The sequence below is a fragment of the Vigna angularis genome, chromosome 9, assembly GCF_016808095.1.
Source record: "Vigna angularis cultivar LongXiaoDou No.4 chromosome 9, ASM1680809v1, whole genome shotgun sequence".
Taxonomy (NCBI): Eukaryota; Viridiplantae; Streptophyta; class Magnoliopsida; order Fabales; family Fabaceae; genus Vigna; species Vigna angularis.
In genome coordinates this window covers 20,116,638-20,260,816 of record NC_068978.1, presented here as the reverse complement: position 1 = coordinate 20,260,816, position 144,179 = coordinate 20,116,638, and the positions used below count along the sequence as shown (strand labels likewise).

General features: G+C 34.9%; 8 protein-coding genes and 1 long non-coding RNA gene across 10 annotated transcripts; 4 read left to right on the top strand and 5 right to left on the bottom strand.

The window, feature by feature from the left end:
- Positions 1 to 19,483: 19,483 nt before the first annotated feature.
- LOC108347261 (two-component response regulator ARR18) lies at positions 19,484 to 21,548 on the bottom strand. Its single transcript, XM_017586427.2, has 5 exons — positions 20,882 to 21,548; positions 20,672 to 20,748; positions 20,550 to 20,586; positions 20,309 to 20,441; positions 19,484 to 20,208 (listed from the first exon to the last, which is right to left on the bottom strand). The coding sequence occupies exons 1-5, from the start codon at positions 21,132 to 21,134 to the stop codon at positions 19,716 to 19,718; spliced, it is 993 nt and encodes a 330-aa protein (XP_017441916.2). The 5' UTR covers positions 21,135 to 21,548; the 3' UTR covers positions 19,484 to 19,715.
- A 35,523-nt stretch (positions 21,549 to 57,071) lies between these two features.
- LOC128193989 (uncharacterized) lies at positions 57,072 to 57,690 on the top strand. Its single transcript, XR_008245197.1, has 2 exons — positions 57,072 to 57,171; positions 57,352 to 57,690. It is a non-coding gene; the product is annotated as an uncharacterized LOC128193989 (long non-coding RNA).
- A 9,466-nt stretch (positions 57,691 to 67,156) lies between these two features.
- On the bottom strand, positions 67,157 to 73,524 carry LOC108346957 (protein sym-1). Its single transcript, XM_017586032.2, has 8 exons — positions 73,039 to 73,524; positions 72,684 to 72,771; positions 71,538 to 71,632; positions 71,105 to 71,177; positions 70,896 to 70,988; positions 70,705 to 70,791; positions 67,842 to 67,922; positions 67,157 to 67,423 (listed from the first exon to the last, which is right to left on the bottom strand). Exons 1-7 carry the CDS (start codon positions 73,380 to 73,382, stop codon positions 67,842 to 67,844), a joined length of 861 nt encoding a protein of 286 aa, XP_017441521.2. The 5' UTR covers positions 73,383 to 73,524; the 3' UTR covers positions 67,157 to 67,423.
- Positions 73,525 to 82,217: 8,693 nt separating this feature from the next.
- LOC108346348 (aladin) lies at positions 82,218 to 87,790 on the bottom strand. Of its 2 annotated transcripts, none has more exons than XM_017585417.2 (14): positions 87,662 to 87,790; positions 87,521 to 87,576; positions 87,243 to 87,416; positions 87,032 to 87,146; positions 86,603 to 86,702; positions 86,325 to 86,504; positions 86,137 to 86,195; positions 85,056 to 85,143; positions 84,896 to 84,971; positions 83,852 to 83,951; positions 83,274 to 83,325; positions 82,861 to 82,998; positions 82,656 to 82,743; positions 82,218 to 82,444 (listed from the first exon to the last, which is right to left on the bottom strand). In XM_017585417.2, exons 1-14 carry the CDS (start codon positions 87,717 to 87,719, stop codon positions 82,382 to 82,384), a joined length of 1,347 nt encoding a protein of 448 aa, XP_017440906.2. In that variant the 5' UTR covers positions 87,720 to 87,790; the 3' UTR covers positions 82,218 to 82,381. The 2 variants fall into 2 exon arrangements, 1 of the variants encoding a protein (XP_017440906.2); XR_008245196.1 differs by having other exon boundaries at positions 82,303 to 82,444; positions 82,835 to 82,998; positions 87,662 to 87,766.
- Positions 87,791 to 101,533: 13,743 nt separating this feature from the next.
- LOC108346623 (ethylene-overproduction protein 1) lies at positions 101,534 to 105,015 on the top strand. Its single transcript, XM_017585686.2, has 5 exons — positions 101,534 to 102,199; positions 102,257 to 103,587; positions 103,806 to 104,097; positions 104,200 to 104,509; positions 104,783 to 105,015. Exons 1-5 carry the CDS (start codon positions 101,534 to 101,536, stop codon positions 105,013 to 105,015), a joined length of 2,832 nt encoding a protein of 943 aa, XP_017441175.1.
- A 6,273-nt stretch (positions 105,016 to 111,288) lies between these two features.
- On the top strand, positions 111,289 to 111,746 carry LOC128193917 (uncharacterized). Its single transcript, XM_052868112.1, has 2 exons — positions 111,289 to 111,477; positions 111,564 to 111,746. Exons 1-2 carry the CDS (start codon positions 111,289 to 111,291, stop codon positions 111,744 to 111,746), a joined length of 372 nt encoding a protein of 123 aa, XP_052724072.1.
- Positions 111,747 to 112,705: 959 nt separating this feature from the next.
- On the bottom strand, positions 112,706 to 115,648 carry LOC128193916 (uncharacterized). The gene is made up of 5 exons (XM_052868111.1): positions 114,925 to 115,648; positions 114,674 to 114,822; positions 114,331 to 114,554; positions 112,907 to 113,088; positions 112,706 to 112,809 (listed from the first exon to the last, which is right to left on the bottom strand). Exons 1-5 carry the CDS (start codon positions 115,646 to 115,648, stop codon positions 112,706 to 112,708), a joined length of 1,383 nt encoding a protein of 460 aa, XP_052724071.1.
- A 4,381-nt stretch (positions 115,649 to 120,029) lies between these two features.
- On the bottom strand, positions 120,030 to 124,697 carry LOC108346362 (putative disease resistance RPP13-like protein 1). Its single transcript, XM_017585441.2, has 2 exons — positions 120,812 to 124,697; positions 120,030 to 120,341 (listed from the first exon to the last, which is right to left on the bottom strand). Exon 1 carries the CDS (start codon positions 124,573 to 124,575, stop codon positions 120,832 to 120,834), a length of 3,744 nt encoding a protein of 1,247 aa, XP_017440930.2. The 5' UTR covers positions 124,576 to 124,697; the 3' UTR covers positions 120,030 to 120,341; positions 120,812 to 120,831.
- Positions 124,698 to 128,013: 3,316 nt separating this feature from the next.
- On the top strand, positions 128,014 to 128,823 carry LOC108346622 (uncharacterized). The gene has a single exon (XM_017585685.1). The coding sequence runs from the start codon at positions 128,014 to 128,016 to the stop codon at positions 128,821 to 128,823; it is 810 nt and encodes a 269-aa protein (XP_017441174.1).
- The last annotated feature ends 15,356 nt before the right edge of the window (positions 128,824 to 144,179 follow it).

The following is a 144,179-nucleotide window of genomic DNA, read 5'->3' as shown; positions in this document are numbered from 1 at the left end:
GTATTTTTGGAAGGATGAGAAATTGTCTAACCGGCCTTGCCAGATTCAACTTCTTGTTTCCCCAAACTTTTTACGGCTTTCCTTATTTATTTATATTGTATTTTTGGAAGGATGAGAAGTTGTCTAACCGGCCTTGCCAGATTCAACTTCTTGTTTCCCCAAACTTTTTATTGTTTTCCTTATTTATTTATATTGTATTTTTGGAAGGATGAGAAGTTGTCTAACCGACTCTGCCAGATTCAACTTCTTGTTTCCCCAGACTTTTTTTGTTTTCCTTATTTATTTATATTGTATTTTTGGAAGGATGGAAAGTTGTCTAACCGGCTCTGCCAGATTCAACTTCTTGTTTCCCCAAGATTTTTATATTAAGATTATTTTTTTTATGATTGTCAAATACTTGATTCTTCTTTGACCAATTATAGTAATATTTTATGATTGTTAATTTGTTTATAATTATCTTGTATGAATTCTATTATCAATGTATTTTATGATGTTTGATATGAAATTATGCATTTGAAATATTGTATGAGTCTCGGGGAGAGACTCTATAATGGTATGGTATTAGTGTATATGTTGATGTTGAGGGTCCTGTTGTTGGTGGTTATCCTAAAACTCTAATAATTGTCCAGTCTCAATTAGAGAAGGATGTGTTATATGGTGAGAGTAGTAGGATGTCCTAGTCTATGTTCATAGACGTTAATGGACTAACCTTGTGGGTGATGTGATATATTATATTTGGCCATAACTGTGTTGTAGATGTCACCACAAGTGCATGACCACCCGAGACTTCCATAAACATTATATCCAGATAATAGAGTCTAGTATGATAATTGCATCTTACAAGAATTTATCGTGAATGTATTACGTATAATAATAGTGTAATGCCTTTCTTTGAATTTTGCATGGTAGCTCACCCTTACTTGTTTGTTTGTGTCGAAAAATCTTATTTTTGCGATGATCGTATAACGTTTATGTTATACGGGAGCAGATGACGGAACAACGTCTGAACCAATACAAGTGAAGGAGGAAGCAGCATAAAAAGGAAGAGTAGTTTAAAAAAAATATATAAATAAGTTTAGAAGTGTTTTAATGATGTAAAAAAAAAATGTATTTCCAGTGTGAACTATGTTACTCCTAAATGGATTATTGTAATACTGTACGATGTTTATATTATTAATGAAATAATTTTGTGTGTGAGATTTTTAATTTTTGGGGTGATACATTGCATGTTTTTAAAAATTTAACTTTTGGGATGTTACAGTAATAATATGTCGATAAATAATATTAGACTTGTCAAATTAGCTAATATTTGAAGGGTTGCTCCAGGAGAGGTGTTGGCTTGAATGCAGCGGATGAGGTGATTGGGAATTAAGCAGCACAGAGCAGAGTGAATCAATGACTATAAGTGGTGGAGGAAGAGCTGTTTGGTGGGTGAGAGCTAGCTCAAGCGTCCTTCGGTAACAGTCAGAAGCCGCCGGTAATGACTATTTACCGACGGCTTAGCGACGGTCAAGAGACCGTCGATAAATCTCTTGTAGCTAACATTTATCGACGGGGTTTGGTCCTCGGTAATTACCGAAGGGCATGGGTTCTACCCTTCGGTAATTACCGAACGCGGGTAATTACTGAAGGGCATAAGCCTTCGGTAAGTTCGAGGCAGATCTCAAGCACAATTGTATTGCTTATGAAACCAAACAAACCTGTATAAATTGTTCACAACACAAACAGGCCTGCATAACATTTTCCAACCACATACAGACTTGCATAATGTGCATCTCAATCATGCAATCATTGATCAGAAAAACAATATAAATCATCCAATCATCCATAGAACATGTATTTATAAATAAAACATAAAGCAATCTAACATAATGTTCTAACATCCAAATCATCCAATTGATCTAACATCCAAATGATCTAAACTCCAAATGTTCTAATATCCAAATGTTTCTATAACAACTAATAACAAAATAAAACTAATAATGTACATAGTTATCATCAGAATGATCTTCATCATCCTGGTCCTCTGTAGATGGCTTCAGAGTGGTGGAAGAAGAAGGTTGGTGCTTCAGAGTACCTCCTCTCAATGTTGTGTAGTTTGCAGCAAGTTGTCCTGCACCGTACACTCGTCCCTTTTTCTTCCCACCAATGATGTCGACCAAGCACTGTGTCCTACGGATGTCATCTTCTGCATTACTCGCATCATCCGGTGTACGAGCTGACCCATGTTTAGATCTAACCTGTGAAAGTCTCGTAGAAAATTCTTCTTGTTCAAACATTAAAAGCAATGTTAGGGAATGATAGAATAACATAAATGAAAAATTACTAATAGTAATAGTGTTATTTGCTTACATGAATCTTCCGAGATCTTTCATCAACGAATTCATTAGTGCCCTTCCGAACATGAGTCTGTGCAAAGACCTCATTAACATGGACCGCCCATCTTAGAGCTTGTGCCTGTAACATAATTTAGAGTTACAAGTGTACATATGAAATAGAAAATACATAACTTATATATGAAAGAAACAGAAAAGTAATGAAAGTTTACCATACGAATGACATGCTCATGAATCATGATCGACCCACCAGTATGCAGGGTGCCACCCTTTTCAGAAGCTCTGTTCCTCTGGGCTTTGGCACACTTATTGAGAAACTCTACTGAATTCCAATGAGCCAGTAAAGAGTTCCAAATGTGCTCGCCCAACCAGTAAGGGCGCTTTCCTGCATTGCGGGCATCCCTAAACATCTTTGACAGCCGATGAGATGCTTAAATGTGGAAATTTCTTTGTATCTGTGTTTCATGTTCAGGTTTCCACTGCACCTTCATCTGTAACATTAAACAGAACAAACATTGATTAATGAACTTACTAAAATAAGAATGACAATTATTTTAATGGATTGTTCACCTGAAAACGCTGCTAGAATGACTTTTTGTCGTCATCAGGTATTGCTCCCCAAGTAGGCCATGGACTTAAAAACTGTTGCTTAATTGAACGTGTGATGGCCTGAGAAGCAACCCTGGATGGAATAAACCTGCATAATAAAAGTCATTTGAATTAATGCAATCTTTAAACCTCAAAATGGTTAAAAAAGGGATTAAAATCTTAGCCTTTACCATACGGCTCAATCCATGGTCGATCATGGAGGGGCGGGTTAACACCTTCACCATCACCAGTTGAATCTGGATCAGTAGATGGTGTGACAGTCTCAGAAGGTGGTATACAAGATGAGGAAGGTATAGAAGTAGGGTCAGGGGGAGGAGTGGGGGTAATAAGCACAGGGGGAGGAGTGAGGGTTATAATCACAAGAGGAGGAAGAGGGTGTTCTGTAGGGGTAGGAGAAGGGTGTGCTGCAGGGGTTGGAGAAGGGTGTGTTGCAGGGGTAGGAGAAGGGTGTATTGCAGGGGTAGGAGAAGAGTGTATTGCAAAGGTAGGAGTAGGGTCTACTGTAGGGGTAGGAGGCTGTATTGTAGAGGTAGGAGGAGGCCCCACAGATGATGTACTGGGGGCAGCAGTGGTAGGTAGTTTAGCAGGCACCCTAAGTACATACTTTGGTGCCTACCGTTGCCTCGTTTTAGGCCTTGCTACACCCTTTCCTTTATCAGGACGTTCTGAACCTTGTCCTGTCATTACTGCATTGAAATGGTTACAAATAAAGCGAAACAATAGAAATGAATATGGAAGGATCAATACAAATTAAAGTGAATGTAAAATAATTGCATACAACTTTTAAGATGGTATTTTAAATAACTCTATTGAAATAATAGTTCAATTTGCTACAATAGATGTCCAACATTGAATCGTCGTCATCATGATCTTCATCTTCATCTTCTTCTTCTTCATCATCCTCTTCTTCTTCATCATCGTCATTATCTTCTTCTTCTTCTTCATCATCATCATCATCATCATCATCATCATCATCTTCTTCTTCTTCTTCTTCTTCTTCTTCTTCTTCTTCTTCTTCTTCTTCTTCTTCTTCTTCTTCTTCTTCTTCTTCTTCACCTTGTATTGCTGCTTCTAATTCATCTTCATCACCATCAGGGTCGACCAATGCGGTTATACGTTCAACTTCAATAATTTCTTGTGGTTGTGACATTTGGTCAAGTTGGTAGGCAACATCTTCCTCAATCTCATTTGAGTCAATGCGACCTCTAGGCTTGGTTTGTATTGCTACAGCCCAACCACACTTGTCAATATTGCGGAATGGTGGATATGACCCATAATAAACCTGTCTGACATTAGTTGGTAGAATAAAAGGATCAAATGGTCCATATCTTAATCTCTGGTTGAGTTTGACAATATTAAACCGTGAATCCACTCTAGTACCAGCACTAGAAGGATCAAACCATTCACAATAAAAAAGTACTACTCTGTTTCGAGAAGTAGTACTGTTGTACTCTAGCTCATATATTTTATAAATGATGTCGTAGAAATCATCATAACAACCCTCTGTTAGGCCGTTGACGTGCACACCACAATTTGTTGTTTTCTTTCCTTTAGACCATTCATGTGTATGGAATTTGTAACCATTGGTGAAGTAAGTATGCCATTCTTTGACACATCTCATTGGCCAATTGGAGAGATGTCTAAACTCTTGAACCGTGGGAGTTAATGCCTGATTAAAAACCTACAAAGATACTAAAATAATTTTAAAAGCAAGAGTCAAATTAACCTTGCTCTAAACATAGGAAAAAGTACGGACCTGACTTCTGAACCAATGGGGAAACTCTGAGTGTATTCTAGCATAAGCATTTCCTTCTGCGACTTGCTCAGCCACAAGAAATGAGTTGGTACAAATGAAATGAATTAGTGTATAACAATTATACCATTGCAAAGATAAGAGTTGGATGATGACATACTCAAGGTACGACTTAACTTCATTGCAATTAATTAAGACATGGACATGAGCAGAGTTGAATTCAGCATCAGTTAACCAATGAGTGAATTCTTTCCCTACGTGATAGCCTGATTGTCGGAAAACTGATAATGCACCTTGACGTGGTTCAACTTGCCATTGCATTTCATTTCTGACATGAGTGGGGGACAACATGAAGTTTTTGAAATAATGTGAACAAAAATACGTTGTCTCTCTATGCAAGTAAACTGCACAAATTGGGCCTTCTACTCTACCTTTATTTTTAACTGAACGTTTGGATTCTCCCATAAACCTTTCAAATGGATACATCCACCTGTATTGCACAGGTCCCCCAAGCCAAGCTTCATATGCAAGATGAATTGGAATATGCTCCATTGAATCAAAGAATACATGAGGGAATATTCTTTCTAATTTGCAAAGAATAATTGGGATAATTTCTTCCATCTTTCTAAGCGAATTTTCCTTTAGTGTCGTGCAGCACAAATCTTTAAAGAAGTTACTGATTTCTATTAGTGGATTTAACACGTGCATTGGCAAACAACTGAACGCAAGAGGGATGAAAGTCTCCATGAATACATGACAATCATGACTCTTCAACCCTTGAATAGTACCTTTCTGAACATTGGCACATCTGGACAAGTTAGAAGCATATCCATCTGGCATTCTAAGCTCCTTCATCCATCCACACACTATTCTTGTCTCGTCTTTTGACATGGTGTAATTTGCTTTTGGTTTAAATAATCGGCCGTTACCTTGCACATTCAACTCTAAGTCTTTTCGTCCACAATACAAAGGTAAATATTTTCTTTCTTTGTCATTATCTTTTGTCTTACCAATAACATTCATAACTGTGTTGAAGACATTGTCAAAGAAATTTTTTTCTGTGTGCATGACATCAAGGTTGTGTCTTAGCAAGTTGCCTTTCCAATAGGGAAGATCCCAAAATATTCTTCTTTTAGTCCAATTATGCCATTCTCCAAACCCTTCTATCCTATTCTGACCAGATTCAGTGACTTTTGGATAGTCTTTCACTCTTCTCCAGTCAACTTCGGCGGGGGCATATTCGTTTCAACTTGCCCTTTGCGAAATGCCTTTTTGTTTCTTCTAAAGGGGTGATCAATGGGCAAGAACCATCGATGGCATCCAAACCAACTACTTTTCCAACCATAACTCAATTGCAATGACTTTGTATGTTCCGTGCAATGTGGACAAGCTAATCGACCATGCGTGCTCCAACCAGATAACATGCCATACGCTGGGAAGTCATTAATAGTCCACATCAAGGTTGCCCTCATAAGGAAATTTTGCTTCCTTGAAACATCATACGTCCAAACACCATTCCATAGCTTCTTAAAATCATCAATCAAAGGCTCGAAATAAACATCAATCGATGATTTGGGATTAGATGGACCTGGTATTATACACGATAAAAACATGTAAGGCTTTCTCATACACATCTTAGGTGGTAGATTGTATGGGGTAACTATCACGGGCCAGCATGAATATGGTGATGCAGACGCCTGAATGTACGGGGTAAACCCATCAGAGCATAGACCAAGTCTGACGTTACGCAGTTCACTAGCAAAGGATGGATGTTTACGATTGAAGTGCTTCCAAGCTTCACCATCAGAAGGATGACGCAAAAATCCTTCAGTTTTGTTACCATCATGCCATGACATGTTCACATTAGTTAAAATAAGTCTACATTGGAGCCTAGTTGCAAATTTTCACCCTTTAAGCACACTTTTTAGGTTCTAAATACTCAAACTTTGAGTACGAGGTAATTCTTTGCTTTTGAAAGTTTCCTAGCTTCATTCCACTAGTTTAGAGATGGTAGGATGTTCACATTACTTAAAATAAGTGTACATTAGGTCTGGTTGCAAATTCTCACCTTTTAAGCACACTTTTAGAGGTTCCAACTACTCAAAATTTGAGTTGTACCTAATTCTTTACTCTTGAATAGTTTCCTAGTTTCATTTCACTACTTTAGACATGTTAGGATGTTCACATTACTTAAATTTAGTCTACATTAGGTCTATTTGCAATTTTTCACCCTTTGAACACACTTTTTAAGTTCTAAATACTCAAACTTTTAGTTTTAGGTTATTCTTTGCTTTTCACTACTTTCCTACCTTGATTTCACTAAGTTACACTTGTTAGGATGTTTACATACCTTAGAATGAGTCTACATTAGGTGAAATGACAATTTCTCACCTTAGAAGCACACTTTTTAGGTACTAAATACTCAAACTTCTAGTGCTAATTTTGGTTTAAAAATGCTGCATAATTGGCTATAGCAGGTGTGATTTGAAGCATCTGGTTGTTTCTGTGCATTGTGAATGTTTGAACAAGTTTATTTTACCATTTCAAACCTGTGTGCACTCTTCATTTGGTCAAATTTGAGCCTACATGCCAAATCAATTCCTAAACCATCAATTTTGCTTAAATTTGGAAGTGAATTAGTGATTTTCGAGTGTAGTGTGATTCCTTGTTGTTTCAATGTTTAAACACCTTTAAATTGATGATATAAAGTTGCTTGAATCATCACTTGAGCTTTAGAAACACTGCCTCTCATTTTTGGGTTTTAAAGCACACTTTTAAAGCCATTTTTCTGGTGCAGTTTTTATTTTTAGTGTTGTTTGATTTTGTACACTTTGTATTTTCGAATTGTGCCCTCATTTCTATCTTTCTTTTATGTTTTAAAACTTGTGTAGATATTTGTTTTACTATTTTGGTTACTACAGGGAATCTGCATGTATTTCCTGAAATGCATCCAATAGCATGTCATACTTGACTTCGATCGGCTCACTCTCGAAATTATCATCACTGTCATAATCAGATTGTGCTGAACTTGTCATAAAACAAAAATTTGACTCCTCTTCAACGTTGCAGTCATCATCACTTGAAGATTCACCATCACTATTTTCCCAGGTTATTTATGCTTTTCTTTGCTTGCTCTTCTTGTCCTGAGGGTACTTGATGGTTGCTTTCTGCCTACTCTTCAAGTCTGGACAGTCAGGCTTTATGTGGCCTTCCTTTCCACACTCATAGCATTGCACCGTGTTGATTCTTGAATTCTTTCATCCACCTGAAGGACCTGCATTATTAGTAGCACAATTTCTATTTTTCATCAACTTATTAAATTTTCTTACCACCGTGTTCATGATTTCTTTTTCTGATACTTCTGCATCTGATTTAGCTTCACATTTAGTTTTCTTTGAGGCTCTTCTACTCGTGGCTTTGAGGGTAATCAATTTCTTTTCCTCAATTTCTTCTTCCTCTCTCAACCTTCCGAGTTCTTACTCATGGTCCCTAAGCTTTCCAAAAAGAGTTGTCATATTCATGTTAGTTAAATCTCTAGATTCTGATATGGTTGTTACCTTTGGCTGCCAATTTCTATTGAGACTCTTCAGGATTTTTATGTTGATTTCTTCTTTATCAAACACTTTGTCGAGAGCCATCAGGTGATTTACTATATGTGTAAATCATTTCTGCACCTTACAAAGGTGCCAATTGTTAAAAAAGAAGTGCTTAATTTCTCACACCAAGAGGGGGGTTGAATTGGTGAAGCATAAAAATATAAGCTTTCACAATCTTTGTTACAAAATAGGATGTCTTTACGCTTATCTTGAATCGCAAGTTAATCGACTATAATGAAAAAAGTGTAGGGATCAAATAATTCATATGCTGGTTTTTATACTGGTTCGACCAAGCCTACATCCAGTGTCCTTCCAACCACAGGAAGAAAATGCATTATACAGATCAAGGTTTTTACACCAAGGTTTTTACAGCGACCTCACGTCAAAAATTTAAAACACCTCTCTAACCCTCTAATCTAATATAGGCTGCAAACAATACAGACACGCAACAAGAACACCCTCTTCTGTTGTCAAACCCTTTGAGGAACCATCAAAGTCAAGAACACAGTTCTTCTTCCTGCAAACACAGTAGGGAATCCAAGTCAATCTTCACAAATTGCAAATTCCCGATCGCGCAGAGTACACCTCTTCGTGCAGATTGATCAGCGTTCAATACCTAGTAAATCTTGCTTCTCAAGAAACCTCTAAGCCTTGCTCACCACAGTCAATCTCTGGTTCTTGGAGCTTTTCTTTTCCTCTATAAGACACACAACGTTTTCTGAAAGATATGAAAATATTAATTATTCAAAAGTTCTTAAAGAATTCAAATCAGTGTCAATGTATAGTATTACACACATCAGACGCATTTTAGTCGATTTAGCTATTAATATAGTCGAATAAACTTTGCAGTTATAACAGACTAACAACAATCACAACATTTAATTGAATGCACATTTAATATAATCGACTCATAATAAATGTTGGGTCAACATATTTAAAAATATGATCGTTATGTCAGTTGTGACAAGCATTTAACGGTTTTCAAAAACTTAACAAACTTAATCGAATACAAGAAGCATACAGTCGATTAAGTAAAAACACTTAGAACAATTTTTGAAAAAATTTCTCGTCAAAATATCTCACATCACATTTGAAAAGAGTTTGTGGAAACCCACGAGTTTTAATTGATTCATCCTATAATGTAATCGACTTAAAATTGTTGTTTTGCCAACCATTAAAGTTCAACCAAAGTGCTTGTGATTTTTCATTTCCGAACACTTATGTTATGCATACACATATAAAATCACATATTAAACACAGTGGTATGATTTAAACAACACAATAATGTTCACACATATGCTTGTACATATATAACGCAGTAAACAAAAACGTATAACATGTGTAACACAGTATACACATGTGTTATTATTAATTATGTGTTGTCATCATCAAAAACACAGTCATCATTGAGATTGTGTGGGTTTAGCTAAACCTGTTCTCCCTTATCAATAATCTCAACAATTGAGTTGAAGCCAGATGCGCCACACACCAGGTTTGTTGATGTAAACAATGAAAATAAATATTTAGTGGTGGTATTTGTTGACTTGGCTACGAAACATAAATAAAGGTTGTTGAAGCAGAAAAACAGGTAAAGTTTAAATTGATTTGATTTCATTATTGATAAAAATTGAATGATGCACGCATGTTTATTTTCTATTTTTAGCATAAATAAAAAAATTTTAAAAATTGTGATTTCTTTTTGAGAAAATTTTGAAAGTATTAACTTTCTACTTGGTGAAACTTTAACACAATATGTATCATAAGAAATTCACCAAAAAATATTTTCTTGTTTTCAATAAAACATATTGACATTGAATTTTAGGATTTTATTTAGTAACTGGAACTATCATAATCTTGATATAGTAGTCATGATTTATGTTGATATGAATATTGATCCAGAACATAGTTTTGAAATTATGAAGTTTTTCCTAAGAATGCAAATGGATAAGTGTGGGCGTGTGATGAGTGCATATTTATACCCTCATTTGCCCATAATATAAAATTCTTAATTGATTTTTGTACTTTAATAGAATATTTTAATTAGGAGTTTTATAATTCGGTTTATTTAGCACGAGATACAAAAACACGTTAAAAATAGCTTTTTAGTTGCATAAATATTTTTTTTGGATATTTTGAGGTGTGTTAGTGTAGTTGCAGTTAAGTTGAACTCATTGAGGTGTGGAAATAAATTGGATAAAGTGTCATGTCACCTTAAATATAAATCCAAGAATAAAAAATAATCAAGACCACAATAAGTCAATCCGAGCATAACATGAAAATGTGAAGAAATTTGGCTAAGCCAAGAGGAGGGAACAAGCAACAAAAATTGGATCTTGCGGTTTTCTCTATTTTTTCCTACCAAAAGGGCTTTGATAATTGATAAATGTTTATGATTAAAGATAATTTGGGAAAAATATACCTTAAGATATTTTATTTTATGTTGTTAAATAATTACCTTATTTAACTATATAAATAAATATCAAAAGATAATATTTGTCAAATCTTTTTTAATGGCAAGTATCTTCTAAAATATTTTTAGATCTCCACAACAATCAAATACATCTTGAAGATATTGGATTATTTATAAGATAATTGGAGAAGATTACATTATCATAAAGAAGATTACAACAACAGAAAAACCTAAAACAAATCCTAATCCAATTTCTATATAAAGAGACTTAGGGAAACACATTAGGGGAGCTAAGGAACCCTTTGGGGGACTCAAATTTCGTCCTTTTCTCACATGTTCTCCACCATCTCTTCTTCTATTTTCATGTTATTTCTACATTCCATGGAGTGTTAACCCTTTGTGGTTAATTCTATTGTAATTTCTTAATTGGATATTGAGGTTAGATGAATAAATTTGTTTGTTGTTTTTAATTCTTGTTATGATTTATTTTAATTCTTCTTAATCAAGTAAAAGTAATGATTTTTATAATTTACGTCTTAGGCTTACGTCTTTCTAAGCATGTTATTCCATATAATTTACCCATCAAGATTCGTTCAAGAAATTGTGCTAAAGCGATGTACACTAGAAGAGTGTGACTTAAAGATCAGGTTCTTCATAGACAATCTGTGTATTGTGTTCCTGTGCGGGTTTGCCAAGGGTTAAGGGTTGTGAGTGCTCTTGTATTGTAAGAGATTGAGGTTGTTCATCTCTTGGGTTGCTATATTGATTTTGAGTGGTGAGACGAGTACATTGAGAGGGTTGTCTCTGTATTTATGTATACTCAATCAAATATAATGGAATCCCTTCAACTCAGGTTGTTGAAGGAGGACTGGATGTAGGTTTGTTATAGCCGAACCAATATAGATTGCTTGTGTTGATCTTTCTCTCTTTTTGATTCATTATCTTTTGTTTATTGATTTTAAGAAAGCAAAGAATTTATAAGGATTTCGAAAAGAACAAATAAAACGGTTAATCCAATTCACCCCTCATGGCTTCAGATATAAAGGCCTTTCTTTTCTAACAATAGTGTTAAATCTACATAACATATCAATCATATGAGTCCAATGGTTTTTATTTTTAATTGATAATTTAGTTTGATTAAAGTTAGAAACTTTCATATGATTGAATGAGTTTTTGCCGGTAATTGAGAATTTACTTTTATTAAAGGTGAAAACTTTAACAAGAATTAATCAAGAATATAATTTGGTTATTTATCTCTTTACTTGATATAAGAGGTAAAATAATAGACATTGTTAGAAAAGTGATTCCTTGCATCTCAATCTGAGAGTGAGGGTGAATTGGATTTGGCTTAAAAATTTTGTTCATTTCAAAAGCGTTGCAAAATCTTTGGTATAAAAGAAAAAGGATAACGAAATATTAACTCAAGCACTTTATACTGATTCGACCAAGGCTACATCCAGTCTTCCTTCAACAACCTGAGTTGAAGGGATTCCACTATAATGATAGAGTTACAAGAATACAGAGATGTCCCCTCGCAATGTACTTCTCACCCCACTCAAAATCACTATAGTAACAAGATGTGAATACCCTCATAATCTTACCAAAACATAGAACACTCATAGCTCTCTAAACACCTTGAGAATAATCTCAACTCTCAATAAGAACAATCACAATTCTCTACCCCTGGCGCAACAGTACAAGAACACAATACTTAGATTGCAAACTTTTAACACTTTGATCATTTTAGAACTTTCATATCTAATATCAAAGAGTTTCAAAGAGATTTTTCATGTGCACATAATTGCTCCAAGAATCAAGATTCAAAGAAAGTCATATTCTTGAAGGATTCTTGAAGAACAAGTTGAAACACCACTGGTTGATCAAATTCTGCACTACTCAGGTGTTTTCTATTCTGATCAGACTTCATTTTTACAATTAAGATGATTGTTGTTTCTCTATGCAGTGTTCAGGAAGAAGAACGTGAGGTTCTTAATACTTTGAGAAGAGTCTCAAAGGATTGTTGCAGTTAAGAGGGTTTTTCTTCTACAGGTTGTATTTGGTATATTAGATTGGTTTAGTTAGAGAGGTATTTTACATTTGAGAAGTGTTCTCTGTAAATCCTTGTTGTCAAAACTAAAATCTTTATAGTGGAAAGTCTTTATAGTTAGAGATGTAGGCATTGAGACCGAACTAGGATAAAAAGATTGTGTTTGTATTCTTTCTCTATCTCTCTATTGCTTTATTATTCGTAATTGTGTTGTGCACATTTAACGATCATCTTAATTTTCCAGAAAGATTTAAAAAGAAAGAGTTTTGGCTACAATTTGTTAGACCTTTGGAGAAGGTCCTTCTACAAACAGACCCCCTCTGTTTGCAGGAGAAAATTATCTCTTCTGGAAAATTAGAATGAAGATTTTCTTAGAGTCTGTTGATAAAGGGATTTGGGATGATGTAATCAATGGTCCTTTTGAGCCTACAAAAACCATTGATGGAAAAACTGTTTTGAAAAATTTTTCTTAATGGAATCAAGATGAGAATAAACGTGGACAATATGATACAAAAGCTAGAAATATTATTTCCTCTGCACTTACTATTGACGAGTTTTTCAAGGTGTCAACATGCAAGAGTGCGAAAGAAATGTGGGAAGTTCTTCAGGTTACTCATGAAAGGAACCAATGAGGAAAAAATGGCTAGAAATATTTCTCTAATACAGGAGTATGAAATGTTTAGAATGAAGCCTGGAGAGAAATCTATGAAGTCCAGAAAACGTTCACTCACATTGTAAATCATCTGATTGCCCTTAGAAAATCTTTTCAGAAAGAGGAGATCAACATAAAGATTCTAAAAAGCTTGAATAGGAGTTGGCAACCAAAGGTAACAACTATATCAGAATCAAGAGATCTGACTACAATGAATATGGCTATACTTTTTGGAAAACTCAAAGAACATGAATTGAAGCTGGAAAGACTGAAAAAGGAAGAGGAATTTGAACAAAAACATTCAATAGCTCTCAAAGCAATCAACAACAAAGCCTCCAAGAGAAATGAATCTGATGTTGATTCTAATGCAGATGTGCAAGAAAAAGAAGTGTTAAACATGATGGTAAAGAAATTTACTAAATTCATGAAATCTAGAAATACTGCATCTGATTTTGCAGGTAACTCTAGAGGAGGAAAGAGGAAAGGAAAAGATGCAACTTTTACATGTTATGAATGTGGAAAGGAAGGACACATCAAACCTGACTTTCTAGACTTAAAGATGAAGCAGAAAGTTGATGAGAAGCACAATCAGAACACAAGGAAGAATAAGCAAAGGAAGACCTACATAGCATGGGAAGACTCTGATTTAGGAGAATCTTCAAGTGATGAAGATAACCGAAGCCTAGAGGAGGATTCAAGAGGATTCCTTTCTATATAGAATTAAATATGTATTTGTTTTTAAATTATTATGCAATTAGTTTTAGTTCCTCTTCAAAACCTTGATCCTTTTTCTGTCAGAGCGGCTGCAGCGGATGGGTTAGCGTGGAATAACAAACCAAGAGGGTTTTTAATACTAACGTGTGCCTTTTAATTTCTACTCAATTAAACTTACTTAGCAATTAATAAAGACAAATAAAGCAAGAGTAAGGTTGAGAGAAATTTGCACAGATGATTTTATCCTGGTTCGGATCTTACCAATCCTACGTCCAGTCGCTTATCTCAAAACAAGATAAACAATTCACTAATCACAAAATAATTACAAACTACAATCACAAAGATACAATTTGTAAGAGTTTAGAAACCACCTCTCTTGATACCACAAGAGATGAAACTACACCTCCTTTGAGTCTTCACAAAGGATGAACACCTCCTCCGAATACTTCACGAAGGATGATTCTCTTCCGAACACCTCCTTAGACACACCAAGGATGAACCGGCTATTTCCTCTGTCACCGTAGCAGCACTTCACCAGCTCCACAGACAAGAGTTTCACAAGCCGAACAAGAACACACAAGTCTCAAGAATTTCTGAGTATTTGAGCACAAGGGAAGAGTTTCTGTGTCTTTGGTTGTTGTTCCCCTTGAGAGGAAATGAGAGTCTATTTATAGACTCATCCAAGGGCTCTTCCATTCTTCGAAAATGAGCCATCTGACTGTTTTAATCGATTAAACCAAGTATTAATCGATTAAACTGAGTACAACGGCTAGTTTTTCAAATCTGAAACCTCCAACGGCTATGTTTAATCGATTATTTTCAGGAATAATCGATTACATAATCGATTAAACCAAGCCTTAATCGATTATTACAGTGTAATGGCTAGTCTTCAACTCTGAAACCCCCAACGAACTGTTTTAATCGATTATTTTCAGGAATAATCGATTACATAATCGATTATTTCATGCTTTAATCGATTATTACAGAGGCAATTTGGTTTTTCAGTGTTTGCTACAGTGTTTTGCTACAGTAATTTTACAAAACACTTTCTTTTTCTAATCTAAGTCCTATACATATTTCTAAGAGTATTACAAAAGCTTTCCATAGCAATACAAGTCTTCATAACATCTTGAATCTTGATTTCTTCTTGGCTTGATTTGGACATCATCAAAACTTCATCTTCATTATTTTGCTAACATTTTCATCCATCTCCTTTTAAAAGGTTTGGAATTTAGTCTTCCATAATCAACGTCGTTACTTTTTTTTTCTAACAAGGCGAATGGTGTGTAACGTCTACAAAGCACATGTACGAGTAAGTAATGCACATCGGTATCGTGAACCTCGACAGCATGGAGACTAGTGTAGTAAAGAGAAACGACAACGTTTATTTTCGCTTATATGTAGCAGTTCCCGAACTGAGGCATATACAACGGTAGCAGAGGGATTTGGCAAGGATATATGCCTCAATTGCCTGGGGAACTGACACAATAGCCCCCTCACCAGAAAGGTGTCAAACGCTACGTCTAACTTAAGTGCTTTTTGTATGGTTACATGCCTTGATTCACCCTGCCAACCGAGGCAGTATCTCTGTTACCAAAAGGGTGTCAAGTGAAAGGTCTTAGTTAGGTATTATCTACAGGGTTATATGCCTCGATTCTTCCTACCAACCGAGGCAGTACTCTCTTTAGGCATCAGTTTTAGTTGAACTAAGGCATATAATATGGTTAAAATTATGAAATTGCTACTGCATTTCGATACGCTTCAATTTTTCTAAAACTGAAGCGTAATGTGTGAGTTAAAAAGCCCCTTTTTTACTAGCGGGAGTTAAATAGCGTGGACCTCGGCTGCGTCAAGCTCGACAACGTGGACCTCGATAGTGTGGACCTCAGTAACGTGGACCTTAGCATCATAGACCTCAGTAGTTAAGTTATACCCGACAGCTTGACATCACAACTTAGCAGCTCGGCTGCCTAACACCACAGCCCGAGAATCCTTTCTCGTTTTCTATTTTTTTTGTTTCCCCTTTGTGTTCTATTTATAGTTCACTCTCAATCAGATACAGTACAAATCTCTTGTTTCAGTTCCTTTCATATCTCAATTTTCCAGTTTTCTCTTTTCCTTATATTCCTTTTTTTCCTTTTTCTTCTTTCCTTTTTCCAAGGCAATTTAGTATCTCATGAACTACAATAATGATTTTGAAATTAAATTACCTACATGCCGAAACTCTATATCTTAATTTCACCCTCTAAAGAATGAACTTACGTATGTTCTCGAACACCAAGTCCATAAATTAAAGTTTTTCCACTTTGTTAATCTTCGAATGCTAGATCACGATTCTATTGAACATGAACTCCACAAATTACATCTATGCTCTTCGCTCTTCTTGCCTTCATTCATTCTAATTTCACTTTAATTTGAAACGTGTATTGAGGAAATGACCAAGTAAAAAAAAACTAATAACATGACTATCTAGAACTTTCTAAAAGAAGAGGAATAAATGTAGATAAAATGTTCAAAGAGAAATTAAAACCAAAATTGTTTGATAATTTAGAAACTAAAAATATATTTAACTCTTTTATATATTATTCATTTTTATCTCCCGCCAGTGTAAAACTTTTACTTTACATTTAAACTCGTAGTAGAAGTTACATATATTTTTCAGTTTTTTGTGTTATAATATTAATTTTTTGAATTAATTTTTTTTGTCTGATATATTTTTAGAAATGACGTGGAATGTTATTTAATTTTCAAATAAAATTATTTTATCATTCATTAATTATAAAACTATTTATAAATATATTTATGATTAACTATATAAATTTTCGATATTTCTAAAAGTCATGAATAAGAATGACAAATAAATATTTAATTATGAATATTTTTAACCTGTCCCGATTTTGATGAAAAATGTCTATATTGATCAAGTATATCTATGAATGTGAGTAACAACTTGACAATTTATTATTTTTATATATATAATTTTTTATTCTTTGTTTTTTAATTGTTCAACTTGTTGAATGTTAGTCAAGGTTACACATATCTAAGGTGTTTTATTCTTGTAACACCTTCAATTATAATTTTTTTTCTTTGTTTAATTTCATTCAAATAATATATTATTTTTCATGAAAACTGTAATATCATTGAATTAGATCATGTAGACATACATTTGATCATTTGTCTTATTTTTTAAAATATTTTTATTGTTGTTTTTTTTCATGTGAAAAAGTTTGATTATCCAATTTCGAGTTGCTCGAATTTTTAATTTATTAAGTAAATTGAAAAAATTATTTTGCTTTCCTTTATGATATTTTAATTTTTTTATTTGAAGAATTTTTTTTCACTATATAAATTTTATTCTCTTTGGCAACGGTTTAATTCGTTCAATATACTTCAAGTTCACTCAAAGTTTGAAGATATTTTCCGTCTCAACATTCGAAAAAAATATATATCGTTGTCCTGAAATTTTAGTTATTTGAAATTTTTTTATCTTTTTTTTTAACTTTATTTAATACGTTGTTTAAATAGTCATTGAAAGTTTCTTGATATTTGTCACTGACAAAAAATATATATAGTGTTTTTTTTTAAATTCATTGGATAATATTACATTTCTTCTCATTTTTATCATTTTAAAATTATTTCATTTATATTTAAGAGACAAATAGATATGTACATACGAATATACTCATTACGCAACATATATGAGAATGAAATATATATCTCATAATTAAGAAAAACGAAAACAAAAATGAATAATAATTTTTTTAATTTGGAAAAAAAATTATAATCAAACTCTTACCTATCTATTATTTCCATCCTTAATCATGATTTCCTAAGATGACAGTTCTCGTAATGAATTATCGTGGGAACTTTTATTATTTAAGCAAACATCTGTAAATTTAGAGAAGGGTTTGAAATAATGTCGACTTCAGCCTTCAAACTTAGAAATGTAATTTATAATTAAAATGTTAAACAATAAATTAAGAAAATAAATGTAGTTTTCCTTTCTAATATAAATATTATTGATGATTTTATCGTACGTACTGTGAAAAAAAAGAGACTTTAATATTGATATTATCAATATTATAAAAGATTTAACAAGGAAAACTTCACCTAAAGATACACTTTTGTTTGAGCCTATTTTTTTAAATAACTTTTTCAATAAAATAAGGAAAATTTTTAATTTTTTTAATGTGTTTGTCTATTGCTTTTATTTTAAATAATTTCTTAAGAAATAAGTGATTTTTTTTTTAAAAAATGGATATTTCATAAATACTTATTTTAAGTGTACACAAATTTGTCCAAAGCATTTTCTTATTTCATTAATTGAAAGATTTGGAAAGTATGTATGCAAATGATATACTACAATATCCTTTAATAAATTTAACTTTATAATAATCATGTGGCAACTCAAATTTATTAATTAATATAGCAGCACATTATAAGTATTTGACATTTTTAATAGTAATATATGAAAAATTAAACTCAAATTTTAAATTTTGTTTGTGTTCATGAATGGTATTTCTCTACTCCATGTCACAAAATACTTTGTATAGATGATAATCATAAATGGACATGTTAAAGCGTAAACTTTCTTATGAGACAGAAACACTTTCATCCCTCAAAAACCTCAATCTTTATCTTACTGAAAATGTTGTATTCAATCTTATTTCCATTCATTTTTCAAGTGTGATATTTGAAAATAAAGAAAACACTCGTAATGGTAACACTTACATATCCCTCTGTATATTCTTTGTTTATAGTAGTTTTCATGTGATGCATTCTTTATAGAAGTTTTTATGATAAAACATGTAAGAGCAATTGTTTCAATTATTTTCCGTTTTGATTTATGCACTAAAATAAACTAAAAAAAACAAATATTAATGTTAATTATTATACATCATTAGCCTATAACGAAGTCAGACTTTTCTCCAACGAAAACACTTGTTAAAAGATACTATGAAAACTGTTATATACAAAAGATGAGTCCTTAATTGAGTTTGCTTTCACTGGTAATATGTAGCAGCTTGCCTAAAAGTTAAACAATTAGTTCACATTGTGAGCCTACACTAACATTTCGATGAATCATATGTGCACATCCATATTGGTATTTATTTTCGATAAAATAATATTTCTTTTATAGTAAAAACAAATATATTAAATAGAAACAAAATGGATACACACCTACCACATGAAAATATTGCTTTACACTAAAGAAACATAAAAAAGTAGTAAACAAGTTTTATACTTTCTCAAGTAGTATAGCCAAAAACGTATATGCATAAATCATTGATCTAGCTTGGGATACTCAAAAAAACTGGACTTTTGTTTTCCTTTTTCCTTTTTCTTGGGTGTTTACTTCTGTGCAAATTTTCTGTTTTGGCATTTTATGACAGTTAAGGCAATGCTGGAATAGCTCATAAAAAGAAGACAGTATTGGAAGTAAAATCATGATTTATCTAGCTAGTTCATGTATTTGACAGTACATACAGAAAGAGACAAAAATCAAACATAACTAAGTCAGATAAAATGTAAGAATTTGGTTATAAAAAACATAGTTTCTGACAAGTACCTCAAGATCTCACTGAGAATTTGTCTCATTCATATAGTCAGATCTAGAGTACTGGCCCTTTTTCCGTGTTCCTCATATCGATCTTTTGCTTCCTTTAACCTGCTGCTGAGATTGGAAGAGGAGGATTGAGAGCACAACGACAGAGACAGGTTGCTATGAACTTCATGGTCCTCCAATTTTGTTCCTTCGGAATCCATCTTTGTGTTTAGTTTCAGTGACAGATCCAAATCAAGTGATGAATCTTCAGCCTTCCTTTTCAGTGTCTTCAATTCTGTTGTTGGATTTACAGGCATGAGGTTTTGTGCTGTCTGTTGAATAATATTTGATGGACTGTGTTTAAATCTTGTGCATAGATTTTCATAAGCACCAAATGAGAAAAGCTCATTTTTTGGTTCACGGGTTTTGCTTGTTGATTGTTCACCAGAAATGGATGAACCTGCCCGAGACATTCCATTAAACCAATCGAAAGGTCTGTGCACAAGTTTTTCGTAGCTACCAAAAGAAGCATCCCCGAATCCGTAACTAAAAAAGAACAAGAAAGAAGATTTGAATGAATCAAAACATGTTCGGTTTAGTTTATTTTAATGATGTTTTATTCGTTTCTGAGAAAATTGAAGAAAACCTTGGATAGATATTGTTTGTGTAGCTGTAGGACGAACTTTGACTGGGATTGTATCCTTGAAGCATGGAAAGTTGGCTAAGGTTATAAATATTTTTGTCTCCAATTTCAACAAGACTGGTATGATCGGAAAATACTGTCATATATATGCAACCAAGTTGTATTCATTAGGGATACGTATAATCAGAAACCCTAATCAGAACTAATTAACATTGAAATGGTTATAAAGAAGAACACCATGTACCTTGATTTCGGTCATCCACCTTTTTGCTCCGAAACATCTAGCAAAAACAAATTGAAAGGAAAGAAATAAACCAAGCTAGAACAGTTTTAATAATTTATTTGCCAGAATCATCTAATAATTACCTGCAAATGACTCTTGACATGGGCAATACTCAAACCTTTCATGTTCATCAGTTGAAGAACCAGTTTAGGAGTTGCTCCTGCACACCAAAAAATGCAAAAATCAGTATCAGATGAAGCAGTGAAAAGTTGTTTTTCTTTTTACTGCATATAACTTAACTGGAATTGAAGACAAACACGGAAAACTGAAAGAAAAATAATGAAGGAACTGACTCTCTTGTCCTCCAAGTCGTTGAACAGCATGAACAAAGCGAAGATGAAGATCAGGTGTCCATCGAAGCCTTGGTAACTTGGATCTAACATAAGGTCTAATCTTTTTCTCACTCTCTTCCACTGTGCTGTTGCTTGAGCTTCCTCCATTGTTGTTTTGCTTCCTTTGATCTTCATTCGCATGGCTTTCACACTCTTCCTCATCAATGTTAGAAGGGCTTGTCTTTGAACATTGGGAGACTCGGCTTTCTCCCATCTTCTTATACACCTTGATTTTCCAACTTTATATGATACTATTTCCTTCAAGATCATAACACAAAAGAAACATACACTGTTCTCTGGATAACAGGTCAATTGGAGAAATCACAACAACAAAGGAATAATAATTGGAGGTGAGAAATTTTTTTCATATGCATTTCTTTTCCTGTTTCTCTTCTTCCCCATACAAAAACTGTTAAAATATTGATCCTAGAAACATGAACTCAGCTAGCTACAAACATATATATATATATAGTTGCATAATCGATGATGACAATTCGTACACCTCTGGATATGTGATGATAAGGTTAAAAACCCTGCAGTGATCTTCAATGGAATTTAGAGCTCCTTGTTGAGCTAGGTTTCTCTCTCTTCCCTTCTCTTTCTTTAGTCAATGCCTGTGTGAGAAGAGTAAACCATAATATAGTTTCATATCTTACCATGTTGATGTATATGTGTTTTTAAATATGCATGGACATCAATGAAAGGAATATCTTTACATTTCAATGTGAATACAATCATTTTTTGTTCCCACTTGAATAAAGATATAAGTATTTTTTTCCTGTGACAATTAATAAAGTATAATTGCAATAAAAATTAACTGGTGGTATTTTTGGATTATGTGTAGCAGTGGACCATCTCTGACATACATAAATATTTTGTTTTCAGGAAATTAGAAACATGGGTTTGATTCTTGGGTTCATGTTTTCTTATAACTCTGCCAAGCCCATTTTATATTATTTGGTTTATTTTCATGCCAATTATATTAAAAACAGTGGTGCACTGATTACACTTCATTAGTAGGGGTCACTGAATTTACTTAATTATAAAATTGTGTTAAAAATATCTACCTTATATTTTCTTCTAAATTAAACTCAGTTTTCCTTTTGCCTATTTAGATACTTTTGTTTATTTAAACAGTGTGATTATCATTTGTTTGTTTGCTTGTAGGTTTATAATTAGCTTAATAGTCTCCACAATAACTGGCAATAAAATTAGACTACCATAAAAAAATTGTTAAAATCAATTTTTGCCTCTATAGTTTTAATTATGAATGTATAGTTTTTTATTTCTATTAAATCTTAATTATATATTTGTTTTTTAAAATTAACAATTTTAATCTATTACTAATATATTATCAAATTGATAATAAAAAACTGTTATATGTTTGAGAAGGCTAGCTACTTGTTTATGTAATATATTAATAGTTAAGTTTAGCAATAAGTTTTAATATATTGCTATCACAGATATATTAACATCTTTATTAGCAAGTAAAGTATGTATTAATAATCAACTAAAATTTCCTTTTGCTAAATTGAAAATTCACACATGAAACTAAAACTATATAGGACCATATGGGCAAAAACTAAAAGGTGGATTTAAGCCATAAAAATAGTAGTAGTATACCTGTGTTCAAATATAACAATGATAATTTTTAAAAGTCCCCTTAATATATAGTCACAGTTTTAAATTCATATTTCCAATGATTACTAAATAATTCCCTCATTTTTTAAAGTATCATACTTTTATACTTTTATATTTAGCTTTTATTGTAGCGTAGACATTAAAAGGATATAATAGGAAACTTCATAATTATTTATGCAATAACAAAATTATCTAATTTATTTATTTGTGTGTGTGTATATATATATATATATATATATAAATATATATATATATATATATATATTTTGAAAACAATGGAAATATTAATTGAATGATCTGCATTTCTTTTCGACAATCGTGAAAGTTTTGTTGTTTGGTTCCTTAGAAGTGAGTCAAATATTACTCATAATTCATCTACTATTAGAATAAAAAATTCCCATGGGTGACACATACTCTCAATTAAAAGATAACATTCTTGAATAACTACAAACACTAAATCTCTTATATATATATATATATATATATATATATATATATATATATATATATATATATATATATATATATATATAAACATGATGGTAAACATTAGCTACAAATTTAATTCATCACTTAATATAAAAAGATATATTTTACCTGTTTTTCCACATCTCCCTCAAGTGTTTCTATGAATTCTCTTAATAATTCATAAAAATTAAAAGCTAAAAATATTTAATGTTATATTTATTTGGTGAAAAATGTGAAACTTCACCGTGTATATTTATGAACTGGTGCAAACATGAATGAATAGCTGGCAATTCAAAGTGAGAAACCAAGGAATTAATAGTTCATTTAGTGAAGAAGCAAAGACGGTGGTTTTTTGTTGATGCACGTGTATGTCTGTGTGTGTGATCGATGATACATGGGTTGGTGATTTTATCGAAAGTTGATGCTTCAGTGTCACTGTGACGCTGTGCTGGCTATGAACACCCTAGTTCACCAAAACGAAAACATCTAATGATCCTCATCACGTGCCTGTCAAAAAAACATAACACATAATAATAATAATAATAATAATAATAATAATAATATTAATAGTATTTATTATCAATTGTTTTCCTATATACTCGGGAATCACGGGGTTTGTTCCTCTTCACTGCTTATTTCTTTTATTAATTTAATAGTTTAAATTTATTCTGTGATAGTAGTTATACATAAAAACTATTTAATTAAAATTATTTTTTGAAACTCCGTTTTTTGTATGATAGAATTTCCTATTTGTTTTGCTTCTCTGCAAATGAGTTGTAAGCAGGAGCCAGGTCTCAAGAGATATGATTGTTTATTGTTTGCCATCACTACGATTGGTACATTGGAACTTACGGGTAAGCATGTATATGAAGCATGCATATGAAGTTGTTTGTATTGGTATTATTTATATGTAGAAGACCATAGTATACAGCTTTTGTAAATTTATACGAGACTTGTATATAATTACATATATTATGATATTATTTTTACTTGTGATATGGTAAGTAGTCCACATCATTTCAGATTAAAAGAAATGAATATTTTCTTTTAGAAAAACTCTCAAATGTTAGAAACTTTGAATGTGAGGATCAATGTACAATTGGGATCGAGATGAAGGTTAAAGAATTCATATACATGTTAGGAAAATGAGTTCATCTAATAAGCCATGCTGTATACTACTACGAAACTTATTTAAGTAAAAGTTTATTCAAATAATATAAATAGATGAAAATTTTAAGAAATGTTTATTATATATAATATAATTTCAATTATATAAAACTAATTTGAGTGTTGCTTCCATATATTCAATTTTTTATAGTATAGAAGTTAAAGTTAAAGATAATTAAATATATATATTTTAATTAATTTCTTAAATAAAATTATAAAGGAGTTTCAATATTTGTAGAAAGATAATATTTTGAATACAGTGATTAATTTTAATAATGTTATTTCAACTAATTTAATATCAAAACAAATGCTAATTTAGTTTTCACACGGTTGATGAAATATTTATTTATATGAAAGAAAATATCTCAATAATGAGGAAAGGAGAAGACCTTAACAAGAATAAAAAATATTTAAATCTTGAAAGCATATACTTAGTCCTTGTGATTTATTGCTAGAAAACGTTTGCAATATCACAAAATAGTAAGAGATTCTTAAAATAACCATTTTCGAATTTGTGGAATTCAAAATTTCAAACCTTATCTTTCTCTCTAAATCGTTTATTAGGTACGTATAAGTTAATTTATAAAAATAAAAAACCATATCCTATGGTTAGAGTGTATACATATGTAACACAGCAAGACTTTTGATGAGGTAGGTAAGGAGAACACTTTTTGATTCCTCACACGTGCATAAGTGTGTGACTCTCCATGCATGCACGGAACGTGATTTGGATCAACAAAAAGGTGCGGCCATGAGAAAGGAAATTTCCTTCACTTTCGACCAATCACGTGGTTCTTGTCAATGGTAGGTTCTCCATAGCATCATGTTTCACTGTGTGCAAACTTCTTAAGAATAAAACATAAAAATGACTTTGTCCATATTTTCAAAAGCTCTGTCATGCTCAACTTCTCATCATTTACATATTAAGGATGTTCACCAAATTCATGTTGATAATTGTTTCAAATTCTAGTTGAGGTTTATTCATACAAAAATGCATAGTGCCAAAAGTCAATAGCATGACCCAATAAACAAAAATATTATAATTTACTAATCGACAGACAATATTTTACTTTTAAAAAGACTAACATGACCTTAGAGGAGGACTCCTTGTGAAGAAACTCATATCCCATCTCATAAATACAACAAATGTCAACTTTATAACATTTACAAAAATACTTTATTCCAGAAGATATTATCAAATACGTAACAATCCAAAAAAATAGGTGTTTTTACTCTATCCAGTTCTTACATAATTGATATAAAAATATATCTACCCATTAAGAGAAAAATTAACATACACACTAGTACAAAAACAAAGTATAACGTCACGCGTTTAACGTCCAACCACTGAATGTTAAAAATGACCAGTGATATTTTTGTAAATAAATGCAATTATTAAACATTGTTTAGAATTGTAATTCAACGTAAAATGATATAAAACGTCGAATGTCCCACTGTTAGACGTCAAAAGGTTAGTGAATTCAATAAAAATTTGAGCGGGAGATTGAAAATTCATTCACTTTATCTTAACGCACGAGACACTCTTCTCTTCTCAAACTTTTCTCAAACAAAGTTTGACAACCATCACATGTAATCTTTCTTTCATTTGATACAAATACATTTTATGTATGATTTTCGTTTGTTTTGACCGATTATTTTCGTGCTTTTGTCCTTCATAGGCGCATTCTGCTTTCTCTGTAACTGGTGACGACACTTTATTCCAACGAACCCACTTTTTGAAGATTAGTTTTCGTTTTCGTTTTGAAAAACTTATTTGTTGAACTTGTTTGTTATTGTTTGGTTGAACTTGTTTGTTGTTGTTTAATTGAACTTGTTTGTTGTCGGTTATTGTTGTTTGTTGTAGGTTATTGTTGTTTGTTCTTGATATTGTGTTCATAGTTCTTGCTTTATAAAATACAAAAAACTGAAATTTGTTGTTTTTCTGCTTTTTCAGGTCCCTAGAATTGTAAAAAAGTATCACAATTAATTAAAAAAAAGGTGATTAACGTCGTATATTAACAAAATTCGATGTTAAGTTAACGTCGTATATTGACAAAATTCGACGTTAACTTAACGTCGATTTTTTAAATTCGACGTCAACTTAACTCTCATAATATGACGTCGTTCACGAATTCGCCGTTAAAAGCCCAAAATATTCGACGTTGTACGTGATTTTTGTACTAGTGACATAACTTACACATAATAATAGTGTTAAAATAGAATGGCTCAATTTCTCAAACCAAGAGGGGATGAATTGGTGAAGTGTAAAAAACAAAAGCTTTTAAAATCTTTTCCATAAAAAATGATGTCTTTATACTTTTCTTGAATCGCAAGGTAAAAGATTTTCAATGCAGTAGAAACTTAATCGAATAAGTACAGAAAGTAATCGATTGAATAAAAGATAGTAGGGATCAAAAAATTCAAACACTGTGTTTTTATACTGGTTTGGCCAACCTGCCTACATCTAGTGTCCTTCCAACCACGGGAAGCAAATGCACTATAATGATCAAGATTTTTACAACAAGGTTTCTACAGAAGACCTCACGTCAAAAATGTAAAACACCTCTCTAACCCTCTAATCAAAATATAGGCAATACACAACAAGACCAGCAACAAGAATCTCCTCTCATGCCGCCTAACCCCTTTGAGGCACCCTCAAAGTCAAGAACACACACGTTCTTCTTCCTGAAGTCATAACAGGGAACTCAAATCAATCTTCAAGAGATTGTAGAATCTGATCACGCAGTAACACCCAAATGTGCAGATTGATCAGTCTTTGAAACACAACAGTCTTGCTCTTCAAGAAATCACAAGTTGTTGATCACCACGGTCAATCTTGTTTCTTGGAGTTTTTCCTCTCTTTCTATAAGATCACAAGTTTCTGTAAAGGATATGAAATTGTTAGAATCACAAAAGTTCTTACAGAATTCAAATCTGCATCAATTTATAGTATAACACATATCAGACGCATTTTAATCGATGAAGCTACTAACGTAATCGAATATAAAAATCAGTTATAATAGATTTAGCAGCAGGCAAATAAATAATTGAATGTACAATTAATGTAATTGATTATCATTTAATGTTTGGTCAACATATTTAAGATATGACCATTATGTTAGTTGTTACAAGCATTTAACAGATTTTCAAAACATCAACTAACTTATTCAAATACAGAAAGCATCCATTCGATTAAGTGAAATCTTTTTGCATAGTTTTGAAAACTTTTCTCTTTGAAAAATCTCACAGGACACTTCAAAAGAGTTTGTGCAAATATACGAGTTTTAATCGATTCACCCCATAATGTAATCGACTTAAAACTGTTGTTTTGCCACACATTTAAAGTTCAACCATAGTGCTTGTGATTTTCCTTTTCCAAAAACATATGTCATGCATACACATATAAATTCACATATTTAACACAATCATATGCAATGAACAACACAAACATGTTCTCATATATGCTTTAACAGATTTAACACATTAAAAAAGAGCATATAACATGTAAACCTAGAACATGTAACACAGAATACACATGTGTTATTAATTATGTGTTGTCATTATCAAAAACTCAGATATTACTGAGATTGTAGGTTAAGCTAAACATGTTCTCCCCTTATCAACAATCTCAAAAATCTCCCCTTTTTTTATGATGCACAACCATGATTAATAATCAACAATGTTGCACAAATCAATACATATTATCAACTAATTACAGAAACATCATAATTCTCCCCCTTTAGGCACTAGCAAAAAAGGTAAGCATATTGTAATTGATACACAAATAATCAAGCACAATAGAGATGCATCAGATATAAACATATTATGATGCTTCCCCTGACAATATTATTCACATGATTGAGGATATTCTCCCCCTTAAATGAAGACATGTAAAACAAATCAATAATATGCAATGCTTCCCCTGTCATTATACATGTTTCAATCTCAAAACACAAATGGACAATGCAGTAATGAGAGTATATATCAGAGCATCTTATTCCAAGTAATGTATCAGAGCAGATAAGTAACAGTAGTATCAGATCAAAAGTTGATACAATTTCAATTAGCAAAAAACAATTTAATCTCTTATCATCTCAAAATATGTATATCAGTTGAGCAAAGAGATATAAGAAGAATAAACATTCAACAGTATATAAAGCAAGATTAAAAGATATCAGATATTCCAAGTTTGGAATCTTTAGACCCCTTGTTAATACTCAATCAACTTGAATCCAATCGGAATCGATTTCTTGCTGTAGCATCTTGTTGATTTTCCAGTTTCATCTAGCCAGCAAGTAATGTTCCTGCAAAAGCTTTCATGGTCTTTCTAGATCAAGCATTTTAGAATCAATATAATACAGGAATCATCATAAATAATGTGTGAGCATGCAAAGATATGAATGTAACAGTAAGCAATAACTCATTTGCATACAAGCATAGTGAAATCAATGCATAGTCCATTTTCCTATGCAGCTCAGTAAAGGATCTTTGAAGCATTGACATTTTCTCATCAAGTCTTTTAAATCTTTCATCTACAAACTCTTCAAATTTTGTTTGAGGTCTAAACTTATATCTTGATGTGTCAATATTTATAGGATTAACTTCATCAGTACTAGGACAATACTCATCCTTGAAAATCCATCCTTCTTTACTTTTTCTAAGCCCCAAATGATCCAGAAATAATTTTTCAATCACATTCTTTTTGTTACAGCTAATGATAATCTTATTTGTGGTGTCCACATTTTGTAATCTCAGAATTCTGCTAATGAAGACAACATATGGTAAATGATATTCATTCTGCTTTGCAACCTTCGTCATATAATCACCGATTACAGATGCCTAGTCTATTTGTGTTCTTGTTTGCAATGCATACAGCAGGCACACGTCTTCTGCATTCAGCAACGACTGATCTTCACCTCTTGGAAGTAAAATCCTTGTGATCACATATGCGCATATTCTTTCTTTTTTGCTTAGATGATCAATACTGAAGGAGTCATATTTCTCTATCATATCCTGATCCTTCAAAAAGTTGTTATAGATATCAACTTTGTTGAACCCCAGTAAGTCATGATGTGCTTTTAGTCCTCCAGTCTGAAATCCAGCAACATATTTCCATATGGAATCATCAATGCGGATAGTCACACCCTTTACTCTGGAACTGAGATAGTTCCTTTCCCTCTTTAAGTTGGCATAGAATACTTTCACAAGATTAGGATAACATTCTCCTTAGAGTTCAAAAATTTTTGTTAGACCGGAGTTAACTAGCCATTCTTGAAACAAGAAACCCTCTATGCGAAAGAACAAAATGCTTAAGTATTTGTGTCTGATCACTTCTTTGAATCCCCACTGACAGATGAAGTCGGTTCGTTGTTCGTCATCAGTAAACCAGCCAAAAGGATTTTCTTCTCTGACCAAAGAGGCAGGGTGCTTTCCAAGACGAGAAGATGAAGTGGCCATGACAGATATTGAAGAATTTGCAGAGACTTCTTGGTTCAAATAAGGGTTTTGTGTTTCACAGTTTTGAGACTATCACGGTGTATACAAGTCTATCACATCAAATGATTATAAGGGCGCACAATATCATATTCAGTATAAAGCCCAATTTAAATTTTCAAAAACACATAAGGCCCATAATAAAGACTATTAATCGATTTCATTAAGAGTATAGTCGACTTGGTGTTTAACACAATGTTACAAAAAACAAAGAATCACATACCCAGAACATATTTGACTTAACACTTAATAGAATCGATTAAAAATCGAGTAGCTTGATTTTCACAGAAAACATTCACTCAAACATGCATACAACAAACATGCATTTAACAATCAATCATACAAACAATTTTGATGCATAATGCATTAAGAGAATTGCAACAATTGCCACTTTTTGAATCTCAAGAGCTTATGAATAATGTATTGCAGTTCATCCTTGAGTTCTATAGTGCTTCAGTTGTAGCTACTTTCCTGCAAAACAATCAAACAATTTTGACGCTGGTATCCATTTAAACTTGGGTCCTGTCTTGTTAGTTGCAAGAGGCAGTTCCTTAGGAATCCATTTGTATTTTCCTTTGGGAACTTCAACCTTTCTGTAATAGCAGTTTCTAACATTGTGACCAATGTTGTTGTAGTAAAAACAGGCATTAGTAGCAGGTTTACTCAGATCAATAAATGTCTTTGAGTGTATCCTATTACTTTTAGCCTTATAACTAATACCCTGTCTGTTGATTGCTCTTCCAGAAGCTCTTAGCACAACATCTAAATTTTCTTTACCTTGTGTAAATTTTGCTAGTGTAGTTAAGTAATCAATTTTCTCAATATGTACTGGACATTTACCACATTCTTTTTCAACAATTTGTATTTTAGTTTTAATTGTCTTTGCAGATTTTAAAGCAATTTCAAGTTCTTTTTCTAGCTTTTCATTATCCTTTACTAGATTATCAATTCTATATTCATAGTCTCTTCTCTCAGAGGATAATCAATTTACCTTATATTGGAGTCGCATGGCTTCTGCTTGAATTTCTTGAAATGCATCCAACAACATGTGGTACTTGACCTCTATTGGCTCATTTTCGAACTCTTCATCACTATCATAGTTTGAATGTGCAGAGCCTGCCATAAAACACAAGTTTGACTCCTCTTCAACGCTGTAGTCATCATCACTTGAAGATTCAGTATCACTGTTCTCCCAAGCTATGTATGTTTTCCTTTGCTTTCTGCTCTTGTCCTAAGGATATTTTGTGATTGCTTTCTACTTGTTCTTCAAGTCTGAACAGTTAGGCTTGATATGACCTTCTTTTCCACACTCATAGTACTGTACAACATTGCTTTTTGAATTCTTTCTTCCTCTTGAAGGACTTGCATTGTTAGTGGTAGAACTTCTATTTTCATAAATCGATTAAATTTTCTTACCACTATGTTCATGAATCAGTTTCTGGCTCAATTTTCTTACCACCATGTTCATGTCCTGTAGTTCTACTTTTGAAGCAGTTTCTAGCTCAAGTTTCTTTGAGGCTTTCTTGCTCGTGGCCTTGACGGAAATTGACTTCTTTTCCTCAATTTCTTCTTCCTCTTTTAGCCTTCCAAGATCTAGTTCATGCTCCCTAAGCTTTCCAAACAGAGTTGCCATATTCATGTTGGTTAAGTCTCTTGATTCTGATATGGATGTTACTTTTGGCTGCCAACTTCTGTTGAGACTTTTCAGGATCTTGATGTTGATCTCCTCTTTGTCAAAGAAGTCCAAAACTCACACAGTTAAACTCTCAAATCCCAAAATTCAGAAAAACATCCTGCTCAGTATCTCAATCAAATTTTACCTCAAGCACCTGTTTCATACACTATGAGTCATCACCTGTATATCAGCACATCATGCATCATCTCAACATCAATCAATACACTAGAATATCATAAAGCAATACTCATCACAAAAAACAACACAGTTGAATCAAAGCAGTGTGGTTCATTCAAGCAAAGTACAATAACAAAACAATTGATTAAAAAGAAAGGTTTAGAAAGTTGGGTTGCCTCCCAATAAGCGCTTCTTTAACGTCACTGGCTTGACACCATCTTCATCATCATAGCATCCATCAGTAGATGTTGTCAGTAACATTCATCACTAGATGTCTAATCACATAGCATCCATCAGTAGATGCTAATATTTCTTATCTTCATTGGTATCCCTCAGTAAACACCAATCTTTCTCATCTTCATTGGCATCCCTCAGTAGATGCCTAATCACCTAACATCCATCAGTAGATGTCTAGTCACCGTTCTCTTCCATAACAACATCCATCAGTAGATGTTGTCATTCATCATCATCATCATAGCAACATCCATTAGTAGATGTTGTAGAAGCATCCATCAGTAGATGCTATCATTACTGCCATCAGAAGTAGCATTTAACCTAAAAAAACTCAAATACACAAAGAAAACAAAAATCAAATCAAAACCACACAATTAAATCAACTAAAAAGAAAAGTTCAGAAAAATGGGCTATCATTCATTGTAGCAGCATCCATCAGTAGATGATGTTATCCGAATCCTCTTAGCATCCCTCAGTAGATGTTGTCAGCATCCATCAGCAGATGTTGTCATTACTATAAAACAAAATCAAAACCACGCCACACAACTAAATACAAAAAAATTAGAAACTGGGTTGTCTCCCAACAAGCGCTTCTTTAACGTCACTAGCTTGACCCACTACAATTTCCCTATGCCTCAATTGTTCCCTTTTCTGGATATTTGTTTTTCCTTTTGTTGAATTTTTTCAAGAATTTAATATAATCAGGAACTTGTTGCAGTGTCCCAATCATAGGAATTTTAATCTCTAATTTCTTGAAGATTTCCATGAAACGCTCAAACTGTTTTTCCTTCTCCTTCCTATGATACTTCTTTGGGTGAGGAAGGGGTTTTTCATATGATTCTTTCTTTTTTTTCTCTCATCCTCCTTCTTGAGCTGTTTCTTTTCTTCCCTCTCTTTTTCCTCCTTGGAACACTCCTTAGGGTACAAAAGATTTTTCTCAATTTTTTTCTTTTCTCTCTCAACCTCTTCTGTTTCTTTTCTCTCTTCTTCCACATTCTTCCCCTTTTCTTTTCTCTCAACCTCACTTTTTCTCTCTTCTTTTTCTTCCTCTTCCTTTATGTCTTTCTTTTTTTCACTCAACCTTTCTTCTTTTCTCTCTACTTTTCTCTCATCTAAAACTTTGTCACTTCTAGTGATAATAGCTTGACATTCCTCTCTAGGGTTAGCCTTCATGTTACTCCCAAGATCATCCAGCTTCTGAATTATGTGACCAAGCTGGCTCCCTATCCTTCTGAATGCTGCTTGATTGCTTTTATGATGAGAATCAGACATCTGCATTAACTGTTGAAGTGTGTCATCCATGTTAGCCATTCTTTCTGAAAGAGAGGGTTGTTGCTGCCATTGTTGTTGTGGCAGCCTATCAAATTGTTTGGCAGCTTACCCAAATTGACTTTGACCCATATTTAAGTGAGGTTTCCACAAGTGGTTGAAATTACCTTGTGGAACTGAGTGTACATATAGTTAACTTCTTGTCCGAATTGCATCCTGCAAGCATTAGACACAAAACCCTAGAAAACACTATTAGCACAAAAACAAAAACAAACGACACAAAACATAAAAAAATAATAATAATAATAACAGGATAAAATAAAAATAAAAAATAAAAATAGAAAAATAAAAATAAAGTCAAAATTCATCAAGAATCACAGAAATAAAATAGTTTAAACCGTGAGTCCCTAGCAACGGCGCCAAAAACTTGTTGGATGGATTGGTAAGTGTACCAAATCACAGAGGTAATATAAAATGGTAAGACCAAGTATCGTATCCAAGAAGACTCTCGGCACTAAACAGTTTGTGTGATGACTCGATTAATTAAGACTTAAATAAAATGAGATCATTGATTTAAGATGCAAAGACACAAAATTAAATATGAATGCAGTTTGATCAATAACAGAGTAACACAAATATGAACAGATATTTTTGAAAATATTTCATAATAAGTTCAACTTATTATAACTTTTACTCGTTTACCTGTCATAGTAAGCTTGATTTACTATGATAGATTTTTGCAGAGTAAACTTTCTGACTCTCGTAATTATGATGTGAGGATACTTATCATAAAAAGTCTTGTGTATAGTAATAAATTATAGTATTCCTTCTTTTCCAAATTATCTTTTGTAATATAACTTTCTAGACAAAATTGTTGTGGTGGAAAAGTCTTCACTTTCCAAAATTTATCAATTGCTTGTTGTAATTTTCTATGAGCTAACATAATAAACCATATGAATCTTTGTCTTCCCGTACCATAAATAATGTGTCCCCTCCTTAAGAATTTTAGTTACCATTTTGTTCCTTCAAAATAACTAGGTGGTTTGTCACCCACTCAAACCGCTCTAAGTTCCACTTCAAAGTATTATTATGTCAATTACCCATTGTTGTTTGTTTATTAGTTGAATTTACATGTAATCTTGAACATGATTCACTTATTTATTCATAAGGTCTTTAATTTGTAAAGATAGCACTTTCTTTAAACCATTTTACTTTAAATTTCTTTTTGTTGTTTTGTTTATTAGTTGAATTTACATGTAATCTTGAATGTTTCACTTATTGATTCATGGCCTAGTAAAACGTTGTTATACGACTTTAAATTTGTAGAGATAACACTTTCTTTAAATGATTTTACTTTAAATTCCTTTTTCTTAAAAGTTTAAAATTATTCTTAGTCTCTACAGTCTAGTTGAAGGTATATTTATTTTAAAGATTGTAGAGAAACTGAAAATTTACATTGACATGCCGAACAGCAGTGATATATATAAATTTAATATCACGTAAACAATTAAAGATTGTCGCGTAAACTTACAGAAACTAATTCTACGTTTGAAGAATGAAAAATAAATCGTATTTTCAAAAGTTAAAAAATTACAACTCTCACATGTTTTATATAGATCGAAAACATATTAAAACTTTATTGTTATTTAGTTATTATTATTATAAACTTTATCAGTAGACACCAATTTAATTATTGTTTTCTTAACCTTACAAATTGTTGACTTCAAAAGTGGAACAAACAGTAGTTATCCGAACCAAAATGTTAAACATATATATGCATTCATTTATTTTCTTTTCTTTTTCCTTCTTATCATTTCATATTCCATATTACATTATGTTTTATCATAATATCTTTTTTCAGCTCTCACTACTCAATTATAAATCAAAGTTTTATTTAATGCACAGTCAAAAGTCAAATAAAACAAGCTTATATACGTGTAAACAATTTTTTAGTAGACAACAACAATTTGTGTGTGAATTAGGTCTAAGAGAAATTTGAAGTGCAAGTTGAACACGTTAGGTCAACGCTGCACAGTCCTATTGTGTCCTTTTTCTTGATTTTAATATTTTTCAATTCTAATACGTCAAGCTACATCAGAGTTCATGAGCCTACATATTCGGATCTAACTTCATTATTATCAATTGAGAATGAGCATGTCTGTCGTTTTATGCCAGGCTTATATGCTAAATTAATTGCTAATTACTTATATTATTTCACCATTAGAATAATCACCAACATCAAATAATATACATTATTCAATCATGCATGCTTATTATATGCATTTATTATTCCTTACGTGCATTATTTTCCAAAGATGGATCGCAAGCATCATGTCATGCAAAATAAAATAAAATAAAAACATAAATTAATAGTGATGTGTACCTAATTGAATATTATCTTATGGTATTGGTAAAATGTTTTATAGATATATCTTCAGGAGGAACTAATAAGCGAAGGGTATGGTCCATACCGTATGGAGAATAATATCAAAATAAATTATGTAAAAATTATTCAATTATCTTTATTCAAGATGTATGGATATATAATTTAATTTAGGGATAGTATCGTTTGGTGAGAAATTTGGAATAAGAAGACTCACATTAAGACAATATTACAACTTATAACTTATTTTTTATTAGTGAAAAATATATTTTTAGTTACTAAGATATTATGTAAAGTTAGAAATAGTCTCTAGTCAAAATTTTTAATATTTCTAAAAATTGGTTTTGGTTCTTATTTTTTTTAACGATATTAAAGTTTATTTTACATGACAAACGATATATTTCGTGTTATTTAAAAATGTTTGTGTTAGCATAACCTGTTAGAATCCGCTTACTTGACTTTAACATGGCTTAAGAAATTAATTTTAAAATATTATTTAAATTTTAAAAATCATTTTTAATCTTTTTAATAAATAAATAGTTATGTTAACGTCACTTTAGCATATATAATATTAGACAATAGAATTCATTCTAAGACAACATAAAACATTATTTAAAGAAAAAGTTAAAAAACATAAAATTATTTTTAATTATTTTAGTAAATGAATATTTGTATTAGTGTCATATTAGCATTGCCTTGGTCAACTTACTTAAAATGTAAAGCCAATAGAGTTGGCTTAGGCAACTTTGTGATGACACAAAATATTTTTAGTTTTTTAAATAAGTATAAATATTTGTGTGTTAGTGTTAGATTAAGAAGACTAAAATAAATAATAGAAATAAATAATGTTGGCGTCAACTTGGTTGACGCTAATCTTAATTATTTTTAGTTTTTATATTTAAGTTAGTGTTTGATGAGTGTAAATTTAAGTCTTTATTTAATCTTTAATTTTAGATTCTTAATTAATAATTGTATTTTAAAATATTGTTTTAATTTTAGGATTATTGAGCTCGTGATATAAAAAGATGATAAAAATAGTTTTTAATTTCATATGTACTTTGGATATTTGAAAATATGATAAAAATAGTTTTTAATTGCATATGTACTTTGGATATTTGAAGGTGTGTTGATAAAATTGTTGGTAAAGATAAATTCATGGTGGTGTGAAAATAAATTTATCAAATTCATGAAATCTTAATGATAAAGTCAAAAGTAAATGTAATGAGTTTTACATTCTAGCAAATTAGCACAATGTTAATCTACATAACATAACAATCATGAGTCAAATGGTTTTTAATTTTAATTGTGATTGCACTTTGATTAAATTTTAAAAATTTCATGTAATTGAATAGATTTTTGTCAATAATTGATACTATACTTTGATTACAGGTAAACTTTTTAATAATCATTAGTCAAGACTATATTTTGAATAGTTTTTTACTTAATAAAGTGGTTAAAGAATAAACTTGATTAGACACAGTATTATTTAATTAAGAATGTATTTGGTTAAATTTATTATGATTAATCTTGTTGTTTCTAATTCAAAATCTACTTTGGTTAATAATAAGAATTTACTATTATTAATCTAAAAAATTCTTTTATTTTAACTGAGAATGTACTTTATTTAAAGAAAACATAATTAAGCATAATATTATTTAATTGAGAATATACTTTGTTATGTAAGAATACACTTTGGTTAAAAATAGAAACATCAAAAAGTTAATTGAGAATTTACATTGATTAATTTGAAATTTAAGACAAAAAATAATTTTTTTTTCTTAGAAAACCAATAGTAAATCCTATTCTGGAAAAGTAGTAGAACCAACTTGTTTCTTTATTATTGTTTTAACTTTTTGCAATTTTGTTTCTTTAATTTATTATTTTGTTAGTTAATCCTTACTTATTTTATTTATATTTATCTTGTTTTATTATTATTATTTTATTTTACTAACCCATATAGTTTTCATAAGAATTAATATTAAAAAATCAATTTTGTATTAGTGAAGATATAATTTTTATATTAACTTTATTAATCTAATATTTTTGTCTACTTTTTTAACAATACTAAAGTTATTAAGTAATTTAAAAATTAGAGATGATAACACTAATAAAAATTTTGACCTTCAAAAACTAACGTTAATGAATTAGCATCATGGTTTTGAAGTTACATGCGGCATAAATATGATACTATTAACTAATTAAAGTCAATTTTTACTTCTCAGTATTAATATTTAGTTAAGGTTAAATGTTTATTTTCTCGTAACGAATATAAATTATTAACAATAGGTTGTAGGTACTTGTAAATGGAAATAATATCTATATTTGTTCTTAAAAATCGAGTAATTAAAACATTTGTATTTATTAGCTAATAATATCTTAAAAATATTAATTGACAATAATATGTTGCATTATTCACAATTTTTCTTATTATTATTACTTATGTTCATCTGATATTATACTTAATTAAAAAAATAATTATCACGTATAAATATTTTATTATAAATGCTTTACTTGTTTCTAAATAATATTCTTTTGGTTGAGTCCAATTTTGTTTAAAATCATGCTATGTTGTTCCTCCCATTAAATTTGTGTTAACGTCTGTTTAGTGATGTCACGTAATAATATATAGAACTTTTATTTCTTTTTTAGTTTTTTCTTTTTAAATTTTTTTTTTTGTTTCTTTCTTCTTTTTTTTCATCCATCTTCTTCCTCTTTCTCTCCACAACAGTCCTCCATATCCTTTAACTTTTTCCACCCTCATATCACCCCTCCATCGCATTCTCTTAAGAAGGAAAATAGGATTCATTATTATTCTAATGGTTTGAGCACCTACCTTCCATTCCATTATAATGATATTAGTTCTCTATTTCAAGCAACCAATAAAGGTTGTTATCTCATCGATCTATAATTACTTTAACAATCCAAGGAAACCTCCACACCACCATCAGAAACCCAATTCGTGTTCATCTCTTTTTTTTATTGATTTTGCTTAATTAGAATCATAGTTCTTCAGGGTAGCTGTTTTTAGGATCATGAGGGTTGGAAGTAAGGTTCTAATTTTTTTATGGTTAATTTGTATTGTGACTGAATTTTGTGAATTTAGTGTTTGAGGTTTTTGGTTGTGGTTATGGAGGCTAGATTTGGTGCAAAAGCTTATAATTTGAGGGTTGTGGGGAAGAGGTCCTCATAGTGCTCCCTTCCCACCCTTTGAAGTGCAACAATTCAAAATTTCAACAACTACATGCAAAACCTCTCCCTTAGGAATTACAAACATCCCTCAATCTTCTTTGTCAAATTTGCTACAACTGCTAGCGAATCTGTGATAAGGTCTTCATTTTTTAAATCCTTCCAATGCCAAATAATAGATCTGTCAATTTAGTCCTCCTCACAAGGTTTAGCTTTGACCCACATGGGTTGGTCTCACTTGTGTTGTGGTGTTTCCCCAAAGCTTTGGAGATAGCTTGGTGTTTGCTAGAACCATGTGAGTTTTGGAATAAGTATGGCAAGTGTGTGTCATGTTTGTGGTTTGTTGCAAGAATTGCTAACAACATGAGTCAAGCTCAACAATAGAGGACAAGCTCAGAAATCTCAACAAGAAAGTGTGGCAAGCTTATAAAACAAGCTCAACAAGGAAGGTCGCAAGCTCATCAAGTTCAGCAAGTAAGTTCAAGAAGATCTATTTCAAGAATCCATATCAGGGTTTAGAAAGATATGTGAAGACTATGAACCAGATCTGTGAAAACTTGGAACAAATCTGGAAAACTTGGAACCAATTCTAGAAAACTTGGAACTGAATCTGGAAAACTTAGAACCGATTCCACATATGTTCACTTTTGTTGGGAACTAAATCTAGGGTGTTGGAATATGTTCTCCTGTGCTTGGAATAGATTCAAAAGCTTTGGTTTGCTCTAAAAAAATGTGTTGTGTTGCAAGAAGGGTTGGACAAGTTGTATGAGGTGTTTTGAGAGCTTAAGGCTTGTGGTGGTCGTTGGTGAAGATGATGTGGTGGTCGTTGGTGAAGATGACATGGTGGTGACCGTTCGTAGTGGAGGTGACTTTACCATTGGAGGTTTTTGAGGGGTCCGATTTGCTTGGATTTTGGCGGTTCATGGTTAAGGGAGTTCCTACTAGTGTGCTCGTGGTGGAGGTGATGATGTTGCCATTTGTTTTTGTTTGATGAAAAGTTTTTATATTGCTTTGATTTGAATTTCATTCTCCATTTTAGGTGATACTTCATTGAAGGAGGTGTTGTGCCTTTTGTTTGGTGGTGGAAAGTGAGTTCTTCAAGGCTTGTGTACACATTATTATAAAGAGGTAAGTTATGCAAGTTTTATGCATGGAATGTATAACTGTGAATGAATATTTTCATTTTTCAATAAAATAGTATGTACATTAATTGAAAAATTGCATATAGTATGTACATTGAGTTTTATGAGTGACAAAATTTTTTAAAATATTGTAATTATGCATTTAATATATCTTAGTTTATACAAATTTTGAATGAGTTACATAATATCTTTATCTGGTTTTGATATGGTATAAAGGATTATATTTGTGGCTTCTTTTTTATTATTTGTATGCAATATCCTTACATTTTTTATACTATAATATAGATGGAAGAGGAATTAGATGTGTATGTAATATCATTATATTTTTTATATTGTAATATAGATGGAAGAAAAATTAGATGTGTCATATTTCGATGCTAAAGAAGTAGTACATGATGTTGATGGTTTTGGATTCAATATAGTTGTACCCTTACACCAACAATTACAACACAACAGTAGTTGCATTATGTATTATTGCGCATGCGTTGAATATATTGAATATATATTCCAGTTCAAAAAATAGTGTTAGGGATCTTTTCCCATACAAAGAGCATCGTAGAGAGCAACTGATGTTTTACCTAGTCCATACAAATCAATGTCATCACATTATTCGGATGAAATCAGAGGCATTTATATTATATGTTACCAGTTAAGGGCAACTAGATTGGTGAAGATGTCATATGCTGCACATTTGAGGAGCAAGTTGCTAAATTTTACACATCCTTAAGCATAATGTGAAGAATCATTGTGTGTCAACTATGATTTCGGAAAATAACTAAATATGTTTGTTGGGAAAAACATTTATTTTCAAAAATATTAATCTAAAACAAGTTTAATAAGTTAAATAAGCCATAAAAAAAATAATAATTACTAGTCAAACAACTTTTATTGCCACCACAATAATCTAGACTCAAAATGAAACAGCCACCCAAGACAGTGTCACCACAAAATGATCTGTCACTAGAAAATGCGTTTATTTAAATAATTAATATTTCATTTAAGCACTAGTTTTTTCCTTTACAGTAGTTTTTTCTTTACAGTAGTTTTTTCATACTTTATTTTAAGATTAAATTAGAAATAACTAATTCATCATTAATATTTACCAGAGTTGATATCCAACTTAAAATCAAAGGTGAGAAAGCAAAGCATAACCTCATCAGATCCTTCTAAAGAAGGTTCCTATCAACGACATCCAACTAAGAAAAAAAACAACCTAAGGTGTCCATACCATTAACTTTTAAAATTTTACAAAATGTAAGATAACCATGAATTGTAAATGCAGTCATGTGTATTGTACAAAAATTGACACACTAACCGTAGCATAATCAGAGGCAATAAGATCAGTCGAAAGTAATCCTCCGAGAACCCTGATAGTGGTCTCAAACACAGAAACAATTTTATTCTGCAGCCCAACCAAAATTGAAATAAATGATGAGTAAATAAAAACATTATATGAAAACTTTATCGTTAAGGGCAATGGCATCTGCTAGCATTTGCCTAAAAAATAAAGATGGCATTTGATTGGATGGGGTGAATATTCACTATACCAAACCGAAGATTTTTACCAAGCCATTCAACAGAGGTGGCAAAGTGTTGACGGTCACCAAGTAATGCCAAAGTGTCTAAGGAATGAATCTTATATGATAAAGCCTCAATCGATGCCTGGTCACAATCCAACACGTCTTGCCCGCCAAACCAAAAATGGGCCAATTAAAATAAAATAACACATTAGGGTTTGAGTGTTTGACCCACACAGATTACAACAAAAATGAAGGAAGAGAAGTATCAATTACCAGATGAAGGTCTCAACGTCAACCTAACCAACAACACAATTAAGACTCACACAGAACCACGAAGGCCGAACGAAACTGTTTAGTGACTGAGATTGTTTTGTCAACGAGGTTCTTTAGTGTTGGAGACAAGATGGGGAAAAACCTTCGAACAAGGACGAGGGTTCGAGAGATGACAGGTCGAGTGACGATTCGAGAGAACAACGCTAGAGCTAGGGCTCGAGAGAACAGCGTTGGAGCTAGGATTCGACAAAAGAAAGGTGGAGTTAGGGCTCGACAGAGAAGAGGTGGAGTGAAGGTTCGGGAGATGAGAGGTCGACTAAAGAATGGAGGGCACAGAGGTCAAGTTAGACTTGAGATAGGAGAGGTGAAGTGAAGCTTCGAGAGATGAGGGTTGTGAGAGACGAGAGATGAGGGTTGTGAGAGACGAGAGCTCGAGTGAGGGTTTTGTAAAAGAGGCTTAACCTAAATTCAATTTCTTTTAAAAATGATTTTCTATATTCGTATGTAATATCAGTAGATAACAATTGTTTCATGTTACATACGGATTCTAGAAAGTATATACAGATACTTTCCTTAGGTAACTTTCCCGCCATCACGCGCGTACATTGTGAACAGATTTTACATAGGAATTATTACATATAGATAATTCATATGTAATTCTGTATGAAATTATTACATTACATACAGATCATGATCCGTATGTAATAATCCGTATGTAATTGCAATATTTCTTGTAATGAATTACATACAGCCAAAATCTGTATATTAGGCCCAAAATCTGTATATAATACTTGGTTATATACGGATTATATACGGGCAAAAATTCGTATATAATACTATCGTAGCTAGAGCTATATACGGATAAATCCGTATATAACTTATATATGAAACTTATATACGGATATATCTGTATATAAGTTATATACGGATATATCTGTATATAATGGTTTAAGAAGAGCTAAATAAATACCTTGTATATAGTAGTTCCCCATGCACAATTCATACAAACAGACCTGGACATTATAGTGAACATTCACAATTTATATAAGCAGACCTGCACATTATACATTGCACATTGACATATAAAACCAATCAGCATTTCACATACACTTAATCCACAAAGGAAACATTGTACATGAATACATAAATATTGTTTACATCAATTTAAGTGCAAGAATAAACATTAGGTAAGTTCATAAACATATTCTGATTGTGGTTGTATATAAGTTCAACAATAATGGAAATAAGTTCTAAACAATGCCTAATAAATCATATAATCATTTCCATCTTGTGGTTGTTCATCTAGTGGTTGTTGGTCTGGAGGTTGTTGATGTGGTGGTTGCTGGTGTGGAGGTTGTTGTTTTGGTTGGACATCATTGGGTACTTCATTTTGAACTTGAGGATTTTGGAGGTTTAAAAAGTCTTGTGCAGTTACGGCTGCTGAAGGCGGAAGGAATTTCAGGAGGATGCCAATAAAGCCTTCAAACTTTTGAAGCTGCTGACCATATTGTTGTAACTGTAACAATTTCTTCTGAATTTTGTTGCTGAGCAGAAGAAGATGCTTGTGTCTGTTGGATGTAACTATCAATACAGTCATCTTGGGAACTAACATTTCCAATGCCATATAAGCGTCCCTTGTATTTTCCACCAACAGCCTCTAACCAACATCGGTTTCTCAATCTTTCCTCCTCCGCATGGTCTAGAGGAGTAGATGCTGAGACACCAACAAATGCAGTCTCAGATCTTATTTGAGAAAACTTTTCAACAAATTCTTCTTGTTAAATGAATGAATATTATCATTAAACATAAGGTTTAAAAACCGACAATGTATAATGTGATAGAGTTAGTACAAATTTACATGAATCCGCCTAGACCTTTCATCCACAAATTCCCCTATTGATTGACGAATATGTGTCTGTTGAAATATTTCATCAACAAGCACAAACCGACCAAGCTCTTATGACTGCAAACAAAATGAGTTGTTAATAAATATTTGTAAAGTTTATGATTACAAATATAAGAAAAAAAATGTACAAGTTAATACCAAACGAATAGCATGCTCATACACGCTAATAGATCCTCTAGTGTGCAAAGAACCACCCTTTTCAGATGTTCGATTCTTCTTTGCCGTTTCACACTTTTGTCTATAAAGTGGCATGTTCCGCTTTTCCAAAAGAGCATTCCAAGTATCGTCCCCCAGCCAATTAGGTTTTTTTCCTTCAGCTCTAGCCTTTTTATACATCTCCGAGAGTCTATGAGATGCCTTGGTGTGAATTGTTTTTTTTACCTTTTCCTCATCTTCAGCCTTCATGGAAACCTTTCTCTATTATATTAGAAATAATAGGTTTGAATAAGTAGGAGTGTTGAAATCTTAAAAGTTGAAAAAGTTTTATATTTTAAAATCAATAAATAAACAAGTTCAAAGTATAGAAGTGTATCATTAACATTTTCTAATTCAGGAAATTAATCTTATTGGTTGTTAGAAATGAATGTTCTGGTTGTGAAGGAAACAAAACAAATTAGTTTTCTCTATCTGTAGCAAAGTAATCCCTTCCTTGGAATGGTAGCATCAGCTTATTGTTCATCAGGTTCATATAAAAACCCTCTCATGCTTCGATTAGCATATGTTACTTATAATTTGTAGCTACTTTCATTTCTTTATCTCCATTGTATATTTCATATTGCGAACTTTTCACTAAATTTTATATCTTATTTGTAGGTGGCATGATGCTGGTACGTATGATGTTAAGAGAAGAACAGGAGGCCCCAATGGTTCTATCAGGAATGCACGAGAGTTGAATCACGCAACAAACAAGAGGCTGGAAACAACAGTTGTGTCTGTGGTGAGTCATCTAAAGTTAGTTTTATCTTTTTCTATCACTTTATAATTCTCACTGCTTTTGGTTTCTTTGTACAACAGAGGACATGAAGGCTAAACATCCAAAAGTTTCATATCCTAACCTTGACCAAGTTACAATTTTAGTTTTGGCATGTAGTTTCACTCATAAAAAGCACATTTTTTAAGCAAATTTGTAACACATTAATATCAGTTAAGTCAAAAAACATAAGAATTCTTTAAGTTCTCACATGTAACAAATTAATTAACTTGCATGCATTGAATTATTTTGTATTTCAGCTAGTTGGTGTTGTTGTAGTACAGATTAAATGCAGGAGACCAACTATTGACTTTGTTCCAGGAAGATTTTCTAATTCACCAACTTTGTTTAGTCTCATGCATGTGTTTCGATTTTCTATGTTTTAATTGTCTATTTATTGTACAATATGCTACTTTCTTTACTAGGATTCATTGGAATCTCTAGCAGAAGGCCGTCTTCCAGCTGGCAAACAAGGTAAATCAGTGTGTTTTTTATTTTGTCTGCAGTTTTCTGTCATTTAGAAGATTGCAATATTTTGAAGATATCATTTCTAATATGTCTCCATGCATGTTTATATTCTATTATCTTTTCATTTGATTCATGTAGAAACTTAAAACATTCATTAATTAATCTTTGTTATATTTATTGATTTTTATACACATGAATAATAGGTTTGATTTACACATACAGAGAATAGTTGCTCAGTGTAAAAGGATTAGGATTGAAAAGTGTGTACCTTAAAACGATCGAAGAAGACATCTCTGGCTGACTTAGGGATTTGTCCCCATGTTAGCCATGGCTCATCAAACTGTTGCTTGATGGTGGTTGTGATTGCCTTCAATGCAGTTTTTGTAGGATAAAACCTAAACCAAAATTAAACGCAAACATTAGAATAATACAACAATGAATTGCAATATATATATTAATTGAGTTAAATTTTTTGTTACCCTCCTCCAACAGGTGTAATTATTGGACGACTGTTGGAACATTTTTCCACGTAATTGGCGGCTGAACTGGAATATGGATCTACATCCACTATACCAGGTGATGGTGCAATATTTGTGGGAGTTGATGGGTTGGAACCAACATTGGGAGAGAGTGAAGCCATTCAATTAGTAGGCACTTGGTATGGAGTGGGTGTCAAGCCAGGCACTTGTAATGGAGGTGGAAGAGATGTACCAATGGAGGTAGGTGTAGATGTAGGAACTTGATGTGGAGTGGGAGTCAAGCCAGGAACAACTAATGAAGGTGGAATAGATCTACCAGTGGAGGTAGAGGTAGGTGTAATTGGCTGACTGCTTGAACCAATTTCATTATTGAAACATCTCAGCAACTTCACTACATAAGATTTCTTCCCCTTCCCCTTATCAGATTTTCCTTAAGGTGGAAGAGGAGGGCTAGAAGCACTTGATGTCATATTCTTGAACATAATATATATTTTTATACAATAGAAGAAAAGAAAATTTAGAAATAGTACAATCAGAGATAAAAATTTGTAACAAGTAAACCAAAAACAATATTATACTCCAAAAACAAACCAAAAACACGAGTAAACCAAACACATCAACAACAGATGAAGTCACATTCTTTCTGGCTTTCTAATAAAACTCTCGAAATTTTTAGTAAATGTTGATATTCTCAATCTCGGTTACTTCATGTTTAGTAAATGTTTAATCTTAAGACTTACATTTTTTAATCTTAAGATTGTGGACATCATTATAAATGCAACAAAAATAAGGAGGAACACACCCTAACTCTATTCAGTGCTAGAACTATGAAATTCATCTTCATTGTCATCTTCAGCCTGTCCTTCTTCATTGTATTCTTCTGATTCATTGTATTCTTCTGATTCAGTTGTATCTTCATCCATTGGCACTTGAAATGATGAAATATTGTTGGGGTCCACTTCTTCAAGACCAGCTTCTACATCTTGTAATCGGACTACTTCTTCAACTTCAATGACATCATTAACATGTGACATTTCCTCCACTTGGAATGGCACATCGGCTTCTACATCATTAGAATCAATGCGACCTCTAGGCTTCGTTTTTATCACAACACACCAACCTCGTTTGTCCGTGCGTGATGTAGGATATGGTACATAATACACTTGTTGTACATTATGTGGTTTTATAAAAGGATCAAACAACACATATCTTTTATCCATTCGAATGTCCACAATGCCATACTTTGAATCCTCCCTTGTACCTACTCTCGATGGATCAAACCAATCGCAATAAAATAATACAATTTTCTTTTTAGTGGTTGTTGAATTGTATTCCAACTCATAGGTGTGTTTAATGACACCATAGAAATCATCTTGACCTCCTTCTGTTAGCCCTTTAACATGAACCCCACTATTTATTGTCCTTTTTCCCTGACTCCATGCATGGGTATGAAATTTGTATCCATTAGCAAAGAAGGTGTACCATTCCTTTACACACCTTAAAGGAGCAAGTGATAAATCTTTAAGATGTTGTTCCTCACACTTAAAGGATCGTTATGAACCTACAACCATAAAGGATATGAACCTATTCAATAATGTAATGATTAAAGAATTAAGGAAAAAATGAATGTGTAAGAATGATTGGAAGTCGTACTTTTTGGCTGAACCACAATGGGAAATTAGCATGTATGTATGCTAAACTATTTGACTCAGATAATTGATAGATATGTAAGAATGAGTTGTCGACATGTATGATGAGATTAGATAAAAGACAATTAAATATATCAAATGAAATAATTGGGAAATATAATTGATTTTGGAGGCTTACTCAAGGTAAGGTTGAACTTCATTGCAATTGATCAATACATGAACATGAGCTTATCTGAATTCTTTATCACTTAACCAATGAGTTAATTCCCTCCCAGAATGACGGTCAGGTTGGTCAAATACTGATAATGTTGTCGTAAGGCTTTCTATTTCAGTCTCTACTTCATTTCTACTGCTTTGTGGTGTTAACATGAAGTTTTTGAAATAGTGGGAATAAAAATGAGTTCTCTATCTGTGCAAGTATGATGCGCAAATAGATCATTCAACCCTAGCTTCATTCTTAACTGAATGTTTAGCATATCCCATGAACCTACAATTTTGAAACTGGTATGTTAGGATTTTTGAATTATGCCTAGTAAATTGAACAATAAGATGTCATATTGTCACCTTTCAAATGGGTACATTCACCTATAGTGGACTGGTCCACCAAGTCTTGCCTCAAATGGAAGATGGATAGGGAGATGTTCCATAGAATTCAAGATTATGCCTTAACAAATTATCCTTCCAATAGGGTAGATCCCAAAAGATGCTTCATTTTGTCCAATTATGCCACTCATCGTATCCATCAATTCTTGGTGCATCATTTTCAGTTATTTTAGGAAAACCATTGATTCTATTCCAAACTTCTGCTCCCTTAAGATATGATGGTGTGTCATCCATCTCCACTTCCCCCTTCGTGAAAGCATTCCTATTCCTCCTAAAGGCATGGTCATTCGGTAAAAACCTCCGATGGAAGTCAAACCAGGAATATTTTGCCCCATGATATAATCTAAAAGCCTTTGTATGCTCCATGCAATGTGGACATGCCAATTTACCATGAGTGCTCCAGTCAGACAACATACCATAAGCAGGAAAATCATTAATTGTCCACATCAACATGGCTCTCAAAATAAAGTTTTGTTTCCTTGAAATATCATATGTTATCACACCTGTCCACAGCTTCTTCAATTCGTCTATCAAGGGCTCAAAGTACACATCTACGCCAACCTTTGGATTGAATGGACCGACCATGAGACATGTCAAGAACATGTAAGGTTTAGACATGCAAATTTCTAGAGGAAGATTGTAAGGGGTGACAATAATTGGCCAACATGAATATGGTATATTTGATGCCTGTACATATGGGTTAAAACCGTCAGAGCGTAAACCGAGTCGTACATTGCGTGGTTCGATACTAAAGTCAGGATATACTCTATCAAAGTGCTTCCAAGCCTCTCCATCGCATGGATGATGCAAAACACCATTCGTCGACATGTTCTGATAGTGCCATGTCATTTGTCCTGCAGTTAGTGTTGAGGCATACATTCTTTATAGTATGGGAATTAATGGCAAACAGAGCATTGATTTCACAAGAACCTGTTTTGTAGTAGTTGCTCCCGTGTTACGTGGTTGATATCTTGGCTTTCCACAAAATTTGCATTCAACCAACGCGCCATCATTCTTACCATATTCATTATCATAGAAGAGCATGCAATAATCCATGCAACAATCAATTCTCTGCGATTGTAATCCCAACTTTGATACACACTTTTTTGCATCGTAGTATGTTTTAGGCAAACCTGATTTGATGGGTGTTGCATCCATAACCATTTTTTCAATAAAATCTATGCATTGGTTAGGAATATTTCAATTCGACTTGCAAGCTAATAGCCTGACACACATTGATAATTTCAATTTTGATGCTCCTTCATACAATGGCTGGTTTGCATCCAACAAAAAATTATAAAACCTTTGTGTTTCTTCATTTGGAGCCTCTTCAATGTTATTTAAAGTAGATGCTTGGCACGAATCATTTTGCCTAAGAGCATCATGTACCATGTCTTCCATTGTCATAAATTGGTTAATTTGACCACCTTCCGTCTCTACAGTCATCCAACTTTCACGATTTTGTACATCATCTTCTGGCATTCTTTTCCCATGATTCTCCCAAATGAAATAATTAGGCTTGAAACCGTTCTTGTAGAGGTGAACCTTCACAACTCTTTCGTGCAGAATCTTTGTACAATCGCACTTTAAACATGGACATCGAAGATCCCCATCTCTATGATAACGTTCTTGTTCACAAGCTTTACTTATAAACTCTTCAACACCCAATACAAAAGACTCTTTCAAAGCACCTCTTCCTCTATGACACTTATCGTACATCCATGAACGGCTTGGTGGAGCATGACCCATGTTTTGTACATAAATCGATTACAAAACAATTAGCCAACGGTTAATACACGTCTCTATATTAAGACACGTGCCCTATCAAATGGCTTCCTAAAGAATAACCTAAATTAATTTAGGTCATCTTCTCTCTATCTTACAATGTTTTTCTACATGTCTCTATCTTACAATGTAAGTAAAACAAGCATTGGTTTCCTCATAAACAGGTCTGAAATACAGTACAGACCAAGGAGAACCTTCTAATATAAACCAACTAATGGATGACACAAACGAAGCAAGTTTGGTTCAAGGCAAGGTTGATCCGCATAGCAACCAAATTCCAAACAAATAGAGTAAAAATATGTTAATGAAAGGCCATCACTTTATAAATAACTTAGGTGAAACCTTAAACTACAAGAAAGGGGTTTGACTATGGGAACTTGTGCTAAGACAAGGTTCAATCATCAGAGTAGTATATCAATTATAGAAAACCAAAAATGCATTATCATAATTATGATTTATTTTACCACATTACATTCCAAACTTTACAAAGTGTTAAAGTATATTCATGTTATATGCTTGAATGAAAATAAACTCTATGAATGACATAGGTATGCATTATCTATAAGTTCAATTGTCAATACTCTTACCTTTTGTCTTGAAAACTTACTTGAGAAGTTAAAAACAAGCAATTAAAGAAACCCAAAACTGCAAACCCTATCAAGCCTCAAGATCCCTAGCAATTCAAAACAGCTTACAATCAATATATTACTAAGCTAAGAGATTTTCAATAAAAGTTTGCTTTTAGGTATAAGTAACAGAGTTTTTAAATTATACCTCCACATGTCCAACGTGAAAAAGATCAAAAGTATCACCAATATATGCAATGCGAGAATCAGGTCCTGGACCCTGGAACAGAGTGAATAAATTATCAAGTGACAGGAAGAAATTACTGCATACAGGTACAGCCAACACAAAGCATGAATCTACTTAAAATTATTTGGAGAAAAATGTTACACTATCTCATAGGAACACAAAAGAACATATATTTCTATAAGCATGTGAATGTGAACATTTTAGTGTTTTAGGCTCTATTCGTTTGTGAAGAAAAATGTTTCCAAATCATTCAAGTAAATTTATCATCTGTAATAAAGTCATTTATATGCATAATAAAGTTTAATAGGTTTAATAATATGTCAACTTTTCTAATACAATTTTGTTTGTGTTGGTTGTTTTTAGATCATAAGGATATAAGGATTGCAAAGTTTATATCAAATTGGTTGTAGTAAACTTAATTTGCAATGAATTATAGCAAATATCCTCCTACTATCAACAAGACAACCACATAGAACTGTGTCTGCTTAAAGTAAAAATGTTGTGACTGAGTTATTTGGTTGGCATGTAAAGATGCATGCTATAATAGAGGATTATGAATTTCCATATTGATGCATGGTAATTTAATATACATGTTTCATTTAGTTTACTGCTGCTTAGATGGTTTGATGGGTGATGTCTTTAATCCCAAGATACCCACTATGTTAGTTCATCACAAAATTTATAAATAGTAGTTTGAAATAAAAAAAAGTAGGTTTCTTATAATCTGAACTAAACTACTTTAGTGTCATAGAACATTTCATAAGTACCCTCGGCCAATGTTAATAAACAAAACTTGGATTTGAGAATGACCAATTAAAGACCATCTCTTAGATGATATTTAACACTAAAAGCAACTTATTTTATATTTTAACGAGGAAAACAAAATTTTTGGAAGACAACTTTATAACTCTTTCTTTCCTTCACTATACGCAGTCTTTGAGATACTGCATAATCACACTAATCCCATCTGATCTTCCCATGGCACTAAACTATGGTTAAGATTAATATAAAGTGCAAATTTACCATATCTAATGCTTGCATGGTCACATTTTCTTCTATGGTATTCATGATGCCTTGGGAATTGAGCTGCATTTCAAGAACGTTAATTCACAAAAGCATAGGAGGAAGTGCAAGCTATGCATCAAAAAATGAATATAAATAATTATACAAGGCACGATATAACACCTTTAAATGGAGTCAGCCTAAAAAATTTTGCTTTTCTACAATATTGTAAGGTATGTACCCTATACAACAACACTACAATCACCATTCTGTATAAAAACCTCATGAGTTTCAATAGAAGAATGTTGAGACACTTCCATTGCTGCTTTAGCAGATGAATGTTCACTTTCAGGGTTAATATGTGAAAGCTTAGAATTAACAAGATTGTCAATTGGATTGCTTTGCAGTTGATTGACCAAACTTGAGTAACCAAGTTGGGAGTGATCGAATTCGGCAGCAGCATCATGAAACGTATCATCAATATCATCATGACTAACGTCACAAAGTTGTGGTGATGCCAAGTTTTTCTAAATTACTTCTAAAATAGAGTGGCACTTCTAAATTATTTATAAACATTTAACAGTAATAGACCTTGGTGGAACATCCTTAAACACCACAGAACCAGATTTGGAGCTAAGACTATCTCTTCCAGCTACTGCCACTGAAAACAGTGGCAAATTCTAGTAATTGTAATGCTTTTGTTTACAATTATGATTTGAAAAAGCACATGAAGAATACATGCATCGTTTCAAGAGCTGAAACCCTTCACAATGGAGTTTGAGAGGTTTGTTATGGCTGGTTATACACCTAATTAAGCTTAGTTATATATATATATATATATATATATATATATATATATATATATATATATATATATATATATATATATATATATATATATATGTTTAGGGTTAGTCAGTACAATATAATAAATGTATACTCATTCCCTGTTCAACCCTTATATAATCCTTTATACCCCTATACCACCATTATTCTTCCCAAATAATTTACCCTTAAACTCACTATGACCCCTAAAGTCATCTCCACCCTAAAACCAACTATATTTCCTAGTTACAATATTCCTTGCATGTTCCGTGCACATGTCGAACCATTTCTTATTGTATCTTTATTTTCCAAACATAACCACGATGAGAAACTAAGCCCTTGACACATTATTTCATTCATGTTACCCAACCTATCACTACTAAGTCCTTCACCTGCAACCTATCAACTTCTCCCTCTCTTCCACTCATACTCCATTCCCACAACACCTACACCCACCACCTCCTTTCTCCATAATTATTCTACCAATCGACTCTCTTTCCCTTCAATGTTCACACCTCACTCAACCCAAAAACCCTTCGTCCTATACACTATTCTCATTCGCTCATTCTCGCTGTTCTTTCCTAGCTTACACCACTACCTCTTACTCATATCAACTCACGTAGCTCTTCGTTTAACCCAAGGCCCTTCCACAATCACTCTACCCTTCTTTCCTTTTTCTTCCAACTACGCGATATATATATATATATATATATATATATATATATATATATATATATATATATATATATATATATATAACCTAACCAGTACTTGATACAAAGAACTTATGCATGAAACCAACTTCTTCCTTTACTACCAACCCACACCAATTATGACAACCTCAAAAAGGACTTAAGCTTACTTCAGTACGTTGCAATCCTAAATTTTGATACAGAACATTCTACCACTGCATTAAATATTTACAGGCCCAGCCATTTGACAAGGAAAGAGACTTAGTCATTGTGACATTAAAGAAGAAAGAATTGTACCAGTCTATACAATTCAAATACAAAACAACATATTGTTTACCAAACGAAGCAAAAGAACGCAATAAAAATCATTTTTCTGCATCTAACAAACTTTAAAGGCAAACGAACTCAGTCACCTTTGCAACTCCAAATGTTATACGTCTCAGTCCTTAAAACTAGTACGAATCTTCTTAACCCGCCACACAATAGCCTCAATCGATGCTTCCGAACACTCCAACCACGGCTTGCGACCCAACCACAGATGTGACAAATAAAACACACAAAAATGAGATTAGGGTTCACGATTTTCACCATTAAACAATTACTAAGCATTACGGTTTACTTACCAGATGAAGCTACTCTTTCAATGCCCAACTACGGCACCGCACCGAACAATGAGGCCCAACGATAGTGTTTGATGAAGGATTGATGAAGGACACAGTTCGAGAGAGAGAGACGACGAAGAACCAAAGCCACACCGAAGAGGAATCGAGACGACAACAACAACCAGACCGAAAGGGCTCGATAGAGGGAATACGACAGGGTTCGAGAGAGAAAAGAAAGCACCAGGGTTCAAGGGAAAAGAAAGCACCAGGGTTCAAGGGAAAAGAAAGCACCAGGGTTCGAGAGAAAAGAAAGCACCAAGGTTCAAAAGAGAGGAAAGCCCGAGCTTCACAAATGAGAGTGAATATATGGTTCCAGCTTCCACGTAATCAGAAATACATTTTTTTAAAATTATTTCCCAAATTCGTATATAATATTCGCAGATAACACTTGGTTCTAACTACATACGGATAATAGAGGCTATATACGGATCCTATCCTTGGGTAATTTTCCCGCCATCCTGCGCCAACATTATATACGGATTTTATATACGGATAATCCATATATAAAAAATCGTATATAATATCCGTATATAATGCCTTTTTTTAACATCCGTACATAATTTTCGTATATAATACCTACTTTACATACGGCTCTAGCACCGTATATAATGTTCCTATCTAATTCCATTATTTCTTGTACATGAAGGAGAAAGTTTTTCCCCAATCTGCAATGCAAATCTGAAACCCAAATTTTTGGGTGAAGAAAGGGGTTGCCACATGCCAAGCCCTCATTGGCGCGACCATCCTTAGTCAACTCTGGTCCTAGCGAAGTTAGCCAATAACTGTCATGTAATTCACTGATTGGTGTTGTGGAAATTTTGTCGTTAACGATTTAAATGTTGTTAGTAAAAAGGACCAAATTTAACATAAATTACGAAATTAGAAATTACATTGAACATTCGAAAAAAAAATGAGTCTCACATCGAACAATGTTTACGTAAATAGGAACCAACAGTGGTATTAAATCTTATCTATTTTATTTCATGTAAATATTTTTCTTGGGTCTTATGATAATTGTTGAATGGGTCTTGTTAGACTACGATCTTTATTGTTGAATGGGTCTTGTTAGACTACGATCTTTATTGGGTCGAGTATGTACATTTATGAATCTATGAATATGAAAATATCTCAAAAGTTTACTTTTAAATTATGTGAATTGAAAATTTACAGAGTGAAAAAGTTTTTCTTTCTATTTTTGGATCATAAAATTTGGAAGTTATTTTTTATGAAAAATAAATAAATTATACAATTTAAAAATTCTTTTTAACTTTTAAATTATTCAATTTAAAAATTATTTTTATATGGAAAAAGCTTTCAAGAAGTATCTTCCAAATTCAAAAGTCATTTTTTTTAATTTGAGTCATATAATTGAAATTTTTCTTCTAAATTGTACCATCTAAACTTTTTTATGAAAAAGTAACTTTTAAATTGTTCAATACAAAATATATATTTTTCTTAATTCATATACAAATTAGGATAATAACAAGAGAAGAGACAATAATAGCAAGGAAGTGGCGATGACAAGGTAATAATGCGAAGGGGGTTACTCCCTACTAGAGCTGTCAATTTTTTTCAAAGCCCCAAGGCTAATCCTGGCCCAATTTATATTTAGCCCTGTTTTTGTTGACCCACACCTTAGGGGCTTTTTTAAAGCCTCTGGCCCCCAAAGCCCCCATCAGATGGGTTGTAAATGAAGTAGGGCCGGGTTAGCCCCCTAGCCCCAATTTCTTTTGAACAACCACTTCTGAGCACTTAACGGTCTCTCCCTCACTCTCGCCACCCCTCCCTCCACCTTCTCCCACCGTCTCACCCCGTCATACTGGACCCCGGAGGAAACCTCTGCCCTCATCGACGCCTTCCGTGACAAGTGGTACTCCCTCGGCCGCACAAACCTCAAAGCCACCCACTGGCAAGAGGTCGCCGATGCCGTCACTGCCCAGTGCCCCAACGCTTCCGCCACTGCCAAAACCGCCGTCCAGTGCCGCCACAAAATGGAAAAACTCCGCAAACGGTACCGCACCGAAATCCAATGCCTCCGCTCCCTCCCTCTCCCTCGCCTCATCAACAACTCCACCACCGCCTCACCCTCCTCCTGGGTTCACTTCAAATCCATGGATTCCATGGAAAAAGGCCCCAACAAACCCCACACCGACACCACCACCGCCACCAACCCCAACACCCCCACCAACAACCTCAATTTCCCCGACGATTTCCAACTCAATCTCTAACGCAATCTAATCTCGTGGGTTCATCTTTAACGCAATCTAATCTCGTGGCTCCATCCCCTCCTAGATCTACTCTCTAACCGGTACCAATTTTACATTCCTGCTTTCTTCGATTCATTGCAACGAATTCCAATGTGTCTCCATTGTTTTTTCATCTTGTATCTCCCCCATTTCACGATCTATGCTCAATGTCTCTGCTATGTTCGATTTCAATTGAACTCAATGTTGGAAATGCCGTTAGTGCTTCTGGTTTTCTACCAGCATCAATTAACCATCTGGGTCATTTCTAATACCCTAATAAATTGAATGTTTAAAGTTGTATACTTTCATGACTGTGTATGCTCCATGGATGGATTTTTCAATTGGGTTTTGATTAAGCTCTCTTTATGTGTTTGTGCATCATGTCACTTGGGGCGCTGTAGTTATATAACTGTGTTTTTGGATAAACTTATATATACAGAAGGAAACACTACACTAAACCAAACATACCCCATATAAATGAGCTTTGATGTTGTTTAGCTGAGATTTCTATTTTATCGCACTGTGGTAATTATGATTTTATGGGTAATTGAGCATTCAGCAATAGACAGGTGTGTTTAGTCTCAATTTGTATTCTTTCTTCACAGGCTGTAGTAAGCTGTGGCTACCTGAGCTCCTTCGGGATGTTATTAATAGATTGGAAGCAAGCGAGAGTACATGGCTTGGTCGTAAGCATGTCGTGGTGACATACTATCTCTTCCTCTGCCTCAGTCCTGGTAAGCTTTCCTTTGTTGACACTAACATATATGAATTTATCTGATCATCTTGTTTTTTTCTTTCTTTAATTTGCTTTTACTGTGTAATTTTTGAGCTTATGGCCCCTGTCTTCTAAAATAGTAGTCTTGTTTTTACTAGTTAGACTAATTCTACAATTGAATGCTTTACAGTCTTTCTTTGCTGGTTTGGCTGCCTCAGGAGCTCTAGCTTCTGGTTTGAGACTTGTCACCAAAGTGGGTTTTGAGAATTCAAAGAATGGTCTTCGGAAAGGGACTAGTATGTTACTCTTATTCACTAATGGACATTGCCACATATCAGTTTTACTCACTTGTTTTTGCATTATGGCAATTTTATACAGCATTGTAGATTTGGTTGTCATCCATTAACTCTTAAGATTGTTGTTCTTTGACACAAGATTGATTATTTCCTCATTTTGCATTGCTATTTTTTGCAATCTCTACCGTTTTTTAGTTTTTCTGCATAATTCTATACGCATTTTACATCCCTAAGTTGTCCATAGTAAAATATTACAGTAATGTAACATTTATAAATAGCTGTTAAAGAAATTAATAAACTAAGCTCCAGGAAGTATATTACAGTAAGCTAAAAGACTTGAAACTATTGCAGGTTGGATTTGTTGCTAAAAATCAAGACCGGTTGAGCAATAAACAACTATTTCTATAGAACATTGATCTCGCAGCTGATTTGTTTCTAATATATGTGTTAACACTATCAATTTTCCCTGGATTTTTGTATGAAAATACTGGATCTCACCAGCTAGGAACATGGTAAGCGTGTATTAATTCCCAATCTTTTGGTAATCTAAATGCGTTTTCACACGGCTCAATATCCAGATATATTCCCCTTATCAAATGCTTGACGTTTTATTTATCAAATGTTTGATCTTTTTTATTTATTTTTGGATATATTTGTGTATGAAATTTGAGTTCACTGATGCTGTTTTACAGTCAACTACAAATGGTATTCCTGATCTTTTAAAGAAAAATATCGTGATGTTCTGAACTCTGTTGCCAGTTTACCTGCATTTTTCTGGTTTCTGAAAATGCAATGGATCAGGAACGTTTTTGGCGAAGTTCTTTATGTAATTTTTCAGTTCTTACTGCGTTTACTCAACCTGTAGTTACAGCAACTTAATGATTCAGCATTTAAAACTTTTCTTTGGCTATTCAAGAACATTTGTCACAGCTAGGTGGTTATTATCTGCTGTATTTGAATTGATATGATGGGTTAGCAGAATTGCTTTGTGTTTCTATTTTTCTAATGCTAATGCTGATTTATTTCTTCTTCGTGATGTGTATTCTGCACAGACTTGCAATCTTATTTTACTCATTGCAGTGCTTTCTAGATTCCTGTTGATTCCAGCATTTTTTCTACATAAAATTTTGTATATAAAATTTTGTAAAAAGGAAGGCCCATGGGCTAGCCCTGACCCATAGGGCTTTGGAGGTATTTAGCCCTGTGGGCTTTTTAAATAAAGGGCTTTTTTGGCCCTGTGGGTTTTTTTGGCCCCAACCCATGTGGGCTAGGGCCAAGCCCTATCATGGGGGCTTATTTGACAGGTCTACTCCCTACACCATCCCACGTTGCTTCTAACACCACCACACTTTTTAAAAACTCCAAAACTATCTTTTATATTTTAAAAAATTCTACACCTCCACTTCTTTTCTTCAACTGATATCAATCACCTTTGAAGTAAAAATTATTTAACGAATGTTTAACGGACCAGCTGAACCTCCATCAGACCTAAGCTTATACCAGCAGATATTCTATGATGAAGGGTATAACCTCAAAGTTGTTGCCCCTAACATCAACACCAGCCTTCTCACCACTAAGGAGAAACCTTTCGAGCTTGAACTTCAATGGGTCTGACCACTCCTTAGGGTCACGTCCTATGGCCTAAACATTCACCATGAGAGTTGCACCTTTGGGAATGTGGTAACCAAATATCTCAGCTTTTTTAAACAAATCTTGGAATAGAAAGAGTGGTTGGTGGGTGTAATCATAATGTTTCCTTCACCACAACCTGTAAGTAAGGGAGTTGGGGCAAGTCACCCTTGCCAATGTGTTGGTGGCATACACGTTCAACAACAGTCCCAATTTCACAGCTTTTGAGCCTGAACTTGCCAAATCACATGTAAGTCTTTCTTGCATATATTTTGTTTTGGTTAGTTTACGCATTAGAAGATCCTTTAAACATTAGAAGACCCTTTAAACGATGTCAACATCCGTGAACGGATATCAACATCCGTTTATCCTTCAACGGATGTTGATATCTGTGCACACCGTTTAAAAGTGTAACACATATTCACATCCGTTTAAATATTACTCAAGGATAAAAAGGGAATGGGGAGGTGCATGGAGCAGTGTGTGGTGGTGGAGGGAATAACACCCTAATGCGAAAACGGTGGGCCCAAATGTACTAAGCCCAATTACCTAGAAAGTATGGGTTCACATAGAAAGTATGGAGACATTTCATCCTGCACCTCCAAGAGCTTCAACATCCACCTTCAATATTTTTTAAAATTCTCATTTTATCATGCAATTAAAATGTTAATAAATTTATAAAAATAAAAAGGAATTTGATCAAAGATTATTTCTGAATATTAAAACAGTTCTCTTTTCCCTGCATACTCATTTCTCATTTCTCATTTCTCTCTCCCTTTTCACTTCCTATTTGTTTTCTCCATGTCCGGTTCTTTCATTTTTTTCTCGCACAACCCTCACACAGTCTATTCTAATTAATTAATTAATTATTATATTTTGATTAAATTTTGTTTATTTGAATTAATTAATGTTTTATAGTTTTTTAATTTTTTATAATTTAAAAATATTTAGTTATTCTTTTTAATGAAATATTAAGATTTTATAATTATATAAATGTTTTAATTAATTAAATTATTTTGAATTAAAAAATTTAGTTTGTAATTATTTAATATTTATTTATTTTAAATTTTTTAGAATTTAAAGTATTTGATTTGTAATAATAAATTATTTAATTAATTAATTTGATTAAATTTTTGTTTTGAATTATTTGATGTTTAATTTGTTTTATAGTTCTTTTACTTTTTTTATAATTTTAAGATATTTTGTTACTTTTCAAATGAAATATTAGGATTTTATAATTATTTAAATATTTTGAATTAATTAAATTTTTTAATGAAAGTTTTTAGTTTGTATTTTAAATACCAATATTTTCATATGCATTTTAAACATTAAAATTTTTTTACGAAATTAAACAAAGTCATAAAAAACTATTCAAAATTGCATGTGAAAATTTTTGTATAAAATATTGCTTGTGAAAAAATTACTATTTTACGAAATTATTTTTTTATGAAATTATTTTTTTTATGTAAAAGAGTTAACATGTGAAATTGTTTTTGTGAAATATCTAGGTTTAATTGCTTCCTTTGTCCCCACTTTGGTTGAATTGTGTCAAATTCATCCTCATTTTTAAAAAAGTTTCATTGTCATCCTCACGTGGTGTAAAAGTGTCAATTGAATCCAAACATTGGAAATATTTGTGTCAATGTAGTCATCTCCGTTAACTACACACTAACTGCGTTAAGTGACTGATTATTTGGCACTAAAGAAGTAAAACGTGGCAAATGAGTCACAGTAGTGGTTGTGACGTGTTTGGTGATTTGTATTTAGGGTATTTGTACACTAAAGAATTAAAATCAGAATTCATTTAGGGTATTTCTATTTGTGAACGAAGTGCGATTGGGGCTTTTGAAAGCAGAGCGCGTTTGGTCATTTGGAAGCGTTTGGTGCTTTGGAAGTGTGAAGTGGGTTCCATTCGAAGGTCCATTCGAAGGTACGTGTACATTGCTTTCGTTGGTTTTATGGTTGCTTTGGTGTGTGTGTTTGCTTCGTGTGTGTGTTTGCTTTTGTTGTGGTCCCCCATGAACTATTATCTCTGTTTGTTGTTGTCCCCCATTATGGGTGTTGTGTGTGGTCCCCCATTGTAGGTTAAAGTCAATCTTTATGCTGTGTTTAGGGTTCAGTACAAATTTGTTTTAATTGTTTATGGTCTGTTTAAAGTGCTTTGTGGAAGTTTTTTCGTTGGCTTAGGAAGTGGCAATGTCATTGACTCATCAGTGTTGTTCGTCTTGCTCATGGGGGAGCTGTCGTGCCGTTTCATCCAGAGGATTGGTTCAAACTAACATATGTCATTGTGGGGAAGTTGCTGTGTTGAGAGTGGCGAAAACTGTGAAGAACGAAGGCAAACAATTTTGGGGATGCCCTAATTACAAGGTTTGTTCAATGGCTGTAGTTTCATTTTAGTGATTAGTTTATTTTTTGAGTAATGAAATGTTTGTGGTTGGATGTTTTGAACAGCGGACTCGAAACGAAGAACTTCAAGGATGCAATTATTTTAAATGGTGCAATGAAGCTAATTTGGATGAAAGGGATACTATTATTGCTAGGCAAAGGAGGAAAATTATTAGTCTGGAGAAATCTGCTATGGTTTCTCAGAAATGGGAGAAGCAATTAACATGGATGCTATGTTTTATGGGGTTTATTAATGTGATCCTTGTTTGTATCTTGTTTAAAATTCCATGACTATTTTGTATTAGACAATGTGTTGTATTAGACAGTTGTTGAAAATGAATGAAAAATCTGAATTTCTGCTTTCAATAGCTAATTGGCAGTGATATTGTTGAAGAAGGTGGATGTTCTTTCAATAGTTAAGTTGTAGTGATATGGTTGAGACAGGAACAATTTGATGACAGCTAAGTAAACTCTCCAAATATAACATGCAGCCAATAAAATAAATTCAAATTTGATGACAGCTAAATTCAAATTTGATGACAGCAACAATTTAATGGCTACTGTACAAAGGTAACATTTGGTCATTACCATCTCTTCCAACTGCTGTTAACAATTCACCCCCATATTTCCCTTTCAAGAAACACCCATCCAAACCTACAATGGGCCTACATGATATGAAACTCACCTTACATGCCTTCAAACAAACATAAAGTCTCTTGAATACTTGGTTCCCCTCGTTAGGTTCTACACTAACTTTGACAGTTGATCCAGGATTTGACCTAAGCAGCTCATTGGCATAGTCATATACCCTTTTATATTGTTCTTCAAAATCACCTTCAATTTTCTTGTGTGCCATTTTCTTTGCCCTAAAGGTTGTTGACCGAGACACATTAATATTCCATTTCTTACAAACTTTGTTTTGGAGGTTAGTCAAATTAATATTTGGATTTTCTTTTATGGTCTTCTCTAACCTCCCACTTAACCATTTTGATGTCACTAAACGCACATTAAATTCTCTACTGCAGGTATGCTTGTTTATAATCTTCCTTAACTGCCATGTATTTTGGGCAGCCTTATATGCACAATATGCGTACCATGGGCACTTCCCTTTTGCCCCACAACATTTAACAGAAACTCTTGTTTTATCATTTTTAAAAACCTTCAATTTCCTACCATTGTCTACACCGTAGCTTCTTATTGCTTCTGTGAAATCTTTTTTTTCACTGAAGAATGTCCCCACTTCCCAGTTATAGTGTTCCATACTTTTGGGCAATGAAAAAATGCCAAAATTTCCATAACGGTCTCTATCATCATTTGATGAATCACTTAATACAACGCTGTCTAAACTTTCAGATTCCCAAGAATTGTCAGATAAACCTCTGTCATGTACATGCTGTAATGGAGGACACTTCCCACTTGGTCCACCCACTTCAACTTCCTCACTACGGTTACAAAAATCATCTTCACTCAACACATCCTCTTCATCTCCATTCCAACTTCTAACATCGTAGTCATCATGTCCCCCATCCTCTCTCTCAGCCTCTGCCTCCACAAAATTATCACTGTCAGCCTCTACACCCTCTCCTAAAACAGCCCCAACATCCTCTCCCTCAGCCTCTGCATCCACAAAGTTATCACTGTCAGCCTCTACACCCTCCCCCAAAACAGCCCCAACAACCTCTCCCTCAGCCTCTGCCTCCACAAAGTTATCATTAACAGCCTCTACACCCTCCCCCAAACCAGCCCCAACATCCTCTCCCACAACCTCTGCCTCCACAATGTTATCATTGTCAGCCTGTACACCCTCCCCCAAAACAGCCCCATCAGTGTCTCCCTCAGCCTCTGCCTCCACACAATTATCATTGTCAGCCTGTACACCCTCCCCCAAAACAGCCTTCTCACACTCTTCCTCACACTCTACCTCTACACGATTATCACTGTCACCCTCCCCCAACATATGAACGTACTCAGGATCTGACACCATGTGTACAACATACAGGTGAGATTGACCATTCAAAATGGCAAGGTTGACCAGATGACATGCACCCTTGTCATCAGATAATAGTTCTAACCTTCCTTCTAACACAGTACCACCACCCACTGCATACCACAACTCTTTAACATTAATATAGCCCATCTCCTTCAAAATGGACATAATTTCAAAGTAGCTCCATCTATCTGGGTCAATTTTTAAAGTAGATGTTTGACCAAACTCATATTTAAATGACCCATCATTCACAAATTTGCCCCCATGGTGAAAGACCACTTCGACATCACAGTTAGGCATCCTAAACTAATATAAAAAATCATGTCAGTCTAACTTTACCCAAATAACACTACATTTAATTGACCAAAATAACACTACATTTACATATCAGGATACGACTGTCAACCCATCAGGGTACAACACTTCCACAAAGCACTTTAAACAGACCATAAACAATTAAAACAAATTTGTACTGAACCCTAAACACAGCATAAAGATTGACTTTAACCTACAATGGGGGACCACACACAACACCCATAATGGGGGACAACAACAAACAGAGATAATAGTTCATGGGGGACCACAACAAAAGCAAACACACACACGAAGCAAACACACACACCAAAGCAACCATAAACCCAACGAAAGCAATGTACACGTACCTTCGAATGGACCTTCGAATGGAACCCACTTCGCACTTCCAAAGCACCAAACGCTTCCAAATCACCAAACGCGCTCTGCTTTCAAAAGCCCCAATCGCACTTCGTTCACAAATGGAAATACCCTAAATGAATTCTGATTTTAATTCTTTAGTGTACAAATACCCTAAATACAAATCACCAAACACGTCACAACCACTACTGTGACTCATTTGCCACGTTTTACTTCTTTAGTGCCAAATAATCAGCCACTTAACGCAGTTAGTGTGTAGTTAACGGAGAAGACTACATTGACACAAATATTTCCAATGTTTGGATTCAATTGACACTTTTACACCACGTGAGGATGACAATGAAACTTTTTTAAAAATGAGGATGAATTTGACACAATTCAACCAAAGTGGGGACAAAGGAAGCAATTAAACCAAATATCTAAAAGCTAATAAATTATAAAACTTCTAAATTATACAAAAAAAAATTGGACTAACAATGTCATAATTCGAATTTAACAAAAATAAAATATCCGAATGTTACTTTATCGGAAATCCAATTTTTCTTTATTAGCTTTCAATATTTTGATAAAGAGAGAATCGGATATATCTGATATTTTTTTAAAATTTTCATATATGATATATACATTTCATATTAATTTTATTTTTTCAATTTTTTTATTATATTTAATAAATTCATACAAATTATTTTTAATATTAAAAATTATCTAATTAAATATTTATAAATTCGTACAAAAATTAAAAAATAAAATATAAACTAATACAATAAATTTAAAACTAATATAACGAAACATTTAAAACAAGAATTGGATATGAACATCTCATTCTTTCTAAATCGGATGTCTATATTTATTTTTCCTGTATCGTGATTTTCAAATTTTCATATTTTTTCGAAGCATTACTCTTTCTCATATATACATTGAATGTAACATATATATATATATATATATATATATATATATATATATATATATATATATATATTTATAAATCTTAAAATATAAAATCATGAAATAGATGAGAGGAGAACATTAAATGAAGGTTTAATCATTCATTAAGTCCCTATTTTCGCATGGAATCTCAATTTCGTCCCTTTCTTTCTGAAAATATCAATTGGGTCCCAATTTTATGAAAATTGCAACAAATGGATCCTTTCCGTTAAATTGTCTCCAACGACGTTAGTGTGTGTTTGACGTGGCACGCTGTAGTCAGTTTCTTAACTGACGTGGCACGAGTTTTTTAATTGACGTGGATTAATGATGTGCACACCGTCACCTCCCTCACGGCATATCCGTGTCCATTAAGCACACTGAGATGTACTCAAGGGCAAACTGGGTAACTTAAAAAAATTAAGTGCAGCCCTGCAATTGAGAAATCATGGGGAAAAAAATTGGTACTCCAAATCAGGGTTTGTGGGAGAGAAAAAAAATCGTTCTTTCTTGGATTCGAGAGTTCGTGGGATAGAGAAAAAAAACCGTTCTCTCTGCAAAATTGTCTATATTCTTCTTAATCTCATCAATCGCAAACCTAACACCTTCCTCATTTTTCAGAGCAAAATCAGCACTCTGCAACATAGATTCAATCTTTATTTCCAATTGGTCAATGAGCACCCGAATATTGACGCTTTGCTTTTCATAAATTGATTGAAACAAGGAATAAAACTCTTCAGTGAAAGGTCCCTAGCTTCCTTGAAACCCTTGAGCTCTTGAAATGTCTTCAAATAAGTAAACCCTTCAACCCCATTTTGCACCTCTTCCTCAAAATAAGTAATTGCAAATTTAACGATAACATGCCTTTCGCGTGCTCGATTCAAGCATTTGTCAAGAAAGAAAGCTTTTTTTTTTCTCTCCCACGAACCCTAATACGGAGTCCCAATTTTTTTTCCCCAATCTGATTTTGATTTTTCAATTGCAAGGCTGCACATAAATTTTTTTAATTTGGAGAGGGTTGTCAAGGATTTTTGGAGGCTATGCGGTTTGCGGAATTAGGGTTGGGTCGTCAGTCCGCGAAAATGGGAAGGGTTGAGAGGGGAGTGGCTGTAGACTGGTGCCAGAAAATATGGGGTCCAAGAGGAGACGTCGCCGGAATATATTATCATTGCAGAGAGAATGGGATTCTGTAATTGAATTGCCAACTTTGCCCTAATTGAATTTTCCCTATTTTAATTTAATTTTTAATTCAAAATTTAAAATAATAAAATTTATTCACGTAATGACACGTGTGTTAAAAATAACACTGTCAGCATACCAGGTCATACAACACTTAACGCCGTTTGATACTATTTAACGGAAAGGATCCATTTGTTGCAATTTTCATAAAATTGGGACCCAATTGATATTTTCAGAAAGAAAGGGACGAAATTGAGATTTCATGCGAAAATAGGGACTTAATGAATGATTAAACCTTAAATGAAATAAGGTGAGGGGTGCAAACACTCAAGAGGTGAAATGGGGTACAGGTCTTGAAAATAATATATTCAACGTTTTGAAAGCTTCATTTAATGTCTGAACAAAATTTTTCACTAAATCATTTTTAATTTATAACCAGCTCTATTAATTAGAAGGTATTTATAGAAATTGAGGATGAAAGGTTGCAGGTGAAGAATAAAACACGGGACTATGACTTGGGAGAAAAGGAGTATGGTCATTCTAATCTAGTCCAATTCTTTTTTAACAATATATCTATAATAATAAAATTATCTGAAATATTTATCAAGAATTCTGTATAGCATTTACTTTACATAGTTTCATAATATAGATTGTGATATTTTTTTTAACTATTTTAGAAATGGTCACTAATGAAAATAACGTACTAGGCGTAAAAGATTATAATTTTTTTCATAAACATAGTCCACACGATATTTCAAAGTAAATAATAATAATCAAAGACTAGTTTGTGTTTGGGACGTGGATTTCATCAGTCTAATATTAATTTTAATAATTTAGAAATCGATCTTGGAACCACTAGGTCAACCCCATTATCCCAAGATAATCCTTACAACTAATAGTTTGATTATTCTAAAATTTTATTTTATTTTTAAATAACCTAGTACGAAAGAGATTTATTTATATAAATTATTTTTAACATTATACAATTGATGTAAATTCCACTAATATAGAAACTAAAATTTTCTTATCAGTTACTTAAAAACCATTGTTAAAGATGAAAATGCCTAGGCAATAAGGATGGCAATGACAGCAATTATGACAAACATTCGTGACCCAGTATGAAGGGTAATCTTTTCAGTATAAGGTGCATTTAGTAATCAAATTTTCTTCTCGCACCTCTTTTTTTTCTTCGTCACCCTCATTTATTAAAATGTATTAAAAACTCTAATTTGAGAGGTGTACATATTTCATTTTCTTCTTCTTATCTTATGCAATTCAAAATATACTTTTTAATATATTTTAAAATATATATTCCAAAATATTTCTGCATCCTAAAATATATTCTAAAATATATTAAAAAACTAGAACATTAAATGTAACTTTTATCTTTTATTATAATTTTAATGAAAACTAATTGTGTCAGCTGTATGGGAGTGCAGGAAAAAAAATGGAGGTACATGAAGTTACAGCCCAATAATCTTCATGCACGAAGAAAGAACCAACTATAATATTTCTTATTTGAACCGTAAATATAACGCCATGAAACACTTCAAAAAATTACAATTTCTATTAAGTGTTATGCTTCCAAACTTTTAAATGATTTTATATTCTAAATTCATCATAAACCTTACAAATATTTGCATAAAAGATTAAAAATTTGAATATTTTTGGTAAAAATAAATAATGGAATGGTCAAATATAAAAATAGAAAAAGCTTAAAAACATAAGCAATCGATATTTAGCATAGACCAAAACATAGTTATAAAAATTACAGTCAAGCCAATCAACAAGAAACTGTTATGACCAAACAAAAATTCCACGAGTATGTACAAGTCTTCATGTTTGTGTAAATTATCAAAACATTTAAAAACCAACATATAGCTCATGCAGCATCCTTTCAAGCTCTGTCTATCAACGGACATAAACTGATTAATATTGTCAACTATTATGCAGTTACAGCAGCATTGTGCATCTCTACCAAGCTGTAAAATAAAGATTGAAAGTACAAAGTCAGCATTATATATCCATAAAAATAGGATTTTCTTGTACATCACCCGATTACAAGATGGTTTTTGTTAGGCAATACATATTGAATCACTCAGGATAACTGTTCTGTTTTTTTTTCCTTTAAGTGTCCTAATTATTCTTCGTTGAAAGTGAACTGTTAGATATTATAGTACTGAGTAACTTTATAATTGCCAATGGTCATTTGAAGAATATTGTATTTTCACTTTTAATTACAGAAACACCACCTTTGCAACTACTTAATGATGAAGCTATTCTTAGGAAAGATCCTAGGAATTTCTCCTTGCCTCAAGTTCGTGTATATTTCAATTCCTAAGGTCAAAAGGCTAGTTACTAAAAATTAGGTCTTGTGCATTCAAGGAACATAAAGCTTACCTATTTTGGAAGAACCTCTTTGTGTGCCTTAAATGAGAGAATGACATTCCAAGCCAAAGCAATAACATTAGCAGCAAGGACCTGAAATTATGTTCATTTACTTTAAACTCCACAATAACATTAATAAAATGGAGAAGCAAATATAAGAATATTGAAGAAAGCATTAGTTTCTATTGCCAAGGAATACTGTCAACAGCAAATACAATCTGGTAGGGTAAGACGAAATATATCCATCTGAAATGTCAACAAGCATAACCAAAGATAGCTCCATTCCACTGATTTTAGACATTTGAGAACTTCTCAATGTAATTAAAGAACTTTGAGTAAAGAGTATATGTGTGTGAATGTAAATGTTTGCTTTACATAAAAAAATGGAACAATGAACTGCTAACGACTGGGAAGCCTTGTCAACCGACTAAGAAAGCCAAATGGCATCCCATTTTCATATGATATAATACTTGAAAACAAGGGACCAAAAAGATGCATCCCAGAGATCCAAATATGTTGCGAGATGAAGATGGAAATGTTAATAAAAAGTTCCTTCATTATGTTCATTTTTCCGTTGTTCAGCTAAAAAGGGATTAGAAAGTAGTATGAGAGTGTTAGGTTCCTGGGTTTGGAACCTAACAAGAACACACTCAAAAGATACAAACAGAAATGGAAGAATGAGTTTTGCTATTATTCACCGTAAAAGAATCTCTTTACAAGGACTGGGTTTGGGAGCATAACCTCCCTCTAGAGAGCCTAACCTCCCCCCTCAGGATGATAAACCCTGTTAGAACTACAATCAAAACAATCGACACCCCACTACAATTGTTTATTTGCTATTTATACAACCAATAACCCCGCTCTTCCTAACTGCTAAGGCAGTTAAGGCAGTTAGGCATTTAATGTTTTATTCTTTCTCTCGTAAACTCTCCATCACTAACATTACACCCCGCTGCCGAACAACCTTGTCCTCAAGGTTGGAAACGGGAAACTTGTCCGCTCGGTCTCTCCTGCTGATACCATTCGGCCGCTCGGTCTGTTATCGCTACCGCTCGGTCTATCCTGTTGATACCGTTCGGTTGTCCCCCGTTACCGTTCGGCTTGATCAGGAGGCTTGGGTGGTGGCAAATCCTCCTCTTCATCGTCTTCCTCATCCTCTGCTAAGAGTACCACCCGCAGGCTCCTTTCTAGACAATGGTGACCGGCGCGAATGGTCCTCCACATCGAAAACATCGCCCCTCTTCTTTTCTCTTCAGGAACTCAGGATAGGGCAGGTTCCTCACATTCGACCTCTGTTGTCACTCCCGCCCATACCGTTCGGTTTTCCCCCGTTACCGTTCGGTCTAGTGTTGGCACTCGTTGTGACTTCTTCTCTTCTCACCGATCGTACGCTTTCTGCCCCGCTCGGTCGACTCGGATTTGGGCGATTGATCTCGTTTCTTGTTTCTGCCCCGATCGCTCGTTCCCAAGATTGCGAATTCTTGGTCGCATTCCAACTTCCCCCTTTCGTCCTGAGCGCCGCGTCCTCCACGTCTCTCGCGATTCTCATCGCCACCGTCAACTCCTGGGGGTCCTGAATTCGCACCTGCCCCTTGATGTCCTCGCGCAAACCGGCGAGCAAATAGCCCAACACCTGTTCTTCCGATACGCCCCTGGTTTGCCCTACCAGTATTTTGAAATCGCGAACGAACTCTTCCACGGTACCCTCCTGCCGCAGGGTCGCCAATCGTTTGAACACCGTCCCCCGGAATCCGCCTCCAAAACGATTGACCATGGCTGCCTTAAGGCCTTCCCAAGAACGGTTCTTGGCCTTTTCTTTCCAAAACTTAAACCAGTAAGCCGCACTGCCCTCCATGCTAACATACGCGAGCTCCACCTTTTCTTCTTCTCCCGTCACTTTCTGTATATCGAAAAATCGCTTCGCCCTATTGATCCAACTAAGGGGTTCGAGCCCTTCGAATGTGGGTAAATCCACCCGTTTCCACCACGGTCTCTGATCTTCCTGGCGATCGCCGACCCCTCTGCCTCTATCATCCTCCTCTCGTTGCCGTGGATTCTCGTTCACGGAGCTATCGTCTAACTGCCCCTCTGTGTTATTAACCTGCAGCCCCAGTATCCTCATTATCTGTTGTAAGTCCCTTCGTACAGCGGCAGACTCTGCCTTCATCCCCTCCATAGTGATCTCAATTGCCTCCAATCGTCCCTCCGTACTTCTCTCCATTATCGTTTTCGTGCCCAATTTGGATCCGACAGTTTCTTGATCCTTCACCCCCACTTCGAAACGGCAGGTCGGACCAATTGTTAGGTTCCTGGGTTTGGAACCTAACAAGAACACACTCAAAAGATAGAAACAGAAATGGAAGAATGAGTTTTGCTATTATTCACCGTAAAAGAATCTCTTTACAAGGACTGGGTTTGGGAGCATAACCTCCCTCTAGAGAGCCTAACCTCCCCCCTCAGGATGATAAACCCTGTTAGAACTACAATCAAAACAATCGACACCCCACTACAATTGTTTATTTGCTATTTATACAACCAATAAACCCCGCTCTTCCTAACTGCTAAGGCAGTTAAGGCAGTTAGGCATTTAATGTTTTATTCCTTCTCTCGTAAACTCTCCATCCCTAACAGAGAGTATCTATTGAAAGATCAATAGAAATTTCTTTTTTCAAGAACTATGAATTTCCACGAGGACTAATCGACTAAATAAAATCCCAATTCGTTTAAATGAATTTCAAGAAAGAAAATTAAGCATTGGTGAAGTCAAATTAAACATGGATCTTCAATATTAAAATGCCAACATGTATCATAGTGGTGAACAGATTTATGTTGAAGTAAAATCCCCAGTGTGCGTGCATGGGTCTACCAGTCTAACCTGAAATTGTTGTGGAACAAATCTGAAGTTGAGAAATTGAAAAGGTATCCATAGTTTCCAGTTAGCTTGAACTGCAGAGAACCACTCCTACAAAATGAAATTTGTAGATGAATATACAATAATAAACATGACAACATTGATAACCACTCTTTGAATACATTTTAACAAAAGCGAGTAAGTTAAACACACACCTGTTTTAGCTTGGGTACAGCTTGTGATGGATTTCCCTCAAGTGTCACCAATGTAGCTAAGAAAACTCCAATGAATATGGGAGAAAATAAGAACTGTGAAAAGATTTTGTAACATTCAAAATTAAACCATCACACAAAAGCACAAAATTAATTAATAACTGACAATGTGGAGTAGGGAGTGTATTGGAGGACCACTAGAAATATCTCACCTGATCAAGTACAAGCCGCAAAAATGCACCTGATGCTCCAGGAAGTGTAACCAATTTACTCAGATACAAATACCTATAAATTAAAAAAAAAATGTCAGGAAGAGCAATGGAATGAGACAGACTTGACAAATTTATGAGCCTTCATCGAAACTCATGTGACCATGGCGGAAAATTTCCTAAAGATAGACACCACAAATATCAGAAATCAATCTCCATGGATTCTTCTAATAATATTCATTAGGGTAATGAATAAATATTATCAACATTATTAAAAAATCCTATACCAAGGACCTAACAACATATTGCACTTATTACTACTGTTGTTGGGTTGCGATGTCATTATATTATTTAAATTACGTCACAAATTCATACTTATTAGGCTATACAAAGAGTCTACTTTCCAGACATGCCAACATAGATTCCAGGGAATTACCAAAAATGTAATGTTGGACCCACTAAAGTAAAACCGAGAAAAGTGAAGACAAATGTCCTCTTCAAGTCCAGTGACTGCACTTGATCTATTGCAAGCTGTAGAAAATAAGATTAAATTAATTAAAAAAATTAACATATATGAATGAAAGCATAGGCAAGCAATGCTACAAAATGTAAATTAAGGATTGACCAAAAAAGTAATCCTTTTAGAATCCATATAAAAGGTAATGACAAATAAAGCTTGATACCATTAGCAATGAGAATAGACCAAAAATGCCTCGAAAGGCAAGAGATAAATTTCAGAAACAAAATTAAAAAGAAAAAAATCAATTTACTTCTAAGACAGAGGCACAAAGTACGGCAACCACTAGACCAGTTCTCGTTGATTTCAGAGCATAACATATTTCAACTTGCAAGCGTATATCATCTTAAGGACTCTATCAGTCTGTGTGACAATAGTGTAGCAGTCTGTAACGTCTTTTAATAAATTTATACCAGTCTTGAGCAAATGACATCCCGGTCTAACCATGTTTGCTTATAATTGGAAGGTAAATAGCAGTAACATTGCACTACTTAGACTTCAGATTTCTCTATGCCTACATCTCTTCCATCTCACCCCTTAATAATCTTCTCGGTTTTCATTTTCCATTTGGAGTCCAAAGCAATGGATTAATAACTTAATAGTCCAACCCAGCCATCAAGACATCACTTTTTTTTATTGTAGCCTAAACTCAATGTTCAAAATATTTTCTAACTGCCAATTTGAGTTTATGGTAAATTCATCATAAATGTTATAAATAAACTGCGCGAATTTGGTGCTGCTTGGATTTCTTTATGTGCCAGTTCCGTAATCTCCATTCATGTCATCACATCCTTTTTCAAAACAACTCTTGATTTCACGAATTTGAGCATAACTCCATCTCCCCTAACTTTTTAAATTCTCGGGGAAACCTTGCATGTTTGTCACAGACAACAAGGTGACAAATTATCATAAAGCAGAGCACTTAAACCATATCTAGATAGCACAAAAGTAAAAACACTACTCTATTCTATGCAAAAAGTGTCTCTATGTATATCATACATTTTGAAACAGTAATGAAATATAACCAAAACAATTGAAAGAGAAAGGGGAACAACAGTGTAATACCTGGCAAATCAAATCACCAGTTAGATTCAAAAGTGCAGAAGTTAGAGCTTTCACCGCAACAGGATATTTTTCAAGTAGAGCCAAGTACCTGTAGTAAAACCATGTTACATTCTCAAAAGAAAGCTATATTATTCAGACAAAAGGTTAAGTGTTTCTCTCATACACAGAGCAAACAAGTTAGAATCTTCTTGGCAAACACGTATAAAAGAAAAAAAAATGAAATAAACTCTTTTAATAAATGATTATTATCATGTTATTGTTCTGCATGTGCTTATTATCCAAACAAGACATCAGTAACCTTAGACAAAAATAAAGGGCACATGCTACATAAGGTTGCATGTTGATATTTGTTTACCATGACAACAAGGACCACTTCTGTCCTCCATTTCCGCCGCCGCCGCCGCCGGAATTCGAACCGCCAGAGCCACCGGAATTCGGACCGTTGGAGCCACCGTTGCCACGAGCGCCGTTTCCGCCTGAGCCTCCGTCGGAGAGGGAAAAGAGGCGGGAATTGCGTATGCGGAGGAGGGAGGGTTTGAAGGGGGTGGCGGTGTGATTGAAGTTGAAAGGGTGAGAGAGGAGCAAAGAGCGACTGTGAAAGTGAAGGCGCGTGGCATGTTGACGACAGAGGTTGAGGTTAAGGGCACGGTAAGCGAGTGGGAATTTGTGCGCGTGGGCGCACAATGCTCCATACACCATTTTCTTTTCAGTTTGCGCTCTGAAACGATGGATACCCAAACGCTGCACTCTCCCACTCCCTCACCACTTTGGTGGCAGGGTTGAACAAGTTCTATGTTCAGGGGAAAAGACAAACTCACTCTGCAAAGAAAAATTAAAAATATTACCGTATATTCCTTAGAGTTTACTTCATTCTTCAACTATTGCTAACATATAATTATTAAAAGATAACTTTTTAAATATTAAAAAGTCTCACATTATTTTGATTAATGGTTAAACTTTTATTATTGTTTAAAATACTTATCATGTTTATTTTCTTTCAATTATGTTCTTGAACTCTAATTTCGAATATTATTAAATAGAGTAAGATTTATCTATAAGTGAGAATAAAAATAATTATGAGGTGAGTATTCTCTAAAAAAAGATGTTATTTATATTTGTAAGATCAACATGAGGTGAGTCTATATTATTATTATAATAGTATTTATTTGGAAAATATAATAGTAATATAATAGTAACATAATAATAAATAATAATCAACTTATTAAATTATCAAGATTTAGTTGTAATATTTGAATGTGTCCTAAATAAATATAGGTTGAGTTGCTCTTTAATATGTTTATTAGGTCAAATAAAAACATAAATTCTCCTAATTTCGGGAGTTTGATTTAGAGTATAATACTCGAGAATTTACACAATTTTAATATAAACAATTTATAAGTTAATTATGAAAATAATATGAATTATAAAATAAGTTATAGTTATCCTAATATCAAGTGGGTTAAGTACTAGAAGTTAATGGTAGTATAAGTAAGTGTGTGTTTTAACCGTATTAGGAGTCGTAAAGTAACATTTACATACATATTAGATAAAGGATTTGAGGTGTTTTAGCTTCAAACCCTAATGAAACAAAAGAAGGTTTATTTTTATTTGGTTGATTTTTTTTAACCAAGCTTTTGACCAATGGAGAACCATGAGGGTTATTTTCCTCACCAACATTTCCTTTGAAAACAAAATGCATGTTCATCCTCAATGTTGCAATTTTTTATTTCCTTCTTTACTCTAAATACCTCAAACCTTAAGGCATTAAGGGATTTTGGCATGAATGATGAGCATTGAATTTTCGTTTGTAACATGGGGGAGCAAGGATAGAGAAGGGAGGGGAAGAGCGTTATTTTTTAGGGCACAATTCGAGGGAGAAAAAGGAAGGTAGGGTAGAAGCTATAAATCTAACATTCGCGAGGTTTTAAAGGTTGTGTTCGATTGTCAGTGAGTGGTACTCTGAGAATGAATGCAATGTGGTCCAAGAAGGGGTGTTTTAAGTCAAAGGGAAGAACGTTGGAGCAGAGAGTTTGAAAGGTTATAGTGCCTATGGTTGAGACATCGTGAAAGGTATGGGGAGCTAACTTAAGCTATTTTAATATTGGGTTAATATGTGATATTTTGTTTGTTTCATGGTTCGAAAAAGATGGTGTTGTTCGCCTATTGTATACATGTTTAGTTGATAAGATGTAGTGCCTTGATATTTACTTTAAATCCTATGATGCTCATTGTTGTAATTTTGTAAGAATTGCATTCGATTTAAGTATGGGTTTGAAGCTTATGATATGTGTGTTTTGGTCTATTCTCCTTGAATCTAGAATGTAACTTTGATTACCCTCAAGAGCCATTTGTGAAGAGACAAGACAAGCTCGTTTATAACATCGTGGTTTTGAAGTTTAAACAAACAACATTAAACGAAGTGGTCTTGGTTATGCTCGTAGAATGAAAAGAGTTAAAACACTAGATGATAGTTAGGAACACCAGGTCTGAAATAAAAAGTGTACACACAACAAGTCTAACATATCTAATTCACTAATGACAAACTAGAAAGAAGCGTCTATAGATGATTTCCCAAGATAAAACTCTAACCCATAGAAAACCACAGTTAGGTCAAACTCAAATACAACATTAAAATGACAAACTAAAGATACTTATCTAGAAGCACTACTACAAAAATCGCATACAACGTCAAATATTTTGGGCTTTTAACGGTGAAATCGCGAAAGACGTCATATTAGTCGACGTTAAATTGACGTCGAATTTAAAAAATTCGACGTTAAATGAAAGTCGAATTTTGTCAATATACGACGTTAATCAATTTTTTTTATTAATTGTGATCCTTTTTTTACAACTCTATGAAACCTGAAAAGCAGAAAAACAACAAATTTCAGTTTTTGGTATTTTATAAAGCATGAACTATAAACGTGTAGTGTAGTATCAACAACAAACAAGTTCAACACATAAGTTCTTCAAAACGAAAACGAAAACTAACCTTCAAAAGGTGGGTTCATCGGAATAAAGTTTTGTCACCAATGAGAAAGAAAGCATAATGCGCTTATGAAGGACAAGAGCACGAAAATAATCGGTTAAAACAAACAAAAATCATACATAAAGTAGTTAATTAACATGCATTTGTATCAAATGAAAGAAAGATTACATATGATGCTCGTCAAACTTCATTCGAGAAAAATTTGAGAAAAGAAGAAGGTATCGCATGCTAAGATAAAGTGAATGAATTTTCAATCTCCCGCTCAAATTTTTATTGAAATCACTAACCTTTTTATATCGAATTTAAAGGGCATTCAATGTTCTATATTCTTTTACGTCGAATTACAATTCTAAACGACGTTTAATAATTGCATTTATTTCCAAAAATGTCACCACTCATTTTTAATGTTGGCTATTCAGTGATTGGACGTTGAACACTTGACGTTATACACAGTTTTTGTACTAGTGAAGATTAAGATAGACAAAAACATAAGAATTAGGCTCAAAATCCCCAACATAGAAAAACCTTAGAAAAACACTTAGGATTATATAGGAAACACAAAATAACTAAGTTAAAACATCTAGACGCTACGTTAAACGACTTACAAGTTAACGCATATAACAGAGTTATGTTAAACGCGTAAACTATACTATACCCAATGATATTCAGTTGAACTCTCGAAAAATGAAAAAGTATCAAGACAATGTTTTTGGCTAAACCCTTCAAAAGTCTCAAACAAAAATCCAAAAACATGTAGGAAACAAAACCTGTTAAACGATGTTGCTCTATAAAGCCAATATCCTAAAAGGTGTTTACAAGACACTAAATGGTACCATGAGCTAAAATATTTTCTTCATCCATCAATGAACTTCTTACTCAACGAATGATATCTTAAGGAAAAGCTTAAATGTTAAATGTTACCTCAATGATAGAAAATGTAAAAAACACTTTGTTGTTCTGAACAAGCATTAAATGCATTAAATGTTTAACATTCAAAAACAACAAAAGTAATAAGAGATAAAACATATATGTTACACACTACATGCATCCACCTACTTTATCTTAAATATATTAGAACTAAATGTTAGTAAAGAAGAAGACATTCATGGAAGGTTCTCTTCTTTGGAAATTGTGACTGAAAAATAGTACAATCTACTTCTAGCAAATACTGAAAATAACAAGTAAAATACTAACTAAGAAAAAGCCTCTTACAAGCTCAACGATACCAAACACAGTCTTAGTTAAACAATAGAAAACATAAAAACCGTGATTGTTCTAAACAAGCTTTGAATAACATTAAATGCTCAACTTGTTAAAAACGTCAAGATAAATAGGAAATAGGACATACCATTTGTATAGACATCTACTCTACCTTGTGTAGGACAACTACTACAAGCTTTCATCTACCCTAACTTATGATAGTAAAAATGAACGTTAGAAAGAAAAAGATATAAGAAGAATAATTTATTCATCAAAAGTTGTGCCAAATGAGAAGTTAAATATGCTTTTGATAAAGTTTTGAAAATCATGTATGCTTTGACAAAAAGACTTCATCTATGATAGACACCAACATCAAATAGCCATGAAGATCAGACCTCAAGACAAGCTTCATCAAGCAGTCATATTATCAAGACAAGCATCGTCTAAACAGATATATCACCATAGGTATATAAATAAAAGATCAAACAAAAGAAGAAGATGATCAAGAAGAAGAAAAAGAACATAAGGATATAACATCATCATAATTGAGCAAAGAAATATCTTTGAGCTATTAGAATTAAATCCCTTTACACAATAGTACAAAAAAGAGAGAAGAGCTCAAGAAAAGGAATACTCTCAAGCTTCATCAGAACACATGCTTACTTTTGTAAGAAGAAAGAAGATAGAGTGATAGAGATAAACACTGAGAGGTTATCAAGCTTTACTATAATTTTTTTATGACTTGGAATTTAATTTTCGTTATTGGAAGCTAGTGAAAGAAGCCATGAACAAGAAGAAGACAAAGAGTAGTCCAGTTTGTAGAAGTGGTGTGGTGAGGACAAGGGAGAGGTTGAGGAGGTCAGCAAGTTTGCCGAATAACAAGAAAAACTTGACAAGTTTTCTGAATAGCAAGAACTCGACAAGATTGTCGAGTAGCAAAGAGTACTCAACAAGATTGTGGGGTAGCAAGGAGAACTCAGAAAGTTTGTCGAGTAGTAAGGAGAAGTTGGCTAGACAACCAACCAGGTTGAAGAGGTTAGTAAGACATGCAGATAGAGCAGACAACGAGGTGGATCATATGAAGAACTCTACAAGACAGTCGAGTAGAGTGTTGAACTTGGCAAAATAGCCAAGAAATGCGGGGAACTCGACAAGAAAACCGAGTAATAAGGTGAAATTGACAAAAAATTGAGCAACATGGATAGGTTGACTAGACAACTGGATAACCCAATAAGGTGCTTGGACATCTTGCATAGTTGGGAGGAGCGTGTAGAAAGATCAGAGGAGAATGTAGAGAGATGGGTAGAGCCTAAGGTAAGCTCATTGAGCAAACAATTTGGAAACGCGGTGGCAAACATGCTCGGGTTTTTGGATTGGAAGATGAAGGTCAAAGAGGAATTGAGCAAGAACGTGAAGAGCTTAAATGGCTCGGTAGAGCATGTAAATAGCTCGGTTAGTATGTTGGTAGCTCGACTAAGAGCCCGAGTAGCTTAGTGGATAGTCCAGATAATTTAGATAACCTTGATAGCTTAGTGGAGTGAGTAGACAACTCAAAAGGAACTCGATTTATTGGTGTGAAGTTGGCGTGGTTCGTTATTTCGAAAGGAGAACAATATACTGGTAAGTACCAAAGTACAAGAAGCTCAAAAACCAAAAGTAGAAGCTAAAAAACTAACAATATTAGCAATTTTATTTTGATGTAATTATTAAATACAATTGTTGGAGTTCACTATTTTTTTTGTAGACAGTAAAATTTGAATTGGTGGATCAATATGTATATCTACTGGATATACACCAATTTCCTTTTACCTTTAACAAATTCCAAACACAATGTTTTAACAAGTACTAAAATTATCTCATTGATTCAAAAACATTACATAAACAACTTCAACATTTACAACACATCATGGGGTTGTCAACATAATTGATATTACATTTATATTAATGACACATACCACAACCATCATCCCATAATAGCAAATGGATTTTACACTCAACCTCCTCAATCCCGGCACCATGAGAACACACACTACCATTTTGCATCCTCCAACCATTGCATGTGCAAGACGAACAAGAATGAGTAAGACATACCCTAGCTAAACAATCGACAATCAAGAAGACAACATTTCCTTTCAAAATTTGTAAAAGAACAATCTCTTAAAAGGAGTGAATTAAACTCGTAAGTTGTAACACCCTTAACGGAGTGCCACTTGAAAATAATAAAATCCAAAATTTACGCCAAATTTTTTTTCTTTCATTTAAATGTCGTCGCTTATAACGTTTATATAAAATCGCGGAAGCAAACAAAACATCAAATGTCCGAACGTATTACAATATAAAATTCAAAACTTATAATTATTAAAATCCATTATTCAGAAATATAAAAATACTTTAAACATAATAAAATTCCCAACAGTTAATCCCATATTTCTCGCCGCACTACTCCTATCCTGTCTTATCTGCAACGCCATCTACTCTCGTACAAGTACGATCATTGCAGGTGGAACCACAACCACAAAAGGAAGGGTGAGTAACTAAGAGCATAACATAGTATAGACTGAATTCTATTGTCGCTTTGTCAAAGGTTATGCCTCCATCGCCAGTGCTCTCACTGACCTCCTTAAAAGTGACAATTTCTTTTGGCAAGATAATGCCTTACAAGCCTTCCAACATTTGAAAGAGGCACTGACGAATGCTCCTGTTTTGTCATTGCCTCATTTTGATCACATGTTCATAGTTTAAACTGATGCCTCCGGTTCAGGCATGAGGGTTGTTCTCTCTCAAAACGGACATCCCATCGCATATTTCAGTAAACAGTTTTGCCCGAAGCTACAAAACTCATCCACTTATCTTAGGGAACTCTGTGCAGTTACCTCAGTTGTACAAAAGTGGCGACAATACTTACTTGGCCGAAGATTCATTATCCAAACAGATCAGAAATCAATTAAAGAGTTGCTTTCCTAAACGGATCTTACTCCAGATCAACAACATTACCTCTACAAGTTGTTGGGCTACGACTTTGAAATACAATATCGCCCAGGGAAGTCTAATTCAGCAACATATGCTTTATCCAGGCTTTAGTCACAACAGGAGTACTATCTTCTCATTTTATTCATTCCTCAATTGGATTTTATATTTGATCTAAAGCAGTATTTATCCACCAATGTCGAGTTCCTTTCACTGAAGCAGCGAATCACAACAAATCCTGTTAACTTTCCTCTATATTCTTTGACAATGGGTTGATCATGTTCAAACAACGCATCTGGATTCCTCCATCATGCCCTTTCATCCCCACTCTCTTACATGAGTATCATTCTACACCTTTGGCAGGACACCCTAGCGTAGCACGCACCTTTAGGAAGTTAGTAGCTAACTTCTTTTAGGACAAAATGTGTCAAGACATCCACACATTTGTCACCCAATGTGAAATCTGTCAACAAAATAAGATCCCAGCTCAAAAACCTGCAAGACTACCTCAACCAATTCCTCCACCTACCATATGTTGGGAGGATTTATCCCTAGATTTCATTGTGGGCCTTCCTCCATACCAAGGCAATTCTATAATATTGGTTGTTGTCGACAGGTTCTCAAAGGTTGCATACTTTGGCATGTTACCTAGGTCTTTCTTAGCCTCCAAAGTGGTAGACCTATTCGTGCACACGATCTGCAAATTGCACGACCTTCCCAAGAGCTTAATTTTTTATCGGGACCCTATGTTTCTTAACGAGTTTTGGCGGGAGCTCTTCTGATTAAGTGGTACCAAGTTGCGGATGTCCACAACTTACCATCCTCAGTCCGATGGCCAAATTGAGGTGGTTAACAAGGTCCAACAATATCTTCACTGCTTCATTCATCACAGGCCATCATTATGGGGCAAATTTCTTTCATAGGCCGAATAGTGCTTAAACATCACTATTAACACTTCTATCAAGATGACCTCATTTGAAGTCGTGTATGGACATCCCCCACCATCTATTCCCCAAGGTCTTTCTTCTAACACTTCAAACGCTATTGTTCAATTTGAATTGCAATCTAGAGTTGGCACCATCCATAAACTCAACAACAACCTCCAAAAGGCATAAGCAAATATTAAGGGATGGGCAGACACCAACCGTCGCGATCTCCAATTCCAACCTGGAGATTGGGTTTATGTTTGTCTTTGCCCTCACCGTCAAGTTTCAGTTGTTGTTCATTACCAGGGCAAGTTATAGAAACGATTTTTTGGTCCCTTCCAGGTCTTGGAACGAATTGGGCAAGTTGCTTACAAATTAGAGTTTCCTTCAACTGCCAAAATCCACAATGTCTTTCACGTCAGCTTTCTCAGACCAAACAAGGGAAATCCCCCGACAACAGCTTCAAAACTTCCCTTAGAATTCAATGATAATTAACCCATATTGGAACCCATAGCTATTCTAAAAACTAAGCCAGATTCTGACTTAGTCTTGGTGCAATAGAGGGGTCTTCCACCAGAAGATGCTACGAAGATGCTACGTAGGAACCATAGGGAGTTATGGAAGAGCAATTCCACCTTGAGGACAAGGTGCTTCTCCATCCGAAGGGAGATGAAAGAATCATGGGGCCTTTGCAGTACTCTAATCCTATTGACTATGCACAAGGTAAGCACATGTATTATTCGAGATGTTAAATACAACCCAAGTAATGCTCCAGATGCTTCTATTAATGGTCCTAAAAGGGTTATCCATCAGTCAATTTATGTTAGGGATTTTGTTACTAAGTGACATGTCACCCTTACTTAAAAAGGAGGAAAACGTTATACCCATGTGAAGAAATATTAATTATAAAGAGTAGTGCTTGTACAAAACACATCTTGTTAAGCAATGAAACAATAAAAATAATTATTACGTATTCTCTCCTTATATTCTTATGCTCTAGATTATTCCATTCTCTATTTTTTCTTACATAGGACTAAAGAGATAAAGATGTGTTGGAGTGTTTGCAGTGAATGTAAGCAGTAATAGAAAAGCTCGTGACAAGTGTTTAGTGCTTAATGTTCTTAATCTGATAATACATCACCAACAGCAGCTTCTTTAACAATATTAGAAAGGTACACAACACCATTTTCACCTAAGAACTGCGTGAATAGTGTTTAAAAATATTAGTTGTATAAGATGAATAAAGAAAGAGAAACGATTTAAAGTAAAAATAACTGCTTAAAGAAATCTTTTATTTCATTAAAAATAATTTTCATACAGTATCACGACAAATTCCCATTCGTGAAAGATAATATATTTGCAAATATAGATGGAGTTGGATGGTAATAATCATCTATCAAAATTTGGAGATACATTAACTACACTCAGACCCAAAGCCATATGAAGAACAAATACCACGTCTAATATGGATAATTTTCATAGATGTTAGAATCCAATTACAATCCCTATAATTTGAAGGTAAAACAACTCAAGTAATAAAAAAAATTGAATTAATGACATTAACTTCGAATTTCTCCAAATCGTGTACAAACAACAAAATCTCACAGAAATCCTCGTCATGGAAGCATATGGGAACGAAACAAGAGGGGGTAAGTGCAACAAAACCCACTGCTCCAACACTGTAGGAAAACAAACACAGAACTTAGATGTGTGCGGTAAAACCCCATTGAAACCCCAATATGAAGACTCCAAATGATCATATTTTCTTTATTTTTTTCTTCTATTTTTAAGGGCTAAAATAAATAATGATATCAGATTATCTTACTATAGAAAAGATACTTGAAAAGAAAATTGAAATAATAACAACAGTTAAATTCAACGTAGACTAACCACAGAAAGCAATGGTCCCTGCTTAAATTTTCCGTGAAATGAAAACGTGATTGGCTTCGGACTGTCTCCAGGCCCTCTTATAAATCCACTAAAGCACATAATTGGAAGGGAAAACAATGTCAAATGACATAAAATCCAGCATTAAATTAATGAATAATAACAGAGATCAGTAATTGAACCATTTTCAATTCAACCATGAACTCACATTAAAGATGTAGATATAAGAGGTGTCCTTCTTGTATCATATATGGCTATCAGTCCCCTGTACATGTCATCTCCACCTTTAAAAGAAATAGCCAATCGCTCCCCCGAATTATCCCATGCTATCTTTTCAATTCCCTGACTGAATGAAATGATATAAGATAACCAAAGGCCACAAACCAAACATGATAACCAAACATGACATGACATAATTCACATCCTATCAAAATATGGTTTGGGCAGGGTAGATGTATGCCACCCTGCTTTTATAAGCAAAGACTGTCACTACAATTTGAGCCATGACATCCAGGTGACAGACAGTCTTAAGAGCTGGTTCAGAAGGAATTTAATATAATGACGAGACTTTAGGAACACATAAAGGAATTATTCAACACAAAAACATAAATTCATCTTTACCTTCCTGTCAATGATAGTATTTCCGGCAAATCAACAGGTAACAGATGAGCATCTGGAAAGTCACGGATAAGAAATTATCAATATATGACATTTCATAAAGAAAAAACAAATACCAAATTAATTTGAAAAATTGTACATCAGGAATGCTATAACAAGCACATACATTAATATTAATATTAAAAATGAATTGAGGTTAAGACTAAGACTTCAAAACACAGGGTCGTAAGTGCTCAAAATTTGATTGCATGCTTCTATTGCTTCTATCAATCACTTTTCCCTTTTCCATCCAACTCACAAATTTTATTACGGGAAAAGATTGGTACTGTTTGTCACGGTCTTTGTTGTCAGCCTTTTTATGGCAGTGTCTCACTATAAATAGACTTTATAGGTCAGAGACTGTAACACATTTATCCCAGATATCTTTAATAGATTCCGTTTCCCTGTCTGACTTTTCCCTTTTCAATTTAGTTCCTATATTTCAATGCCACACTTTCATTTGTCCAGTATTAATATAGCCAAGATACAAAAAGTCAAAAACAATAAACTTAACATATCTTTAAACAAAAATGGTCAGATACCTAATGAGGGAGGCTTTGATGCAAAGTGAACAGATCCCAAAGTCGACGATTCAGAAAATGCAAGAAGTATCATGCGCCCATCTGGATCCCATGTTGCTCCCTGATAACACGTCATTGAAAGTAGAAACTAAATAAATGAGCATTATGTGATAGCTATCACAAGAATAAAACTGAATTGTACATAAATGCTAAGTTCTACCACCGAATCTTTTTTTTCATAGATATTGTTGCCCTCAAGATATATGAACACTAATAACTCCTAGTCTCAACAGAAGGTAAAGTATGAGTAATTATAGTACGTATTAAGTAAAATACACAGCTTTTCTTCTACAAGAATATGACTGATGGAACATGTCTATTATATGTTCATCTCACTTGTAATTAAGGAGCTGTTTTGATGGCTCATTATAAAGGTTCTGGTAGAACAGAGGGCAAAATCGAGGTGCAGTGTGCAGGTTATTTAGTCTTAGAGTGTTTGGCTGGAGCCAAATTTTCCCAATTTTATGGGTGTGACTATGGCCCTAAGCTTTCTTTTGGCATAAAATTAGGTTTACGCTTCTTTTCAGTGTTCTACTGATGGTTTATTGAAGGGAGTCACTGTTATTTCTGATTTGTGGAGTTATCAAAAACAGGGAAAAATATGTCAATTCTTTTTTGCTCCAAAGTAGGGCTAGATTGCAATTAGCAATAAAGATTTTCCTTTTTGCCTCTATATTAATTCAGCTCCTTAAACACGTAAATAATCCTTGATCTCTTCTATGGTTTCTTCTAAGATATTCCATCATCCTACCGTGGACATTCTTTCTTGATAATAAATTAATCTTTTATTACGAAAGCAACATTGCCCATCACCCTAAAATAAAAAGGTATGTTATAGCTCTTACATTTAAGCATAACTAAATTTTTACACTGAATACTATTGAAGATAATTCTATTTATACTATCAACATATTGTCAAACATATCAATGCACTGTTAAGGACTAAATGCCACTTGCTATAAAGTCATCTTTGAGCACCAAAATATGAATGTAAATTTCATATACCTTGACAAAACCACTTGTTGATGACCATTGTTCTGATGTCCACGTGTTTGTCTCCCAAAGATAAAAGGTTCCATCACTAAACGAGAAAAATAATGATGAGGGTGTGAATCATAAACAGTGCATGTTGAATAAATAATCATCTTTGACATTTTTGCATTACAATTTTGAGGCAAAGAAGTAATCTCCAGTAGGTGACCACTTCAGCATTGATATGCCTCCCAATCCCCGTCGAATGGGTGTCCCTACACCTATATTAGAGACAACCACTAGAGCTTAAAATTTTTTTATATGACAATCTAAATTGTTGTGGTCTCATAGCCAATCCAAAATTTAAGTAAAGGGTTGTTTTATGCCTTTATGATAGCCAACGTAAAACATTTTGATATCCTGGGCATAAATTACTCATGACAGAGGAAATTGTTAAAAGAGATTTAATGGTAACTAATATATCTTAGACTTTGATTTCTAACTGAGCCCAACAACACCATTTGACATAAGAATGGACCTCAGCTAGTGAGATAAGATAGTCATCATCACCGTTGCTGATGAACAACAAAATGCCAATCTAGATATAAACACAGTCCTCACCCACCATGCTCGAAACTATCAATCTAAGAATTCAGAATCAACATAGCATACATAAGTAGGGACACAGAACTTTGATTGATTCTTCTTTAGCACAAAAAAGTTGGGAAGGGAGGCCATTCCAAGACAAGTCACACCACAAGCCTCAATAGGGCTTACAGTGCCACTTAAACTTTCATATGACCTTGTGAACAAATTACCAGTAATCAATGGTAAGAATGGGACTAAGGACCTTTAGAGTTGATGTAATTTTATCCTACCAATTGAGCCTATCTTCATGGACAACATTGATCAATTGGTAAGATCAAATTACATCCACTGAAAAGTTTAGTTCACGCTAGAAAATTAAATTTAAGAGTTAAAAAGGGTGTATTCCTCCATATTTAAACAACCTTGGTCTATGGTCCATCAGATTCTATCTTCCGTATGTTATTGTGTTTGTTCAGTTTATCAGTCTAGGTTGTAAACATATGCAATTTAGGGTACTTTTAGTATCCCCTCCAAAATTGAGGGAGAACAACTCAGGCAGAAAAATAAAAAAGAAAAATCCAGAATGATTTTTAAAGGTATTGGGCATATTAGTAACATCAGTGAATGGCAATAATGTTTAAAAGTAAAGTGCAAGACACTTAAGGAAGCAAAGATCTTCATCATACCTTGAGCAAAATCCCACACTGTGAATGAGGAGCTTTCATATGAACCAGATGCTAAGTATGTAAACATAGGTTAAGAAAAGTATGGTTGAGTACATACAATTTAAAAAAAAAAAGAATACATATCGTCTTGCACTGGGAAACACATAAAAGAGCCCAAAAATAAGGACTTTTAAAATTTATAAGGATATCTTCCATCCGGGCTCCAAGTGAGAGCACTAACATGCTCATCGTATGGACTACGAAGAAAATCAACCAGAATATACCGATTTCCCGAGCTTCTAGACAAACTTCCTAAAAAGGAAGCAGCACCAGATCTAACAGATGGAGCATTTCCAGGATAAGAAGCAGCCCAGATGCAAATTCCACCCCTGCAACAGTAAACCCAATTCCAGTAAACAAGAAAAGCATACTCCAGAACAATTGACGTTGCATTCACCATAACAACCACACAGAGACAAAACCTCACTTGCAACCCACAGCAAGCATTTTCCCACCATTGGGCCTCCAATCCAGCACCCTAACGTGTCTCTGTGACTCATTCGCCAAAATGCTCGGATCCTTCCCCTCTATTCACAATGTCAGAATATCAATCAGCAGTTACTAAACAAAAATAACAATAACTAAGATCTTGTTTGGATAAACTTTTCCATTAATCACTAATAGAAGAAAAAAAAAAGATAAAATGAAATAAGCTTCTCCCACATGTCAAATTACTGAAGATCCACGGTATAGATTATCAAAAAGCTTATTTTAATTTGTGAATTAGCTAATTTTAACTTGTAGGAATAACCTGTGCTTGTTTTATCTTCTTATTTTCTTCTACTGATAATTTTATCCAAAAAAGACCTAAACAAGCTACTAATAACACGTCTCGTGATCATAACAAGTTAAGTACCAGACTCTTGGTAATCACGAACGAAAACTTGTGTAGGGGCTGAAATGAAAGCAATTATATGCTTATTAGGGTGCCAGCTTACTCCTTGGAGATCAACCTCCGGCAACAAATGCACCTGGCCCAACAATTAACATTCAAATAACACCACACTATGAACCCACGTTAAATCACACCATAATGCAAAGAGTGAGACGAATCAAGCACAGCATACATCGTTAGGGTAAAAGAGGCGTCCGAGATAGGTGTTCACGAGCCCTTGCAAGAGTGCCACCGGACCTTTCCTCTGAATGTTTTCTCCAGCGGCGTTCGCCGTCGTCGTTGCTCCTTCCTGATCGGAAGCCTCGCTCTCCAGAGAGTGAAAGGGAACGGGACTGAACACCGATCCCTAATATAGAAATAGGAAATGGTGATAATGAATTAAATGCGGAAACAACATCGAGAAGAAGAAAATCGAAGGAATTGGGAAACGTGTATGATGCGATTAGCGACCAGGATTTTTCCGTAGGTTTGGTTGGCTTGATCATCGGACAGAGCTTCCACTGTGACTGCAGAAGAAAATTTCAGTTAGAGAAGCGAAGCAATAGGAAGTGAGAGAGTGAGAGTTAGAGAGAGAGAGAGAGAGAGAGTTACTCAGGTCACGATTGAGTTCGCAGAGAGTGAGTGAACCCGGAGGAGGAAAGGAAGCCATTTTTGGTTCCCGTTAGAGAGAAAGTAGGGTTATAGCTTTGATTCACCTTGTTTTCCCGCTTTCTTCTTCACTTAGTATCATATACAATAAATAATTGTATTAATTTTCAATTAAGTATTAAAAACTTCATTTTTATTATTAGAAGGTTGCTCTCTCCACCACCACCGATACTCCCTGCACCTCCCCATAAAATTTGTAATGACAAAATCACCTTTAAAATTTTAACTTTTTACTTTAACTTTAAAACCCTAAATAATTATTCTCTCATTCAGTCGCACCCCCCACTCTGTCTCACTCTCTTCCCACATCCGTCTCTCACTCTCTTCCCACATCCTTCTCTCACTCTCTTCCCACATCCTTCTCTCACTCTCTTCCCGCATCCTTCTCACACTCTCGTGAGATCTGTTTGGTGTCGTCGGAGAGCCGTTGGTGGTGCGGTGGCGTGGGTGTTCGTGTTGTGGTGGTGGTGGTACGTCGGTGACATCTTTCTATACGTTGAAGGATGTCACCTCCGTTGAAGGATGTCACCTCCGTTGAAGGATGTCACGAAATGAAAAGGGTGGTGATACATGGAAGAGTTACGTATATAGTGGAGGAAAAGAAAAATATTATAGAAGAGAGTACGTGTAGAAGGTTGACGTGAGTGAGGAAGGGGAAAAGAAAAATAGAAGAGAAGGTGTGCTTGTGGTTGACGTAAATAAGAGAGTGGAGGGTGAGTGGAATTGAAAAGTCAAACAAAACAATTGGATGAAAGTATACAACGTAAATGTGAGGAGTGAAGAGAAAATAAAGTGACATGTGTGTGTTAGTTACGTAAAAGGAGAAAAGGAAGGAGAAAGAAAAAGTGAAAAGTGAGAGATGTGTGTTTGAAAAGTCAAAAGTGGAAGAAAGAGTGGAAGTAAGTGTGTGATAAGTTAAAAGGGGAGGAAGGAGAGAGAAGGGTGAAATGAAATAAAATAGTGAGTAAGTGTGGTGAGGCCGTGAGCTTTGAAAGGAAGAGAGAGAAGAGTGAAATGGAAAATTGTAGTGTAGGTATGTGAAGTGAGTTACGTAAATAGGTGCAAGGGAGAAGAAGGAATTGAGAAATGAAATGTGAGAAAGTGATCTTGAAAAGAGGTGTGGTGTCCATGGCTTTTGTGGAAAAATGATGAGTGAGTGAAAGTTGTGTTTTAATTGAAAACAAACGAGAAAGAGAGGGAGGAAGAGAATGGTCACGTAGAAGTAGGAAAAAAAAAAGAGAAAGAGAACTTTTAGTGAGAAATGAGTAATTCAAGTGGGGTCCACGTGTGAGAAAAATATGGTTTTTGTTTTAAAGTTAAAAAATTTAATAGGATCCACTTTAATTAATAGATTTAAGAGAGGGAGTGTAATTAAAATAAAGAGGGGTACATTAAAAAGTGAGTTTTAATATGAGTTGTGATTTTAGTAAAAGCGCAGGTGCATTAGAAAATATTGGTTCAAGTGGTAGAGTTGTGAAATTAATAATTTCACGGGTGCGTAAGTAAAAAAATAATTAAATTAAGTTATTTAATAATTTATGAATTTTTAATTAAATTGTTGGTCAAGGAATTTGGTTAACTTTGTATATGATGGTGATCTGTGTATGGTTGTGATGGTGAAGTTGTGAGAGCATGTGTTCTATCATTTGCTTAGAATTTTTGTCGAATCGATGGTGTTCGTATTGTGATACGATAATGTGTTGAGTTTTCTGCGGAGATTGAGATTCAAGTGTCACCCTATCCTCGTGCGCGAGGACTAGAGAGGGTTGGATGTCTCACCCAATGACTTCAGCTCGTGTGAGTATAGTGCTCGGTGGGTGTGCCTAACTGAAATTTTTACTCGTAATTCTTTGACGAGTGGAGGAGATAGGTCTGAAGTTGCGATAGAAGACAACTTGAATCGTCCTGTTTTGCGAAACAGGTTTGGTACGACAAAATTCAAGGAAACAACAGAAGCTTGTGTAAATGATTTGAGTTGTGAGTTTAATATTGTGATGTATTGTAATGTTATGACTATGATAGTTTGGGTGGTGATGATCTGAGTTATGAGTGGAAGACTGAGACATGTTGTGATGTTATGAATATGTTAGTCTATACTGTGATATTATAACTATGTTAGTATGTTATGTGATGGTATGATGTTAAATCCTCCCAACATTTGAGAGAGAATAACCCTCATTCGTTAATGCCTCTTTCAAAACAGGAGCATTCGTTAATGCCTCTTTCAAATGTTGGAAGGCTTGTAAGGCACTATCTTGCCAAAAGAAATTGTCACGTTTAAGGAAGTCAGTGAGAGCATTGGCGATGGAGGCATAACCTTTGACAAAACGACAATAGAATTCAGTCAAACCCAAGAAGCCACGAAGAGACTTGATTGATGTGGGTGTTGGCCAATCAAGAACAGCTTAGATCTTACTAGGGTATGGACGCACACCTTTATTAGAGACTATGTGACCCAAGTAATGTTTGGACTCACTTCTGATTGAACATTTCTCCTTGGTGAAAGCTATTCTGGACTAGCAATTGAAAAGTTCAGATGGGAAATGTGTAAATCCAATGTTGGGCTATAGACAAGGATGTTATAAAAAATACAATGATGAATTGACGAAGACGTGGGCGAAAGAGGTCATTCATGGTGGCCTAAAATGTAGAAGGGGCATTGCACAACCCAAATGGCATGACTTTGAATTTGAAATGACCATTATGTGCGCGGAAGACAATTTTGTCACAATCGTGGGAAGCATCAAGATTTGGTGGAAACCCAAAAATAAATCCAACTTAGAAAACCAAGTGGCATTACCCAGTTCATCCAATAACTCATCAACGGTTGGAATTGGAAATTTCTCCTTTATAGTGACGACATTGAGGACGCGTAGTCAACGCAAAAACGCTAAGTCTCGTCTTTCTTCTTGACAAGGAGAACTTGAGAAGAAAAGGGACTTGTACTAGGCTTAATAAAGCCGAGTCAAGCATCTGTTGCACTTGTTGTTCAATTTCGTGCTTTTGGAAGTGGGGATAATAGTAGGGTCATACTAAAATTGGTGAAGTATTTGGATGTAGTGTAATACGGTGATCTGTGGGTCTTGAGGGTGGTAAGGTGGTTGGTGGTTGAAAAAGAGAGGAGTATTTGTGGAGGAGGGCTTGAAGGTGAAGGTGATCAGAGGTGAGAATATGTGTAATAGTGGTGGCGTTGGAAGGAGGGGGTGTGGTTGTGGTGGCAGAGTGAGAGTGTAAGGATGGTGAGCATGTAGGCTCGAGTGTGAGTTGGAAAAGAGCCTCAACACTATTTGTTTGTTGCAGTCTCTGTAATTGGTGAATAGAAATTGGGTTCAGAGTTGGGCTTGTTTCTCCTTTTAATTCCACCATTTTACCTTCCCACATGAATCTCATATAAGGGCCATTGTAGTCCATCACAAATGAGCTTACTTGAGTCAACCAATGAACCCCTAATACAATGTCAGTACCAGAAAATTCTAATGGATACAAATCAATGGACAATTTTAAAGAGGCCAAATGAAGTTGGGCCTTGGGACAAAAATTATAGCATGGAAGAAAATCACCGATACCGACCATTAGTCTTAAAGGAGTTTAAGTGGCCTCATTCTGGAGCGGAAGGAAATGACTCACCTAACTTTGTATGAAATTGTGTGTAGCTCCACTATCCACTAAAACTTGGACTTTGTACCCGTTAATCTCGTCAAATGTAGGGTGTGAGGGGTCCATTGACCCAAAAGTGCATGTAGACTAATGAGGGCCTGATTTGGGAGAATGGTCATCTATTACCCGTGGATCCAGGTCTGTTGGTGTATCTGGGTCATCATCTGGTTCGGTGGAGACTAGAAGGAGAAATTTAGACTTAAAATGATGCCCGCGCATATACTGTTCATCGTAGTTGTAGCATAAATTCTTCTCTCTCGTTGCCTGCATTTCTGTCTTTGTTAATCTTTTGATGGGTAGCTTATTGGGGGGTGTAAGTAAGAGCGGTGGCAGTGGTTTTGAGGAGGCAAGTGGTTATGTGTTTGTTGGTGGAGATGAGCGAGACAAGCGGTTGAATGAGGGGTTGCTAGAGTGTTTATCCTCATGGAGCTTGGCAAACGTTATAGCTTGGTTCAGGTTTGACAGTTGGAGGACCTTGACATCTCGATGAAGGTGGGTTTGAGGCCCAAAATAAAACAGCTCAGCTAAAAATTGGTGGGGTAACTAGAGATCCTATTAGAGAGTTTCTCAAACTCATAGAGGTAGTCTTGCAAGGAGTGAGTTTGTGAGAGCTTGCATAGGGTTGAGATAGGATCGTCAAATTTTGAGAGAACAAATTGGAGCTCGAGCGCTAGGAGGAAAGAGTCCCATGAAGTAAGTAACCCGTTGTTGTGCATCCACTGAAACCAGGCAAGGGCTTTTCCTTCAAGAGAAAGGGAAGCGAGCTGAATGCGTTGCCCAGGGGAGTTTGGTGGAAGGTGAAGAACTGATTGGCTTTGAAGATCCAGCCAAGGGGATCAATTCCATCAAAGGACGAAAGGTCCAATGTCATCGGTCGGTAAGGGGTGTTAAGAGGTTTAAGGGTGAGTGAGAGTTGGTTCTCAAGGTGGGATGTACAATTGTCAATGTGCATGAGGGTGTTGGAAAATGGAGGTGAATGGGTTTAGTGAGTCGGCCACGGATGGAGGGAGTAACATTCAACGAGAGCACCAAATTTAAAAGAAACAAAAATAGAGAATGTAATAATCTGGAAAGAAAACATGTCAGAGAAGAAGAATATTAGAAAAGAACATGTAATAATTCTTTTTATTGCTTCATCGCTTAAGAGAAGGTGTTCTATACTCTTTACAGCTAATATTCTTTCACATGGATATAACGATTTCCCCCTTTTTAAGTAAGGATGACACGTCATTTAGAACAAAATCTCTAAAATAAATTGACTAACAAATAACTTGTTAGGACGATCAATAGAAATATGTGGAGCATTACTTGAATTGTATTCAACATCTGGGATAGTAGTGGACTATACTCACCTTCTACATTGTCAATAAAATTAAAGTACTTACTTGGGTTGTATTCACCTTATGTATACTCAATAGGGATAGTAGTGTAAGGACAAATGATTCTTTCATCATAATCAGATCAATGATTAAAGCGATTTCCACAAGTCCGTCCTATGCTTATTTGTTGGTTCTCACGTTTTTGAAATAATTTAATTCAGACATAAAAGTAATCTGTTCATATTTGTCTTACCATGCATCTAGTTGAAAATGGTAATTATAAATATTGATAAAATAGTTTTAATAAATAACACGACAATTTATTACTTTTTTTTTCATTCCATAACATGAGAACTTGGCGCTACACCAGAATACCTTTTTTTTTTCATTTCGTAATGAAGAATAATGACAATGGCATCACAATGTTATGATTTAATTTTTGCGAATAAAGTTATATACCCTATCGTAAGAATAAAAATATATTTTATCCTTTTTCATTATCTGGCCACTATTTAGAATCAGTCACGAAAACTTATTTCATAATGTCAAAGACTTTCCCATCCGAGTCCTCAACAAATTTCGTGGAATATATTACTAAAATTTTTAACTTAAAAAAATTTGAATATACAACAAAAAAAAATTAATCCCAACTTTTTTTACGCTTAACATGTAAACATTGTTTAGGACATAACATATGGAATAGGTAATCATTTTCCTTGTTCAAATAACCACAAATATCAAATCCTTCCCTTCCAGCAAAACTAGCTTCAATTTAAAAGTTTTATTTTTAATTTTGTATTAGTTAAAAAAATCGGTCTAAACAGTAAAAATTCAAATGCACCGGCAAACAAAACTTAATCTGTTAATTTATTATTATAGGGTATTTGCTGATATATATATATATATATATATATATATATATATATATATATATATATATATATATATAGAGAGAGAGAGAGAGAGAGAGAGAGAGAGAGAGATTTAAGAGTACACGTGGCTCAGCCCTCGAAGCCCTTGAGCGGAGTTCGAATCACGACACCCAGAGGGAAGAAAGGCGCGCTGATTGTCTCTGCAGCCGCAGACGGCTCTAGTTCGCCGGCGGAAGCGCTTCCTCCGGCGGAGAGCGAGAAGGCGAGTGGCGTGAGTGTGGAGAAGCTTCCTTTGGAGTCAAAGGTGAAGAGAGAGAGGAGCAGAAGCTGAGGATGAAGCTGGCGAAGAAGATAAGGTTGCGAAGGAAAACGCTTCTTCGGAAGCGCAAGTTGAGGAAAAAGGGTAGATGGCCACCTTCAAAGATGACGAAATTGAAGAATGTATGATAATCTATGAAAACTATTACTTTAATTTCAATTTGCTTTATGTAGGTTTAAACTTGTTCTCATTTTATTTTCACTGTAATTGTTTTGCTATCCAGCGTGTATTTTGACAAATTTATTAATTTCCAATGAAGCGTGTTTTGTCTGTTTAGCTTTCCACAATTCGGTGAAATAGGGATTTGATTTGGAAAATATGAAAATTGAAATGAGTTTCTTTTCAAAACTTTAATTTATTTTATTAATTATACTTAAATTTATTTATCTTATTAAATTTATTTAACGTGTTTTTTAATTAATATTAAAATAAAAATGTGTCAAATAATAAAAATGTTATAATAAAATATTTTTGAAGGATGTCACGTATCAGATTCTTTTTGAATTTTTTAAATATTTTTTAATTATTTTTATTTTTTACTTTTTTTATATTTATTTTGAAAAATAAAAAAAATTGTCTTATCAAGTTGACATTAACGTGACAATGGTAGTATAATATGACACTGACAATATCATATGTTATTACATTTGCCTCAATTTGATCATATATTTTTATTTTGTTTATTTTGTCTCAATTTGGATCGTGTATTTTTATTTGGCTCAATTTAGTTTTAATTTTTTTTAAAACTAAACAATTTTGTTTCTTTCCAAATTCAAACAAAATTTAATTTGTATATAAATCTTTACAAATTTTTTCATACAAATTGATATATTTTTTATTAGAAAAATAAAAAAATTACGAACTAACATACGATACATTTTTATTTATGTAGTACTAACGAAAACAATTTAATTACATTACAATTTTCAAAATAAAAACTAAACTGAGACAAATAAAAATAAGCAAACTCATTTAAAAATTTTCTACAATATTAAACAACAAATAAAATCATTTAAGCTAAATAATATGAATGAGCAAATTATAAATATTAACATTTCAATAATGAATATTTTTGTGAAGGTGATCTACACCATAATAATAATAATTATTATTATAATAATAATAATAATAATAGTAATAATAATAATTAGTAGTAGTAGTTAGTGTCTCACTATACTTGAATCCTAAAGGATGTTGGGCATTTCAACCTATACCTCAAAGGGTTTCACTTAGCACTTCCAAAATTTTCTGACATACCCGTAATGTTCCTCTTTAAAACGTGATTAATTTTAATAAAACAAGAAGAATCTTTTGACTAGATTCTTTGACCCAACATTCTCGTCCTTCATTAAAATATCTCGCATTTTTGTTTGTTGGATTTCAACCTTCGAAGCTCTCTCTGCCTTTCTTCATCTTTCTCCCTTCTTCTTCGCTCTCTCCATCTTACTCCAGAAAGATCCACATATCACGTTCTGCTGCTTATTGGGTGGTGAATTTGTTCAACTTTTTCCTTCATTAAGCTCTTGAAGGTTGGTGCATTGTAAATCCTTCCTTGTTTAATTTTTTTTTCCATTAGAACATGATTCTAAATATAGAAATAAGTTGGATATGTATTAAGATTTGTATATAGAAACTGTTTTGGACGAGAGAAAGGAGAGGGATTAGAAAATTGTGTGTTGTTTTGAGAAATCAGATTTGGAAATGTGAGAAGGGAGAATTTGTGCGATCCAGAAAATAATGATTTTAAAATAAAGTAGTTTTGAGACTTTGGGTTTTTGTTCGGAAATTAGCGTTCTTGAGTGTATATTTTGTTAGAACATAATTTTTTATGTTATTTCTTTATTTTTATATTTTTGCCTAGGGACAAAAGGGTCTTTTACCTTTATTTACTTGGTGTAGAAACTAATTAAGGGGTGATTTGTTGTTTAGAAACCCTATAAACTCTAAATCAAAGAGAGAAAACAGAGGAAGATAGGAGATTGACATTTTGGGAGAAGAAGAGATAGAGCGACGATAAACTCTTAGTGTCAAGGAAGATTGATGATGTTTTAGGGTTATAGAGAAAACCTTATAATTGGTCAAGGTATGAGAAAATTTACCTTTCTTTGTTTATGGTTGTATGTTATATGTGTTGTTGATTATCTTGATTGGTAATCCTTGTTTTGATACATGTGTATATGATTATGATTATCTGTGGTTATTGTTGGGTAAGAGTTTGTGTATGAATGTGAGTAGGGTTTATGTAATATCTGTGATGAATTTTCTCTATGAATGTATTATGTATATTTTGTTGGGTTATCCCAACAAAGGGTTTGATGTTAAGGGAGAACAAAATTATGATGCTTAAGGGTTTCCATACAAATATATGTTGTAAGTATTGGGTTATTGGCCTCCCTTCCTATGTGGAGAATAGGTCAAATAATGTGGACCATTATGTCTCAATTTGTTTTAGTGGAGATGGGTTAGATTAGTAAGACACATTAGAGTCATTTGAAGAGAGGAAAAAATCAAGTGAGAGAGAAAGGAAGAGAAGGAGTCATTCTCTGTATAACATAAAACATGCACTGGTGTTTTCGTCGTTGTGAAGTTGTGCACCGTTGGATCTAGCTGGGTTTTGGATAGTGAGTTTCAGACGTATGGTTATTCATTCTGACCGTTCGGATCGTCAATCCAATGTCTAGTTTGGGAGAAAACAACCTCGCATCAGTAGCTCTGTTTTCAAGAATTTTCATCTTCTTGGTTCTCATCTGTAAACAGTATCCTTAGTTAGTTTGGCTGATTGAAAACCCTATTTGGTGTTTTTTATCGGAGACTCTCTTGCACCCTATTATTGGGGGTATAACATGTCAATGATTGGATCTTGATGATTCAAGTAATGTATTATACGTGTTTGAGTATGTTTACATGGGTATGTGATGCTTGAATGCATGTATGATGTGTCAACTATGTTTCCACATGATCTAGGGTTGATGTATGTATGTTTGAATGCTTGAATCATGTCCAAGATGTGTTTCAATTCGACAATAATTGATTATCATTAGTTATAATCGATTATCTATGCATTGATTTTGAGTGTGGTTTCGGGAATAATCGATTATTTGGGATAATAATCGATTAACCCTTCCCGCGTCATGTTTCCGGGTAAATTTCACTGAGACAATCGATTATCTTAAGTGATAATTGATTATCACAATGCATTTTGGTGAAAAATGGCGAATTTGATGAAGAATGGACGTGAACCAAGCCTAAGGAGCTATGGAACATGATGATAATCAGAGATTGAGGTTAGTGGTTATCTTTAGGGTCAGTTTGACTTGTGGTTGATAGTGGAGCATGAGTAAGTGTTGAGATGTACTTGAGTATGTGATTGATGAGCATGAGAGTGGAAGATAAGTCTACTTGTTGTACCTCCTAGTTCTATATGTGGATAGGTGCTTCCTTTTGCCTTATGTGCATTGGAAGGAGATGATCAATAAGGAGGCTAGAAATGTCCTATATGGGAGGCTACAGGTGGGTTGTAGGAACAACTACAATCTGTGAGGTAGGGTAGAGGAATGAGATAAAGTTTTTCCACTATGGTTATTAGTAGCTTACCCCATAGATTGTGTTTGAGAATAAATTATAGACGATGATCGTATAACGTGTTATACGTGAACAAACAATGTTATAGATGTTCCAGAGGCGTGATTGACTCGAGAGAGGATAACCTTGAGATTCATTTAAAGCTATTTTGTGTTACAAGTTAAGACAATATAATTGGAGTATTTCCTTCATTATTTTATTACTCGAAATAATGTAATTGGATAAGGTTTTCTTTAAGTACATTTTTGCGCTATGATAAATTCTGAATTTTACCAATTTTTTTAATAACACATGATATCACAGAAAATAGGATGTTATAGAATCGGATTTCGAGATCCGATAAAGGGAGAATCGATTTTCAAGATCCGAATTCTCCCTTTCGGATTTTCATATCCGATGCATACGTTTTCATATCAGTTTTTAATTTTCCATAAATTTGTCATATCAATTTGAAATAAATTAATTTTTTTATTAAATTTAATAAATTCATGCAAATTATTCTGACATTATAAATATCTAATTAAACATTTATAAATTCATACAAATTTTTTTAAAAAAATGAAAAACTAATATAATAATTAAAAAACTAATATAATTAAACGGTTAAAAAAAATATTCTAAAACATGAATCGGATATGGAATTCCGAAAATCACAACATCGAATATCAATATCCAATTATTCTTTTATCGAATTTTGACATCTGATGTTGTGATTTTCAGATTTCAATATCAGATTCATGTTTTTGAAGGTTTTACTTTTCTTCGAATGTTGACATCTGATGTGCCCTCTATCGCATATCGAAATCCAATAAAGGAAAATCGAATTTTATTATAAATCCATGCACTTTTTCTGACGTGAGCAGCTCCAATGCCAACCACCAACACAACACCACCCCTCAAACCACCACCTATAGCTACCTCGAACACGAACAACCTCAACAAAAATCTCTCTCAATCACTCTGAAGGACCACACTGAACCAAGCAAGACAAAGAAATGATATGGGGGTGTAGGCAGAGTTTCGTGAAGACTGAAGTATATATTCAACACTGTTTCAATCAATGCAATGCTGCTTCAATCAATGGACTGAATTCCTCAACGATTTCGATCAAAAAATTTTAATGCACAACCATCTCATTAATTAGGAGGGCATTTGTGAAAATTTGGGACGTAGGGTAAAACCCTTGAAGGTGTAGAGTGAAATGCCCGAGAATGTTTGATTCTATTATGGCAATAACGATGGTTTGGGCCCATTTGCATTCGAATTTTGAAATCGATGGTGGCCCCCCTTCTAAATTATAAAGAGTATTTCATCTTTCACTTCCAACATTCTCATCCTGCACCTCCAATCTCTTAAAATACCCCTAATTAAAGAGATAATTATCCATTAATTATTTGTTTATTGACAAATTCTATATAACATTGAAACCCTCCACTCGCATTTCCCCTGTCAGCAAATGCACCCTGCACCCCATTTCTCTACACCCCATTTCCTTTCACCCCATTCCATTTCCTTTATTTTCATTAAGTGTATTCCAATTTACAGTGAGGAGAGGGTCTTTACGTTTTTACTTTTCTATTTTGGTGTCAAATCTTCTTCTCTTGTGTATTTTGCATTTCAGTAGGTTAGATAAAAGTAGGTAGATTATATAAGATGGAAGGACCGGAGCATAAAGGAGTGAAGAGACAAAAGGGCAGACAGACAGAAACAGAAACAGGTTGTTGAGAATTGGAGGTGGTGCTTCGAGGGAGGCAGGCTTGGCGTTTGGAGGTGGTGAAAAAACAATACAGGTATGAAGATATATACCTCGGATATGAAAATCCGAAAGAGGAGATTCGGATCTGGATACCCGATGCAGTCTTTGTCGGACGTCGACAGTCGATGGGAAAAAATTGTTTTTCGGTTGTCGACAATCGATGGGAATTTTTTTTTTGTCGCATTTGGAAATGCGATGCATATGTTTTTAAATTTATACTTCGCACCTCCAGATCTGATGGTGCTATGTATTGTTTCGGTTTTCAATTTCTGTGTATTTTTTTGCAGTGTGTTTTAAAGAAATGATTAGTAAAAATGGTCCAAAGTTGATAGAGAATTACATATGTTGTGAGGTTGCAATGATAATTTGGGACAGTGAGAGATGGATGGAGGGAATGGAGTGTAGTGATATGAGTGAAGAATGTGGGGGTGTTGTTTATGTTGGAAGGGTAGAAGAAGAAAAGATAATGAGAAGAAATTGTGAAAATGTAACATATTTGGGAGGTGGGGTAGGGGTAGTCTACTTTAGGTTCATGGCTGAGCAGAGCTTGTGAGAAAGATAAGAAAAGAGAAGAGAGAATTGTATAGCCAAAGACCAAGCCAACCCTTTACAGGCGCACACCAACTGTTTGAAACTTTTCTTTAATTTATATTCAATTTGTATAGATAAAAAAAAGGAACTTCAATCTTCATTATGACTAAAGTTAAATCACAGGCTTATTTACTTCCATCGTGCTGTGCGAGAGAAAGGAGGGCAAATGGTGGTACTGTGCGTGAGAAAGGAAAGCATACGTGAGGGGTTGAGAGAGAGTCAGCAAATGACATCCGACACACAAATTCTAAAACATATTTTAATTAAGGGCATCCTAAAACATTTTAATTAGGGGCTAAATAGATATTTTAGCAAAGTTTGGAGGTGCAGGATGAAAGGGGCTTTGGATGTGTTGGATGAAACACTCAATTATAAATTATAGTTATACAATAGCATATTTCTCTTTGCACCCCACAGTTTCCATTTGAACCCAGAATGATTAGAAGAACAAATTAATTACTCCATTTTGACCCCACGACCCTCCCCTCCTGCCTTGCCGCCTTCTTGCTGCCACGGGTTGTATCATGAATGGATGTAAGAAAAAGGTATTTTGGATTATGCAATTTAAAAATAATTCTTTTTGAAAAAAAACTGTATAATTGTGTTATTTAAAAGGTGTTTCTAAAGTATACAATTTAGAAGTAAAAATATAATTTGTGAATTGTTTAATTTAGATTCTTTTAATCAAAATATAAATTTTGAATTATACAATTTTAATTTTTTTTTCATGTAAAAAGGTACTTTTAAATTACACAATCTAAAAATAAAAAAGTTTCTGAATTTTACGGTTATATTAACTTTTTATCCATATAATTTGGAAGCTTTTCTTAACAAAAGTATAATTTAAAAATGGAAACATAACTCAGGTAATACAATATAATGAAAAAAAGTTAAAGGCAAAGTAAACATGATCATATTTATAAGATGTAGAAGAAAAATTATGGGAATGCAACAAGAAATCCCTCCATTTCAAACTAAAAAACCAATATGCTATGCATGTGGCCAGTGGTGGTGACATGGTTGGCGTTTTCCATCTTCAATTTTTTTAGTCAAATGTGAAATGAAAAGTTGGCACTCAGTCACAAGACCTAAAGAAAACATAGTTGACATGAGATATTGTCCAAAATTTTATTTCATTCTTAACATATTTGTACCTATTCTCTCTGTCATTCTCATGTTGTCTATTTTGAACAAAATAAAATTAGAGGCAAATCCAAAGCGAAGTAGAAATAGTAAACCCTAATGAGAAAAAAGTGGGCCAATCCATATATTTAGAATGAAAAAAAAGAATATGAGCAAAAGCACATAGAAAAGGGAGAGGAAGAGAAAAAAACCCTAAGAGAGAGAGGAAAAACATAACTGCTTTAACGGCCACCTCTATCCCTACCTCATCACACCTACTTGGCCATTCCTCCATCGCTCCTATTCTCCCTATACCTTTCCTATTTTCTGCTTCTTCCTTTTCCTCCATTTTCTTGGAAACCCAAAAGCAAAATAAAAAAATAAGAAACCCAAACAAAACATCAGGGAAGGGGAAAAGAAAAAGAAAATTCAGCTCAAACCATACAAAAGAACAAACAATATCCTCAAAAATTCTACCAACGTTGCTCTTTCCCTCAAACAAACGGTGCTTTCAGTGTCATATGTCCAATGTCACCACCTTAGAGATTATTCATTCGTTGATTCGTTGTTTCACAATTTGTTGAACTCTGGAAAACAATGCAATACAACATCTTCCCAATAATGCGTAGCTTCAACATCATTGACGGTTGCAAGGGAACTCAATTGTATACTATCAACCCCTCCGGCACCGGCACCGCCACCTGCAGTGGTATTGGCGATAAGCTTCTCCAACAACTTCACGATCACATTAAGACCCAAACCCTTAGAACCAAATCCAATCGGAACTTCATTTCTCCGAACACCACCCCACCTTCCGAGGTTGTTTTCTGTGAGGGCACCCTCCTCCCCTATGGCCTCCCCATGACAGAACTTCTTGAACCCAAAATTGAACCGTCCCTCGTCTCTCCCGATTTAGTGGAAACCCTCGCCGGTGCTTATCGTCGTGCCGAGGACTGCCCCCAGTTCGAGCGCACCGAGGTCTTCCTCCAGCAATGCACCATCTTTCGAAGCTTAGCAGACCCCAAGCTCTTCCGTCGCAGCCTTCGCGCCGCTCGGCAGCACGCCACTAGCGTGCATGCTAAGGTCGTGCTCGCCGCTTGGCTGCGCCACGAGCGCCGTGAGGACGAGCTCATCGGGTCGTCTTCCATGGACTGCAGAGGGAGGAACCTTGAGTGTCCCCGGGCAACCTTGGAGCCAGGCTATGACCCGGAGTCTGTGTTTGATCCTTGCCCATGCACGCGTGCACGTGCAGTGAATTCTGATGCTGATAGTGATGTTGGTTATAGTGCAATGGTGGCAGAGGATGATGACGACGATGAGCAACGCCCCACGTCCGAGGAAGAGGATGGTGACATGTCGTTCATTGTCGGTGAAGATGAAGTTAGGTGCAATAGGTTCAACATAGCCTCACTTTCAAGGCCCTTTAATACAATGTTGTGTGGTGAATTCGTAGAGTCAAAAAGGGAGCACATTAATTTTTCACAGAATGGTTTTTCTGTTGAGGCACTGAAAGCTGCTAAGGAGTTCAGTAGAAGTAAGAGGTTGACCCATTTGGAGCCTATGGCTGTGTTGGAGTTGTTGTCTTTTGCGAATCGTTTTTGTTGTGAAGAGATGAAGCATGCATGTGACGTACATTTGGCTTTGCTAGTTTGTGACCTGGAGGATGCGTTGTTGCTTATAGAGTATGGATTGGAGGAAACTGCATACCTTCTTGTTGCAGCTTGCTTGCAGGTGTTTCTCCGAGAGCTCCCATGTTCCATGCAGTGTTCGAGTTTTGTGAGGATGCTTTCTAGTCCAGAGGGTAGGGATAGGCTAGCCATGGCGGGACATGCGTCATTTATGTTGTATTACTTTTTGAGTCAGGTTGCGATGGAGGAAGAGATGAGATCTAACACAACTGTGATGTTGTTGGAGAGGTTAGTGGAGTGTGCAAAAGATGGTTGGGAGAAGCAACTTGCGTTTCACCAAATGGGCGTTGTTATGCTTGAGAGAAAAGAATACAAAGATGCACAGCATTGGTTTCAGTCAGCAGTGGAGGCAGGGCATGTTTATTCTACGGTGGGAGTTGCAAGGGCCAAATACAAGCGTGGCCACACGTATTCAGCATATAAGTTGATGAACTCACTTGTTTCTGAACATAAACCAGTTGGGTGGATGTATCAAGAAAGGTCTTTGTATTGTATGGGGAAGGAGAAACAAATGGACTTGCTATCAGCAACTGAGTTAGATCCAACTCTTTCATTTCCTTATAAATTTCGAGCTGTTTCTTTCTTGGAAGAGAACAGGATTGAATCTGCCATTGCAGAAATCAATAAAGTAATCGGTTTCAAGGTTTCTGCAGATTGCCTTGAACTGAGAGCTTGGTTCTTGATTGCCATGGAGGATTATGAAGGAGCCCTTAGAGATGTTCGGGCAATTTTGACGTTGGATCCAAATTATATGATGTTTTATGGCCATATGCATGGTGAGCACTTGATAGAACTTCTCAGTCCTGTTGTTCAACAGTGGTGCCAAGCTGATTGTTGGATGCAGTTGTATGATCGGTGGTCCTCTGTTGATGATATTGGTTCATTGGCTGTTGTACACCAAATGTTAGCAAATGATCCGGGGAAAAGTCTTTTACGTTTTCGACAATCTCTCCTTCTGCTACGGTGAGTGAAATCCCTAAACTGATTCAACTTATTCTAGCACTAGCCGTTTCTGACATAAATTCCAGTTTCTCTTCATATTTTTCTATGTACAAGAATTCTATGTGAATGAGTTGTCATAATTGGTTTGTTTTACTATTTAGTAGGTAGTGTCGATACTTGATTTTTATCAAGTTAAGATGGCTAATTTGTCTTTTATACATGGTTCATCAATCTTGCAGGTTAAATTGTCCAAAGGCTGCCATGCGTAGTTTGCGGATGGCTAGAAACCATTCTAATTCTGACCATGAAAGACTTGTGTATGAAGGTTGGATATTGTATGACACTGGTCATCGTGAAGAAGCATTAGCAAAGGCTGAGGAATCTATTTCAATTCAAAGATCATTTGAAGCTTACTTTCTCAAAGCATATGCATTAGCTGACTCAAATCTTGACTCAGAGTCTTCTAAGTATGTGATCCATCTCTTGGAGGAAGCTCTAAGGTGCCCTTCAGATGGTCTTCGGAAAGGGCAAGTGGGTGTCAAGCTTTTGGATTAAACATGTTATGTTGATTGATATCACTGTTGAAGTATATAATAATGTATTTATTATATTTTCGTTCTTATGAATATGTAGGCACTGAATAATCTAGGGAGTGTCTTTGTAGACTGTGATAAACTAGACCTTGCTGCTGACTGCTACTTGAATGCACTCAACATCAAGCATACACGAGCACATCAAGGGTTGGCACGAGTATATCATCTTAAAAACCACCGCAAAGCAGCATATGACGAGATGACAAAGCTAATAGAAAAGGCTCGAAGCAATGCATCAGCATATGAGAAACGTTCAGAATATTGTGATCGTGACATGGCAAAGAGTGATCTTAGTATGGCATCAGAATTGGACCCTCTCAGGACTTATCCTTACAGATATAGAGCAGCTGGTGAGTCTCATACAAGTGATTCTATTATCCTTTGTTTCCTCTTGATCAATAATGAAGTGTGGGATCTTTTGAGTTTGTGCTTGTCCTTGTAGTTTTCTACTCTTTTCTTCTGATTTATGGTCTTGGTTCATGTTGAGATAACATTGTGTGCTTTCAACAAGCATCATGATAAAGCAATATGAGCACAATATAGTTAAACCTTTGAAACAAATTAGTGCAATGTTATTGCATGCACGAAGCATATCAACTTCTGACTAAAACTTTGTCTGCCAGTTTTGATGGATGATCACAAGGAAGCTGAGGCAATAGCAGAGCTTTCAAGAGCCATTGATTTTAAGCCAGATCTACAATTGTTACATCTTCGAGCGGCATTTTATGAATCAATGGGTGATTATGCTTCAGCTGTGCGGGACTGTGAAGCAGGCCTCTGTCTTGATCCTAATAATAATGAAATTCTTGATCTTTGTAACAAAGCACGAGAGCATCTTAGAGAACAACCAAAGTAGTAGAATCAGATGTTTCAAAAACAAACATGCTTTCTAGAGTAGTGTTCCTTATAGGGAAAACCCTATTCTTCCCAACCTATCATCATTGTCATTTATCTGTTAGAATTTTCTCCAAAAATGGCACGATATGTATATCTTTCAGCTGACCTTCAAAAGAGTGGAACACAGAAGGGAAAAAATTGCAAAGGTCATTTGGATTACAAGAGAAAAGAGGAAGTAGAGAAGCAAGATTTTACTTGTAAATATATGTAATGATGGCCTATGATTTTTCAAGAGTATGGTCAAATAGTACATACAACTGTGGTTCTAGTATGCTACACCAGAGAACTGGTGATCAGTTATTAGACAGAACATGTACATGAAAACCAATGTGTTCTGTAAGTCCAACAGTTAGATACTCACCGTTACATTTGTTCCTAAGCAAATGTCGGCTCAGCATTGTGGTGTAACATTTTCCACTTGTAAACACAATTTTCCCTAACGACCTTTTTAACTTATATTCATGATGGGTTCTCTTTGGAAAAGACAAATCTATAACTAGTTATATAAGTTTTAACCATTCAATGTGTGCTTAGTTCGTCTCTATGTATTACTTTACACTTTTACTATTGTGTGAGTTGTTTTAAAGCTTTACATTGCCTTGTAAAACGTTATTAAAGAAGTAAAACCCTAGTGTCAATTACGAGGACGAAGAAATATTAGTAATTTTTTTCTTTTATATTTTGTTTGTGATTTTCCTATATTTTTAACAAGTTTTATTTGGCTTTGGTGATCTTAATGGGCAGTAGTTGCTTAATTCATGTATAACAACATACTAAATAAGCAAAGTTTTTTTTTGTTTCGGGGGAGGGATGCATATAACAATGAAATCTGGCAATTTCATGTTAATTTTTCGATATCATGTTACCCACAATCACCAAAAAAAACTATCATGTGGAGGATTTTATTTTAATTTGCAATTGTTTCACTAGTACAAAAATCGCGTATAACGTCTCATAACAGAACAACCAACGTTAACAATGACCGGTGATATTGTTGTAAACAAATTCAATAGCTTCACATAACCAGCTCGACGTAAATTCAATCCCTTTTTATTATATTTTTCTTTTTTCTTTTATGGAAGCTTTGACGTTTTATTTTACAATAGTTATTCTTTTTATTTTTTCTTTTAAACTAACCAATAAAACGTCCAATTACTAGGGGCTTCGACGTTTTATTATGTGCATGAAGCCAAGGGTCACTCCATTACACATCAAACTCTTTTGGGGCTTCAACATTTTATCGACCAACCAGAAGCTAAAGGGTCAATCCCTTTTTTATTATATTTTTCTTTTTTTCTTTTAAACCAATCACAAAATGTCGAACTCTTTGGGGTTCGACGTTTTAATTGCCAACAATTATTCTTTTTTATTTTTTCTTTTAAACAAACCCATAAAGCATCCAATTACTAGGAGCTTCGACGTTTTATCATGCTTATGAAGTCAAAGGATCACTCCACAAAACATTGAATTCATTGGGGGGTTCGACGTGATGGGCACATTAATTCTGGCTCCCAACAATTATTTTTATTTTTTTATAAATGCAGTTTCGGAGCCTTGGATAACCTCTACTCCTCCATTTATAAAATTTCTCGTAACAACTCCTTCAAGGTTTCGTTGTGTTAACTTTTTTCTTTGTGATTCTATTAGCTCCTTCAAGGTCACAAAAACGAGTAATTTCTTTTTGGTTTGATTATTTGTTATGTTGAAAAGCTTGAAGGAATGATAGAAATACAAAGATAAAGGTTGATACATTTGGATTTCGCACCCTTTCAAAACGCTACAACTTCCATTCATAAAATTTCTTATAGCAATCTGTTAACTTTTTTCTTTGTTTTTCTATTAACTTCTTCAAGGTTACAAAAGCAAGTCATTTCCTTGTGGTTTGATTCTTTCTGCATGGTGAAAAGCTTGAAGGAGTGATAGAAATCCAAAGAAAAAGGTTGAGAGATTTGAATTTTGCACCCTTTCAAAACGCTACAACCTACATTCACCAAAATCCTTCTACATTTTAACTATCCCGTGGATCTTTTCGTTGTTAGATTTTCATTTTTTTCCTATGTTTAGTGTTATTATGCATTTCTTTTTGTTTTTGTTTTCATTTATGAACATACTTTATGTAAAAATGGATTTCTTTTAGAAATCCTTGAAGTTGTTTTACGTCGAACTCTACCAAAATTTGACGTTGGTTTTAAAACAAAAGGGAATATTACGTCGAATTCCAATCGAATTCGACGTACTACTGGTGGTTTAAAAGAAAAAAGAAAAAAAGAGATTTATTATGCTTTTCGTTTGTTACCAAATACGCTTTCCCATGCACAGTTAACGTCAAAGACTTTCCAAATTCGACGTTCAAACATTATTAATTGAAAAATAGATAGCTTGAGATTCTAATATGAACTGCTTCTAGATGAAGAAGAAAACGTTGAAGCCCCAGAGAATTCGACATACTATTAATGCTCTAGTAACAACACACAATTAATGCTTCCAGCCACTCCAATGCCCTTCACGTTGAAGCCCCAACGACTTCAACGTGCTATGAGAGGTTAAAAAGAAAAAAAAGAATAAAAAAAAGGGAGCGACCTTTGGCTTCTAGATGGAAAATAAAATGTCGAAACTCCATAGGACTTCAATGTACTATTAATGCTCTGATAACAACACACAATTAATGCTCCCAACCACTCCAATGCCCTTCATGTCCAAGCCCCCGACGACTTCGATGTGCTATAGGAGATTAAAAAGGAAAGAAAAAAAAAAGAATAAAAAAGGGAGAACCTTTGGCTTCTGGAGGACAAATAAAACGTCGAAGCCCCATATCACTTCGACATACTACTGGTGGTTTTAAAGAAAAAAGAAAAAAAGAAATAAAAAGGGAGTTACTCTTTGGCTTCTGGCTGACAATAATATGTCGAATACCTATCAAATTCGACGTACTATTAGTGGTTTAAAAGAAAAAAAGAATAGCGCGCTGGTTTAAATATATACCACCATAAAACGTCGAATTGTCTGGGGCTTCGATGTTTTATTTAAATAGAACATCGAATTTACTGTGTGTTCGATATTGAATCTGTTTTAGTGAATGTAAAAAACATAAAATAGTCTCACTGTTTCTTCGCGCTTTAATTTCTACTTGAACTTTCTTCTTCGAGGACGAGTGCAAACAACAAAGAAGGTTAGTTTTTAGCGGTTTATGTCTTGCGAAAATCATTTGATACTCATTTACTTTGTTTTTCATTTGGTTTGATACTCATTTACTCAGTGAACTTCATCTTCTTATCCAGCGACACCATTTCGAGGTTGCTTTTTTTCCCCTTCAATGTATTACGTATGATATATGTGTTCGTGTTTGATCTTGTGTTTGTGGATTCTGAACCGTTTCTAGGTTAGTTGTTTTTTCCTTCAACGTATTACGATAAATATTTGTAATTCATGTACGTATGATAGTTTTTTTTTCCTTCAACGTATGATAGGTATTGTTTGTTGGTTCTTGACGTAAGTTAGCTTTATTTTTTGACGTGGATTCTTTGCTTTTGTTGTTTTAAAATTACTTAGAGTAGTATGGATCGAAGCTGGATTCATGAAAGTCGTATTAGTAAAGAGTATGAGCGAGGGATTTTTGAGTTCATAGAATATGTTAAAGAACACGCAAAACCAATGAATGAGGCATATTTTGCCCTTGTGTTCATTGTCTCAATCAAGTCTGTGAAGACTTGGACAACATCCGTGATCATCTGTTTATCTATGGAATAATGAGAAGTTATAAAGTTTGGACTTGACATGAGGAAGTATTATATAAGCCAACAATGTTAAGAGGTTCGGATTATGTCGACGAATGGATGAGTGATCATTTAGACGAAATGGTACGTGACGTAGGCGAAGAAAATTATGGAAGAGCTCATTTATACGAAAGTCTTAAGAACAATTTAGAGCATGGTGATCATTCTAAAAAAGGCACAACTTGTATGGTTTTGTTCTCTTCATAGGAAGATGAAATCAGATTTGAAGTCCTTGTTACAAGCATAAGTATTACATTCATTAATATAAATTCATTATGATATTAATATATTAACTTATATTTCTAATGTTTCAAATTTGTTTAGAGTTGTGGCTAAGCCAAGAGCACAACAAATTGAAATTTTATATCCTAAAGTTGGAATTTGTTGATCTTTAACTTATTAATTTTCGTAGTCAAATTTAAACCATTACATTGACTAAGTTCTTTCACATGTTTAGTGTAACAAGCAGACAAATTCCTGGGCATGTGGCTACTACATCATGTCATGAATGAAGACAATCATCCGAGCACGAATCATAACATATTGGATTGAGGTAAAAATTTACATTTGAAATCTTACAAATACCAATAAACTTTTCACATTTGAATGAATTTAATAGTAAAGTTTCCTTGATTTTGCAGCAGTTCAACAATTCCAATTCATTACTAGAGGCCATAATAAGGAAGTTAAGAGGGGAATGAGCATAATATTTGAATCAACATTAAATATCTCTAGCTTTAGGTCTTTTTTGTTTTGATGATCGCATATGTTTAGCTTTTAGTTTTACTTATGAGTTGATAATAACATGATTTAAATAAACTTTTATTGATGAATTCTGTGAATATATTCTTTTTGTTTTGATGATAGCATTTGCTTTAGTCTTTTAGTTTTACTTTTAAATTGGAATTGATGAATTGATGATAGCATGGTTTTAAGTGTGAATTGATGAATTTTGTGAATATATAAATTGAAAAATTAGTTTATGTATTTTAGGTCTGGTAAAATGAGCAAAAACAAACCATATTTAAAAAAGAACACTAGAGTTGACGTCGAACTATACACTGCTCGATGTTAATATACATATATTAACGTCAACCTATACATTGATCGACGTTAAACCATCTACAGTGGATTACCATACGCAACACTGGACGAGCTCTCTTTGGCTTACCGAGGGTAAACGATGACGCCCATACAATTCGACGTCAATTTTATGTAGTCCCCAAACAGAGGACGCCAAATATTCCTTTAAATATAACTATTTATTCACATATTATACGTCGATCTACTTATCACTCGACGTGTCTATAAACAACAAGTAACATCATTTTACATAATTCGACGTCAACTTTACATCCAACCTTTTTCTATTGGACGTCAACTTTACGTCTCGTTCCCTTAAAGTGGATGTTGAATCTTGCTTTAAATATAAATATTTATTCACATATTAGATGTCGTTCTCTTTACTACTTGGCGTGTATATAAACAAGTAACGTCGGGTTATAGTATTCAACGTCAAAGTTACGTCTCCCGATATGACGTCGATCACAAATTCACCGTTAAAAGCCCAAAATATTCGACGTTGTACATTGTTTTTGTAATACTGTTTTTATCTTCTACAAATTAATTTGCGGGGTCTTTTAAACCTCCAAAATATATTTGTCACATCCTTTTTGTGGAGGTTTAAGACGATTTCTGATATCTGATTTATATTGTGAAGGGTTTTTTTTGAAGAGGGTTTTAACATCTCTTCAATTTAGTGATTATATTATAGATGTTTTAAACCTCTCTTATTTGTATTTATTTATTTTGTGGGTTTACTGCTTCATTTTGCTAGCATTATTTCTGTTGGGATAAACTTAAATTTTAGGGTTTTATTAATAATTTTGTTTAGATATTATTTTATTTGTTTTTTGGATCTAGTAATATTTAGTTTGATTTGATAGAGATAAAATATGGATACATAGTTATAATTTTCGGTTTATCTAGGTACAATATTATTTTATGATAGATTAAGCATATTTTATTTTTAAGATAGTTGATATTTTATTTTCAGATTTTAGTTTTATTTCCGTAATATTGTAAGTATCACGACTATTTAAAGCCTTCAATTATCAATGAATAGTAAGACTCAATTTCAAAAAAGACTTAATACCTTTTTTTGTCCCTCTTTAGAAGGGAATTGTTCAATGTCGTCCTACCTTTTTCAAAAATTTCAATATGGTCCCACGTTGTGAAAAAAGTGTCCAATTTAATCCTTTTTGGTCACGGCGTTAAATATTTAACGATCCTGCTGACAGAGTGGACTGATGTGTGCAACGTGGCTTTTTACCTTGGTAACGTGGCAGTGACAGTGTTTGTCATTAACTGAGAACATGGCAGTGGGCAGTGCAGTGATTAAAATTGTGAGCGTTAGGGTTTGGTTTGGGTAATTCCAAATCGCGATTTGAGGATTTAGAATGGGTTCCCAAGGGTGTTCTTCGTTTTCGAAAAGCTGGGCCAAAGGATCTTCTGGTTCGTCCCATGGTGGTGCTTGTAGGGGAGGTGGGTTAATCCCTACTTGTTACTGTGGTGATATTGCAGTAATGAAAGTGGCCAAAACTACGAAGAATGCTGGGAGAAATTTTTGGGGTTGTCCTCATTACAAGGTTTGAAGTATACCCTTCTCAGTTAATGTTTTGTTTAGTTGATTTGATGGATTTGTTCATACATTCCCTAACATGGTGAATAACAGGGTGGATCTTCAATTGGGAACTACTGTAACTTTTTCAAGTGGTGTTGTGAAGACAACGTGGATGAAAAAGATTGCACAATTCTGAAGAGAATAAGTGAGCTGGAAAATGCAGTGAAGGATTTGCAGAAAATCCAGAAAATGATGAAGTTGTTAGTTGTAGCTTTGTGTGTGTATTGTGGTTGACCTTGTAATTTTGAAGTTGTGGTTAGGTTGATTTAGTTAGATCGTGAATTTGGGTGTTTGTTATAAGTTGGCTTAATACCTGTTATGTATTTGGATGCTTGAAAAAAGTACGTTGACAATGCGAAGGTGTTTTGGTTGGTGTAATATCAGTTATGCAATGCAATGCAATGTAGAAAATGTTCGAATCAGTCCCCCATTTGGTTTAAAAATGTTGGAACAGGTCAACCCAATAATGCATATGACTGAGGACTAATGGAACATATTACAAATCTAAATACAAGCTTTGACCAAAACATGATGAAAGCACTTTGGTTCATTAAATAAAGGCAGTACAAGTTTGTCACCAAAGTACATGATATTGAATACATATAACCTCCAATTCATCTAAAAAGACAATACATGTCTGTTACCAAAATAAAGACAGTACAGTACATAATAAACCAATTCACCTATCTATCTATCTTTTCTTCTGACTCTGAATTTTGGTGGACGGGATGATTGGGAAGTTGGAGGTGGCTGGGTTGGTTGTGTTGTTTCTGGTGACTGGGTTGTTTGTGTTGGCTGGGTTGGTTCTAGTGGCTGGGTTGCTTCTGGTGGGTGGTTTGCTTCTGCTGGTTGGGGCCGTAAAGGGCATTTATTCCTGTTGTGCTTTGTCTGACGACAAATGGTACACTTTTTCCTATGCCCTCCAACACGCATTTGAGTGTCGTCCTTAGTTAACTCCCATGCCTCCAACTTGCGTTTTTTCTTTGGCCTCCCAGGCATCTTCCGTATCAGTGGTGGTAGAACATCATTGAAATTTGTGGTTTGCCATAGTTGGGGACCATTGAGTGGAAAAATTATGGAGGCATACACCTCTTCATATGTGGATCTTCTGAAGCAAGTGGGTATAAAATTTTTTGGATGAACATTACAGTAATTCATTGCTGCAATTGCATGACAGCATGGGACGCCACTGATCATCCACTTTCTGCAGCTACAGTCTTTAGTGTCCAGATCCACTGTGAACTTGTTCCCAACAGATGAAGTGTGCCTAACCTAAAAAATCTTTCGTGCAACCCAGCTGAAAGAAATAAAGCACATCAATGAACGTAAATAACAAAATGTATATAAATTGTGGTGATAAGATTACCTTGGCAGCCAAAATCTAGACAAATTACATTCTTTCTGAAGCCTCTTCTTTATCTTTGGGCATATTGTGAAGTCCATAGATGCCACCTTGCTTCTGTTTGTGGCCCACCTTTTCATGAGATACACTTTGATATCCTCCATCATTGTGATAATTGGTTTTCCTCTTGCATGAATGAGGACACTGTTGAAAGCTTCAGTGATGTTGTGATAACTTTTTGGCAAGTATACCAAATCGTTCCAAGTAATATAGAGTAAGTTCAAAGTATCGTTCTCCCAAGGGACTTGTGCAACACATGACAATTCTTCCTTTTATAACTCAATTAGACATCAAAGTGTACAAAAATAACACAAGAAACTCTTTTTGGTATTTTATCAAACAGTTGGTGTGCAAGGAATTTATATTTAAAAGAAACTTTGTTGGAATTGAGTTTCATGAATCATATGAAGATAAAACTCTGTACAATATATCATTATTTCATTCAAACATTCACATCAAGGCATACTAGTCCTAATCCCTTAGCAACTAGTTCTAAATTAATATATCAAAATGCTAATCCCTTAATCAATTTAACATACAATTTGCATTAAGTCCGATGTTAAGAATGACCAAGTTATTGAGTCTATCCCTAGATCCCAAATCACTTAGGTGCTCTATCTATGTCCATGTTCAAAGTTACTTTCCAGTAATCAGAAACATTCAAATAACATTATATTTTCATACAATGATAGTAAATTCAAGAAAGAGTATATGAACGAACAACGATATATTGAACAGGAAAAGTACATCACAGTGAGTTCATTACATCCAATTCCAACGAAAGAAAAACTACTCCTAGTCATCTAAACATACACATTTGAAGCAATCCCTTGCAAAAAATGGTGTCTTGATGCCTTGGAAGTAGTCTCCGGAAGTTCCTGAGATGTTTTCGTTTCTTTCTTTTGTCCGGAACTTCTCTTAGAAGAAGATGTTTTTGTCGCTCTGTCACGTCTTTTAAAGCCACTTAAATTCATTAATTCGCTCAGCGCACATGTACTGGTGCGCTATGCGAATTTTCTTAACTGCTGCACTTTAACTGATATTATTCGCTCAGCGCACAGGTACCGGTGCGCTATGCGAATTTTCTTCTTCTGGCAGGCAGTGCGAATTTTGGCTTTCGCTTTGCGAAAATTGGCTGACAGAGTCTAAATAATACACCATTTCCTGTACAATATTTTACATAACAATCTACTACCTATTACAACTTTTCAATGAGGAACAACATGAATAATTACAAGATTGAGCTTATTAATAAGTATAAAAACTACTCTTTTTCACACTTATCATGTTGTTATCAAGGGTATCACACATTGGTTGAGCTGTGAAGCGAGACCTTGACCAAAACCTGTTGAAAAAAAATAATTCTCAAATGGGTTACAATGCATCTGTGACAGTAACGTGTATATAATGGGTTACCTTGGGGGAATGGCTATGAGGTATTTATATGCTTCAACATTGACTTCTTTAATTTTCAGCATTTCTCTCTCCCAAGCCTGGGGATATGTGGTGGTTGCAGCACTCCACATCAGATTTTTTAATACCTGCCCACCAAACCTTTTCCTAAAGTTTGCATAGAGGTGCCTTACACAGTATCTTTGTTCTGCCCGAGGCAAAAGCTCTTGGATAGCTAAGACTAACCCCTGCACAATTAAATTTAGTAATAAAACCATATCCTATACAAAATCATTAACTAAAAATGAAAATAAGTTGCACATTATACCTTCTGCTGGTCTGACATCCATGTGCACCCTCCACATACTTGACTGCCCCCGAGGTCTTCAATTAATAATTGCAAAAACCATGTCCAGCTGTCTTTGTTCTCCACTTCTACTACTGCATAGGCAAGGGGTACCATTTGGTCGTTTGGGTCCCTACCAACAGCAGTCAGCAGCTCCCCCTTGTAAACACCTTTCAAAAAACATCCGTCTAAACATATAATGGGCCTACAACTTATGAAACTATCTTTACAAGCTTTGAGACAAACATACATTCTTTGAAAGATTGAGTCACCATTATGAGAGTCAACTTTAATTTGCACTGTTGACCCTGGATTACACCTCAACAGCTCATGTCCATAGTCGTACACCCTTTTATATTGTTCTATGAAATCTCCTTCAACCTGTGTTGTGGCAATTAACTTTGCCCTTCTTGCCTTGGATATTGAAACATTTGTATTCCATTTTCTTAATGCTTTAGAACGAATATCATTGACCTTTAAACTAGGATTCTCAACTATAGATCTATCTATTTCCTTACTTAACCACTTAGCATTCATCAGTTTAATATTAAGTTGTCTACTACAACTATGAGTATCAATTATCTTCCTCAATTGCCAAATTTTTCGTGACGGCAAATAACCACAATAAGCTAGCCATGGGCACTTACCTTGGCCACCCATGCATGTCACCCTCACCCTACGATTATCATTTTTGATAAATTTTAGATCCCTCCCAGCATGAACAACATACCTTCTAATAGCATCCTTAAACTCTTCCTTGTTAGTAAAAATAGTGCCCACTTCCCACTTGTAATCTGCCATGGACTTCTGCTTTGCATACTTTGAGAAAGAACCTACATCTATTGTATCATCATTGTCATCCTCCTCACTTGCACTATTTTCAGGAGTTAAAAGCTTATCAGACTCCCAATCATCATCTGACAAACCCCTACATTGTGGGGTTTCTTTTTCACTGTCTTCATCATCCACGTATTCATCACCACTCAGATCATCCATTCCTGCTGCATCATCACTGTTCACTTCCACTTCTTCTTCACTTTCGACCTCAATTTCAGCCTCAGTATCCACTTCTAATGCTTTTTCACTTACATCCTCAACTTAATCCTCATTCTCAACCTCCACTGCAACCTCATCATCTTCTGCATCCTCATGCTGAACATCCTCATTATACACTGAATCCTCCTTCTCAACCTCCAATGCATCGTCATGCTCAACATCCAACCAATCCTCATTGTCAACATCCAATAAATCGTTATTGGGAACCTCCAATCCTTCACTTACATTCTCAACATCCCGTGCATCCTCATTCTCAACATCCACTGCATACTCATTCTCAACCTCCACTGCACCCTCCACTACGTCTTCCATTCCTTCTTCACCACCCTCAACATGTGCTTCTCCTCCTACGCCACTATCCTCACCACTCTCTGCATGCCCTTCACATAGCAAATGAATCTCATTCTCATCATTTTCTAAGATAGTTGCTTCGTCCACCCCATGCACAACATACAGGTTCACTTCCCCTAAATACTTAGCCACATTAATCATGTTCATAGCTCCTTTATCATTCTCAACCTTATGTAGAACATGTTGGACACTGTAATATAATTCTTCTACTTGCATGTATCCCATATGGTTAAGTGAACCTAATACTCCAAAATAACACCATTTATCGGGGTCTACGTCCCAATTAACTATCTCTCCGCCTATATAATTAAAGGGGACTTCTTTGATCAAGGTCCCACCATGGTGGACCACTACCCGAAACATGTCATCAGACATCCCTACCCGAACCCTACAAATGCAAACGGGGGACCACTAATTTCAGTTAAAATAAGACCTATGGGACCACTATCATGCATATAAAGAAGACAACTTTTCACAGAAAACAATTTCACCCATAGTTAAACCCCCCTCAAACGCGACAACAATGAAAATTTTTTTGAAAAAAGACAACAATGAAAACATTTTCGAAAAACCTCTAACCTGATTTGATTTGCGGAATTGGATTTCCTCTGCAAATTTCACCTTCAAGATCACCCAATTTGGATTTGAAGGTCCTCCAAAATGCTTATCCCCAAATCGCGATTTGGAATTACCCAAACCAAACCCTAACGCTCACAATTTTAATCACTGCACTGCCCACTGCCACGTTCTCAGTAACTGTCACTGCCACGTTACCAAGGTAAAAAGCCACGTTGCACACATTAGTCCATGCTGTCAGCAGGATCGTTAAATATTTAACGCCGTGACCAAAAAGGATTAAATTTGACACTTTTTTCACAACATGGGACCATATTGAACTTTTTGAAAAAGGTAGGACGACATTGAACAATTCCCTTCTAAAGAGGGACAAAAAGAGGTATTAAGCCTTTCAAAAAACTATCAGAGTACGTATATTGTGAGATTTTCTCAACAGTAGTATCAGAGCCGATGGTTTGTCTTGGTGACCGGCTCAGACAAGTATAATGATCCCTATACCAAAAGTCTTCATAGCAAAAGGTATTCAGGTAAGCGAGTTCCGTTAAGATACGATGGTTGGGTTACTCGTGGTTGTGGTTGGTTGGAAATGTTTCCGTTGGAGGGGGAATGTACCTATGTGGAAGGGATTCGCCCTTGAGGGAGAGATTGTTGGGAATCCAAGTGTGAGTCGATGTACCACATTGGATAAAAATTAGAAAGTAGAGTAGTATATAAAGATGAAAGACTCATTAACCCATTGCCTTAAGGTTTTGGGTAAAGAGTGGTGTCGATCCCTTATATAGTTGGCTCAGATGTTATTGGTGTTTGTGTAACCCATAGGGAACCACCTCCTTGATAGACCCATCAGTGGTATCAGAGCTTTATGCTTTGAGTACCGAGAGATAGAGAGGAGAGAGTCAAACACCGAGAGAGAAAAAATGAGTGCTTGATTTTTTTGTGAGAGAGATGACAAAGGTAGTCAATGGGATAAGTGTGCTACAATTGTCGAAAAATACCAATTACAACAATTGGTCTTTGCAGATGAAGGTTCTTCTTGGATCCCAAGATGTATGGGACATAGTGGAGGACGAGTAGAATGAACCTGCGGATGATGAGCATCAGACAATGGACCAGATTGCTGCATTGACAAAGACAAGAGTGAAAGACAGATCGACTATGTACTTTCTGTATAATGTAGTGGATGAATCTGGATTCTAGAAAATAGCTAATGCAAAGTCAGCAAAAGAAGCATGAGAAATTTTGAAGGTGGCATACAAAGGAGATACCCGGGTGAAGCAGGTCCGAGTATAAGCTCTTAAAAGAGAGTTTGAACATATCGAGATGAATGAAAATGAGGGAGTTGTCGAGTTTATAGGTCGAGTGCAGAAGATGCCTAACCAACTCGGAATGAACGGAGAAGAGGTTCCTCCGAACGGGTTGTGGAAAAGATCTTGAGAAATCTGATGGATGACTTTGAAAGTATCGTGGTCACTATTGAAGAGAGAAAGGATTTGTCAACTCTCACTGTGGAGGAGTTAGCTGGGTCATTAAAAGCCCACGAATTGAGGAAGAAAAAGAAAAGGAGGGAACCTGACGATCAAGCACTACAGATACAGTTTGACTCGAATAAATCTCGGATTACTTAGAGTCGAGGTCCTAGCGGCAGAGGATGAGGTGACCGAGGACAAGGAAAAGGCCGAGGTGATCGGTCAAGAGTTGAGTGTTTTAAGTGTGGCAAGTATGGCCACTATGAAAACGAGTGTGGCTCAAACAAGTGCTACAACTGTGGCAAGGTTGGTCATATTGCAAAGTATTGCAAGTCCGAGACAAAGGGGGAGACGAATCTTGTTACTGAAGATGTTGAAGAAGAGTGTGGAATCCTGATGATGGCAAAGAGCTTGGATGCAATGGACATGGAGAGCCTAATCCCAACAATGGATGAAGTGATCTTAGTAAAAGATGCAACAATTGTGGAGAAGGAAAACCTGGAGAAAGAACTCAAACAAAAAGATGAAGAGATTCAACAAATAGGGAGGCTTCTAGATGAAGCTAATGAAATTATGAATAAACAAAGGGTTGAGCATGAGGAGCTGAAGAAGGCGACTCTTGAAAAAGAAGAGAAAGCATATAGTGTTCTTCAACCAGACGAAAAGGAAGATGAAGATGTTGAGAAGAACCCGATGAAGATGTCGGCCAAGATTGTTGAGAAATCGTCTAAGGTAAAAAACGAGTTAGTCAAGGTTATTGAGAAGTCAGACATAACAAAGTCAGTCACAACATTAAAGAGGTCAACCAAGGATAGGAGCGCCATAAGGAAAAAGAAGAAGTCAACTCTGATTGAAAGAAGCAAACCGGAGTGGGATGATGCACATGAAAAGCCGAATTAAGGAATTAAGGATTTAAGTTTATGGGGGAGTTTGTTGGGATAAACCTAAATTTTAGGGTTTTATTAATAATTTTGTTTAAATATTATTTTATTTGTTTTTTGGGTCTAGTAATACTTAGTTTGATTTGATAGAGATAAAATAGGGATACGTAGTTATAATTTTCGGTTTATCTAGGTACAATATTATTTTATGATAGATTAAGCAGATTTTATTTTTAAGATAGTTGATATTTTATTTTTAGATTTTAGTTTTATTTCCGTAATATTGTAAGTATCACCACTATTTAAAGTTTTCAATTATCAATGAATAATAAGACTCAATTTCAGGAAAATATCAAAGTGCGTATATTGTGAGATTTTCTCATCAATTTCTAATATCCTAAATACAATAATTTCTTAATTGTGACTAAAGACATGACAAAATTTTACTGAAATATATATCATTAAAACATTTCATTCTCAAAATCAATATATATCATTAAAACATTTCATTCTCAAAATCACTATAGTAATGTAAAAGTAATTTAAACTGAAAGATAATTATAACTTAATCCATAATTGTTCAAAATCCATAATAGACTAAATAAAGTTTGACTTAATATCATTTTTGATCTCTATGTTCGTCAACTTTGTTCAATGTGAGACTCATTTTGTTTCGGATGTTCAATGTAATCCCTAAATTTATAATTTATGTTCAATTTAGTTTTTTTTCGACGACGTCTAAATTGTTAACGGCTAAATATCGACATGACCAATCAATGAATTATCGACCATTATTGACTGACATGGCTACTTAAACACATAGTGATGTGTTTTTGAATTTTGAAAGTGATTTTCTGAAATTTAATCGGACATTGGCATGACATTAATTAGGAGCAATGCTTTTTACTTTTTTTTCCTGTAAGTAATTGTCCGTACTGAAAATTGTCAAGTTTAAATACTTCAGTAGTGCAGTGTGTTCCCCAGAATTTAGAGTTTTAGTTCTTCAAATTTTAAGCAGAGTGTTTGGGTGTTTTGGGAGGTTTTCACTCACAACATAAACGAGGACTTCTCTATTTTCAGTTCCTAAAAGCATGAACTTTTGTTTGGTGTCTTGCAAACGGGAAACCAAACATACATCCTGTCGTGGACCTAACAATGTTGTAATCATAAAAAATGACTCACTCCCTTCAAATAAACCTGAATTGTAAGGGTTCCAACCGTTTCTTCTGCAAGTTTGATGTTTGTTTTTAAGTGAATTTGATGAAAGTCTGATTAAACCACCACCGCCACTCTGATATTGAGCATCAAAAGCTTTGTGAAAATGGTGATTCCTCTTCTTCTTCAATTTCCTTTTGAACACTGTCGAGACAAGATTCAGTCAAAAATGAATTTCATTCAGTATACACATTAGAGATAGTATTGGACATCTACATTACTATTTATAATATATATAAATTGGTACAAATATCACCTTACATTACAGAGTTGAGTGAATAGAAAGTTCAGACTTTTCAAAATGGTATCTAAGGTTATAGATAAATATAAATCTCACCACAGAAATAGTTTTAAATCCATTTTCAAAAAGATAATCACAGAATGGGAAGTATATAGTTTCCTGGAGTACAATATTTATAAAAAAAAGGGTAAAAATTAAAATATGTAGTAACAGATAGCAGAGCAATAGTTTGAAGCATGACATAATTCAGTTATGGTTCAGCTGTAACGCTAGGATGATGATCTCTGTGACTTTTATAGTTATTACCTATACCTGTGAAAAATAGTTTTTCATGGTTAGATGTTGATGATGTAATTGAAAGAAGTAGAATTACCTTCTCATCATCCATGCTCGTTAAACCCATCTATGGTCAATGTTTATCCCACGGACATGGCAGATTTTAGGCCAAATTTGACGGTCCTTTTTGTGGCATAGTTGTTTCAACAAGGGACATTTATATATCTTTAATTTTATTAGAGAGAGAGGAAGCTTTTCTCCGGCAATATTCTCCAGCCTTTGACACCTTTCAATGTTTAATTCTTGGAGTGATGTGAGATGGAGAAGGCCCTTGCAATCCAACGTTTCCAGACTAGACAAATATCGTAGATGCAGAGACACAAGGGAGGGAGGTAGCAAACTCTCATTTGGGAAGGATTTGATGCCATCACATGGACCACACACTTCGAGAGAGGTAACCATGTTCATGCATACCCATGCTTGGTTGCTCAGTAGTTTCACACAATTTTTTATATCAACTGTTCTCAAGTTAGGTGGCATACCTCCTCCAGGGAATGACTCAATTTGTTGACAGTTGCATATGTGAAGATATTCCATCTTTGGGAACACAGTTTCCATCTGATTGGGTAACGACTTCAACTTGTCACAATCATAAACAATGAGACAAGTCAAATTGGGCATACACAATCCTTCTCCCGGGAATGATACAAAGTTGGGGCAACGTTCAATCGCAAAATAATTCAGACTCTTCAACGACTCTGACTCTAAGACCAAAAGTGACTCCATATTTTCACAGTCTTTGATTTCAAGAATTATGAGATTTGGAAAGTTAATCAGTGGGAGAGACTTCAGGGAACCACAACTATTAATTATTGTTAGTGACTCCAGTAATTCGTGTTTGTGTTGCACCGGAAATTTCAGCTTGTTTAAACCACTGATATACAGACTTTTCAGCGATGCAGGAAGACGATCACCTGGAAACGATATGGCTGTGGAACAATCCTTCAAACTTAAAGATTGGAGGCAGGTAGGTTGGATGTTAGTGATGGCCTCCATCATGAACTCTACCATTGTCCTTCCTTCTATCCTTAAATCTTTTACCAAAAGAGGAAACTCACGAAAAGCTACTTTGTTGCTATTACCTATGGTTAACCTTTGAAGGGTGGGAGCCATTGGGACAGAAGAGACCAGAAGCTCACAATTTTTAATGATGAGTGTTTCCAAAGCAGGAAGATGATCTGGCAAACCTCCCCTTAGTTTGGGGCACCTTTCTATATACAGATTTTCGAGCACAGGAAAAGCTTCTGAATCAAAAGCATTCCACATCTCCCAACAAGGCATATCGTAAATGTGTAAATATTCAAGGGATGGAAAGGGCGTCACAGATGAACAATCATCCTTCTTATAAAAGCCTGCATCAATAGCCTTTACCGAATTCATGTTTGAAATAACAAGGTCACTGAGAGACGGTAGTTGCCCAAGTGAAGGAAGCATGCAACAGTTGTTACAACGATGTAAATACAGACTAGTTATATTTTTATAAGAAAAATTTCCCACCCATTCTGGAAATCTTGTTCCCCTATAACCGATTATTTTCAGCAATTTCAGATCTTGGTGAGGTTGTAACTTGCCGAGTACATCTAATTCAATTTGGAAGTCGATGATATCATCGTTACCTTCAGACCATATCAAAGATAAATGTGTAATGTGCTTCTTATCCATTATCCTGGCCTCTAGTGCTTCTTCACCTTTGGTAATATTCTCTAATTTCTCAATAGAAAACGAACCATGGAGATTTGGAAGTCCTCCCAGTTCTTTGATGCTATTCTCTTTATGCTCGCCCACAACATAACAATCCAAGTCATGTAATTGATTTAATTTCCCCATTCTTTTAGGCATTTCTTTTATGGGAGTATTAAAAATTCGAAGATGACGTAAGTTTACAAGATTTTGAATGTTTCTAGGTAACTCAGTCAGATTAAAGCAAGATTCCAACTTCAAAGTTTGTAGATTGTACACATTACACAATGACTCTGGCAGCATTGCTATAGATGTAACATTGAGATTTAAGTAACGCAAATGGATCAATTCACCGATTGAATCAGGCAGAACAAGCTTACTTTGGTAGTCACCAAATTTTAAAACTCTCAAGTACTTAAGCGTCGACACTATAATACGTGGTGCCTTTTCGTTGTTGAATGGAGAATCTTCATCATGGATCTGCAGGAAAGTTCTTGGAAATTTGGCTGTCTCAAAAACTTCAATATCGGAGACTGGATCACTGAATCTTGCAAAGGACAAATGACGAGTCTTTCTATGAATTTTGGTTTCTTTTCCAAGTTCATTTGCTCTGAAATAGAATTCCCCGCCAAGGAATGTTGCTAGATCATGCATGAGGTCATGCATTATAAAATAATTACTCGAAGGCCGAAGAGTTGAACATTGAAAAAAGGATCTTGAAACCAAATCATCAAAATACTCCTCACCAACTTCTTCTAAAGTCTTTTCTTTTCTTGGTGCTTTTAAAAGATCTTCGGCCATCCACAGCAGGATCAGTTCGTCCTTTCGAAATTCGTAATCCTTGGGGTACAGTGAGCAATATACAAAACACCGTTTTAAATGTGGAGGGAGATGATTATAACTTATTCTGAGTGCTGGAATAATTTTACACTGACTTTCAGGAAGTTTCCAAATGTCACTTTCAAGTACATTAATCCAATCCCTAAGAGCGTGCTTTCTTCTCAACATTCCTCCAAGTGACTGTGCAGCCAAAGGCAACCCATTACACTTTTTAACAATCTCCTTTCCAATCTTTTCTAGAGTTCCTCTATTTTCACTATCTTCTGAGAGAGGAAATGCATGATTTGCAAACACCAACCAACAATCTTCATTCGACAATTGGTTTAGATGATATACTTTAACAACATTAAAAGGGACTACAGCCGCTACACTTTCGTTGCGGGTTGTCACGAGAACTTTACTTCCCCTAATCCCACTTAAAAATGGTTTTGTAAGACTATTCCAACTATCAAAGTCCTCAATCCAAACATCATCCAAAACAATGAAGAATCTTTTACCTTTCAGCTTGTCCATCAATTCAAGTTGAAGTAGATTTAGATCATTCAAATTACAAGGCCTCTTGGTAATTTCCTCTACCATAGTTTTTGTGACCTTCACAGTATCAAATATATCAGAAACACAAACCCATGTCTTTAAATCAAATATCTGCTTCAATTTTCCATCGTTGTACACAGATCGGGCCAAAGTGGTTTTCCCAACCCCACCCATGCCTACAATAGGGATCACGGACACTTCTTCACCATCAGTGTTATCCTCCAATACCATCTTCATTATGGCCTCCTTGTCTTTATCCCTGCCGTACATACCATATCTGTCTTCCAAAGATGTAGGCTGATCTTTCCATGGCTGGTTGCTTTCCACTGGAATCTCCTTCAAATTAAGACTCTCCTTTTGTTTTAAAATGTCATCTAATCTTTCAGCTATGTCTTCCAATTTATTAATACTAACAATCCTTTTCCTATTGAAAATGTGAGAAAAGGAATTGCTTACCTCCTTTTGAGTAGCAGCTTTGGTAGAAACTTCGTCAAGTAAGTCATCAACCTCATAGACAATATCTCTGAGAACATCGAGCCATTTTTTGACATTGGAGTCTGTGATTTGTCGATTCTCAGCATCAGCAAGCACAACTCTAAGGACTATCAGCTGGTTCTCCACCTTTTGAAGCAACTTGTCATGCTTCTTTCCACGGATCAGGCTGACAAGCTCAGGGGAAGCTAGCCTGTCAAAAAGAACGTCGAGGAAAGCAGAGAGAAGAGCACCACCTACCACGGCTAATGCCATGATCTCAGGAACGAACAAATGATGATCAGAGTAGAAACGCAAAGGAAATGAACTAGGCGCAAAAGTTGGGTTGGTCCTTGATAAGGTGGACTTTTACGAGGAGAAACACTCTTCAGTTTAACTCTTAGCTCAACGTAGTGGTGCTGAATATTTTATCTTTTCTAAAAGACAAGGCTCTTCATTGGATGATTTTCTAAAGACTCTTCTTTTTGTTCCCCACTAGTGGGTTAAAGCTACGATGATGTACCTAACCATGATAAGGAACTAAATTGACATAAAGTTATTGGATTCCAATTTTTCCATTTTGCAAAGAAGTCCTAAAAGTATTTTATACGGTTAAAGACATAAAAAGTTGATAAGACAAAATACGATCCTCTTATACAATGACACTGTTTAAACAATAAGAATGAGCGTGGAAGAATGAGGTCCGCTTCGTGCTTATAATTTGATATTTTGATGTAGAACGAATAACAAGATATTACTTTAATTATTGTTCTCTGCTGTATCATCTCTGCACCTTACCTTTCACGGTCTGCCAAAGTAAACAATCTGCTGTCTGATATTCAGAAACACAATGATCTTGACCAAAGTTGAATTCACATCTCAATTCATTAATGAACATTATGGTATAGAGGTAGATACGTAAGAGTTCCGTTGGTTCGTTGAGAACGGAAAGAGATTCCCCAGTGTAAGATTCATGTAGTTTTGTTTTTAGTGTTTGAAAAAAATTATGAAACAGAGTAATTTGTTTGTAATTAGTAGATTGTCATGTATCTGCACACTTTGTCTTCCACATATCATATTCCCCAAAATTGATTGGGAAGTTGATGAAGTATGTGATTCGTTGTTGTTTGTCGGAATAACCAGATCTAGATTCCCTCCTCGCCATTTCCTCATCTTCCAGTCAGTATTCAAGTTCAATCTATAAGTGATCTATTCCTGAAAATAATATTGAAATTAGAACTAATAAACAAAAAAGAAAAAATGAAATAAATATCTAATTTTCAAAAATACAATGAACATTTCATATAATTTAACTAAAACGATTTATAATCTCATAGTAAAGAGAAAATGAATGAGAGGAGATAATAAAATTTGATGTTATTAGGATGAATTGACATTCCATCTTAATTTTTACATTTGTAATTAATAATAATAACTTGTTCATAAAATTTTCATCACTTTTTACTAGTATCAGCAATCACTATAAGAAATTATAGACTAAGAGTCGGTCAAAAAATCAACACAAAAGACAAAAATTGGACGCTAGCTATGATTAGCTTTCGGGTTGTGTCAGTCAAATAAATAAACTCTCCGCACGACGTTTGGATTGGTTCCAAATAGCTGACACTACAAGTGTCAACTAAACCCACGCTAAGATTGATGTTGTACATTTAAGTTATAAAATTTAAATATTTATTAATAAGTAGTTGTGTATTTCAAGCCTACTTCAATCCCACAAAACTGACTTATAAGTAAGGTTTACGCATATTTATATACACTGAATTAGTCTTATCTCTAGTTGACGTAGTTAACGTGGGACTTTCAACAAAAGTGTCACAATACTTAATATATTCTAAATGAAATATCAAGAACTTTCAAATGAAAAGTGAAGACATTAAGAATATGTTAAATTGAATAAATATCAACGATCATCTTGTGAGCATGTCTGAACTTTCGAGATATTATTTTGTTGGTTATAACTGTGAGTTTTCTGTTTTATGGGAAGATTGAGAAAGAATACCTAAAAGGGTTAAACTCGTTGTAATTTGAATATACTTGTATTTCTTAGAAAAGATTAAACTTGTAATATTTGGAGAGATCGATACTCATTATAACATAAAGAAGTTGATTATCGTGTTAGTCACGTGTGCTGTTTAGTGAATTTTTAAAGTAGGTGACTAAAGATATTTGAGGATACTGAGGGCAGTATAAAAGTTAGAGACAGATGTTGGACCTTAGTGAAGGCCATAAAGTTTTTTTTAGCATTGCAGTACTGAGCAAATCACCTTGAGAAAAACTTGTCGACGATATTAGTCCACATTACAACATTCTCAAGTAGAAAACAAAGAATTTGAAGGAGAAGGAATGGATATGGAACACAGCATAAAACCCATTTTGTTTTTAGAAATCAAAACCATTTGAAATGAACAAGATCATGAATATTGCTTCCACTACAGGCGTGATAAAAACATAGTTAGGTGCTTCACTAGGATGAATGTAAAAAGGTATGAATGAACTGAGGCTCGGATCTCATAGAATAAGTTCTAGACTGTTATTAGTGGTATTGGAATTGTGTCCGACATGATGAATAAAAAGGGACAGAGCTCAAGGAAAACTCTAATTCCATAAGAGGAAACAGACTTAAAGAAAGAAAGGTAAAGAAGAAATTTTTGAATCCACTTTCTGTTATTTTTGGTTCAATAACAGTAAAATATACATACAAATAAAAGATGACCAGATAAGGATTACGAGAAAACACTACAAACTTGTGCTATAAAGCTCACTGTTGATTTGTGTCATCTACTCTTACTCTTTCTATTATGCCTTATTCATTTCGTATGTCTATTGTGGCCTAATTTTCACCAATTTTTCCCTTTCCTCATTAGAATGGCTATAAAAACTTGCTAGTCCAAAGTCACTCAAACAAGCATTGAAGTCCTTATCAACAAGAATATTGCTAGATTTCACATCTCTACGGATCAGCTCTCGTCTCCCACACTTCATGAAGATACAACAGCCCTGCAGCTATTTGAGAATTTTGAATCTCTGGTCTCAATCCAAAGCTAGTATTTGTTGAAAGGATACAATCAAGGCTTGGAAAGTAGTGATAAATTTGGAATAGATCATTCTTGTGCTTGAGCCATCTTGAAGGGTGACCATACTCTTGTATCTCAATCTTCCTAATTTTCAATCTCACCTGCAAATTCCCTCATTCCTTGAGCTGAAGTTCTCGTATCTTTCTCTTAACACCAACCTAACTTCCTGTGCTAGGTAACACACCTTTCTACACAGAACCAAACCCTCCAATCCAAGTAGCTGGCACTTCAACTTTATGTGGCTTTTGTGCTCTCAATGAATATTGGTTTCTCATTTTAGGTGTAAAGTGTAACGCTTTATTGAATAGTAAGGAGATATTCTTTTGTAGGAGGGGCAGCATGCAACGTTACAATGGTCTGAAATTGATTCCTGTGAATTCTGGTTCAATGTTTCTGTGAAATCTTCCCACGTGGAAGGAGAACTTTTCAATGCCCCTGTGAAGCAAAGATCTTAGTTTTTTATGGTTTTCACGAGATGCCCATTTTTCCAACTACTTCTATTTATTCCACCCAACCAACTATAATGTGATATCCTCTCTAACACCAATTTTTTCAACCTTCTATCACACAATTATCTCACATACTCCATCTAGTTCTTGAAGCCTTTTGTATGGAGACAATGGATAGAAAACGTCCAAGAAAGTTAGACTTAAACGCACCCCTTTTGTCAACAAGGCGTCTTGGTTGTTCAGTTGTTGGAGATTCATCTTGCTCATCATATTCAGTATGTGCAATCCAAAATACAAGTGAAAGAGTTCCATTTTCATGGGAGAAAGCACCAGGTAAGCCAAAAGTGACCGAGAGGAATTGCAGCACTCAAGATGGTGGCACGCCACGCCTAAGACTACCCCCTAGTCATTGGCTTCTTTCAAGAAAAGCATCTGAAACTGATGTTGATGATGCTAACGATGCATTTCATGATCAAGGAGATGGTAGTTGTGTAGGAAATGACAACAGGGATGATATTTTCTCAGATGCTATGGATGTTTTTTCTCTATCAGAGGCATTAGATTATGTGCAAAAGAAATCAGAGAATGTTCATAATGAAAAAAATGAAGGGTTGAGGTTAAAGCTTGCAGAGTGTAATGGATACCAATCTCCAACCTACATGATCAATCGCTTTCTTCCTGATGCAACTGCTTTGGCTGCATCATCTGCTTTACATTTTTCTAGGAACTTTGAAGACAAAGATTGTGATACTTGTGGAAGTTATCCAGAGTGTTATATGAGGCATTCGTATGCTTCTTCTCCAAAGGGTTGTGGGTTTGAATTTCTGTTCCCATGGCGTTTGAAGCATAAGCTTTGTGCTATTGAAAGACCTGTGTTGCCATGCTCCAGTAATTTGCACAAACATCAACGTAGCTCAAAACAGAAGAAGCCTGGTTCATCAACTTATATTCCTTGTACAAACGTGAAAGAAGATATTTGATGGGTAGAGCTACTAGTTCTTTCATTTTTTCATTTTTATTTCATACAAATCTTTATATATATATGTGTATAAAATATATATACCATGTGTTATGTTAGCTACTGAAATAATAATACTGATAATGTGCATTTATGTGTGACAAAAGATCGATTCAATGTGATAGAAATTATCTTTTTCCAGAAAAAATAACTTATTCGGGTTGAATTCGTTTCATCTACCTATTATTTAGGCGCGGTAGCAGAAAATATTTAAATTTAAATAATTTATTTTTTTAGTGAATGCTTTTGTTTTACTTCGAAGCTTTTGACGTTACTAGGTTTGTGATTTGAGGTTTGTAATTCAACTCATTACCAAAAAAAATCGTATTTTGTAAAATGTTTAATATGTAGATTTTTGTATAAAGATTCAAAAAAGAAATAAAGAATTTTTCGTAAAATTTCACACCATATTTGTAACAAAAATGAATAAAATAAGAAAAACTCTCGTCATTATGTTTTCGTATAAATAATATACGGAACATTAAACAAATGTATAAAAGTATAGACGGAAAGAAACATTTTAAATTACAACAAAAATATACACGTTAGTGATCAAAGAAATGATAATGATAAGATGACATAAACAAGAGTATAAAAGTATAGACGGAAAGAAACATTTTAAATTACAACTGACGCTTGGCCATTTTACGGTAGTTATTAAATTTATAATATTATCTTTATTTTAGTTTAACTGTTATATAAAAAAACAATATAAATAGGTCGTTTAAATATAAAATGAAGGTGATAAATTGTGGTTACAATTCAAACACTGTGAAAATGCCTTGAACACAGGAAATCGAAAATTTAATGATGATGGTTTTAATTTGGATCATGGTTTTCATAGATTTTGTTTACTAGTTTCTCCTTTATTCTTGACAATTTATTTGGACTATTGTACTGAGTTTAAGTTGGTTTTGATACCACTTGTTAAGTTTATAAAGGAGGGAGTTCGTTGAGGAGACACAATATCAATAAGATTTAAGTTCAATGACATAAGAGATTGACACCATTCTCTACCCAAAATCTTAAGGTAATGAATTAATAGGTCTTCACCTTTATATGGTGCTCCACTTTCTCGTTTCTATCCAACGTGGGACTTAGACTCACACTTAGATTCCCAACAGTAATTATGTCAATTCATCTTCATCTACATTTTCTTCATTTTATTTTTCTTTTTACTGCATGTCATTCCATCTTCATACATAAAATCACAATTAACAGTGTTAGGATTGTTAACCCATGTGATAGTAAGTCTAAGCTACTAAGACACATTTTTACACCTAAGATAGTAAGTTCAACTACTTACTGTGTTAGGTCTCCTAGCATATAAAAAGCACACATTTTTTATATCACCCATAACTATGCCAGAATAACCATCTTTTAGACCCGTCATAGAATGTGTCGCATGCAATATAGTGTTTGTGTTATAGGGAATATTTTCACTATCTGTTTCTAAGAAGATCCACACCAAAGATAACTACATTAAACAATCTCTTGGGATATGAACTAAAGCTAGTTTGTCTACCAACTACTTGACACAAACATATTTCAACTCTGGTCTTATTGTCTGCATAATATAATGTGCCCATTTACCATGATTTGAAATAAAAAGATTTGTAACCTAGGAAGATAAGTACTACTAGCTATCAAGGATGTTGTATGAAGAAGATAAGAGCAATTTATGTTGCATGAAGCACATTCAATTATTTTCAATGATCAAGCTTGATAGATTGTAGAAAAAGAAGAGGAAGATATTCAAAATGAGTTCAAGCTACTCAATAGCTAATAAAAAAGATTATAATAATTATTTTCATCTAGATATTAATCATTTTTAGACACTCTTCAAAGAAAAAGATAAAAAGACAAGTCATTATTTGCAAGTATTGAAATCTTGTCCAAATATTCTTATGCCTAAAAACTTTTGTAAGAACTTCAACCTTTAATAAAATAGTATAGGGAATACTTAACCTTGTAAACATTAAAAGACGCATACCCTTCTTTAGTGAGTGAAACCTATGAATTGTTGATCACAAAAGTATTTTCTCTATAATAAGCTAGGAGTGACTTGCTGTTTAAAGAATACTCAAGTTAAGCAAGGAGTGATTTTTTGTTAAAATAATAATTAGCCAAAATTGTAACACTCCGATTTCTGAGATGTCACGGTTTATTAAAAATCGGTAAAATTCAAAATTTATTATAGCACGGAAACATACTTAAAGAAAACCTTATCCAATTACATTATTTTGAGTAATAAAATAACAAAGGAAATACTTTAATTATATTGTCTTAACTTGTAAAACAAAATAACTTTAAATGAATCCCAAGGTTATTCCTCATCCTCTCTCGAGTCAATCACGCCTCTGGAACATCTGTAGCATTACCTGCTAATGTATAACACATTATACGATTATCGCCGATAATTTCATTCACAAACACACAAACACAAACATGTATATAGTGAGCTACCGATAAAACAATTATAATCAACAAAATACATACATACTGATTATATCAACCATAATAAAAAAACACAAGATACATATCTTCTTATTATACCAACCATAATAAAAAAACACAACAAGATACATACCCTGATGACAACTCGTATAGGGATTTCCCATCCAAAGAAGTATGACCTTAGACTAAGACTAAGAAAGGGAAGTGAATAAAGACTTTCAACAAAAGCTCTTTCCTTATCTAAGTCTTAGATGAATTTTCTTCACTAAACACATTTATATTGTTTTGTAGGTCACCAATAAAGGTTGGAAACCATACCTAGGCATCCTAGGAGGCTTGCCAAGGTAAAGAGAGCAAAGGAGGTAAAGAAGGGTGAAATTTAAGTGCTTTCCGGATTGAAGACAACAACTTCCGGATTGGGAAAAGCTAGCCAAAGTGCCTTCCGGATTCACCAGTGCTCAGCGGCACTCACCCTTGCCGCCTAGCGGTCGCGAACCATCTTTCTTCTTCACGCACGTTTTCAATGTTTTTAATATGGCTGGAGAAAACCTTGTACTCCAAGGTTGAGTAGCGTCCCTAGTACTCTTCTTTTGTAATTGTAGAAGCTTTCTACTTCATATTTAGAACTCTCTCTTCACCTATAAAAGAGAGATGCATCTCCATGTAACTTTCAACTTTGAATTTGATAAAGAAACGCTGTTGAGAATTCTCCAGGTTTATCTTTCAGAGTTCACTTCTCTGTGCTTATTCTACACTCCCTTCACTAGCTTCCTTCCCTTTTGGAAGGCTTTCTAAGCTTGAGAAACCTCATACACTCACCAAACCTTCGCTAAACTTTTCATCAAACACATGGTGTGCACCTCCGTTTTCCTTCATCAATTCATTTCGCTGCGTCACTTTGAGTCGTGGAGCTGCTTGAGCTTGGAGCTGCTTTCATCATACCTTCTGATTATACCAACCATAATCAAACACACAACAAGATACATACCTTCTGATTATACCAACCATAATAAAAAAACCCCATACATAGTAGTAATAACAATAGGATTCCTAATCCTCTAACATAAACAATTCAATTATACTGAATTACTTTATCCTCGATCCCCAATCCTTGAACTTCGATCATCGATCCTTGATCTCTAGCCCTTGATGTCAACACTAACATCTCACACATAGATCCTTGGTGTATCCACTCATTAGCACACATGCTAAGTACTTACTATAACTATTATAGTAACACCACTATCAACGTAACATAACCTAGAGCATCTTAAGTACCATGATCATCATCATAGATACACCACCATCATGATTATCCTAGTCATGAACAACACCATGAGCATCATCATATCATAATAACATAGTGGAAAGAGTTTATCTCACTCTTGTACCCTATCTCATCGACTATAATCGCTCCTACAGCCCATTTGTAGTCTCCCCTACAGATCATCTCCTTTCAATGCACACAAGGAAAAAGGAATCACATATCCGTAGAACAACTAGACTTATCCTCCACTCTCATGCTCATCAATCACACACTCAGGTACATCTTAATACTCACTCATGCTTCATTCTCAACCATAAGTGAAATTAACCCTAAGCATAACCACTAACCTCAACCTTTGATTATCATTATGTTCCACAACACCTCGAGCTTGGTTCACGTTCATTCTTCACCAAATTCACCATTTTCACCAAAATGCATTGTGATAATGTTAACGGTTGAAAATACCGTTATTTATGATATAATTTTGATACTAAATACACCCTTTTTCACTTAGAAACTTGTTTGGACTCATGCTTTTTCATTAAGTTGTGTGAATAAGAGAGTTGACGTTGAATTTGACGATTTTATGACTAATTTCCCTTGTTTTGAGAGGTAATGAGAGAATGCGGAAAGTAGAGACGAAGTGCTAAGGAGTTAGAGCTCAGAAAGGCCTGAAAAAGCACCAAAAGAAGGAACCGCAAGAAGCTTGGGTGCCCTATCTGGAGGCTTAAGCTTCGGAAAATCGACGTCTACCGCCCTGGCGCCCTCCTAGGCCACCTGAGCAACGGACCCCGAAGCCATGGTTCCTGATCGTACGGGGTAAGTGGGTCACGAAATCCATAGAGATGTTATCCCACTTCCATTCGGGGATCTCCAATGGCTGTAGGAGACCGCCTGATCTTTGATGTTCTGCCTTTGCCTTCTGACAGGTTAAACATGAAGACACAAACCGAGCCACGTCACTCTTCGTACTCGTCCACCAAAAAGATATCTTGAGGTCTTGATACATCTTAGTCATGCTTGGATGCATGCTAAAACGACTTTGGTGTCTTTCCTCAAGAATTATTCTTTTCAGTTCCCCATCATTAGGAACGCACGTTCTTCCTCTGAAGCGTAAGAGACCGTCCATTCCGGTATTGAAGTCCTTTGCTTTCTCTGTACCGATCAACTCTAAAGTCTTCCGCAGATCTTCATCAACTGACTGCTTCTCCTTGATGTTGTCAAACACATTACTAGATATTCTAAGAGCATAACAACTTACCCCGCTCGGTTCTAACTCGAACTGCAACCTTAAGTCTCTAAAACTCTCAACCAAACTTAATTCTCTGACCATCATTGTCAAGACATGAACTACTTTTCTGCTCAATGCATCAGCCACTACGTTTGCCTTCCCTAGATGATAAAGTAGTTCAAACTCATAATCTTTTAAGAACTATAGCCACCGTCTCTGCCTCATATTCAATTCTTTCTTATCAAAGAGATACTTGAGACTCTTATGATCACTGAAAACTTGGAATGTAGCTCCGTACAAGTAATGCCTCCAAATCTTCAACGCAAAAACCACAACTGTCAATTCTAGGTCGTGCATAGGATACTTCTTCTCATGAGTCTTCAATTGCCGAGAAGCATAAGCGACCACCCTTCTCTCTTGCATAAGTACACAGCCCAAACCTTGATGAGAAGCATCATAGTAAACTTCGAATGGTTTGGCCGTGTTAGGAATAACCAACACTGGAGCGCTCGTCAACTTCTGCTTCAGTTCTTGAAAGCTGGATTCACACCGATCGGTCCAAGAGAACGGGTGATCTTTTCTGGTCAACTGCGTCAACGACGCTACTATCTTAGAGAATCCTTCAATAAACCTCCTATAGTAGCCCGCTAGTCCCACGAAACTCCTAACTTCAGTGACCGAACGGGGACTCTTCCATTCCAGTACGACTCTTACCTTAGCCGAATCCATCGAGATACCTTCTGCCGAAATTACGTGCCCTAAAAACTGCACTTCATCCATCCAAAATCCACACTTGGATAACTTGACATATAACTTCTTTTCTCTTAACACACCGAGCGCTAACCTCAAATGTTCTTTATGTTCTTCACGGCTCTTGGAATAGATGAGGATATCATCAATAAAAACGACCACAAACTTGTCCAGGAAGGGTCTAAAAATACGATTCATGTAGTCCATGAATATGGTTGGAGCGTTAGTAACACCGAACGACATTACTACATACTCATAATGACCATATCTAGACTTGAATACAGTCTTATGGACGTCTCCCTCCTTAACCAAAATTTGGTGATATTCTGACCTTAGGTCGATCTTCGAGAACACTGTTGCGCCATGCAATTGATCCATCAAATCATCAATTCTTGGCAAAGGGTACTTATTTTTGATGGTCAGCTTGTTCAACTGCCGGTAGTCCACACACAATCGCGAGCTACCATCCTTCTTCTTCACTAACAGCACTAGTGCTCCCCAAGGTGATGCACTTGGCCGAATGAACTGCTTGTCCATTAAATCTTCAATTTGATTTTTGAGTTCAGCCAACTCTGTTGGAGACATTCGGTATGGTGCAATAGAGACTGGACCAGCTCCCGACACTAGGTCAATAGAGAATTCCACTTCTCTTGGAGGGGGTAATCCTGGTACTTCATCAGGAAAACATCCATAAATTCACTTATGAACAAACGGTTATCAGTCCGCTCGCCTTGCACCGAACGTTCTAAGCTTTCCTCTTCAACCGCTTCCAGATGCGAAAATACCAAGAAGCAATTAACACCCTCCATGATATCTTCCCTCTATTGACCGATCGTTACAGACAACTCTTCCTCTCCCTTAGAGAATACTAGTCTCTTCTCGCCACAATCTATGAGAATGTGATTGGCAGCCAACCAATTCATTCCTAAAATTACCTCTAAACCTTGGAGAGGTAAGCAAATAAGGTTCACCTTAAATCTACGCCCCTCAACCTCAATAGGACATCTAATGCAAACAGTAGACGTTCTAACCTCACCAGCTATTGGGGTAGACACCACCAAGTCAAACTGCATCTCACTCTCAGTTAACCCCAATTTCTCAACAAATGCCTTAGAGATGAAGGAATGTGTTGCTCCCGAATCATACAGCACGCAACAGGAAACACCAAACAACAAGCAAGTACTAATAATGAGGTTACTTGTACTTGCTGCTTCAGCGCCCGTTATAGCATAAACTCGACCGACCGCTTGCGCTCGTCCACCCCTTCCCTGTTGAAATATTCCAGCGTTCGGTGGCCTCATCAACGCTCGTCTTCCCATATTACACTCGCTCTCCAAATGGTCATTCCTTCTACACCGAGCGCAGAATTTCCCTCCTACCAGCTGAGGACATGACGACTTGTAGTGAGGTCCTCCGCAATGAAAACAAGCCACCGCTCCTTGTTGTCCAGACTGACTGACAATGCCCGATGACTGGGAAAGAGACTCACTAGAGTTAGAGGGTAGTGCGGGTCGAGTATACGGGGTTCTCCTCATATTCGAGTTGTTCTTGGAAGAAATCGGTCCTCTGGTGGTTTGTTGATGCTGCTTCTTCTGTTGTTCCACCTCCAAAACGTTCTTCTCCATTACCTTAGCCCTCTCCACCATGGAAGGAAAAGACCTGATACATAAACTTGAGATCAGCAGTTTAAGATCACTCCTCAATCCATTCTCAAACTTTCGGCACTTCCACTCCTTGCTCGTAGCCATAGTATTAAACCGAACCAAATGTTTGAACTTGCTGGTATATTCTGATACCGACATACCTCCTTGCGTCAACTGAAGAAATTCAACTTCCTTAGCAAAACGAACGCTATCCGAAAAGTATTCTTCATAAAACTTACTCCTGAAAATTTCCCAAGAGATGGCAATTTGGTTCTCCGCTAATATCATCTTCATGCTGGTCCACCAATGATTAGCCTCTCCAGTCAACAGATACTCGGTAAATGCCAATCGATTATCGTCCCGACACCTCTTGGTATTGTAGATCCTTTCCATATCTCTCAACCACTGGTTGGCCTCATTTGGTAGGCACTTCCCATTAAACTTTGCAAGATGATGTTGGAGAAAGCTCTCTAAACTCTATTCGGTCGGATGAGTTGTGGTGGAAGTCAACGTCCCAGCGAAGTTCCTCGTGGTGGATATGATCTCCATTAGTTATCGTTGGGTCACTTCTGAGTTTGCTCGGGCAGCTTCCAAACTTTGTAAAGCGGTCGTATTCTGTTGTACTAAGGCAGGGTTCTGCTGTTGAAGAGCCTCTATCACTAATTCTAACAGCCTGGTGTTGTCAGATGGATTACGCTCGGCAGAAACAGGAGGAGGAGGTCTAGGAGCCATCTTCTCTGATTTAACAGAGAAAAATAACCATCAGTTTAATTTAAAGAGTTCAAAGCACTCACTAAACGAACACTGAGTACACAACAAAAGCATAGCATACTCATGACCTACAGTATGATAAAGGAACAAAACTGCTCTGATACCATTAAATGTAACATCCCAAAAATACAGTATAAAACCATATACGAGAATAATCACACGTTAACAATACTACAGATAAGTTCAACACTTAATGAGATACGATTACGGCCGAACGACCTTACATAACAGTAGGAAATATAAAATCGAACGCTAGCTACCACTAGACCGAACGGTGTACAAAATAACTTATACCGAACGGTCTTACAAAAGGTAAAGCTAATAATAGACCGAACGGTCTTACAAAATAACTAAGGTTCGGCCTTCACTTCTGATGCATCTTCCAATACTTCTTCCAGCAGCTTTTCTCCTTCTGCTCACATCCACACGGATGATTGATAATGCTAATTCTTACCATTATCTAAGCATCATTTTAGTAGCAAAATCAACTCTTCTTTAGCTTATTACTTGCTTAAATCCTCTCTTTAATTTAGTTTTAGTATTTATCTATATTTTGGGCTACATTACGTAAATAATACTCTAATCCCTTGTTTTCTTTGATTTATTTTGATGTTAGGAAGATCCTCCATTACATTGAAGAGCCTCGGTGATCCAGGAAGTCATTGATTTAATAGTCATTTTCGCTTAAGCGAGAATAATTTAGCTTAAGCGAGAATGACTATCTTCTCCAAGAAGAATTCTCGCTTAAGCGAGAATAATTTAGCTTAAGCGAGAATTCGGGCAGTATATATACTCACGAGGCAGAAAGAAAACGGGTCTTTGGTTCTTTGGAGGTGCGATTTCACGTCTGGAGCTCATGGAGGGCGCGAGGAGCTCATGGGAACATCTCCTCCTCTTCCTTTGGGTCTCCTTCTTCTTCCATCTTCCATGTTTCTAAGCTTTAGGGTTCTCCATGGAAATGGAGAACCAGATTCATCTTGTTAGGGTTAGATGTAGCCTATGAACTCTTGTGTAATGAATGATTGTTTCGTATTTATAAATGCCTTTTCTATCTATTACTAGTATTCTTGTTTCCGATCTTAAAGCTTGCATGTAATGGGGACGTTCATGACTTGATTTTAGGGTTTCATTGAGCCAGGGATGGGATATGAAATCTTGAACTGAAACAAGAGTCCTTGTGGGTCATTGAGCCAGGGATGGGATATGATTCACATGTTGTCTTAGATCCTAGTTCTTAATGCGGGTTTGCTTGTTAGATTGTCCAAGGGATTGGAGTTTGATAAGGAAAACCTAGGCTCTTTCACCTAAGGGATTAGGGCTAGAGTGTTTTAGTGGATTGACTTTAGTAAATTGATAGAGAGGAGATGAAATTGGTTATACACAAGAGTGCATTGGTGAAAACTAACCTTAACAATGTCATTTCATACCATTTCTAGTCTTTTCCATTTCCAAGTGCCTTCAATACCAAAGTCCAACCTTGTAATTACTTGTGAATTTATCTTTTTGCACATATTCTTAAATGATGAGTTGTTCTTGAGTCTAGATGAGTTGTTAATCGCACAATTTTCTAGTATTACGAGTCTCTTGGGAAAACGATACCTGGTCTTACCATGGTTTATTACTTGAACGATTTGGTGCACTTGCCAAAGAGTTTAACAATGATCATTGCAACAGGACAACGACAGGACGCACAACACAGACAAAAATGGTAAACAGGGTAAGCTTATGTAATTTAATTTATTCAATAACAACATACAACATTCATAATTAAACCAACAACACCCAAATCATCATTTATACATCAAGGCATGCAAATAACGACCACTTGACTCTGACTGTTCAGACTGTATGAATCCTGTGTAGCTACGACATTCGTGCACCCGGGTGATGTAGTAACTGGGATACCCTCAAGAGTTGCCACCCGAGGTTGATCCGTTCCGTCCAAGTTAACCTTATGGACTAGGACCTCCTGCCATTCCCACACATGACTTACTCCTCTCTACATGAGAACGAGTAATCATGCAATATCAGGATGAACGCCCGCTAAGCTTTGCCCACATTCATACTTTACCAATCAATAACCACTTTCTGAGATATTCCTCCCTAGAATACTCGTTCATAGTCAAACTATTTCATTCACATCACATTTCAAATTTTCTCATACTTCATTATTAATACATTCAACTGAAATACGATCACATTCTCTCATCACAGCGTAAATACAACTGGAATAACATTTCTTAGAATTTAACATAACTGAGCGCTACTTATCCACTTCAATAAATGGACCACTAAGAGTTCAAAACGGACGCCACGAAGCCTAGGCCGAGTACTAAGACTCTAGGCCACACACCTTTTAAAGACCAATACTATTTGACACACAATACTAATATTGATGATAAACTATGAGTAACGAACGCTATCGATTTTGGCTGAAGACCCTTATTCTAAAACAGTAATAATAGATTGCAGAAAACGAGACCCAACGCTTGGTTTAAGAACGAGCCCTGTAGAAACCGAACACTATTGAACGAGCGCTGATCCAAGACCAAGTACTTATCAGGAACGAGCACTACTGAGATCGAACGCTTGGTCCAAGACCGAGCACTAACAAACTTACGTAAAACGAATGAATATATATATATATATATATATACACACACAATTGCGCCACACTTATTTTTAATGAAATTTAACGATAACGTATACTACTTTAAGTAGTATAAAATACGTTAACTAAACTGTTTGGGAAACCTAAAGAAGGACTACACTTAGGTCGAACACTCATTTACATATATCTAATATTATAAAACGATCTTCATTAACGAAATCCTTTCTAGAAGAAGAACTTAGTATAAACGGACGCTCAAAGGAAAACTAAACGGTTAATACGAACTCTCGCTAATGACGCTCGACCATACTATCACCTTTACTCAGAATACTACAGTTTGAATATCAAGCCCTATCTCAACTCAGTTCACAACGTATATTAGTCATCCATCCACACATCCAAACAAGCAGTACACGCATATTTCACACTCATCAAATAATCAAACAACGTATCATGCAAACATACCAACGTTCAAAACAAGAATTTAATCAAATTATATAAGCTTCACTTACCTCTATACATAACCGAACGCTCAACGATGCAGAATAGAGCTTCCCAGTACCAAAGACTTAACGTTCGACAATCACGTTTTAGGAATACTAAACCAAACAAAAAACCAGAAACACTCAGAATTATATGATTCACTCAGGCGACCAGAAATAGAGGTTGGCACGCGAAAATAAACGAACGTGCTAAAGAGAAGGAAACTCATCGACTCAGAACCACAAACCGATCGGTTTAAACGAAAGCTCTTGATGCCGGGAGTGTTCAAACGGTGCTTGAGAGGTGATCGGAAGAAGAAAAGGTGAGATTTTCTTAGAGAGAAGGTGGAGATTTTAGAGAGAAGGAGGAGAAAATGGTTTCAACAGTTTGGAGAAGAAGGAAGGCATGTAGAGAAGTGGCACGACATTTGAAATTTGGCATTAAGTGTGACATCCGGGCACTGACGAGGGCGGGGAGTGACGCCGGTGCAAGAGGCATGATGCAGGGGGCACAGACAAGGAGCGGCTCCTGGCAGCTTCGGGTGGAAGGGGTACATGGACGAATCGAACATACAACGGAATGAGAGGGATCTGGAGACTGTATAGGTATGGGACTATACGGTTGAAGGATAGCTTAAAGGGATTGATTTGGCTACTCATATCACCAAATGCATTTGCTTTTCGGTAGCCTGACTCATAAGAACTCCATAGTTAAGCGTGCTTAGCTTGGAGTAATTCTGGGATGGGTGACCTTCTGGGAGTAATTCTGGGATGGGTGACCTTCTGGGAGTAATTCTGGGATGGGTGACCTTCTGGGAAGTTTTCCCGGATATATATATATATATATATATATATGTATATATTTGATGAAGTCTTTACCAAAGTATATGTACGAGTCTTACGTTATTTTGTAAAGGTTTTTTAGAAACCAAAAAGAGAGTTTTTGAAAACTATAACTTCATTTCTGAATGGTATAGTGTACTATCCGATCGGTAAGATATGCAATAAGTCATTGCCAACAGCAAACAGGATATATTAGCTGAATGGTTTTCTTTGGTTTATTTGTTAAATTATAAGTTAAGTAGGTAAAATGGGCTTGTGAGTATTGGAATGAAATTGGGTCAACGCGAACATTAGTGTTATTGGGTCAAATCAATTTAAGGTCCACGAAATACCTATAAATATAAAGGTAAGCTACATAGGTAAGGAATTGAATTTTGACAATTAATTGTGAATTAAGTTCATTGAGTAAAATCTGACTTGAATGTCGGAGTACCTTTAGTAGGTATCCACTTCGGTTTGGACTCGAAGAAGTTGGATCAAGTGATTCAAAAGTAAGAAAAAAAAGAAGGTGATAACAGAAAGGTGTGTCTCTCGGCCCTACTCATTTGTATACTGAAACAATTTCTATATGAAAGAATTGTTGAGTGAATTATCAAAAAAACTATATAATTGATATCTTTCCTAACATAATGCATCATTTTGTGATTTATAACACTACATTGCACATGCGTGACCTATTAGATCTTGTGAGAGAAAGAACACAACTTTTGTGTTTAGAGAGAACGCAGAGAGAAAAAGGAGAAATCGCCTCTGCTAGGGTTCACAGACAACTGATGAGTGAATATTTTATTCACTACACTTATCTTATTGTGCTAGAAATAATCAGGGAATTATGTTTAACTGTCCAATATTTTCCTGATTTTCATAATTGTGTTTAATTTAACTAGTAATTTTTATTTTGAGTAATTTGAATTATTTTAAGTAATTATTTGTATTAGGGAATTATTGGATAAAATTTGTAGATTAATTTCTTTTGGAAGGTCCAGCAGAACACACGTCCACCAACTCCAGCACTTCACGCTCCAGCTCTTTGAAGTCCAGCAGCTCTATGCATGCAGACCACCATCACGCACATCACCGTTCAACACAGTTCAGCACTGCACCACTTCATCACGGTCCAGCACCTTGCAGTAACGTCTAGCAGCTCTTCACATCCAGCTTGGGAGATTTCATGGCTGGAAACAACTCCATCAATCCAGTCCAGCAGCAACCCGCCACCGTCCAGTTCAGGAGCTTCAACGTTCAACCACCAGCTTTGGTCAGCAGCAAAGGATGTGTCCAAAAATGAGTGGAATGTTCAGAGAATGTGTGCACACGTGATGGACAGCAGCAGCAAAGGCACATGGGTGTAAGTGGATGCAGTATTTTGATCAGCACATAGAAGTTAATTGGTGCTACCACGTGAAGAAACATACATAATGGAGTAAAAGAAGAAGTGGGCTGTCCAGACACTTACTAAGTTAAAGCACTAAGAGCATGGTACGCTAAAGTTCCACGTGGGAGTGCAAGGGAAGTATGGTCAGCAAGTCAAAAGGGATTAGGTTACTTTAAAAAAATAAGGTTAAGCAATTGGAGAATGGGACACGTTCAAACCAAAATAAATGCTGACAAATTACAAAAAGGGAGTATGTAAGTGGACATTATTAAAAGAAAGATACACATGTCCTAGCACACCAAAAGTTGTTTGTCATTGGAGTAAAGTCAGCAAAGGCTATTGGAAGCAGCTCACGGATTCATTCTTCACCACCTTCTCACCAACCAGCAAACATCCATCCAATAATCCAGCAAGAATTTCCATCACCTTGTTAAGCTGGAAAGAAGAAACAGTCACGGTAAAGCATCATTCAGAAAAACACCAAAAATGGAGGACCCTTCTTTTCTTGTTGGGATTGAAGAAGAATGGTGTTGTACCTTCAGAGGCCACTTCTACACCTACACCTGAGCCTGCCACTTGTCCTAAAAAGGACGACCATGCAAATCAACGCAGGACATTTGAGGTAGGTGGATCTTCTTCTCCAGTCAGTGGTTCTTCTTCAGGTGGATCTTCTTCCTTTTCCACCACCACTGTTGCCGCACCTTCTCCATTAATTGACCGACCTATCCCACTTCTATTCCCTTCACGAGCACTTCCTAGCAAAAATATGGAAGAGGTGGATAAGGAAATTCTGGAGACCTTCAAAAAGGTAGAGGTGAACATACCTCTACTCGATGCCATCAAGCAGATACCAAAAGTATGCCAAATTTTTGAAGGATCTGTGCACACACAAGAGGAAGATGAAAGGAAATGAGAGGATTAGCATGGGAAGGAATGTATCTGCGCTTATTGGTAAGTCGATCCCGCACATTCCTGAAAAGTGCAAGGATCCAGGTATATTTTGCATTCCTTGTGTGATTGGAAACAGTAAATTTGAAAATGCCATGCTTGATTTGGGAGCTTCTATTAATGTCATGCCTTTGTCCATATATAAATCTTTGTCTCTGGGTCCTTTGAAATCTACGGGTGTAGTCATTCAGTTAGCCAACAGGAGTGTTACCCACCCAACAGGTTACATAGAGGATGTCTTGGTTAGAGTTGGTGAACTAATTTTTCCTGCCGACTTTTATGTTCTGGAAATGGAGGAGGGATTCTCTCATGGATCCGCTCCCATCATCTTAGGCAGACCATTTTTGAAAACTGCTCGAACCAAGATTGATGTGCATGCTGGAACCTTATCTATGGAAATTGCTGATATTGTGGTTCACTTTAATATTCTTGATGCAATGAAGTTTCCAGCTGAGGACCATTCTGTATTCAAGATTGACATGATGGATGACATTATTGATAAATATGCTATTGATGAATTTGATTCTTTGCATAAGAAAGGATATTCTTTCCTATCTCCTCTAGATACATGCATTGAATCTGAAGTTGAAAATGATATTGATTTTGATGAGGATTTTGGTATTGATGATGTTGATAATGGATCTGTCATAGATATTGATTTAAAGTCTGATGAGATGGATGTTTTGCCCTCACACATAAATTCTTTAGAGTCAGAATGCACTAACCACTTTGCTGAGAGTACAAATGAATCTGACTTGCAAACACCCACTCTTGAGTTGAAACAACTTCCAAATAACCTCAAGTATGCTTACTTGGAGGATGATGAGAAAACCCCTGTGATCATTTCCACTTCCCTTGATGCTGTTCAAGAGGAGAAATTGCTGAGTCTACTGAAAAAGCACAAGAAGGCCATTGGTTGGACATTGACTGACATACCTGG

Excerpts from the sequence above, each read along its gene's own strand:
- LOC108347261 (XM_017586427.2), bottom strand. The coding sequence starts at position 21,134 with ATGGGAGAAAGCCGAGTCTCCCAATGTTCAAAGACAAGCCCTTCTAAC. Across the intron at positions 20,587-20,671 it reads ATGTCAAGAGTCATTTGCAG|ATGTTTCGGAGCAAAAAGGT; the intron begins GTAATTATTAGA and ends TGTTTTTGCTAG. Across the intron at positions 20,442-20,549 it reads GGTGGATGACCGAAATCAAG|TATTTTCCGATCATACCAGT; the intron begins GTACATGGTGTT and ends TATATATGACAG.
- LOC108346957 (XM_017586032.2), bottom strand. The coding sequence starts at position 73,382 with ATGGTGTATGGAGCATTGTGCGCCCACGCGCACAAATTCCCACTCGCT. Across the intron at positions 71,178-71,537 it reads GGTCCAACATTACATTTTTG|GTATTTGTATCTGAGTAAAT; the intron begins GTAATTCCCTGG and ends TTTAATTTATAG. Across the intron at positions 67,923-70,704 it reads TTGTTCCACAACAATTTCAG|GTCCTTGCTGCTAATGTTAT; the intron begins GTTAGACTGGTA and ends ACATAATTTCAG.
- LOC108346348 (XM_017585417.2), bottom strand. The coding sequence starts at position 87,719 with ATGGCTTCCTTTCCTCCTCCGGGTTCACTCACTCTCTGCGAACTCAAT. Across the intron at positions 86,196-86,324 it reads ACTTGGAGCCCGGATGGAAG|ATACTTAGCATCTGGTTCAT; the intron begins ATATCCTTATAA and ends ACCTATGTTTAC. Across the intron at positions 84,972-85,055 it reads TACTTCTTTGCCTCAAAATT|TGATGGAACCTTTTATCTTT; the intron begins GTAATGCAAAAA and ends TTTCTCGTTTAG.
- LOC108346623 (XM_017585686.2), top strand. The coding sequence starts at position 101,534 with ATGCAATACAACATCTTCCCAATAATGCGTAGCTTCAACATCATTGAC. Across the intron at positions 103,588-103,805 it reads CAATCTCTCCTTCTGCTACG|GTTAAATTGTCCAAAGGCTG; the intron begins GTGAGTGAAATC and ends TCAATCTTGCAG. Across the intron at positions 104,510-104,782 it reads TTACAGATATAGAGCAGCTG|TTTTGATGGATGATCACAAG; the intron begins GTGAGTCTCATA and ends TTTGTCTGCCAG.
- LOC128193917 (XM_052868112.1), top strand. The coding sequence starts at position 111,289 with ATGGGTTCCCAAGGGTGTTCTTCGTTTTCGAAAAGCTGGGCCAAAGGA. Across the intron at positions 111,478-111,563 it reads GGGGTTGTCCTCATTACAAG|GGTGGATCTTCAATTGGGAA; the intron begins GTTTGAAGTATA and ends GGTGAATAACAG.
- LOC128193916 (XM_052868111.1), bottom strand. The coding sequence starts at position 115,648 with ATGGATGATCTGAGTGGTGATGAATACGTGGATGATGAAGACAGTGAA. Across the intron at positions 114,555-114,673 it reads AAGACCTCGGGGGCAGTCAA|GGGTTAGTCTTAGCTATCCA; the intron begins GTATGTGGAGGG and ends TTAATTGTGCAG. Across the intron at positions 112,810-112,906 it reads GAAGAGGCTTCAGAAAGAAT|CTGGGTTGCACGAAAGATTT; the intron begins GTAATTTGTCTA and ends TATTTCTTTCAG.
- LOC108346362 (XM_017585441.2), bottom strand. The coding sequence starts at position 124,575 with ATGGCATTAGCCGTGGTAGGTGGTGCTCTTCTCTCTGCTTTCCTCGAC.
- LOC108346622 (XM_017585685.1), top strand. The coding sequence starts at position 128,014 with ATGGATAGAAAACGTCCAAGAAAGTTAGACTTAAACGCACCCCTTTTG.